General features: G+C 33.4%; 8 protein-coding genes, 2 long non-coding RNA genes and 1 pseudogene across 35 annotated transcripts in view; 3 read left to right on the top strand and 8 right to left on the bottom strand.

Moving 5' to 3' along the window:
- Window positions 1-2,079, top strand: part of LOC115969603 (urease accessory protein D) — a 6,417-nt gene extending 4,338 nt beyond the window's left edge. The window contains exons 9-10 of one of the 2 annotated variants that reach the window (XM_031089291.1): window positions 267-445; window positions 1,917-2,079. In XM_031089291.1, coding sequence (XP_030945151.1) covers window positions 267-380 — 114 coding nt within the window. In that variant the 3' untranslated portion in view covers window positions 381-445; window positions 1,917-2,079. Of the gene's footprint in view, window positions 1-266; window positions 446-1,831 lie in introns of both variants that reach the window. The other variant, XM_031089290.1, reaches the window with a different exon arrangement.
- Window positions 2,080-3,633: 1,554 nt separating this feature from the next.
- On the bottom strand, window positions 3,634-13,978 carry LOC115968283 (UDP-N-acetylglucosamine diphosphorylase 1-like). Its single transcript, XM_031087628.1, has 15 exons — window positions 13,593-13,978; window positions 12,985-13,039; window positions 12,743-12,894; window positions 10,679-10,718; window positions 9,492-9,584; window positions 9,241-9,353; window positions 9,047-9,121; window positions 7,944-7,983; window positions 7,735-7,817; window positions 7,559-7,636; window positions 6,192-6,335; window positions 5,526-5,593; window positions 4,577-4,691; window positions 4,308-4,464; window positions 3,634-3,950 (listed from the first exon to the last, which is right to left on the bottom strand). Exons 1-15 carry the CDS (start codon window positions 13,770-13,772, stop codon window positions 3,853-3,855), a joined length of 1,491 nt encoding a protein of 496 aa, XP_030943488.1. The 5' UTR covers window positions 13,773-13,978; the 3' UTR covers window positions 3,634-3,852.
- Window positions 13,979-30,136: 16,158 nt separating this feature from the next.
- On the top strand, window positions 30,137-91,340 carry LOC115968090 (putative disease resistance protein RGA4). Of its 15 annotated transcripts, XM_031087313.1 has the most exons (19): window positions 30,137-33,771; window positions 33,880-34,165; window positions 34,278-34,434; window positions 35,098-35,184; window positions 35,330-35,501; window positions 35,624-35,819; window positions 36,147-36,337; window positions 36,448-36,565; window positions 36,955-37,069; window positions 37,159-37,194; window positions 37,288-37,387; window positions 37,531-37,590; window positions 37,905-37,991; window positions 38,217-38,384; window positions 38,471-38,629; window positions 39,520-39,628; window positions 40,628-40,740; window positions 41,518-41,720; window positions 42,059-42,558. In XM_031087313.1, exon 1 carries the CDS (start codon window positions 30,227-30,229, stop codon window positions 33,647-33,649), a length of 3,423 nt encoding a protein of 1,140 aa, XP_030943173.1. In that variant the 5' UTR covers window positions 30,137-30,226; the 3' UTR covers window positions 33,650-33,771; window positions 33,880-34,165; window positions 34,278-34,434; window positions 35,098-35,184; window positions 35,330-35,501; window positions 35,624-35,819; window positions 36,147-36,337; window positions 36,448-36,565; window positions 36,955-37,069; window positions 37,159-37,194; window positions 37,288-37,387; window positions 37,531-37,590; window positions 37,905-37,991; window positions 38,217-38,384; window positions 38,471-38,629; window positions 39,520-39,628; window positions 40,628-40,740; window positions 41,518-41,720; window positions 42,059-42,558. The 15 variants fall into 15 exon arrangements, with proteins under 15 accessions (XP_030943173.1, XP_030943169.1, XP_030943170.1 ...); XM_031087309.1 differs by having other exon boundaries at window positions 35,330-35,524; window positions 37,159-37,387; window positions 42,059-42,587; XM_031087310.1 differs by having other exon boundaries at window positions 36,448-36,529; window positions 37,159-37,387.
- Window positions 79,190-79,865, bottom strand: LOC115966417. Its single transcript, XM_031085654.1, has 3 exons — window positions 79,728-79,865; window positions 79,295-79,630; window positions 79,190-79,243 (listed from the first exon to the last, which is right to left on the bottom strand). Exons 1-3 carry the CDS (start codon window positions 79,863-79,865, stop codon window positions 79,190-79,192), a joined length of 528 nt encoding a protein of 175 aa, XP_030941514.1.
- On the top strand, window positions 87,758-99,634 carry LOC115968089 (putative disease resistance protein RGA4). Of its 11 annotated transcripts, none has more exons than XM_031087302.1 (18): window positions 87,763-91,667; window positions 91,775-92,060; window positions 92,172-92,271; window positions 92,426-92,598; window positions 92,721-92,916; window positions 93,244-93,434; window positions 93,545-93,662; window positions 94,044-94,158; window positions 94,248-94,283; window positions 94,377-94,459; window positions 94,620-94,679; window positions 94,994-95,080; window positions 95,306-95,476; window positions 95,563-95,723; window positions 96,604-96,712; window positions 97,713-97,825; window positions 98,598-98,801; window positions 99,140-99,634. In XM_031087302.1, exon 1 carries the CDS (start codon window positions 88,080-88,082, stop codon window positions 91,515-91,517), a length of 3,438 nt encoding a protein of 1,145 aa, XP_030943162.1. In that variant the 5' UTR covers window positions 87,763-88,079; the 3' UTR covers window positions 91,518-91,667; window positions 91,775-92,060; window positions 92,172-92,271; window positions 92,426-92,598; window positions 92,721-92,916; window positions 93,244-93,434; window positions 93,545-93,662; window positions 94,044-94,158; window positions 94,248-94,283; window positions 94,377-94,459; window positions 94,620-94,679; window positions 94,994-95,080; window positions 95,306-95,476; window positions 95,563-95,723; window positions 96,604-96,712; window positions 97,713-97,825; window positions 98,598-98,801; window positions 99,140-99,634. The 11 variants fall into 11 exon arrangements, with proteins under 11 accessions (XP_030943166.1, XP_030943162.1, XP_030943164.1 ...); XM_031087304.1 differs by having other exon boundaries at window positions 94,377-94,476; window positions 97,719-97,825; XM_031087296.1 differs by having other exon boundaries at window positions 94,377-94,476.
- Window positions 99,635-119,698: 20,064 nt separating this feature from the next.
- On the bottom strand, window positions 119,699-120,923 carry LOC115967948 (annotated as a pseudogene).
- Window positions 120,924-121,122: 199 nt separating this feature from the next.
- LOC115967950 lies at window positions 121,123-127,901 on the bottom strand. The gene is made up of 3 exons (XR_004086602.1): window positions 127,812-127,901; window positions 123,241-123,325; window positions 121,123-122,223 (listed from the first exon to the last, which is right to left on the bottom strand). It is a non-coding gene; the product is annotated as an uncharacterized LOC115967950 (long non-coding RNA).
- LOC115967947 (ketol-acid reductoisomerase, chloroplastic-like) lies at window positions 124,907-127,778 on the bottom strand. The gene has a single exon (XM_031087104.1). The coding sequence runs from the start codon at window positions 126,910-126,912 to the stop codon at window positions 125,146-125,148; it is 1,767 nt and encodes a 588-aa protein (XP_030942964.1). The 5' UTR covers window positions 126,913-127,778; the 3' UTR covers window positions 124,907-125,145.
- Window positions 127,902-127,903: 2 nt separating the features above from the next.
- LOC115967949 lies at window positions 127,904-129,285 on the bottom strand. The gene is made up of 3 exons (XR_004086601.1): window positions 129,201-129,285; window positions 128,087-128,360; window positions 127,904-127,951 (listed from the first exon to the last, which is right to left on the bottom strand). It is a non-coding gene; the product is annotated as an uncharacterized LOC115967949 (long non-coding RNA).
- A 7,272-nt stretch (window positions 129,286-136,557) lies between these two features.
- LOC115966416 (cysteine-rich repeat secretory protein 38-like) lies at window positions 136,558-137,047 on the bottom strand. Its single transcript, XM_031085653.1, has one exon. The coding sequence runs from the start codon at window positions 136,981-136,983 to the stop codon at window positions 136,558-136,560; it is 426 nt and encodes a 141-aa protein (XP_030941513.1). The 5' UTR covers window positions 136,984-137,047.
- A 1,366-nt stretch (window positions 137,048-138,413) lies between these two features.
- Window positions 138,414-139,142, bottom strand: LOC115969557 (cysteine-rich repeat secretory protein 38-like). Its single transcript, XM_031089234.1, has one exon. It carries the CDS (start codon window positions 139,140-139,142, stop codon window positions 138,414-138,416), a length of 729 nt encoding a protein of 242 aa, XP_030945094.1.
- Window positions 139,143-144,179: the final 5,037 nt, after the last annotated feature.

Here is a 144,179-nt window from a genome sequence, read left to right as displayed (position 1 = left end):
ACACACCCAAGGGTACTGATGATTTTACCCTTAACTCTATTATTAAGAAGAGGTGCCATATGGGCTAGAGTTCATTGGTTATTTTGTTCTTAGATGTCAATGTACTTCTACTCCCTCTATGCCTTCAAACTTTGGTTATGTATTTGAAGATCCAACTGAAAGGCTGCTCACATTTTTCTGAACATTTAACATAAGTATTATACAACAGCCATATTGCTGAGCTATCTGAATAAAATGCTAGCCCGTGTATTTCTTTGTGTGTGCAGGGAATAGGTGTTGTTGTTCGTATAGCTGCCATGACAACTGAGTCCGTTTATAAATTTCTGCACCACCAATTGGCTTGCCTGGAGCCCCTGCTTGGGATGTCACCTTATCGTTAAACATGCAGGGAGAATGTGTTTCTTACAGACAAAGTTGTTAGTGGCACCAAAGCCTTGTTTCTAATGTAAGTATATCACTATATTGTATTTCCGTCATTATTTATGAATTTTTACTTTCTCCTTAATTTTCTGGTGACCGCAGTATGTTTGCTCCCAAAATCTATCTAATGATTTCTTTTGCGCAGAGTCATTATCATAGCAATTGTTTCCTTATTCCTTTACAAAATGTAATTAATATTTAAAATGTTTAAGGTTCCAGTATGTGGGAATTCAATGCAGGGAATTGTAATATAGAGGCTGTGTGAGAAAGGGGGAAAATATTTAGATTAGGACTCCCTTATCAATTTTTTAACAACGATGTTTCTTCAACAATCTTGTAAAATGTTAACTCTATGAGGGCTCTGACTATGAGGTCTGGAGTAAACATAGACTTTTATTTATTTATTTATTTTTATTGGTGAGTTACACACACACACAGTGGATCTTAAACTCACGACTTCACCCTCTATCCTGGTAATAATTGTTATAACTGCAGATGTGCTACCAAAAAAAGATGTTGCTTTCTAGTGTCACCCTGTTCTTCTTCTTCTTAAAATACTAACAGCATGAACACAAGCCATATCAAACTTAGGAGTAAATTTTAAAAAGAGCCTTCATGGTGTTACCTAAATTATCCTCACATCTGAAGAGAAGGAATAACAGGTAAGTAAATATAGATAGATGATTTTCACACAAGTGAAAAAATTGAGTGGCTTTCTTCTATTTTCTGACACCTGGTTGTTTTTTGGGCATTCAAAGCGGTCCAATTGCCATGAATAATAGGTTTACATGGGCATTAGACATCTAAATTATTAATTTCCCATGCTATCTGTCTTGTGATCTAATTATGGGATTTGTCACATCGAAAAATTACTTGTGGAGAGTTTGATATAATGCATTACTTCTAGTCATTCTGTGAAATCCGACACCCATCGTTCACAACCTCCTCCAAATCATGATTTTCTTGTCCTTGAAGAATAAATGCAATATTTCAATCTTCTTGATTTGAAGCCACTCTGAACTCTCAGATGTACTAAATCTTGACTTTAATGAACTTAATTTCTTTTGGCAATTCATGGAAGATTAATCAGAGGAAAAACCTGTCTTTTTGGCTAACTGCAATAGGAATTCTGAGGATATTTACTATAATGTACTTATTTTTGGGAATGTTTAGGCTACCATTGATATGCTTGATCATTGTCATGAATTTGATATGTCACAAGCCATCAACAGCAGCTGTCAAAGTTCTAGAGTAATTGTATTCATAAGTTATAGTTAATTTGATTATGGCTGGCGTTAAATTTAAAAATTGATTGCCATAAAAATAATATATTATCTTTGATGTTATATCATGAATGTACTGAGCTGACATTAGCATGGGCTTGTTTTAATACATACTTCATCATTGTCAGGTTCCCAGATTACTACATTCCAGTTCGACTGTACTGAGCTGACATTAGCATGGGCTTGTTTTAATATATACTTCATCATTGTCAGGTTCCCAAACTACTACATTCCAGTTCGACAACATTTTTTTGCATGCTGCTTTTGCAACAGAGCAAGAGTTAACAGTCCATGGATTGGTGTCTTGCAATAATTTAAAGATTTATAAATTGGATTCTGGGTTCAATAATGTTGTTTAATCTGGTCTTTTCTCTAATCTGCATGATGTGATCTAAGAATTAATAATCCTTCTATGTTGGCACCCCACCCCTTACCCACCAAAAAGGAAAGAGAAATTCTGTAATCTGTGACCTGCGGTATAAAACTGACTTTTAACTGTTTTTTCCCCACACAAGTCATTGTGCAAACTTTTGGTGGAGATTGGAGAGCATGTTTATCTAGTTAGCCGCCTTGGGAGATTTTCGAAATACAAGTTCAAAGAAAGAAGATTACTTTAGTTAAACCCTGTAGCCCTTGGCTGAGGGGTGTTTGTGCAGCTCTAGAGAATAATGCAGTGGAATATGACACAGTCTAGCCTCGAATAGTGGGGTTTGTGGATAGGATTTCCCCCACTTTATAGGTACCAAACTAGAACGAAGAGTTTGAGTGAAGGGGCTTGAGAGAAGGTGGACATTATAATTCACAAAACACGATTTAGAACATGTGCAGCATAAGGAATTGCTCTGCCTTCTTTTTTAGCTAACCTCACGAGAGCTTTGGTTTATTCACCTCTTCCAGAATTGCGTACAAAAGTTGCTTTTTGATAAGTTTGGTGTCAACTCTCTGTTTTACGGTGATTTATCTCAGTAGGGAGAAATTTAACTCAATCTGAATCTGCTGAAGCCTTGTGCATCAGAATTACAAAATGGTAACTTGTTTATCACATAATTTCCATTTATACAACCAATCTCAATTTTGTTTGCTTCATACATATTGTTTTGTTTGGAATGAAAACCGTGAAATCAACCAAGAGTCCTTGCAGTATGGCTAAAAAGACTACAAAATTACAAGGGCTGCGCTCATTGAACAGTCTTTGTACAACCTAGCATACTTATCTTAGGAGAGTGTGGATGAAGTACATATATTTAGCCAATTCAGCAGATTGTTATTAGGCTCCTATATATCAGTAGACTAATAATCACCTTCTGTTGGTTCTCCACATCGGCCACATCGCTATTGAACATTTAAACAATTTTCTTTTATATTGGTAAGTTACACATTTAAGGGATAGCTGAACAATGTCTCCTTACCATGGCACAAATAAGTCCCTGAAACAAGTAGGATCTGAAAATTTTGAACGGTAATTCTCTCTTCTTACAAATGCACGTGTTTCTGTGATTTTTCATACATGTTTCATGGAATGTTTTTATTTTTATTTTTATATTTATTTTTTTAAGCAATGTAAATCTATTGAACCAAAATAAAATCACCCGTCTACAGTGGCATTGTATGCAGGAAGCAGTACAATCAAATTTTCAAATTACAATACTCAAGCATACCTAGTAAAGAATAACACGGAGGAGATTTGAAAGAAACATTCCAATTAGTGTGAAAAAATAGAGATTTAATTTCAAGAATGGACCGTTCACATCCCTCAAAGCATCTTGCATACTACCATTCTCGCATTCCATTTATGGAGAGTTTAGTGAAAAAATTAATTCTTAAATAACTATAATTAATTGAAAACATCAAAATTGAAGCTTGATATCCCATTCTGGTACTCAAAATGGTTTGAACTTGCAAAGCAACGACCACAAATGGGGCACATGACTAGAAATGAAGGGGCATCACAGCTCAAAAATAAAATGCACAAAATATATTCATATACTCAAATCAATCTTGACAAGCACAAAGTATCCTAAAAATTTTAATCCATATACCAGCATTCACCCACTCTATTTGATACATGCATGAGATAGATGAACCTCACTCATTCGAACATCAGTTGAAGTAGAGCCGCATAATTTGAGAATATATAGATTGAACTCAACTAAAATGTAATCTCACAAGGCGCATGGAATGTTCTTCCACGGCATATAGCTTCTAGGTTTTCTCCAGCGAAAGAGCATAGTGGTGATACCTCCACACCTGGCAATAAGATCAATTATGCCTGAGGGCTAAGAATGACATTAAGAACATAGAAAAATTATTTCCTACAGCTGTAAAAAAATAAAATGCTTGGACTCCCCCCTCAGGCTCTCACTCTTCTCTCTTGTTCTCTTTCATGTCATACTCATACGCCATTGTTCCATTCAGCAATAATTCCCGAAAGCTAGTGTGACATTGATAAACCTTAATAGAATCTAAATGGTTACTTCTTTTAAGCGCCCCCTCCCTTTTTTTCCATTTCCCTTCACTTTTACTTCCTTCTTTTTAGCTCATGAATGCACTTTATATGCTTCCATTGAAATGCAAGAATGCCTACAAAATAAATTGTGAAGTTACCAGTTGCATATAAGGGCACTGAATGTGTTAAGAAGCCACCAGCAGCAACTACCCAACGAGAGTGGAGTCGGAGAACAAGAAGCCTAGCACTGTCCGGGGTGTCATAATTTGAGCCGTTGGCATTTTTTACAGGGGCAAACTCTTCTTCACGTAATACCTGAATATTGACAAAAAGTTTTCCCAGTTCAAAGCAAGAATCCTTCATAAGAATCAGAATATAAGGAGTGTAATTGCCGGAATTACAGTGAGAAATGGGAAAACAAATTCACCTCAAAAAGTGCAGTAGAAGGAGCATATGGAAATGCATCAAAAATAAACTGCTCTAGTTTTAATCCCATTGTATGCCCATGGATAGAAGGAATTTTCTTCTCAGCAAGATGGTAACTGCCATAAAAAAACATGCGCACATTAACATCCTCGTAATAGTCATAAATGATAGGTTAAGAACTACTGATATAAGATGATGGTGATGTGTTACATTGCAAAACAAATTTCAGATTTGAGAACTGGCATTCTTCTATTTAGTGGCCACCATATGATATACTAATGTGGCATGCAATCACATTCTATCAGTGCTTTTGCCTATATGTAGACATATATAACACCTAGAGTTTACTGATAGATACCAAAATGGATGTTCCAATACCCAGAAGCAAGAATCAGGTTCTTCCTTGCACTACTTAACAGGCGTTCAAGGACCCTTAGCCTTATAGGACCTAAATGTGTAATGTTTATGGATCTTCCTCATCCTCAGGAGGCTAAACAAGTATTGGACTAAATTACATGGATGAGAAAGCAAATATGTTCACCTATTTCCTATTAAGCTAGACATAATCCAAATGACTCATTCAATCAGCATTACTTGCTATAGTCAAGCAGAGACTACGCAAAGAGAGACTCGACCAGAAAAAAAAATGATACTATTTATATTTAAAGCTAGATAAATGCATCAGTTAGCAGCATGCATAAACAAACTGCAGACCCTGACTGCCAGCACGTCACTGATTGATGATTTAATGGGTAAACAGAGAGAAACTAAAATTTTGCATCTTTTTTTTTTTTTTTCCTTAATTTATATTTATAAATAAAATATTAGCAACAAAAATTTTGTATCTATTTTATATAAAAGAACCATAATTTTCAGATTATAGAAATGATAATGAATTTAACCATGCTAGAATAAAATCAATGAAATAAGAGAGAGAGAGAGAGAGTAACATGCTGTCTTTCTCTAGGCCATTTGCCACTTGGTTAAGAAAATCCAAGCTAAACATGTGTAGGCACACCTGAAAAGCAGAAAGCGATGAGCAAACGTGTAAGAAAACTCTGGAAGAAGGTAAAACCATTATCAATGCAACAGTAACTAATAAGCACATGAGAAGCCAAAATGCACAGCATAATCTGATGCTCTATGGTTCCAATATCAAATTTCACTAAAAACATCGAGAAGGAAGCCAAACATGCTGGTATTGAGCATTCAATATACTTAAATGAATGTAAACATACTGCTTATTATATATGGCATGTCAACATACAATGTTGTAAAAATTAACGGCTTATAAAGCATCATGCAAAATTCACAGCTTTTCTTTTTTCTTTTTGGGAGGAGAAGAGAGAGAGGAGGGGGGGGGGGGGGGACAGTAGGATCATATTGCCTTACTTTCATGAATCAAAATTTTCATAAGAACTTGTAAGAGTTGAGGATTTCAAAGGAGTCATTTGCACACATTTGAGACAACATAAACAATAACAAAGTATTAGTCCCCAAGCTTTGGCACCAGCACAATTGGGACCAAAGATAATTAGAAAATAATGTCAACGCGCAAGCAATATTGTATTGTAAACAAGGAAAACTAGATGAAACAATGAGGCAGCAGACATTACATTACTCCAACAAAAACGAAGACGGCCAGTCTGTTGATTGATTGCAGAAGCCAGTGATGAGTCCAACTCACTGTATTCAACTACAGTAAGAGGTCCACCTTTACCTCGCCTTACAAACACACCAACCTTTTCTTGGGGATATGCCTGAAACCAACAAGTCCATGAAATTAAGTCGTTAGACAACACTATACTAGAGTATACAAGAAACAACAGATTCTACAGAGAATAATGACATTTTTTCCTGGTAAGAATAATGACATTGTCCAAGTAAAACAAATCAAACCGCAGTCTAATTTATGCATTATCTATTTATTTAAAGCTTCTACCCATTAGTAAGAGAGTAAGTTGATTAATATGTTATGTCAGATTCATTTAAATCAAAAAGTAGATGCTAAGCCAGATCCATTCCAACCGATCTGTTAAAATATTACGAAACTGTATATGTTAACACTTCTTATAAGTTATAATTAATTATCATTTAACATATAAAAAAATGGCCTCAATGCCTATAATAGTTTATCAAAGTGATGCAATTATGGAAGATTAATTTGTTACTACTTCGTAGATTCATCCATTCAAGATTTATTATGAATTAAGGGTAATTTGAGTCTAAAGTTTTTAGGAGATCCTAAGAATCTTTATTTTCAATGAGTCCAAGTTAGGCTTTTATTGGTTATTAACTAATTAGATTTTTAGTTTACTAGTCAAACTAGGAGTCCTAATACTACCAATATAAGAAAGAGTCTCCATAAATATTTATGCTCAATGCAATTGAAGAATATATGTAGTTGATTAATGAAAATATTGATTTTTTTCAGTATTGAGGCATGTTGGCCTTATTATTCTCTTTCTTTCCTTCCCTTCTCTCTTCAATTCCTCTTACCTATCAAAACCATAAAACCCCACATATTTTCCCCATCGTATAGCTATTTAAAAAGGAAAAAAAAAAAAAAAAAACATTATACTCTAGCCAATTTTGAACCCTAAACCTTTCTTCTACAACTCTAATCCTAGATCCATGAATCCTTCTAAACCTGAACCCACCACAAGCACACGTAGTCAAATGTTCCAATTTGTCCTGCCACATTTTTTTTTTTTTTTGTCTACTGTGATGAAAATTATATTCACAAATCAAATTAATCATGCATTTTCTTTTTTGTAGTAGATATGTAATACTCAAATACAAAATCCAGTACATAATCAGAGAAAAGGGAGAGTTCAAATTTGGGAAATGATGTCTTCAAGTAGCGTAACAAAAGCATCACAAGCAATTCAGAAGCCTCCCCAAATCTATCTTTTAAATAAAAATAATAATAAATTAAACAATTGAAGCTTTCATGCATGTCCATTTATTTTTAAGTAGTTACCTTACGGACAACTTTTGCAGCAGAAGCTACACCTTTATCAATGAAATATCCCAAGAAAGTTGGATCAGCTACACGGACCTGCTTTCAAGACCCTAATTACTATATTCTCACATCAAAAAACAAGGTCTAGAGAGCTTCAAACATGAAGAAGAGAAGTAAAAGAACATAAAACTGACCAGTGCATTGTCAACACCATAGCAATCCACATATTTAATCCCTCTCGTGGCCATATCTTCTAATAACCTTGAAGACTTTAGAGCTGATCAACAAATAGTGGTCCAGTTAAACCAATGAGTACTGTCCAAGCAAAAATGTGAGTAAAAAGGAAATAAAGTTTAGCAGTTGTACTCATCATGTTAACTGGAATTTTTTTAGAAAAGTATACCTGAATATACTCCTCCATTCCCATCTGGAGCCTTAGCTACCTGGCTTTAAAAAATAAACTCATGTAACCACCATATTGGTAAAATGGAAAAGTAACTTAGAAAACAAATAAAACAAAAGAATTGGAAATGATCCTAGTAACTGTCTGGATAAAAACCTTAAATGATGAAACTTTTTGAGAAACAATACAGTAAGGACCACCTCTTTCATGCACCCCCAAAAAAAAAAAAAAACACTAAAAAACTTTTTTTTTAAATAACTTAAGGCATTCTTTCTTCAAGATTTACAGGTGATCTTCTCTTCAGCATTTCAGAAAAGCCTAAATGAATATGTTTTGACTGCAAATGGGAATAGTTCAATTCTCTCTCAAATCTAAAAGTTCATGCATATGTACCCAAATAAACCAGTATGGAAAAATGTATACATCATTGCAATATTGAGCCACAATATTCTTGCAAGCATATTGTGCATTTTCATTATAGCAGTGCTTTCTCCTAATAAATGAATCATACAATATGTCCTCCTTGGTGTTGGCAACAATGTTAGAGCCCCAACAGGCCCCTGCAGGCACTTCAGTTCATATTACTTACTAACCTTTGATGGAGAGGTTAATTGATCTCCACCATTAGATTATACTTCTGAGAAGATCAAACCAATCAAATTAATTAAATGCCATTTATTAAAATTTTAGTCAGCTCAAAGTTGCAATGTTACGAGATTGAGTAGTAATTCAAAACAAAGGTTAACCCATCAGACAGATGTCACGTTCAGGAATTTTTAAACCTTGACGACTGATTGCTGACAGCACCATCTTTTCTTTTGTAACTACTTAAAATTGGACTTGTTGAATTCTTCAGCTCTCTAAGCACTTCATACTTCTACTTTATTAAATAAAATATCATACTATAGTTTATCTTTGCTTAGTTTCTCCTCATACATTAATAATTCGTGCAACCAAATGATTCGATTATTTTGAGTAGAAACCAAAGACAGGGTTCCAACAGAATCTGAGCTCAAAATCAGCTAATTTGCAGAAAAGAAAGGAAACTTTACAAAATCCAGCTCAGCTCATTTAGAGAAAAAAAAAAAAAAAAAAAATCATACTCTGTATGAAGTCTCCATAATCAATCTACCATCTTTTGAAACACAAGGTATGGTGCCTTGCTGAAAGAAGGTGACCTGCAAGAAGCATATCCTTCAATGTGAGCAGAAAGACCTATGCCCTCCCCCTCCTTTTTTTTTACTCCTCTCTGATGAACAAAAAAAAACTAATAGAGAAAAAAAAAAAATTTTCTTACTTGATCAGGTTCCAGACCAAAGAATCTATGACTTTCAAAAAATCTGCGGGTGGCATCATCAGTAAATGGACTAGTCATTATATACCAATGTATTTGCACTGATCCAGCAGAGCCTGCAGGTATTATGAAAACAAAATGTCAAATGATGTATAATTAACAGAAGATATATAGGATATAGCTGAACACTGAACATGGGGGTTTTCTGTTGTTTACTCAGACTTCTTTTTGGAGAGAGAGAGAGAGAAGTTTACCCTCATTTGTAGATTGAGCAGCTAATCTTTGAACACATAAAATTCGCTCAGCTTGAAGTTGGAAAAGTGACTTGCCAGATGGAAGCCCAATATCTAAAATGGAAGTAAAAATAATTTTAAAAAAGATTAAAAGAAAAAGAACCATCTGTTGTAAATCTACCACATGGAAGCTTGAGAATCACATAAATCTGAAAAAATACGAACTGCCATAAAATCCTTTATAGAAAACCATCAGGCTTCTGTTAAACAATGTTAGCAAAAGTAATTAAAAATAAAATAATAAATACATAATATTAAAAATAGAGGAGATTCTTTTTTCCTAAGTAAAAAAGAAGAATAAGAAGGAAAAACAGATGAATATCAAAGATTGTATATCTCTAGTCCTGCAATGCAAACAAAAATTTTCAAATTTTTGACACTGAAATTTTAGAAATTTTTTACAAGTACGAGAATAGCAGTTATTAATCAATTTTTATCCAAAATATAAATTTTATTTTCATGAGAATTTTAAACTCGTAAAAATATTATTAGCATAACACAAAATGCTAGACAGTGAACAGAAATGTCCACCATAAACAAGTATGGCTGAACTAAAAATGTCAAATGGATAGCTGGCAAGATGAAAGGTCAGATTTTTTTTTTTTTTTTTTGATAAATAAGATGAAAGGTCAGAATTAAATGTAATTGTTGAGAACTTAAATGAATAGTTTCTCCATCAAGGTCATGTAAATCAACAAGAAAGCACAAGGACAAACAGAAGATGACAGAAAACTTTGCCCAACGCCAGAAGGAACAACATGATGCTATGATTGACAAGACCCATGCTAGACCAAAGACAATTTTGTAGCTGACAAAGCATAGAGCTATGATTTTGTAAACAATCAGGTATTCAATTTTTAGTGATATGTCTTATTAAACCATCCTAATTGTTGACCAACGGCAAGAATAAAAAAACATTTAAAATTTTTACAACTATCTCAATATCCACACCTAGCATTCTGTATGTATTTCCTATTCAACAACTCTTTGAGATTGGTAGGAGAGAAATTGGAGACGCAGGGTATTGATCCCCTGTATCTCTGCCATTTCCAAGTTCAACACCAATACTTTAGATTAGACATATCAGCAAATGAAACTCGCACCACAGAAAATTGCTTAAACATGAAGTTAACTTGGTATACACTCACTGAAACACCCTTTTGGATCTGAACTTCCGAGCCGAGTTCCCTGCAATTAAATTTCAATCACAAAAAAACACATGTAATAATTAGATGACACATGCCAGAGGGAGCGAAGAAAAGAAGAGAGAGGACAGAAACAAATCTCTAACAAGTAGAATTGTACATGAAATTAAAGTATCTGCAGAGCAACCCATGCCCATGGAGGCAGTATGATATGCATCCCAATGGGGCCTTAAAAATTAATCAACAAAATTTTATTCTCAATCAGTTTAGAGGAATCTCCTGCAACCCTTGCATGGCGTCTCAGATGACCATCTATATTTTTTGCTGCTCTACACTTAAAAGCCACCATTAGTTCCAGAAACTATATTCTATGCCCATGATCCATCTTGTATAGGTAAAAAAAAATTTCTTTATTTTTTATTTTTAGATGTGATAGAATTTGAACATATACAATTATACATCCACTCCATGATGATTTTTCAATACTATCAGGCCAATACACCAATGGGTTTCTTTTTGGTATAAGCATGATTTGATCCTAATTCCTTTATTTGACAACAAGATACTTTATTAGTTGACGCAACTGAAACCTACAATCCATCTTTTATAGAAGGTTTGTTCGTAATCAATTAAAACTAACATTTACTTCAAGGTCCATGTATGGAAGGCTATTCCTCACTACTTGATGTGGTGCATTTGGCATGAAATAAATGTTAGAATTTTTTAGGATTGTGAGAGGTCTATCTTAGAAGTGAATATGCAATGATTCTGAACTTTGCTTGAGTGGATGATGGCGGCAGGAGCATATCCTTGCCATAAGTTACTAGATTTTATGGATCACTGTAATCTTAGAACCCAAATGTTTTATTCATATAGAATATCCCCTGTATACTTGATGTAAAGTTTTCTCATCAATAAAATTTATTACTTATCAAAAAGGATCTCAAGATCCATGCAATATATTTCCAAACCATCTTGTATGGAAGGTTTATCCATTTGAGTTAGTTCATTGGAATCTAAAGGTCCATGCAAAATAGTTCCACTCAAATGCTTGTCTTTTTGGGTACATTAATCTCAATAGTTGTAGCTTGGAAAAGGCCAATGCACTCTAAATCAAATGGCATTTCCTCCTTCCCAAAAAAATGGTTGGAGTTGGGAGGTTATGAGTTCAAAACTTACTAGGTGCATGGGTAACTCACCCAGAGAGAGAGAGAGAGAGAGAGAGAAGGGGGGGGGGGGGGAAGCAGCTTGAAAAGTATCTTATCTTGTAATTTTATTTATTGAAAATAGATTAAAAAAAAAAACATAAATACATAAAAGCTCCCTACAGCTAAGTCCTTAAACAAAAAGATATAAAAAAAATTTAAAAATATAATTAAAATATTCCCAAAAGTGTTCTCTTTTAACAGATTGGGGCCTGGGTTTCACATCTAATGATCTTCAAGAGGATACCCCTAAAGAATTTTTCTTTTTCCGTAGTTGCTTCCGAATAAGAAGGCTATGGAATCCTATAAAGCAACTTTGCTGCAAATAATGATTTATCACAGAAAAAGCTAAAATCATTGCTTCACTATAATTAAGTGGACTTCTTAATCACCATCAGTGGGCATCCAGAAAGTGAGACTCTCCATAGAACATTTAAAAGCGATCACTTTTACACTATGATTGATTAAACATAACTATCATCAATTGTCATCCCAAAAAAGCTACATTATACCAAAATTATGTCTCACTTAAATATAATCATTATTTTTGGCACAAAGTTGAACATAAAGTATTAGCAATTTACACAAAAACATAGCAGATTATGTATGTATTAAAGTTAAAAACACAGAACATTTAAAGGTGACCACTTTTACATTATGATTAAGTAAGCATAACATAATCTCAAAAAGCTACATTATACCAAAACTATGTCTCACTCAAATACAATTATTAAATTAATCAACTTTTTTTTTTTTTGGTATAAAGTTGAATATAAAGTAAAAGCAATTTACACAAAAAAATATAGCAAATCAAAGTATGTATTAAAGCTAAAAACACATTAACAAAGAAAAATAGCAATACCTGGCCACCAGACAAAAGCAACACAGCCAATTTTCCATCTGAGATAGCCTTCAAACCCATTTTCCACCACCGCTCTCTCTCTTCAAGTGTTCGCTCCTCCACCGTCGACACACTGCTCTCCGGCACCGGCTCAATTGCCGCCGCCGGCAAACCTGAAATCTCAAACCGAATCATGTGATTCACAGTTAAAAGACTATTGGAATTGCAGTGTGAATATAAAATTCATAGAGAGAGATTCTCACTGTGAGATTGAAGCGAACATCGAATGATCCGATCGATCCGTGGAAGATCCAAACTCTGAAGAAATCATCATCAAATTATTAAAAAAAAAAAATGTTATATATAAAAAAAATTAAAAAAAAAAAAAAACAGTTCGTAACTTCATAATGAGAATGAATTCGTTTCAATTCGAAAAACACTGATTCAATCACAGATCAATGAAATTCAGAAAAAAAAAAATCGGAAATCTCTAAATCAATCTTTTTTTTTTTTTTTTTTGGTTTGCACTGTTTGGCGCGAGAGAAAAAAGCGAAAAAAAAAAAAAAATCAGGAAATGCACTAATTTGATCACAGAATCAACGAAATTCAGCCAAAAAAAAAAAAAATCTCAATTACAAATAACGAAATCGGAAATTTCAAAACCAGCAAATTTTGATTTTTTTTGTTTATGCAGTGTTTGGCGCGAGAGAAAAAGCGAAAGAAACCGCCAGTGAAAAAAAGCAACATTGATATTTCAAAAAACTCATTTTCTTCCGAGCTTCAAATCGAAGTGAATTGGAAAAGGACAAATCAGGATTCAGAGAGAGATCTAGATTGATGGTAGAGGAGGAGGAGAGTGAAGAGAAATGACCTCGATGTCCTTGACGAGAAAGCTTCGTTCGTCGGCAGAGAGTTCATCCCAGAGGGCAAAAGCGTCTTCTTGGCCATAATCTTTGAGCCTCTCTAGCAAAGCTTGCGGTGGCTGTTGCGTCCAGGAACCGTTGTTGCTGTTGTTATTGTTGCTCTCACCTTCACTCTGCGTTTCTCTCATTCTCTAAGAAAATTTTGTTTGTTTGTTTGGATTTTTTTTTTTTTTTTTTTTTTGCAAAAGCTATAGGTGTTGCTATTGTTGGTTGGTGGTTGAGCTAAGCTTATAGAGAGAAGAAGAACAGTGGCGAAGAAGACAAGATTCTATTCTTCAGTCTGTAAACAAGTTGGAGGAGTAACCACCACCTAGCCTACTCTACTGTATTTCATTCATACCATTTTTTTTTTTTTTTTTATAAAAATAAAATATTAATTTAAAATTTTTATTTTGACCTCCCACGAGACAATGGAGAATATCACCCACACCCCTATTTATTGCTTTGATTTTTTATTATAGTAAGAGAGATGTCGGCAATACTTTTTAATTTATAAATAATATTACATCATTTATGATTTATTGTAAAAATATTATAGACTATAGAGCATATATACTTTATTTTGGATATCGTACTAATGCCGCACTCGTATCATACAAATATTATATTAGCCGTGTCATGTTATAATTTTTCAAAAATTGCTCATATTGCCATTTTGTGTAATTGTATCCAGGCCATAACATTTTTGGGAAGGACTATAAAGGTATCAAGCATGAGTTTGTTCACCAGTACTTACCTATTTTTTTTTTCCTATATATATTATGAAATCCTAACTTAAATAAGTTACAAATAATAATTTAATACCATATGAATATATTGAGAAATTTATATAATCTAATTTAAAGTTTATATAAATATATTTTTGGATAAATATACATATAAAAATATAATATCATATATAGTTAAATTGATGTTTCATATTCACGAGTTTGTTCACAAACAAATAATCATGTTTGAGTTTGAATCGTTTAATAATCGAGTCTAAACTTTATGCTTGAACTTAACTTGTTTTCTAAACAAATGAACCTAAACATATATATATATATTTTTTAAGCCAAATTCAAACGGTTTATAAACAGTTTGGTTCAATATTTATAAAACTAATGTAACTTTTGGACCAAACTTATGCCATTGGATTATTAACAGAAATTGATCTTATATGGCTAACTTTTCTTAATGGACGGCACTTATTTAATATTTACTTGGCACTTCAGGGATAGATTGCTGAAGGAGATAGAATGAAAATAAAAACAACCTTTGATTAATTAAAGGTGTGAAGTGTAAACGTATTATTGGCGTTGCTTGTTGATCAGCTTCAGCTTCAGTTGTTATGTTTTATATGCTCCTTTGTTTGATATGCAAAGAATCTGCACGTGGCCATTCTGATCCGTTCGATAAAGATGGGCCCCAATCGTCCCAATAGATCTAAAACCACGTAAATAATGATTTTTTCAAACCCTTGAGGTGGAGTTTGCTTGAAGTTGAATTTTCTTCCTATTATTTTTAAAAAGCTCCCTTTTTTTGGGGAGAAGAAAGACAAAGAGATATCATTAATCTGAAAAGTTTGCCACAAATGACTAAAGATAACATAGTTGAGGAACCTCTTCTATCCCCTCCATTAAACCACTAATATATGTGACATATTTAGTTAAGTTATAAATTACATAATTATGAGTAATGTTAGAGATATAAATTTTTTTTATAAAAAATATTACAAACTGTTGATGTGATGAATTGTTATTGATAAATGAAAAAGTGATAATAATGGTATACCTAAATGAAAACTAGTAAGAAGTTAGCCACATCAACAATTTGTAAAAATATTGTAAAATAATTTGTGACTGTAGTATTAGTCATTTTCTTATTTACAAGTATGTGAAAAAGAAATCGTATCAAAGGAATCTATGAAATATAGCATTTTAGCAAATGAGGAAAGGACCAAAAATAGAAATGCAAGAATATTTGTTGGGATAAAAATAGAGCTTTAGTATGTTATTTTGGTACCTAAAATATGGTTCAAGTTCTATATTTATCTTGATCCTAAAAAAAAAAAAAAAATTCTATAGTTATCTCTAAAATATCCATTATGTTGACATGGAAAAAAAAATAATAATAACCAAGTCAGAGCAAAGAAGGGATATTTAAAATTTGAAGGGGAATATATATATATATATATATATGTGTGTGTGTGTATATTAATAAATTCTAGGAATGAAAATAGAACATTAAGAGTTTTTTTTTTTTTTTTGAGAAACAACATTAGGAGGTGTTTAAGTTATGTTTATAATTATAACTATATTGTTATCTCATATTTTGTACTGAGTATAATAAAAGACACCAAAATTAAGAAAAATAAATTGGATACAAGGTGTAGGATTAGATAACAATTATATAAATTAATGTGCATGCAATTTGGAGATGTGCTCTTAGTCTACTATTTGAATTATGGGCTACGATCATCTAGACTTTTTAGGTTAGGTTAACTCCACCGTATAATTCTAAAAAATTTATCATTCATTTTGAATTGAGAAAATTATCTTTTACCATATCATCAATAGTTTGAATAAATAACAAAAATTGTGATAGTCAATATATATATATATATATTTTTAATGTTGATGATGCAATAAAATATATTCTGCTCATTTCCAATGGAATGGATAAGATTTTAAGAATTTTTGGTGGAGTTATCTAAAGAACTTTAGAGACTCTTAAGTCATATAAGATAGGTCCCATGGTCACTATAATTAGATTTAGTCACATAAGCGAATCCATATCTATAATCTAAACCTTTTTAGCTTTTACCATAAATAGGTTTACATTAAAATTTCCAAATCGTTCTTCTTCTTTTTTTCTTTTTTCTTTTTTGTGGGGGGGGGGGGGGGGAGAGAGAGAGAGAGAGAGAGTGGGGTATGACTTTATGTATTGAAAAGGTATTCATTCTCCTCTCATAATCAGTGAGTCTCGTATGATCATGGATTTCACATAAGAGATTAGATTTTATAAGGAAGTAGTGTAAAACTCAAGTTTTTCCCCTTCAATCTCAATACACCACATCATCATATTACATATTAAAGAATAGACATAACCATATTCAATCAATTTTAGTATCCATTTTTCGTCAAAAATTGTAATACTCATTTGAAAATCTAACTCAACTGTGAGTTTATTGAGATGTTATTATGTGTGGTAGAATCTATTATATGACAATCTCTTATTAGATGGTGTAAAACATGAGTTTTACACCCCCAATCCTTATCAAGTTCGGACTCTTCACATAATCATGGGATTCTTAGGCAATGCATGAAAGAGTTATAACTAATTATAAGCAATTAAGTGTATCTAAATGTTAGTTTAATGTGACACCCAAAAAAAATAAAAATAAAAGGAGTTAAATTGTATGTTTAGGCCTAATATGATCATGCCAACATTTTTGTTATAATTGATTGTGTTGGTGGTGAGGTTACACACATCCTACAATTATTTGGTTGTTTAAAAAAAAAAAATCATGAATACCTAGTATAAAAAGAAAGAGAAATATTAATATGTGGAAAAAAAAAATTAAAACTCTGATAATTTTATCTAAATTAAAACTCGTAATTAATCGCTGTCAGAAGCATGTGCTCAGTTGACTGTTTGTCAATCTGATAGTTTACAATTGATATGGTTGATACTTGATAATGCAGTATTTAAATTGGTTTACATGTCCAATTCTTAATTCATGGGAGACTGGTTCCATTCGGTGGACAGATTTTGTGGGTAGCTTCAACTATTATAAAATGTATAACTAGTACTATTTAGCCAAAAAAAAAAAAAATGTATAACTAGTACTACCTGCATTTTTTTTAATAAGATTTTTTTTTTTTTTTGAACACAACATTTTTTTATTAAGTTAAAGGTGGCTTCTGCTCCTCAGAATAGAATACTTTTGAAAAAACAGCTTAAAGCCAAAGCTTACTTCTCCTGTTATTATTATCATTTTATTTATTATTTTTTATAAAGTCTTTTCCTTTCCTTTCCTTCTTTGCATTATGAAAATGCATTATGGAAATAAAATTTGGAGTTCATTACATAGAATACATATTTACAAAAAATTAATAATTGAACTTGGCTTGAGTCTAATGTTCTAATGCATCAGACTTATCACAACGGTGACACGCACATGTTCACTTTTGATAATATGTTATAATTGCAATAATGTATTGAAATCACTAGCCCTTAATAATTTAAATTGGCCCAACTTATGCCTTTTTTTTTTTTTGTTGGGAACCTCAAGAATTTCTTAAGGAATAAATACAACTTAATATTTATTTTTTTTAATGAGAAAAACTTAATACTACTTAAAAAGTGAAGTAGTAGACTTGTAGGGTATTCAATACAAAAGAAAAGACTTGTAGCCTTGTAGGATATAGACCAAGAAATAGAAGGAAAATAAAACGTTTCTAGTAGGATGAGGTCTTCACTGCGTGCCTCCCACCAAACAACTGTGAATTAAGATATGAAGACCAAAATATATACCAAAGAATGGGCCATCAGTTCTGCCCACACATCATCATCTACTAATCAGAGAGGTTGTTCATGATTAAGATTCATCACCTAATCATACTTATCGGTTGTCACTTCATCATTATTAATTATTATGATTTTTTGCCTTCTGTTTAGTGTTTACATGTTCAATAATTATGGGGCCACCTTCAACAGCATTGGATCTACAAGGAATTTCTTGACCCTGTTGTTTTGGGTTTTCTTTTTTATCATTTGGGTGTGCTGTCTCTTTAGTAATTTTTTTTTTAATTTTTTTATTTAGTAAGCAACTGCATTAAATTGCAACTAATAAACATAACTACTATATTCTCAATATGATGAGCAAAGTCTCCTAGGGTCCCATGATTTTTCAGATGTTAAAAACATTGTTTGGAATTTTGTAAATAATAACGAACATGGCAAGTTATTTGGGGGTTGGCTTCTCTTGATCATTCATAAGTTATTTGTAGTGTATTTATTAATAGCCACATTTTAATGAAGTCAAGCTTCCCATTCCAAATTTGATCTTGAGTACTATTTCATCTAGACTAAAGTTTATAATTATTTTTAATAAGATTAAATTTTACAAAGTTTAAAGTGTATGTGATGGCCTCATCTATAATTTTAAATGACTTATTAGAATCATATATATATATATATATATATAACTCTAAATACAAATAATAAAATATATACCATAAAATGGATTATCTACATTTCACTTTTCTTAATTTTAAAATTACAAATCCAAACGAGATGAGTTCAATCATGTTTTATGAACTGAAAAGTAGATATAAAGGAAAAAAAGAATGAGGAGAAATCTAAGTCATCATTTGTCAAGATCTAGAAGTATGTTAAATGGGGCAAGTACAAACTACATAGGTACAAAATATGAGTACAAAGTGTAATATTTCCCATAACAATACTATAGTACAAGTGTAGCACGTATAACAAAATTGGATATTGACCAAAAGGGCTTGGAAAAGTAAGAGATAGAAATGGGGGTTCTCTTAGAGCACTAGCATTGAAAAATGCTAATGCCATATTTAGGTCCTTTTTAGCATTTTATGGTTCAAAATGTGCTGCATCAAAGGATGCTAAACACAGGAATTGTAAAAAATTATACAATTGTGCTACAGTACAATTCTATCTTTAGAATTGTACTGTAACACAATTGTAAAAAAAATATATATATATTTTAATCAACCCATAATTTCTCTCTCCTCCCATAAATTCTGTAATCTTCTCTCTCTTCATTCTCTCTTTCTCATCTGCTCTCTCCGTTCTCTTCATTCTCTCTTTCTCATCTGCTCTTCAAGCACCGGTCACCGCTCCGTTCTCTTCATTCTCTCAAGCACCGGTCACCGCTCCGTTCTCTTCATTCTCTCTTTCTCATCGACTCATTTGCTCTTCAAGCACCGGTCACCGCTCATCTGTTCTTTCCTCTTTCAAACCCAAACATCATCCATCTCTTTCTCATCTGCTTTTTTTTTTTTTTTTTTTTTTGGCTATGACCGAGGCTTAAAAGAAGTGGTGGGTATGGTTGAGGTGAGTTGTGGGTCACGGAGATCGGAGTGGGTCATGGCGTGGGTCACGGAGATCGGAGATCGGAGTGGGTTTTTGGTTGTGACCGGTGTTTTTGGTTGTGGTTTTTGGTTGTTTTTGGCGTGGGTCAGGTGTTTTTGGTTGTGGTTTTTGGTTGTTGTTGTGGTTTTTGTGCTTAAAGGGGTTGTGGGTCGTGGTTGGGTCCGGGGTTTGGGTCGTGGGTGGGTTGTGGGTCCGATGTTTGGGTCGTGGGTGACGGCGTGGGTGTGGTGGTTGTGGTTTTTGGCTGTGACCGGTGTTTTTGGGGCTGGTTTTTGGTTGTTTTTGGCTTGGGTCCGGTGTTTTTGGTTGTGGTTTTTTGAATAGGTTTGCTCCGGTGGGTTTCAAATCGGCGGTGTGGTTTCTGATCGGTGGCTTGGGTGGTGGGTGTGGTGGCCGTTGTTGGCTCTGGTTTGATGGATTGTGTGTGTGGCTGTGTGTGGCTTTGTTGATGGGTCTGTGTGTGTGGGGTTCTGTGAGATGAACCCATGCTAGAGGTTGAGGGAGGGTGAGGAAAAAAGAAAAAAAAACCGGTTGGAAAGCCTAGGAAAGTGGAACTGAAAAAAAATATTGGTTAAAAAGAAATAATAAAAAAAGATTAAAGAATAATATTTTAATAAAAATAGAGTTTTAGGATGTGGGAGGTATTGTAAAATGGGATGGTATAAGTAATAAAGTGGTTTTTTGGGATATTAGAGAGCTTATTCATGGACCCATTACCCAAGAAGCTAGCCTCCTTGAAATTAAGGATTTTATGCTAGACACGGGTTGGGATTGGGGGAAAATCCCTTTTGAGATTCCTCTTGAAATTAAAAGGATGATTCAAGCTACTCCGGTGACAATCCTAAATAGGGGAACTGATAAGTTGGTTTGGGCTGGGACTCCTAAAGGCACCTTTGATTTAAGAAGTGCCTATAGGTTTGCAATGGGTTTTGATACAACTACTACTTTCCCGGCAAGTTGGATTTGGAAAGCGGAAACTCTCCCAAAAATTAAAACCTTCCTTTGGAGATGTGCCCATAATAGTATTGGAGTCAAAGTTTGCTTGGAGAGAAGGGGTATAACTCAAGATATTGTTTGTCCAATTTGTTAGGGAGGATCTGAAACCATTCTGCATGCTTTAAGGGACTGCAACCAGCTGAAGTGTGTGTGGAATCAGCTTGGAATATCCTCTTTGAATCGCGAATTTTGGAGGAGTGATCTTCAGAGTTGGCTGTCTTGGAATGGTAGGATGATGAGCAATCTTTGTGCTTCTCAACCCCCTTGGAAAATTGTTTTTCCGATAGCCTTGTGGAATATTTGGAAGAGCAGGAACAATTTGGTTTTCAACAATAAGAACAAAAACCCGAGTCTTGCTTTGGATATTATGAAGCAAGCTTTAGAGTATTATCACTGTGTTGCTTCCCCAAGGCTGCAAACTCGCAAAGTGCTGAAGGAAATTCGTTGGGAGAGGCCGCCACAAGGATGGGTGAAGCTAAACACTGATGGGTCGGTCAATGGGACTTCCGGGTTGGCAGGGTGTGGGGGTGTGATAAGAAATGATGAAGGGCAATGGATTGTTGGTTTTAGCAAGTGTATCGGCATCACTAGTAGTTTTGCTGCTGAATTATGGGGGTTTAGGGAGGGTCTTATCTTGTGTTGCAACCTGAATATTTCTTCTCTTGAGATTGAGATTGATGCCAAAGCTATTGTGGATATTTTGAACAAGCCAGATCTTGAAAACAGCATTATTTCTCCTATTTTGGATGATTGTAGGTTGTTGATTGGCCGGTTTTCTTAGATTCGTGTGAAGCATTGTTTCCGTCAGGCGAATAGATGTGCGGATAGCCTTGCTAGAATGAGTTTTAGTCTAGATAGTGTTTTTTCTTCTTTTCATAGTCCGCCTGTGGACTTGTTGGATGTTTTTGAGGATGATCTCAATGGGGTGTATGTTAGCAGGCTTTGTCCTGAACCTGTTGTTCCCTTTTAGTTTGTTTTAATGGATCGTTTTTCACCAAAAAAAAAAGAAAAAAAAAAGTAAGAGATAGAAAAAAAAACTATCGTGGAGGAAGGAGAAGAGCCAATACTTAAATTCTTATATAAAGTTTTAAACCATTCTTTCTTCCAATTTTCTCCCTAGTTTGGGGAGAAAACAAAACACCCCAAAATGGTGAATCTAAAAAAAAAAAAAAAAATACTTGATTCTACCAAAATCACCCCTTCAATCGAACAAAGGCACTATTTAAAATTCTCCCTATTTTCTCTTCCCCATTTCTATCCTCCAAAATCACCCCATCAAATGGAGCCAAAATCACCCCATCAAATGGAGCCTTAGAGATGAAACCTAACTATGAAACTAGAGCCAAACAGGAAAAGAACTCAGGTGAATTGTGTAAAATCATTGCTGCAGTAGAAACTAATTGGCGAGGACCAGTCAACTAAAGATTTGGGCAGTTGTTTGCTGTATAATATAACTTAATGAACAGGGTTTTAAGGTAAAGAAGAAAATTTCATTAAAGAAAAGGGTAAAGCAGAAAGTGGTCACGTTGAAAAAGGAAAAAGAAAAGGTATGTTTTGATATCTAGCTTATTTTTTAACTTAGATGAGCTTGACTCATCAATTGACCAAACTATCTATTAACAAATTAAGAAAAAAAAATGATATAGTTGGGGTTGGATCTTGGAAGTACTCAAAAACATGGTAGATAATTAGGTTATCAAATTTTCCAAAAACTTTAACAGGTAGATAAATGCTTATTAAGCTTAACATGCACAAAGAAATGAAGGATGCAAAATCATCATTTGAATCTTTTCAAATTATTTAATACTTATTTGGATTAATACTTTAATGTAAAAAAGAAATAATTTTTTCCCTTTTTATTTTTGAAATCCTTTCTTGAAAAGATTGGAAATATACTAACCCTTCCTAGCTGCCGACATTAATTAAAGTTTAAGTGGAACTTTCTGATCAGTTTCTCTACTAGTTGACAGTTCTCAACAACTTTCTATGGTAAATTTCTGTGGAAACTGTGTTAGCTTATAATGACTAATTATCCTAAAAGCTAATATTAAATGACAATGAAACAAACTATGGTTTATTTAGTTGACCATTCACACCATAACAAACAATTAGTACTAACAATAATTATTAATTTACATAAACAGTATAATGTAAAGTGTACATTATAGGCAAAAAGATTATACACTTTCTCCCCAAATGACAACTAATGGCTACATTGAAAGAATTCTTTTACCTGTAATATAGACTTTACATTGTATTGTTCATGTAAACTAAGAATTTTCCACTTTATTTTATTGCCAATATGTTAGGTTAATCTCATTTTGAAAAACAATAACATAATGAATACAAATTTGTTCACAACAAATTTAATAATTGTTAAAGTAGTTAATTGTGACCGGTAAATTCGTAAATGTCAGTTATGTCCATTACTCATCATCAATATTGTCAAAAAAAGAAAAAAAAAGTGTTTGTAACTTTGTAGTAATAATGCTAGGAAAAAACACATCTACGCATGTTTTGGATGTCACATTTCTTTGACTTATTCTATTAGCTAGTGGATAGTGCCCATCCCTGCACATTCTTTTATGCCAACATAAAGATATAGGTGATGATGATCCTATTTTCTTCTTCTTCTTCTTGATTAATCCACAACAACAATCAACTCAAGAACAGGCTCCACGTACGTATTGCATGACTTACACTTTACTAGCTTTTGCAATTTCATTGTACTGATTGCCAGCTCGAATGCACTAGTATATATATAGTCCTAGGAATATGTCCAAGACTCGGGCCAAAATGCCAAAATACCCTTTTCGCCGAAACTTTCCAGCAAAATAGCCCCTGTCTGAAACTATTTAGAGATATGTCATTGTTTTGAAACTCAATTTTTAGAAAATCCAGTTTCAATGAAAAACTCGATTTGCCAAAAATCGAGTTGTTTGAAAAATCATGCATGGTACTCAAGTTCCATGTAGGGATTTTTTTTTTTTTTTTTTTTTAGTTTGATTGCCTATAACTCGATTTTCGCCAAATCGAGTTTTTCATTGAAACTCAATTTTTAGAAAATCGAGTTTAAAACAGGGGCATATCTCTAAATAGTTTCAGACAGGGGGCATTGTGTTGGAAAGTTTCAACGAAAGTGGTATAACCCCATTTTGACCCCAAAACTCAAATAAATGTAGGAAGTAGAACTTTAAAATTAAAGTTTTAGTAATAAATCATTTGTGATATAGAACTTTAACTAAAAAACTATTTTGTGTTCTGAGTGTTTAGCAAATTATAGAGAAATAGTGCCTTAAGGTTATGGATATATATATATATATATATATATTATATGAAATTATGAATATTAGATTGTGAAGTTTTTTATTATTCCTCAAAAAAACTTAATTTTTATTTTTCAAAAAGACATTTAGAGTACTTAATTATAACTCGTTTCTTTATGCCCAAAACGCTACAAGAACATTGTTCTTTCCCTAATAATGGAACCCAGAGGGTATTAATGGACCCCATAAATTTAATCTCGATGGAAGTAATTATCAAGTGCTCTTCTAAAGTAAGCAAGTTGGAAAAAGATATCTTCTCAAAAAAAAAAAAAAAAAAAAAGGAAAAAGATATTAATAATACCAAGGATGACATAATAAATTTCACATGTTTCTTCACAAGTTGTTAAGATGACAGATTATATATGATTAATGTAACATCATTTTCACATAGTATTATCATTGACAATACTTTTATTCTATATCAATCAGAATCTGTCACTTTAACAGTTATTAAAAAAAGAAAAGAAAATTTGTGTTATTCGACTACTTATTGAAAAGAAAAATATGCTTATTTACTAGTTTATATTGATTCTTGAAGTGATTTTCTCTAGTGAAATGGTTCTCACGTATATATCCGTGGCCTTCTGCATATGTAGCACTCTTGTTTGTACCAATTTATTATGATGATCGCATAATTTGCACACACACACACACATATATATATATATATATAGAGGGATATGCCAACCTTTATTTTATATATCTATAATTTCATTGTTTCGTTATTTTTGTGTTTGTTGGGAACAAAGAAAAGGAATATGCCTCCACTTTATACACTGCGTGAGCATCTTTTCCATGCGTGCCCATGAAGCAGCGTACTTGTCAATACAATTGAATTAATCAACGTAGAAAATGAGATTGAAAGTCACTAGTTAGGCTCTCACCCTCTTGTGATGTGACTATATGAACCACATGTTGGTCCATTCCCATTAGAGATGATAGTGAGATGTATTTGATTTGATTTTGATAGAATGACAGATGTGGTAGACTTTAAACCTATGATGCCTAATTTCATGATAAGATATTCAGTTAGATTTTGGTGTGAGTATGGAGTTTGAATTATATATTTTTTATTCAATGATAAAAAACTTTACTAATTGAGTTAAGTGGAAATGTATTTAATTTGGTAACCCATGTTAATCTTAATCAAATGGAATAAATTTGGAAATAAATAATTAGGGTTGGAGTGAATTTGGGGTTTAGAAAAATCTAAGAGAGTTTCTAAAGTTAGATTCTTTCATTATTTTATTTTTTACATCAACAACAAATGATGAGGGAATTTGAACCTTAAATATCTGGTTAGATACATTAGAAGTGCTTACCAGTTGATTTGCAAAACTATTAATGTATTATGTGGGAGTTTGAACCTTAAATATAGCATCGTGTCACATAAGAGAAGTCATAGCATCTAGAAGTTTGGATATTAATTATTGATTTCTCCCCTATGCACTAATACCTTGGCTACTTTGGGCAGAACATAGGCTAAAGATTTTGTTTTTTTCCTTATTCTCCCTCTACTTTCAGAAGTATTATTACTTTTTTATAATTTAGTGGATGTATGTTAGTCTCCAACTTCTTTCTCAAAAAAAAAAAAAACTTCTATCTTTTTAGATTATCTACTTCTTTATTTACCAAAAAAAAAAAAAAATCAAAGGAATCTTAATATTTGATTTGTATTAAGTTGATTTTTTATTTGCCTTAATTATTTTAAAAGTTACTCAGAAAAAAGAGAGAGGTTATTTTAAATGTATTTTTAGGAGTGTACTTAGGAGGTTCTCTACGAAATGAAGTATGAATCAGAGTCACTACGAAAAAGTTCTTGAAAGAAGTGTACTCACAGGTTTATGGGTAAATAATTAAACTCAAATAAAGTTAAGAAAAGTTTAATTTGGGAAGTATTACTTGTGATATAAAAAAGTTCTCATCATTATATTCAAATAGAGAATTTCATTTTGAGAATGTGAAATTGGTAAGATCTTTTTATTCTTGTGAATACAGAACTCTCGTGATAATTGTTTGAAATCTTGAGAATTTATATCTTACCGTAGTTATTTTTTCTTTTTTGCCTCACCATTGTCACCTTCCCTCTTTTTGCCACCACCGTAGCCCATCTTTTGCTTGCATTGCACAGCTGGGTTGGAGAAGAGGAATGAATTTGATTAGTGAATTTGGGAATGACATGGAAGATCTCCTCTTGGATATAGAGCTTGGCTTATAGAAGCATCTCTCTTTTGCGTTTTGTGTTTTGCTTTTAATTACAAAGCAACTAGCAGTAATGGGTATATGATTTATATCCCTCTCCCTGAGTGGAAAAATGATTGCACTCCATTAGTTAACTTTATCTACAAATTTCAATAGACGTGTTTTTACTGTTACAGGCCTTGTTTTTCTTCTTTGGTCATTTGATAGGGTCTCCTTCATCAGGTGATGCCAACTGAAAAGACCCACAACCCAATCAATTGTTTGTACAGGTTGGGCTTTGTTGCTCAAGGTTTTCTCATACAAGTGGGCCATTAATCAAGCCCAATTACTCCACTACACATGGTGGGCATTGCAAACCAAAAATTTTCTACTTTAGAGGGGCTTTATGACCCATGAATTTCACTTCATGGATTGGACCTTGTAATTATATTTTCTTCATCCAATAAATGGACTTTACGATTCATAGACTTTTACTACATAGGTTGGGCTCATGACCGATAACCTTCCTCGTTGCCCATATTTGCACAAAATGGGTCACTTTGTGGAAAACACCTATGTCCATGTCATTTGAAAAAAAAAAAAAAAAAACAAAAGCCCAAGGTTCTTTTTGTATCAAGTAGGCAAGTGGGTCATTAAGTACTTAGAGTCCACGTATTTTATGAAGAAAGTAAACTAGCTAAATGGGCTCATTAGGCTAAAAAGGGGATTCCGAACGCTAATAAAAGAACAATTTTTTTTTTTTTTTTTTTGCAAAATTGTGCTTCGAATTCTAAAAACCTTGTTTTTAAGAAAACTAATGGCTACTCATAGAAACTTTTCACGAAGAATGTTTAAATGAGCAGAAGATGTTTTTGCTCCTAAGAAGTTAATTTGAAGTTCAAATGGGTAGAATGAATTTTTTTTTTTCTTTTTTTTCAGTTTTAATAAAATTCTAAAGAATTTCAAAACTTGTTTTATGAAATTTGTGGGGAAAAAAAACTAAGAATGAAACTATCAATGTGTTATGTGTGGTTTTTCCTATCAAAAAAAAAGTGTGGTTTTTGATATCTAGATTACTTACAATAGCTTTGAGTGTAATGGTTTCATATCAAATCAATGAACTAACTCAAATCTTGTTCATAGATGATAGAGCAACTGACACACATCCAAAGTCACTATCCAACGATTAAACTAAACAAATATAATCTTAAAGTTTTGTTATGGAAAGGGTATTGATTCTCAAGAAAGAAAAATCACCCTATGCTGACTTTTCTCAATAACAACTTCATCAAACTCCTTGTCCATCAAATGTAGAAATATGTCTGTATTTGGAGGTGCATTTCATCATGTAATTACTAACAAAAGGTTTTTGTAATCATGGAGTTAAATATATAAGGTAAAATACTTCAATAGAGATCACATTTTCAAAATGTGTTACATGGAAACTTATTTATGGTACTGTCATGTTGAATACATCCGATATATGATTCAAACTATGAACAGTCTATATTTATCTCTTTATATAATTGTAATATTAATTTGTAATTGATTCCTTTTATATAACTTCAGATATACCCTGTTAGGCATATGTAACTGAGAGAGAATGAATAAATTTAGTTGAGGTTGCACAATCAATAAAAAATTGAAATAACTGCTTTTTATTCGTGATGTCAAATAAAAAAAATTGTCTAGTGATTAAGTGTGCATTTTGATTAAAAAAAATTTGTTCATCTGTTGAAATTGGCAAAAGTATCATTATACTTTGTATATTATTAACAAAATATAAATAAAAGAAAAGTCCAAAATAATTATTTCTTAATACATTTTCATTTAATCATCTAATAAAATAGAACTTGATGTTTTAAAAAAAAAATCATTTATTATTGATTTTGCATAATTTCGCAACAATTTCCTTGTACAACACTTAAACTTTGTTAAAAAAATCATTTTCCATGTTATTGTGAAATCTAATTTTTCCAAGATTCATAAGTAAAAAAAAAAAAAAAAAGTTAAATATTAAAGTTAACTTTCCTATAATCTATAATTCAAATAAATTTTTATATTTTAAATGTCCAATATTATTCTACTAAATATAACTTATTAGTGTTGCCAAGTAAAAGGAAAAATTAAAATTGAAAGATTCCAAACATACAGAGTTTGAAAATAGAAAGCCTCAATTGCTTAGCATTATGTTATATAATATGTCCAATATTTTTCTAACGTATTCCCAAGTTAAAAAAAAAAAAAAAAAAAAAAAAAAAAAAAAAAAAATCGGTTATGTAAACCAAAGAGCAGCAAAATAGCACCTAAATCTCGAAGTCCCAAACTATTAATTTTGGATAACAAACAACTAAACAGTCAACACATAATCACTCTAATAAAAAAAATAAAAAAAAAATCAAAAAAATCAAAAACACAATCATTTGACTTGGAAAAAAAAAAAAAACAAAATGATACTAGTAACACTTTAATTAGTGTTTTCTTTTTAATATATAATTTTTAGTTTATTTTTTTTATTATAAAAAGGGATTTACGTTTTGGTAGGGATCATTGGCCACAGGAATGGGTTGGATGATCAATTTATTTTTTGGGAAATAAATTCAATTTATAAATTTTCAATTGTCATATTTGAGATTTGGACTAAAGTGAAACTGTTAGCTAATTTGATTCTTTTCCGCTCCAACATCTTTCTTATATTTCCAAAAGATTTTATTTATTTATTCCAAGAGACAAATCAATTGCTGCAGTTATGAATTTTAAGGAGAGTCTTGTCCATCGGTGCCTTATCAAAGCTTAACAATATCTCCACAAAATGCTCATCCTTCAGCCAAACCGATTCAAAGCGAAAGGGTCTATTTTTTTTCGATAGAACCTTAATTTCTTGTCATTTAAAACTAGTCAAAGGGGTTTATGTCATGATCGGAAGTTGACAATATAGGACAACATTAAAAATAGGATAATATACTATCTATATAAGATTTACATTATAAATTAAATAAATGCATGCTACACTTTTATCCAGATGTATATAATAATAATTTTTCTAAAAAATATATTATTATCAATATGACTTGATTGTAGATAAGATAATATAAAATAATCCTCATATAATAATATAATCACCGACGTCTTAATAGAAAAACTAAAATCTACAATCAGAATCTTTATGGCCTGTGTATATATTAATCTTAAAACTAAAATATAATATATGGCTAGTTCTTTGTCTATGTACATCAATTAGTTGGTATTTTTTAGTGTTCACTCTTGGTGCATTGGTTACCTCACAAGTATATACTTATGGGAAGTAAGGGTTAGAGTTTAAGTCTTTACTTTTCATGAAAGAGTTTTACACACATATATGCTTAAATTAGGTAAGAGTAAAATTTTTACCTTAAAAAAAAAAAAAAAAAACTCCTCTCCATTGTAACTATCCAAACATTAAAATAAAAAAAATTGCAATTTGTCACCAATGCCCCACTAACAGTCATTCAAAACTTGGTGCTTCTCTATCATTTAGCTCAAAAAAAGAAGAAAAAGAATTGTGAATCCAATAATCATATGTTTACATGCATTTAATCAAATTGAAAAACTCAATTATACTTCTTTAATCATCACGCGGAATCATTACCGACCGACAGTCAAATGTTCACATGCATATAGCAATGGAGCGTTAGTATTAAATTTGCAAATTGTCACTAAAGGTCCCGACTCCGAGAACAGTTATTAAAAACTTTATTTACTTACTTTTGACAGTAAACGGTAATATGTTAAAACGCTTGAAAAACTCAAATATACTTCTTTATTCTTCACGCGGAATCATCATCAATCAGTGCGATTAAAGAAGCGAAAATTGAGCAGTGTTGCCTTTACAAAACTTTAATCTTCTTTCTTTCTTCCTACCACATTTCATCCTTGTTTTTTCAGCTTTCTTGTCTATCTCAGTGTTTTCTTTCACCCAACAAGAAGAAATGGCCGATGCAATCCTCTATGGCGTTGCGCGGACGATCATTGTAAGCTTGGGCTCCTCCACTCTCCAACAGGTTGGATCAATCTGGGGTTTCGAAGATGACCTCGAAAAAATGTCAAACACTGTTTCCACCATTCAAGCTGTTCTTGGGGATGCAGAAGAGCAGCAGGGCAGTAACCATCAAGTCAAGAACTGGCTTATGAAGCTCAGAGAAGCAGTTTTTGATGCGGATGACTTGTTGAGCGAGTTCTCCACTCATGTGTTGCGGCAAAATGTGATGGGCGGTGGTAAAATGACCAAGAAGGTACGCGTTTTCTTTTCTAGCTCAAATCAACTTGCTTTTGGTTTTAAGATGGCTCGCAAAATAAAGGCTATGAGGGAGAGGCTTAATGATATAGCAAAGGATAGGAACAATTTCCAGTTGGTAGAGCGTCCTTTAGGGACAGCAGTTGTGACTAGGAAGAGGGACCAGACTCACTCATTTGTACGTGAAGAAGACGTTATCGGGAGGGAGGAGGATCGGAAGGCCATCATAGGTCAATTGTTGGACTTTGATGTGGAGGAGAACGTTTCGTTCATATCCATAGTAGGAATTGGGGGGTTAGGGAAGACCACACTTGTTCAATATATATACAATGATGAGAAGGTCAAGGCTTATTTTGAGTTGCAGATGTGGGTGTGTGTCTCTAATGACTTCGATGTGAAAACCATTGTTGAAAGGATAATTACATCTGCAACTGGAAAAAAACCTGAGAACCTTGATATGGATCAATTGCAAATTGAACTTCGTGATAAGCTCAGCCAAAAGAAGTACTTACTTGTATTGGATGATGTTTGGAATGAGGACAAAGAAATATGGTGTAATTTGAAAACACTTTTGTTGGATGGCTCAAAGGGAAGTAAGGTGGTGATAACTACACGGAGCAATTTGGTTGCAGATATTACCGGCACAATGCAGTATTTTCTAAAAGGTTTGTCAAAGGATCAATCTTGGTCTTTATTGAAACAAATGGCTTTTGAAAAAAAGCAAGATACTATCAATCCTAACTTTGAAGCAATTGGAAGAGACATTGTAGAAAAATGCTGTGGTGTGCCTCTTGCTATAAAGGCAATAGGAAGAGTATTATACAACAAAAGGACAGAATCTGAATGGTCATATATAAAGGATAAAGAACTCAAAAATGTAATTAAGCTAAAGGATGATATTTTTCCTGTTTTAAAATTGAGTTATGATCATCTCCCACCACATTTAAAGTGTTGTTTTGCATATTGTTCGTTGTTTCCCAAAGATTATTTGATTGAGAAGTTGACATTGATACGATTATGGATAGCACAAGGATTTATCCAATCACAAGAAGAGAACTTACAATTAGAGGATATTGCCAATGAGTACTTCGAGGATCTATTGTGGAGGTCCTTCTTCCAAGTAGTAGAAGAAGACAATGGCATGTTCATGAACTTTAAAATGCATGACTTAATCCACGATCTTGCACAGTCGATTTCAAGTATTGAGTGTACACTGGTTAATTCTAATGCAAAACATGTCAACGAAAAAGTTCGTCATATGTCATTCCCTTTTTACAATGATTCATTCTTTGGAGAGAATTTAAACTCATTGGTTAAAGCAAACAAGATACGAACATTCATTTTGACATCCCATAAATGGAACGATCCAGTGGAAGTGGATGAATCAACTCTCAGAAAACTTATTTCTGCTTTTGGATATATCCGTGCATTAGATCTACATGGCTTAAAAATTAAGACGTTGCCAAATATCATAGGTAAGTTGATGCATCTAAAGTACCTTGACCTTTCCAAGAATGATATTGAGGTTCTCCCTGGTTCTATTACGAGATTGGTGAATCTGCACACATTGAAACTCCAATATTGTGAGAAACTTAAGGAGTTACCAATAGACATTCAAAAATTGGTCAGCCTCAAGCATCTTGATATAAAGTCATGTTACAATTTGACTCATATGCCATATGGAGTTGGGCAGTTGACTTCTCTTCAAACATTATCCTTATTTGTTGTTAGTAAGGACCCCATAGGTTCCTCCAAGCGCTGTGGTGGACTAGCAGAATTGAACAAGCTAAATGATTTGAGAGGAGAAATAGAGATTACAGATTTGGAATTGGTGAAAGATGCTATCTCGGAAACAAAGGCTGCAAACTTGAAGGAGAAGCAGCATCTCAGTGACTTGTCATTAAGATGGAATTCTAGGCTTGATGATGTTATCAACGCTGGTGATGATGAAAATTTGTTAGATGGCCTACAACCACCCCAAAATTTAAAATATTTGTTTGTACTATTGTACGGGGGTGTGAGATTTTCAATTTGGCTTTCTTCGCTAACAAAACTTACTGAATTATATATACACTGTTGCAATAAATGCCAACATTTGCCACCATTGTATCAACTCCCATCTCTTCGAAAGATATCTCTTTGGGAAATGCAGAGTCTAGAGTACATATCAGACTTGGATATCACCAATGAAGTCTCTGCTTCATCATTGACAACATTTTTCCCATCCCTGGAGTCACTTACGCTAGTAGCATGTCCTAATCTAAAGGGATGGTGGAAGAGGGATATTGTTGATAACGGCGATGCAACAATAATGACATCCACATCATCATCATGGAGTCATCAGTATCACCAACACATGTCACTGCCTTCCTTTCCCTGTCTTTCTGACTTGAATATAACTTATTGTAGTAAGTTGACTTCCATGCCGCCGTTTCCATATCTCGAAAAACTGCTTGATTTGATAGGGGTTAGCGGGAAGGCATTGCAACAAACAATGGCGATGAAGATGAATACGGCAGGAGCTTCTTCACTTTCCTCCTCCATCCCTCCTCTCTCCAAATTAAGGAAATTGCGTTTGTCGGAGATGCTAGACAAAGAGCCTCTGCCAGAGGAGTGGCTTCAAAACCTAACTTCTCTCGAGGAATTAAATATTTTGAGGTGCTCTACATCTCTGTCTCAAATTCTGAGACATCTCACCTCTCTTAAGGAGCTGAGCATTGTGGACTGCGAGGAAGTTGATCTATTTAGTGATGCGGACGATGATGGTACAAAATTTCAACATGTTAAGTGCCTTCAGTCTCTGTCTTTCTCAAATATTTCTAAACTCGAATCTCTTCCTGCATATCTTCAATCCGTTACTACTCTCCAAAAACTCTCGATTTACAATTGTCCCAGCTTGATGACTTTACCGGAATGGATCGGCAACCTCACATCACTTCAATACCTTGAAATTGAAGTTTGCCCTAATTTGACATCCCTTCCCGAAGGGATGCATCGCCTCACCTCGTTACAGTTCCTGAGGATCAATAATTGTCCCCACTTAAAGCAAAGATGCCAGAAGGAAATTGGAGAGGATTGGACAAAGATTGCCCACGTCCCAAAATATTCCATTTGGTAAACGAGCTGTTGCTGCGGGACTCGCTGATATTGGAGTAACATTGTATTGGCAAGCCTAAAATTTCTCATGTCCCAAAATATTCCAACAAATTTCGGGTTTAACTACAGATATGCTTCCACTAGGTATGTCCTTTCTACATTTCATTTTTCAGCAATAATTGAACTTCTTTTTTACTGTTTATCTTCTTCAATGCCGATGATTTTGCAATTTATATGCAATTCCATATGCAGAATTTCAGAAGCAAACTACAAAGATGAGTCAAGGGGTTGCCCAAAATTGATCACGTTTGGAGCGGGTGCATCTGATCAAACATCAATTCTTTTCGGTATAAGTTTAATAATTGATCTCAAATCTTTATACAAACAGCAATTCCACTGTTTGTCCTCCGGCTCTTTCTTCTCCTCCAATGAGAAGAAATGTTTGAGTAGACCTGAAGAAGCAATTAAAGTCTAGAAAAAGCTCGGGCCTTATAATTAGTTCTTGTTGTACGCTTTTGGCCTCTCTAATTTTCAAAATGTAAGTGTCGATTACCTCCTAATTATTTTTTTCCCCCTTAATTTATAAAGATGGTCTTTCTAGATATTATGACTTGACAAGGTGATTTACTTGGTTGGGTTGTTGATTTAAGTGCATAAAGCCACAAAGAGATTGAAATGTGCGATGCTAGCCGCATGGTTCCTACATTCCAAGTGCTGTGCTGAAGATGAAACCTGATCTTGATCCAAGCAAAGGTGGAACTTGGAAGGCCTGAGTTCTATTTCGAATATGGAGAATATCCTGAACAGGTCATTACTACATTTGCACTTATTTTTGGATGTTGTCATGTATTGTTTATGTAATTTTTTTGTTTCAAGGTATTTATCCTCACCTAAGTTATTTTACTTATTTTTTTGCGCTTATTTCATTAAGTTATTCTTTGTTTGTGACCCCTTTATTTTTTAATATCAATGACTTCTTTTCTTATTTGTTTTTTCTTTCCTTTCTTTGGTTATCAGTTCTTTGCTAATATTATAATTAATAAAAACAAAATGCTAGGCCAAATGCTTTATCTTGTTTACCATATTACAGGCATGAAATAGAAAGGCTGAGCAATATCTGGCTGACTTTGGTATTCCATACACAATTATAAGCTACGGTGTTTCTATCCATTTTTATTTCATCCGTGTCTTATGAAATACTATCAACAATATAGTTGACCTAAGATTTAAGGGGAGGAAATCAATTTGCTTGACTTTTTCACCTATATGATGCTTGGATGATGGCTGACAATGTACATTTCAACTCAATGGGGATAAATGGGACAAGTTATTTAATTTTGCATGCAACATTACAAGTTCCATAATCTACATGATCTTCTTCTTTTTATTGAAATTCTCAAACTTATGTTTGCTAGAATGATGTTAGAGGACCATAGCTTGGTGCTAACACTCTTACCTTTTTGAAAATAGCTTTATTTTTAGGAGGGTGATACTTGGGATGTTCAAACACTACTTTCTGGAGCATCAGTCTTTTGTTCATATCAGAATATTGCTAAGGTAAAGTTATTTAATTTTTTCTCACTATAGTTGTTTTGCTAGTTAAATAGGTTAGGGGAAAACAAAAAACGGGACTAAAGAAATGTGTTACCTAGTTGTAAACAAGTCCCTTCTTTTCTACTAATTTCTTGTTTTTTTGTCCCAGCTTGATAACTTTACCGGAATGGATCGGCAGCCTCACATAATTTAAAACCTTGTAATTGACGATTGCCCCAATCTGACATCACTTCCCGAAGAAATGAGTCGCCTCACCTCTTTACAGATAATAAGCATCATTGGTTGCCCCCATTTGGAGAAAATATGCCAAAAGGATACTGGTGAGGACTGGAATAAGATTGCTGTATGTATCATTATAACCATTGATCAGAGAGTTTTTTTTCCTTTTTAAACTTTTTTTTCTTCACTTCTTATGTTTGGGAAATCTATTTGCTTTTTTCAGGTAATCTTCTCCCTTACTCCAATATGATAAATCAATCTGAATTGTTCTTGTCTATTGAAAAGGAAAAGAACAAACTCTATTGACCCATATATAGAAGCAATTGAAACCTTGGAAAAAAGCCTGGGTCTCATTATCTAGGTTTTTGAAGGAGAAGAAGAAGATTTTGAAGGGAAAGAAGTGAGAAAAGAAGAAAAGCGTAAGTATCATTATTTGTTTTTCCATTTACTTTCAAATTGGATCTGATTAATTTATTTTGATTTTAACTGTTTTTATGTAAAAAAATTGAAAATTTTGTATAAATCACTTATGGCTTTCTTTTAAAATATTATACATTTTAAACAAATATAGTTGGTGCTTGTTTTGAAACATTGGGGCTTTGTAGTTTTCAACAACTAAGTGGCGATTCCCTTCTTTTTCTTCTGTTTAAAAAAAAAAAAAAATCATTTTAGATATGATTTCTTCACATGTTAAGTATTGATAAGATGATTTACATGGTGGGTTTATTGATTTCATTCATAAACAGATTGGAAGGCTAATAAAAGAGTCCAACAACGTTTCTAGAATAAATGATAGTTGCCATTGATGATAAAGTGGGAATTCAGACTTGGCAAACGAGTTGTTTTTGTGGGACTTGCTAATGTTAGAGTAACATTGTGTTTGAAAATCATTGCAAATAACTAAATTCTTGTTCAACAACTGATATGCTTCCAATGGGTATGTACTTCTACATATTTTTTTTCAGCACTCATTGCACTTCTTTTTTTTATTCTTTATCTTCTTCAATGCTGATGTTTTTGCAATTTATATGCAATTCCACATGCAAGCACACTACAAAGAATTGAATAGGAGTCAAGGAAAACAATAGAGGGCAGCCCAAAATTGCTCACATCCTCAAACTAATATTGGGTGCGGATGAATTTGGTCAATCATCAATCTTTTTTGGTATAAGTTTAATAATTAATCTCAAATCTGTTTACAAACACCAATTCCATTGTTTTTCCTCTATTTCTTCTTTCTTCTTCTATTTCCTCTTTCTATTCCCTTTATTTATTTATTTATTTATTTTTTGTCCGAATGAAAAATGTTTGAGTTGATCTAAATATGAAGAAGCAATTGAAGCCTAGAAAAAGCCTTGGCTTCATAACTGGTTCTTGTTGAACACTATTGGGCGCTGCAATTTTCAATATTTAAGTACTGATTACCTTCTTTTTTTTTTTTTTTTTAAATTATTTAAGATGGTCTTTCTAGATATTATGACTTGATAAGATGATTTACTTGGCTGGTTTATTGATTTAAGTGCATAAAGAGATTGACATGAGGGATGCCTGCAGCATAGTTCCTATAATTCAAGTGCTGTGCCGAAGATGAAACCTGATCTTGATCCAAGCAAAGGTGGAACTTGGAAGGACTGAGTTCTATTTCGAAGATGGAGTGTATCCTAAACAGGTCATTAGTACATATGCTGATTTTTGGATGGTGTCATGTTTTAATTTCAATATTCTTCCTATTGTTGATGTAATTTTTTTCCTTCTTAGGTTGATTGGATTGGGCAGAAAACCAAATAGATGCTGGTGGAGTTTTTGCTCTTCTCATCTCCACTTAGTTGAATTCTGTTTCAACAGTTTTTTATTTTATTTTTTTGAGTTATATGATTTATATGATAGCTAAGGCTACGGGAGCGAAGCAAAATTTGTTGGTTGGCTCTATGGGTGGAACAAACCCAAATTGACACTTGAAAATAGCTTAGGTGACCACAATATACTGGTTCGTGACCCCTTAATTTTTTAAATGACTTCTTTTCTTATTTTTTTTCTTCCCTTTCTTTGGTTATTGATTCTTTGCTAATATTATAATTAATAAAAACAAAATGCTAGGCCAAATGCTTTATCTTGTTCACCATATTACAGGTGTGGAATAGAAAGGTTGAGCAATTTTTGGTTGACTTTGGTATTCCACACAATCATAAGGTACCGTGTTTCCATCTATTTCTTATTTCCTCAGTGTAATGTGATATATACTATAAACAATATAGTCGACTTAAAAAGGTGGGGAAAACCAATTTGGTTGACCTTTTCACCTATATGATGCTTGGATGATGGCTGACAATGGACATTTATACTCAATGAGTATAAATGGGATAAGTATTCAATTTTGCAACATTACAAGTTCCATAATCTACATGATCTTCTTCTTTTTATTGAAACTCTCAAACTTATGTTTGCTAGAATGATGTTATTGAGGACCATAGCTTGATGCTAACACTCCTACATTTTGAAAATAGCTTTATTTTTAGGCGGGTGATACTTGGGATGTTCAAGCACTACCCTCTAGAGCATCCGTCTTTTGTTCATATCAGACTATTGCTAAGGTAATCAGTTATTTAGTTCTTTCTCACTATAGTTGTTTTGCTAGTTAAACAGGTTGGCTGTTTAAAAGTCTTAAAATTGAATGCCTCATAAAAGCAAAATAACATAACAATAGCTTGCGGTTGGGGGAAAACAACAAAGGGACTAAAGAAATGTGTTACCTAGTTCAATTTTATTGTAAACAAGTCCCTTGTTTGATACTAATTTATTGTTTTTATGTCTAACAGTGTCAGGAAATCTAGAGAGCCCCTGCTGAAATATTGTTGCAATGGGAAAAAATTTTGCAAGGAAAAAATGAACACCAAAGCTTTCTTTCTCCAATGATCTCTAGAAGAAGTTATTTAGAACTCAAAAAAAAAAAAAAAAAAAAGCTTGCAGTTGGGGGAAAACAAAAGGTACTAGAGAAATATGTTACCTAGTTCAACTCTATTGTAAACAAGTCCCTTGTTTTCTACTAATTTCTTGTTTTTCTGTCCATCAGTGTCAGGAAATCTGGAGAGCCCCAGTTGAAAATATTGTTGCATTGGGAAAAAGATTGCACAAGGAAAAAATGAATACCAAGCTATCTTTCTCCATTGTTCTCTAGAAGAAGTTATTCTGGACTCCGAAAAAAAAAATCCGACTTTAGTTCAAATCAAAGGTGCTGATCCTGATATTTCCCTTTTCCTCTAGAATTTTGAAATTGGCCTCCACTGATTAACTAGAGAATTCGAAAAAGCTTCAGCTTTTTCCTCTCCAAAGGGGAATGTGCCATTGATTAGACTACTTACATTACTGAGTTTGTGAGTTTTTATATTAAAGGAGTAGAAAGGATAAACCAGTCTTTTGGGAAGGAAAAGAAAGGAAAGAATTAATAGTGTCCATTTTGTTGTGTTGTTCTGTCATCAAATTATTTTTACTATTTTTATTTTTCTATACAAGTTGGAAATATTTTCTTGCCATATTAGCCATTATCAACAATTATGAATACAAAATACCCCAAAGTTATGAAGGTCAACCCAATTAGTGAGATAAATCAAGTGGTCTGAATATAAGAAGGGGGAAATTGAAGGTCGAAGAGGAACAACCGATTAACTCATTATATTTGATGAAGACTTGTGAAGTTTTTGATTATTGTAATAACCTTGTAGAAGGGTGAAGAATTTGCTAACATAAAAACCTCCTCCTGCCTGTGTTATTCTTTCTTATTTTCCACTTGAAATGGCATATTTTGGCACTAGATGGCACGGAAGTAATAATATATATATAGTCATGATTAGCTTTAGTATCCTTATGATTACACTATGGATTTTGACACCTTCAGTGCGCTAGAACCATTGTTGAGTTTCAACTTTCTCTTGGTTAACTGGTTCATATGGGTATACTATCCAAAACAAATTCAAGTTTATAGTGTCTTTTAGGTATCATACAAAGGGTTTAGGGTTATTAATGAATTGAGGAGGGCATACTATCTAGAACATTTAGTTTTCTTTGCTTTTCCCCTGCTTATGTTTTGGATGATTTATTTACAATTTCATATTCGATATGCAGAAATATTTTGAAGCACAAAGCAAACTTTGAAAGGGTGCCAGCAGTAAACTGGGGACGATTAGTAAAATTTGCTCACTTGAAGTTTGGAGGGAAGGAACCTGTCCATCAGGTATATGTTTAATTATTTATCCTATTCTTCTTAGAACTCTTATGCTATTTTCTTTTGATGGGAAACATTTCAATTGATCTCATACGCAAGATAAATTGAGACATAGGAAAAACCTGTCCATCAGAGTTGGTGCTTATTCAATCTGTTAGAGCTGTGTAATTGTGCAACAAATCAGCTATTGAAGCATAGTGAAATCAAGTTTTCATAGCTTACAATCGTAGCTTGGTTCATAAGGCGTACAAGAACAAGAGTTGAAATTATAGATGTAATGAACAATGGAATACATACATAGGTGTCTCCAAGGTTATAGTTACTTTTAGGCTGCATCCATAGGTGTCTCCTTTTCTGTCATCCTCAAAGTTCTAAAATTTAAGATTCTTTCTTGGTTTTTTGTTGCGTTAAAGATTCATTGGCCTTCTCCAATGAATTTGGGATTCATAGTGGTGATTATAGCTGTTGAAGAAAAGTATGTGAGTTGGTCTTCAACATCTGCCATTGTACTGCTGTAACAATCAAAAGTGTTAAGGATTTTAAATTTGAGATTTGGCTTGAGGAATAGCTGGTTGTGGTTAAATTTCAGAAGAGCACAGATATATATATATATATATATATATATATTAGTGAGTCTATTTGGCACCTTAAGGTTGCCTTTTGCCTTTGAAGTCACCTTGGGTTAGGTGTTGCGCCTTAAATCAACAGACCTTTTCTAGTAATTTTAAGGTATCAGGCATCATGCATCTTAGTGCATTGATAATTAGGTATATGGTTAAAAACTCTGCAGAATGATGGAAACAAGATAGTAAGGAATAAAGGGAAAAAAATGGTGAAGAGAAGAGATAAGATTTCCTTAGAATCAAAAGAAGACCTTTTTGATGTTTCAACAAGATAAAAATTACAAGAATCTTATTGTCAATTAAGGACAACCACATAAATTTCTTAATTATCCTTATCTTGCTTCCGTAAATGGCCATACCTTCTGATATAGATTTGAATATGTAGAAACAGTTTGAAGCACAAAGCAAACATTTGAAAGGGTGCCAGCAGGAAACAAGGAACAGCTGCTAAAAATTGCTCACACCCTGGGGGTTGGTGGGGATGAACCTGTCCATCAGGTATGTGCTTAATTATTTATCCTCTTCTTCTAAGAAACTCTTGGGCTATTTTCTTCTAATGAGTGACATTTTTGTTGATCTCATATGCAAAACCAATTGAGGCACAGGAAAAACCTAGTGTTCTATTATTTTAATGTCTCATTTCTAGTAGTTGTAGTGCATCTTCCATTGTTATCACTAATCACAAGCCAAAATAAATTGTAAATTAATGTTATTGAAAGAGAGGTTGTATTTGATATGGAAGAAGAGTACATATATTAAACTTGTATGTTAGGTTTAGGGTCCTTCATTGTTATGACCCTAGTGTCCTGTATGGATTAAGCGTAAGCTTAACCATGGTATATAAGCTCTTGGGCATCCTTCCTTTGGAAGCCGGTTTTTATGGGTGAGTTCTACCTATGGATTTGTATCAATCACTTTTGAAAAATGCTAAGTTATCCAAAAAAAAAAAACTTTTGGACATGTACTTATGCATTGGCATGTTGTGGCTCTGTAGACTCCTATCTGATAGTGAGCATTGTGTGGTATGTTTGGTTCATCTGTTCTGTATTCTTTTATGTTTATTTATGACCTATTGATCACTCTCTCTCTTTGTCTCTGTTCATGCAAGTGGCTAGTGACGATCAAGTTTATATTAAGTAAATATTATTGTTTGTTCTTAATTTTGAGACAAGTTTTTATTCTCATACTCTTATGTCCTCCAATCTGTGATCAAATTGAAATTTAGTCTTTGTTTAATAATCTTAACTCTAATGTAGTCATCTCCTATTACTGTAGGAAACTTTAGCTTTACAAGATAACTTGCACTGAAATATGCTGGAGCCGTTGTCATGGATTTTGTGTTCAAAAAAAAATCCAAAGAAATATAACATCACTTGTGAACATTATGAAGCTGCATAAACATGGGTGGATGCTATAAATGGCTGGGACTTCCTTGCTATGAGTTCAAGTGCAAGATGTGCACATTATGTTACAAACATGTAAGCATGAACTTCATTTTTGATTTAATTGATGATCATGCAATGCATTCATTTCTTTCTTCTTGGTTGTCTTGATAATTAAGATGAGTGATATATATTAGAGAACTCTCCATCTTGTTCCCGAGTGGGGAGAAAGTACCACTCCAATTGAGCTACAAAATGCAGTCATTGTATGATATAAATAAAGACACATGCATAAGTAGGAAAGTTTTCATGTTTCTATTTGAATTCATAGTTAGGTATGAGTACTTTTTCTATTCGTTGTGATTTATCATTTTCTTTGTTTATAAATTCCTGAATAGCATTTATTAATATTATATATATTACAAATTTTGTAGAGAGAGATTGTGTGGAGGTTTGAGATGAGAGTGAATTCCATGTGCTGTGGTTCCAAGAGCCTTCTCAAATGGGTTTTGCAATATCATTCAGTTTTGCTTGAAGATAATTTGACGATTTTATTGGTTTAAAAAATGCTATGGAAGAAGAGGGTCATGATGCTGATGAGGCAAGCTTGCGGTACGGTTATCTTGAATTTTATACTTGAAAGTTGAAACCAGTCGCGTTGATGTTAACAAGGCTTTTGGTTTGGATGGACCATGACACTTCATTGTGTTGCAGCTGGGGGATTTGCTATTTCAGCTGAGGTTATTAAGCTCTTGTTTGGTGCTTTTGCATTTTATTTTGTTTTGTTGCATACTGTTGACTATGTATTCCATGGTCATGTTATTCTTGTTGTTTCTCGCATTATAGTAATCATATTAAAGAAATATGAAAGGAATAGAACATGTATATATCTGGAGTGGATGTTGTTTTCATTAATAAGCATTTTGGGTATGAATCGAAACATGAGTGAAAATTGGGAACCTCTATTTCATTTCAGTTATAATGTTGTGCTGAAAAAGGGTACTATTTCAATATTATACCAAATGCAACTTCAATAAGAAAGAAACTTTTTAGCTTGAGAGATTTTTTTCTAAGCATCATACCAAATGATAGGATTTAAAAAGTAATTTATATAGAAGTTAAAAACAAAACAAATAGAAAATCCAAATGAGAGCTAAATGGGTTAAAATAGGATGTTCTCCCAAATCCTTGTTGTCTAGTATCTTCCAAAATGTGGTGTATAAAAAATGCTATCTATTCTTTTTTCAATCCAATGGCATTAATGCTAGCATGCCATTTTCCTTTCTTTTGTTTATAGGATAAATTAATATTTTAGTTCTAATGTTTACACTATGTGTCAAATTGGTCTCCAACATTTCAAATGTGTTAGTTTAATTCTTAATCTTTTGGTATCATGTCAAATTAATCCTTATCATTAAATAATTGAGGAAAATTGCTAAAATGGCTAATGGCCAAAAAAAAAGAAAAAAAAAAACTTTATGCCACCTTAGACACTGCGTAGACTGCCATGTGGCCCAAAAAAAAAAAAATTAGAGGTCTGTGTTTTTGTTTCTTCTCAATCATCATATCTAGGTTTCCCTATTTCACCCTTGTATCTTCTAAAGGAATGTTGATTCTGCTTAAGTTAGGGTTGTAATTACTAATTATATATATACTTTTTACTTCAACTGGGTATCAATGTTGTTTGATGGGTTTGGATTATTTTGGGTTGTACTTTCTCTGTAATATGGTAACTGTGTTTCAGTTACTAAACTATGAAACCACACTTAGACCGTCCAAATTTTTGTTAATCTTTGTTAGGGAAAAAAAAAGAAAAAAAAGAAAACGAAAAAAAAAGGAAAGAAAAGAAGTGACAATGTGGATATCTTTCATTGAGCTGAAATATCGGGTTTTTACGGTTCTATGCTTTTAGCCAAGTGTGTGACTAATCATTAGTCTACCCCTTTTTTTTTTTTTTGAGGAACTATCATTAGTCTACCTAACCAAACACAGACACTTCCCCCCCCCCCCCCCCCTTTTTTTCACCATGCGGCAGTCTATGCAGAGGCCAAAGTGGCATAGAAATAATAATAATAATAATATTTTTAATTTTAATTTTGACCAATAGCCATTTATTTATTTATTTTTATCTATCATTTAGCAACAATGACTATTTTGACATAATAATACCAAAAAGCAAGACATTTCCCATAAGTAAGACACTAAATTGACTTGAAAGGATTAAGAACCAAATTGACAAATAATGTAGATGTTAAGAAATAAAATCGTAATTCGCTCTTTTTTATAGAATGAAATCCTTTTGTTTTATTAAGTAAGTACTTTTTACATATTCCTCAAACTCAGAATAGGTCACGATGAACAAGTAAAAATTCCAATCTTTCCAATGAGATTTGGCATGAATCTAAAGGCAGCATATTGTCACAAGGCTAGGCAGCAGCTGTTATGGGTACGAAAGGCTGAAAACTCCTTGTTTGCCTCAAATATGTCAAGTATGCTCGACCTATTGATTTTTGAAGTTTTGTTTTTTATTTCCCATATATATACAGAGGCATCAACACCCTCTTATTTCCATAAAATACGGTTTTAGTCCATTTGAATTTCTTCTCTGTCCCAATTTTGTTACTTATTTCCTCCACTGTCTAGACCCAAAAAATGTGTGAGCATATCAAACTGTCATTTGGTCCATTTAGCGTACTTCGGTCCATTCGGTCTATTTTTGTTCAATTCGGTCTATTTTAGTCCACTTTGATCCGTTCAGTCAATTTTGGTCAAATTCAATCCATTGGTCAATTTTGGTCAATTTGGTCCACTTCGATCTATTTTGGTCCATTTTATTTTATTTTAGTTCAATAAATTCAGTCCATTCAGTCTATTTTAGTTCACTTCGGTCCATTCAATTTATTTTGGTCTACTTGGTACACTTTTGGTCCATTTCGGTCCACCGTCATTGGGTAATGCTGAGTTTCAAGTCTTTCAGATACTAAGTACGACTGGCATGATCTGATGAGCTAGGGCATTACCAACTTGAGAGGGAGAAATCTGAGATCATCTATTTGTAAGATTCCATGGGCCACTGTATTATGTTTGGTCTCATAGAAATGCCATTGTACATATATAATGGGTCACTGGTTTAATTTGAAGATCAGATTTTGAGAATAATTATGAAGGATGTTGGAGGAAGATTAGAGTCTTGAACCAAATATCTGAACAATGTTCTCTGCTATTATTTGGGGATAAATTCTTCTTCTGTGCCAAATATTTGTGTGTATTCTTGATGTTTAGGAGGTGTTCTGTTTTGGTGTAAAATTTTCTATAATATGTTCTAATTTTTCTGCTGGGTTAATTTTTAAGTACACATTTTTTATGGGGTTTTATGGACACATTTGGTATACTATAATAGCTCTTATAATGAACTGATTAATCATTTGTAATAAATATTCCGATATTTGGTTTCATCTTTATTATAGAGAATAATTATTTAGTAGTAGCTACTAATCCTTAACTTGAGGAGTACTTATGCCTTAAATTGAGGAATATATATTCCTCTCTAAAATGACTATAAACTATTCCTTAATACACGTAAGAACTCTTAAAATTAATATATTTTAAGAAAAATACAAACTTTCGATATAAATCATATTTTATAAATTTTTCATAGGTAGTAGCCAAAGTTATGGATAGGAATATATAGTTATTATATTACAAGTTACAACATCTTTTTTTTCCTCAAAATTATTATTCCTAACGTAATTTCTATTAAGTGTACTAAATGTTAGGGATGGCAATTTGTGTTCATGTATTGTGTCAACTCATGATTATTTGACTATATGGGTCAACACTAACCTGACACATTTATTAAACGGTTCAAGATTCTTCAACCCTAGCACAACCTGTTTATTAAACGAGTCAGTCATGTTGACTAATTTTTTAGATTTTATCAAAACAAAAAAAAAAAAAAAAAACAAATTTTAGTATTAATCAAATTGATCTAAACTATGAAAAACTAAACAGATAAAATTTTTTTAATATAAAACGTAGAACTAACAAGTAACTGCATCACAAATAATCATTCAAAACTAAAGCATATCTCAATATCACAAATAATCAATCACAATATGTTAAAGAAAATAAACCACAACAAATAATAAGTTTTTATGTCTAAGGTCTAAATGGTATATTGGTAAAATATCATTTAATCAAACAGGTTAGACAGGTCAAATAGGTTCCATAGGTTGGACACAAACTTGACATGTTTATTAAATAGATTAGTCGTGTCTACCCAAATATGACACGAATCCATTAAACCTTAACCCCAAAATTTGCTAATTTCATGTCGTGTCATGTTGAGTTCGTAGGTGGTGTCGAATTTTGCCACCCCTACTAAACATTTTATAAGAATGTAATCTTTTGAGACAAGTTTTGGACTTAAATGGCCTTTGTGGCATTCTTTAGGCAAGTGTTCAATGTCCCCTATTTCCATAGTTGCATAAGACTCAAAGTGGATTGAATTTCAATTTTTTATTCATTAAAAAAATAGAAAGACAAAAAAAACTCAGATTAATAGACTGCATCTATCATAGGGGTGTCAATGTTTAACATGACCCACGAATACAACCCGAACATGACACAGATTTTTGTAGGTTAGGGTTGGGTCTTAGCGGGTTTGCGTTATAAATGGGTCGACTCGAGAGTGACACGATAAGAAATGTGTCATAAGCAAGTCAACTCATGTGACTCACAATTGACATGTTTGATATGCCAATTTATTCATGTCAACCCGTAATGACCCGTTTAACACAACCTGTTTAACTCGTATGACAAATAAATAGTTAGTTTATTTTAGATTTTTCAATACCTTTTATATCCAACCTATATTTTAAACTTAAAAATAAAATGACAAATTACAAAAACTTATAAGTAATATAATTGCAAGTTGAAACTTTACAAATCCAAAAGAATTTATGGATGATATTCATAGTCATAGTCATGATCAGTCTACTGGTTGTTCTAACTCTTTCAATATTGATACTTAGCATTTGATGAGTTTTATTGAACAATGCAATTTTGAATTTGGCTTGAAGTGTATGTACTTCTTTTGGGATGTAAAAAACTTATCTCTAGATGAATGTTATATTTTTGTTGATCTTTGTTATTTTGATTTGGGTTGAAGTGCATGCACTTCTTTTGGGATGTAAAGAACCTATTTCTAGATAGATGGTACAACATTATGAAGTTAATATCTATTAAGTAATTTGATGTTATTTTGAACTTTTGGATGATGTGTTTTAAGTATTTGATTTTATTACTAACTTTCAAATTGTATGCTTAATAGGTATTTTGATGTTATGAGTTTGTATTAAATTTGTTGTTTATTAAATTTGCAACAATATTAATTAGGTTTTTTTTTTTTTTTTTTTTGAAGCAGGTTAAATGGTTTGAATTTGTGTCAACCAAGCTGTCTTGTTTAATATTAGGCGGGATGAAGTGGGTCATGTTACATTTGTGTCAACTTAACACGATCCGTTTATTAAGCATGTTAAGTGAGTTGTGCTGTGTCAGCCCACTTTATTAATATGTTGTGTTAGGGTTGAAGGGTCATGACCCAATTATTAAATGGGTTGAGTTCGAGTTGAGTCATTTAACCGAATACCCTTACCTCGATACTACACACTAACCCGAATTGACACTTCTAATCTATCATGCAAAAGTTGTAAAATTTGAATTTGGTGTTTACCAATGTTTTTGAACTATTAATCCAACCCCCTTGTCCAAAAATTGATGAGGAAATTTTCATTTATCCACAACAATCATAGTAAGAAACACATAAATTTTATTCAAAAATAGGTTGAAAAATGCAACAAAGATACATGGCAACTGGTAATACTACATACTTGCAGAAAGGATGTGTTCATACAAACACCCCTTATTATTTTATGCATATATTACCTAAAAACTGAAGAAAGGGTACATCTTATCTTATGTTGCAACTCCCAGCACCAACTCTTCCTCCAACTTTACCACTACAACAAGAAGGAAGTTTAGCAATTATGCTATCAAGACACTTAAAGCAGTTATTGCAAGAAAGATCCCTAGTGCATTGGACCATACCATAGAGCTTCTTTGAATCTCCACCTGCTAAGTCTAGCAATTCACCTGCATAGAGTTCAGGGGTGAGAGTTGCTTCTTTTGATAGTTTGCTCAACATCACGACGACAAAGAGCAAGCCCATAAGTTTGGTATGGGTTCAAACCAACTGAACCGAGGCCAAAACCTTGGGGAGGGGTTTGGTTGTAAAGATTACCCAAAAGCACATTTAGGTTTGATCCATATGGGTCATCGGAGGTGAAGTTTCCAGCTTAGCTTAAACAATAATGAAAGACAGGGATGGCTCCAAAAATGGTTTGGAGAAAGAGAGCAAAGGTTAGAAGGTAGATGGTGAAGGTGAACTGTGAAGAAGACATTTTGAGAAGGAAATGAGAAGAAGAGTTATTTTTATAGAAAATCTTAGCTTCAACCTTATTGGAACGTTAAAGAAGCTGACTCTTTCTTGTAAATAATTGTTCAAGTTGGCATTGTACTGTGGTAGTCGTCAAAACTGGGTTGTCCATCTTTGCCAAAGGTCAAGAAGAAGAAGAAGAAGAAGAAGAAGAAAGGGGAATATAAAACTTCACTTTGATCAAGTTAATATCCATTTAAAAAAAAATAACATTATGCATAAAAAATAAATTTATAGATCATGTATGGCACCGAGGTTACCGAACCCAATTGGGCCTTGGATTCAGGCCCAGTAGCACGGCCCACACTTCCAATCTCTTTCTACTCTACCCTCACAAACTACAAGTCCAAGTCTCATCACTTAACCATTGCTTGGCGTAAAGTTCCCAAATAATAAAGAAAGACTGAAATCCGAACACACCATAGCATGCTCGGCAATTTCCAGGAAACATCACTACCGAGCATTATTACTTGAGTTGGAACCAAGTTCCAAGGCCACATTCGCTATATTCCACCCCCACCTAACCACCCACTTACAACTGATGATATTGGACCCCCAATTGCACTAATTAAGGTTGTAATTATAGTCTCCCCACTAATCCAGAGCTATAAATATACGAAGATGAAAAGGAAAAAGGGTTGTGGAGAGGTTCACAAAAAATAGAGAGTAGAGAGAAACAGTGATTCACCAAAAGGATGAATAAACTACGTTGAGTCTCTGTGCCGAGAACAACTCAAAGTAGGAAGTCCTAAGCCCACATTATAAGTAAGTTGTGAGCCCAAGTGAGGTCAAGCCCAACAACCTCATTTTCGGCGCGTACAAAAATTATGGACAAACATCATATACAAATAATAATAAGGACAAAAGTTTGCTACAAACTAGGTCGTAGCCTAAGATTACAACTCCATTCAATATATTTTTATTGGATGTGAATTTTGACAAATCCACTATTAAATTACATTTTTTTTTCTTATATCCTCACTGTTTGTAAAATTTCCAGAAAATTAAAGATCAATAGCTATGCATCAATCTGTTGTTTAAATAGCAAGTTTTTTGTAGTATAACATTATGTATAAAAAATAAATTTATAGATCATATAGTAAATAACATCAGATTAACATAAAATTTGATTTAAAAGTGTAAAGAACATGCAATCCAGCAATTATATTTTTAAAATGACAAAATTTAGTTACAAAATTAATTGTAGCCTGAGATCACAACCTTACTTAATAAAATAAACATTACTACATAACCTTTAACACGTAAAAAAAAATTGCCAAAATAGTAAAAGTGAAAGTTTCAAAACATTTTGAATAAAAATTTTCTGTCCTAATAAAAAAAAGAAACATATTGCCGACTTGAAGAGCATAAAATAGAACATTAGAAATAAGACAATACATTTTTTTTCATTTAAATATTATGATATATTATTATATTTGAACTAGAAAGTTTTTTCTTTTTAGAAGAAACTAGAAAGTTCATGTGTGATTAGATTTGGAAAGAATTTTAGTCAATAGTCACCACATTAGGTATTAAATTTACTTTTTGTCTTTGAAATATTATCCAAAGTTTGATAATTGTAAAAGGTTTCAGTTTTATCATAAAAAATTTAAGAAAGCATCAATTTTATTGTGCTTAAAAGAACTGTATTCAGGCCAACAAAGTATCAACTTGATTACACAATTTTTGTGCCACAATTCTGAGGTAGAAAATTGTGGGTGAAGGAGAAAAAATAATGAATCTATGTGGAAGTGATCCTCCACCGCTAATAGTCAACCTTTTCAAGGTATTGTAGTAAATGGTGTGAGTGTATAAGAACTCTAACTTAATAGGTTAAAAGTTGACTTGGTTTAAAATAAATTTAAGGGCTCCCTAAAAACAATTATGGGCAAACATCATATATGTTGTGAAATTTTAAAGTACTCACAAGTTCATGAATCATACCGAAGTATAGTTTGACAAGAATGAGGTCGAACCCATAAAGACTTGTATGAATGTAGGAAAATTAATGAAATTTTAACCAAATTAATCCTAATCTAGTTTAATAAAAATTGGTTGTTTGAAATTAAATAAAGCTAAGCAAATAATTAAACAAAGCAAAGATGTGATATAAAGCAGTAGAAAGATGTAACCAATCAAGAGAAAGGAATTAAGGTTTTAGAATCTGCCTTATTAATTCATATCAGTATATATTTATGATCATTAATTTTTTCCAACCACTGCATGATAATCTAGAAATCAATCTTGTTATCATAGAAAATATTATCATTAAAACTTATGTTTAAAAATATAAAGCAATACTCTTTTTTGCTTCTTAGGTATAAAATCAAATCACTAATTGTATTCGTTGACAAACAAATCATGAGAGATATCCAATTTTAAAATCAAAGAATCATAATCTAAGTATTCAATTAATTAAGATAAATCCTAAGCCATGAGGAAAAACATAATTGAACTCATATCTAGAATCTCATCTTAGTCAGTTGATACGAAGCAAAAACAATTCAAATCATTAAAATATTGTGAGAAAAATCAAATCACATAAATCCTGTTAATAATCTTTAACAAGATTTCATTATCAACCCTAATTAAAATTTAGCTACTCATAATAATTAAAATAAAACACAAAAATAAAATACTAAACATTAAACTAGACTAATAAAATAAAACTAACTATCATATAGGAAAACCAAAGAGAACCAAAGTGGTAGCAGCGGCTCTATACGTTCAGCCTCCTGTATTTTCTGTTTTGCTCTCTATTTATGTTCTCACCAAGTCACACCGACCTAAAACTTTTCCTTTTACAAAACCAAGACTGAAGTGGACCAATGGAAACTCCTTTGTGTTTCGGTGGAGTAAGAGGAAAGCTCATACGTGCAATTATGACCACAAGCTCATCTGTACATCCCTTGTCCACTTCACGCCTAATGTATTATTAATTTTTTATTCATTTTTTCCTTTGCATTCTAAACTTCACGCCTGGACTTCTTTTTCTTTCTTTATTATTTCTTCTCTGAATTCTTTTCTTTCACATATGTCTGGTCGGGATCTCTCAAACTGGCAGGACTCAATTGGCCTAGACTCACCTTGGAGCATTCAACTTCCTTGTGGATGTCATGTGCTCATGAAGGATGATGATGATCACATTTTTTTTCTTCTTTTTTTCACCAATTCTCGTTAGCATGTAAATCCTTAATAACCTATAAAACAAAAGATAGATTATAATTAGTCACAACTTAACATAATAATGAGGTTAAAGATGCATATATGAGGATACTTCATTGTATATATTTCTTGCACATCAATATACAAATAATAATAAGGACAAAGTTTGGCTACAAACTTGATTGTACCCTAAAATTACAACTTCATTCAATATCTTTTTTATTGGATGTAAATTTTGACAAATCCACTATTAGATTACATTTTTTTTTTTAATATTCTCAATTATTGTAAAATTTCCAAAATATTAAAGATCAATAGCTATGCATCAATTTATTGTTCAAATTGCAAATTTTTGTAGAATAACATTATGCATTAAAAATAATAGATCATATAGTAGATAACATCTGATTGATACAAAATTTGACATCTGTATTAAGAGCATAAAAAATATGCAATTCAATGATTAGATTTTTAAAATATGTAGTAATGTTTATTTTATTAAGTAAGGTTGTAACCTCAAGTTACAACTAATTTTGTAACTAAATTTTGTCATTTTGAAAATATACCTGTTGGATTGCATGTTCTTTACACTTTTAACACAGATGATCTATAAGCTTATATTTTATACTTATTTTTAAACTACAAAGATTTGAAATTTAAACAATTTATTGATAACACAGCTATTGATCTTTAATTTTCTAGAAATTATTTTTGGTAATCTTGTTGTTATAATTGCACTAATTGACTATCTTTTCTCAATAACAACTAGCTATTTTTTTATTAAAATGGACAAAATTTAGTTACAAAATTGGTTGTAGTTTTAGGTTACAATCTTATTCAATATTTTTTTAGTAGAGGTGAATTTTGACAAATCCATCATTGGATATCTTCTTCTTATATTTTCTATACTTGCAAAATTTCAAGAAAATTAAAGATCACTAACTATGTTATCAATAAATTTTTTAAATTGTAAGTTTTTATAATTTAAAATTATATATAAAATATAAACTTATAGATCATACAATAAATATTATTTAATTGATACAAAATTTGACATATTTGTTAATAGCATAAAGAAAAAGCGAAAGAAACCTCCAGTGAAAAAAGCAACATTGATATTTCAAAAAACTCATTTTCTTCCGAGCTTCAAATCGAAGTGAATTGGAAAAGGACAAATCAGGATTCAGAGAGAGATCTAGATTGATGGTAGAGGAGGAGGAGAGTGAAGAGAAATGACCTCGATGTCCTTGACGAGAAAGCTTCGTTCGTCGGCAGAGAGTTCATCCCAGAGGGCAAAAGCGTCTTCTTGGCCATAATCTTTTAGCCTCTCTAGCAAAGCTTGCGGTGGCTGTTGCGTCCAGGAACCGTTGTTGTTGTTATTGTTGTTGCTCTCTCCTTCACTCTGCGTTTCTCTCATTCTCTCTCTTTCTCTAAGAAAATTTTGTTTGTTTGTTTAGGAATTTTTTTTTTTTAGAGGCTATAGGTGTTGTTATTGTTGGTTGGTGGTTGAGCTAAGCTTATAGAGAGAAGAAGACAGTGGCGAAGAAGACAAGATTCTATTCTTCAGTCTGTAAACAAGTTGGAGGAGTAACCACCACCTAGCCTACTCTACTGTATTTCATTCATACCATTTTTTTTTTTTAAATAAATTATTTTGACCTCCCACGAGACAATGGAGAATATCACCCACGCTCCTATTAATTACTTTGATTTTTTATTATAGTAAGAGAAATGTCAGAAGTTTACTTTTAACGTGGCAATACTTTTTAATTTATAAATTATAACATGTGAATTAAGATTTATTGTAAAAATGTTATAGATTATAGAATATGTACATTTTATTTTGGATATCGTACTAACGTCACACTCGTATCATATAAATATTGTATTAGTCATGTCATGTTATAATTTTTCAAAAATTACTCATATTACCATTTTGTGTACTTGTATCCATGTATGTGTTTCTTAGGTTACGGACGTAACATTTTTGGGTAGGACTATAAAGGTAGCAAGCATGAGTTTGTTCACAAATTATCTAACTAGCCTATTTTTTTTTCCTATATATATTATGAAATCCTGGCTTAAATAAGTTACAAATAATAATTTAATACCATATGAACATATTGAGAAATTTATATAATCTAATTTAAAGTTCATATAAATATATTTTTGGATAAATATACATATAAAAATATAATATTATATATAGTTAAATTGATTTTTCATATTCACGAGTTTGTTCACAAACAAATAATCATGTTTGAGCTTGAATCGTTTAATAATCGAGTCTAAACTTTAAGTTTGAACTTAACTTGTTTTCTAAATAAACGAACATAAACACATTTTTTTTTCAAGCCAAATTCTAACTGTTTATAAACAGTTTGGTTCAATATTTATAAAACTAATGTAACTTTAGGACCAAACTTATGCCATTTGATTATTAACAGAAATTGATCATATATAGCTAACTTCTCTTAATGGACGGCATTTATTTAATATTTACTTGGCACTTCAGGGATAGATTGCTAAAGGGGATAGAATTAAAATAAAAACAACCATTAATTAATTAAAGGTGTGAAGTGTAAACGTATTATTGCCGTAGCTTGTTCAGCTTCAGCTTCAGTTGTTAATTATACTTCTGTTTTATATGCTTCTTTGATATGCAAAGAATCTGCACGTGGCCATTCTGATCCGTTCAATAAAGATGGGCCCCAATCGTCCCAACAGATCTAAAACCACGTAAATAATGATTTTTTTCAAACCCTTGAGGTAGAGTTTGCTTGAAGTTGAATTTTTCTTCCCAATATATTTTAAAAGCCCCCCTTTTTTGGGGGAGAAGAAAGACAAAAGAATATCATTAATCTGAAAAGTTTGCCTGGATTGACTATAAGATAACATTAGGATGGTGAAAGGAACATCTTCTACCCAAAGTTAGAGCAAATGAGGGATATTTAAAATTTGAAGGGGAAAATATAGTTTAAAAAAAAAAAAAAACAATTCTAGGAATTAAAATAGAACATTAGGAATTTAGGAGGTGTTTTAAGTTATGTTTATAATTAATTATAACTAAACTGTTATCTCATATTTTGTACTGAGTATAATAAATGACACCAAAATTAAGAAAAATAAATTGGATACATGGGTAAGATTAGATAACAATTATATAAATTAATGTGCATGCAATTTGGAGATGTGCTCTTAGTCTACCATTTGAATTATGGGCTATGGTCATCTAGACTTGTTAGGTTAACTCCGCTGTAGAATTCTTAAAATTTTATCATTCATTTTGAATTGAGTAGATTATCTTTTACCATGTTATCAATAGTTTAAATAAATAACAAAAATTGTGATAGTCAATATTTTTTTTAAAATTTTTTAATGTCAATGATGCAATAAAATATATTCTACTCATCTCAAACAGAATGGATAAGATTTTAAGAATTTTTGGTGGAGTTATCTAAAGAACTTTAGAAAATCTTATGTCGTATAAGATGGGTCCCATGATCATTATAATTAGATCTAGTCATATAAGCAAATCCATATCTATAATTTAAACCTTTTTAGCTTTTACCATAAATAGGTTCACATTAAAATTTCCAAAAATTGTTCTTTTTTTTGGGGGGGGGGTGGGGGTGGGAAGGGGGTATGACTTTCCCTATCATAATTTGTGAGTCTCGTTTGATCATGGATTTCACGCAAGAGATTAAATTCTATAAAAAAGTAGCGTAAAACTCAAGTTTTATCCCTTCAATCTCAATATGCCATATCATCATACTCAATTGATTTTAATACTTATTTGAAAATCTAACTTAACTGTGAGTTTATTGAGATGTTATTACGGGTGGTAGGATCTATTGAATTTTAAGTAAAAAACTAATGTGACAATCTCTTATTAGATGGTGTAAGTTTTTACATCTCATCCTTGTCAAATTCAAACTGTTCACATAACATAATCGTGGGATTCACAGGCAATGCATGAAAGAGTTGTTACTAATTATGAGCAATTAAGTGTATCTAAATTTTAGTTTAACGTGACACCCAATTTTTTTTTTAAGAGGAAAAATAAAAGGAGTTAAATTGTATGTTTAGGCCTAATATGATCACGCCGACATTTTTGTTATAATTGATTGTGTTGGTGGTGAGGTTACACATATCCTAACAATTATTTGGTTGTTTAAAAAAAATCATGAATACCTAGTATAAAAAGAAAGAGAAATATTTCTCAAAAAAAAAAAAAGAAAAAAAAGAAAGAGAAATATTGATATGTGAAAAACAAAATTAAAACTCTGATAATTTTATCAAAATTAAAACTCGTAATTAATCACTGTCAGAAGCATGTGCTCAGTTGACTGTTTGTCAATCTAATAGTTTACAATTGATATGGTTGATACTTGATAATGCGGTATTTAAATTGGTTTACATGTCCAATTCTTAATTCACGGGAGACTATGGTTCCATTCGGTGGACAGATTTTGTGGGTAGCTTCAACTATTATAAAATGTATAACTAGTACTACCTACATTTTTTCAATAAGTTAAAGGTGGCTTCTGCTGCTTAGAATTAGAATAGTTTTGAAAAACAGCTTAAAGCCAATGCTTACTTCTCCTGTTATTATTATTATTTGATTTATTATTATTATTATTATCATTATTTTTATCAAGTCTTTTCTTCTCCTTTCTTTCCATGCATTATGGAAATAGAGTTTGGAGGTCATTACATGGGATACATATTGACAAAAAATTAATAATTGGACTTGGCTTGAGTCTAATAATGTTATAGTGCACCGGACTTGTTACAACGATAACAATGTTCACTTTTGATAACGCGTTATAATTGAAATAATATATTGAAATTACTTGCCCTTAATAATTTAAATTGGCCCAACTTATACCCTTTTTTTTTTTGGTTGGGAACTTCAAGAATTTCTTTGAGGATTAAATACAACATGATATTACTCTTTTTTTTTTTTTAATGAGAAAAACTTAATACTACTTAAAGAGTGAAGTATTAGACTTGTAGGGTATTCAATACAAAAGAAAAGACTTGTAGCCTTGTAGGATATGGACCAAGAAATAGAAGAAAAAAAAGGGGTTCCTAGTAGGATCAGCTTTTCACTGCGTGCCTCCCACCAAAACAATTGTGAATTAAGATATGAAGATCAAAATATATACCAAAGAATGGGCCACCAGTTCTGGCCACATGTACCATCATCATCTACTAATCAGAGAGGTTGTACATGATTAAGATTCATCACCTAATCATACTTATCGGTTGTCACTTCATCATTATTTATTATTATGATTTTTTGCCTTCTGTTTAGTGTTTACATGTTCAATAATGATGGGGCCACCTTCAACAGCATTGGATCTACAAGGAATTTCTTGACACTGTTGTTTTGGGTTTTCTTTTTTATCTTTTGGGTGTGCTGTCTCTTTATTTATTTATTTGTTTTTTTAAGTTTTTTTTTTGAGAAAATATATATATATATATATATATATAAATTTTAAGTAAGCAACTGCATTAAATTGCAACTAATAAACATAATTACTATATTCTCATTATGATGAGCAAAGTCGCCTAGGGTCCCATGATGTTTCAGTTGTTACAAACATTGTTTGGAATTTTGTAAATAATAACGAACATGGCAAGTTATTTGAGGGTTGGCTTCTCTTAATCATTCATAAGTTATTTGTAGTATATTTATTATTAACCATATTTTAATGAAGTCAAGCTTCCCATTCCAAATTTGGTCTTGAATACTATTTTTTTTTAATAAAAGTCTTGCATACTATTTCATCTAGACTAAAGTTTATAATTTTTTTTTAATAAGATTAAATTTTGCAAAATTTAAAGTGTATGTGATGATGGCCTGATCTATAATTTTAAATGACTTAGCGGTGTATATATATACCACTAAATGTAAATAATAAAATGAATACCGTAAAATGGATTATCTTCATTTCATTTTTCTTAATTTTAAAATTACAAATCCAAACTAGAGATGAAAAAAAAAAACAGAGAGTTCAATCATGTTTTATGAACTGAAAAGTAGATATAAAGGGGAAAAAAAAAAAAAGAATGAGGAGAAATCTAAGTCATCATTTGTTAAAATCTAGAAGTATGTTAAATGGGGCAAGTACAAACTACAAAGGTCCAAAATAAGAGTGCAAAGTGTAATATTTCCTATAATAATACTATAGTACAAGTGTAGCACGTATAACAAAATTGGGTATTGACCAAAAAGGCTTGGAAAAGTGAGAGATAGAAAAGGAAAGTAACGTGGAGGAAAGAGAGGAGACGATACGTAAATTCTCATCTAAAGCTCTAAACCACTTTTTCTTTCCAATTTTCTCCTTAACTTGGGGAGAAAACAAAATACCCCAAAATAGTGAGTCTAGAAAGAAAACACTCGATTCTACCAAAATCACTCCCTCAATCTAGCAAAGGCACTATCTAAAATTCTCCCTATTTTTTCTTCCCCATTTTTATCCTCCAAAATCACCCCATCAAATGGGGCCTTAGAGGTGAAACCTAACTATGAAAATAGGGCCAAACAGGAAAAGAACTCAGGTGAATTGTGTAAAATCATTGCTGCAGTAGAAACTAATTGGCGAGGACCAGTCAACAAAAGATTTGGGCAGTTGTTTGCTACATAATATAACTTAATGAACAGGGTTTTAAGGTAAAGAAGAAAATTTCATTAAAGAAAAGGGTAAAGCAGAAAGTGGTCACATTAAAAAAAAAAAAAAAAGGAAAAAGAAAAGGTATGTTTTGATATCTAGCTTATTTTTTAACTATCAATTGACCAAACTATCTATTAACAAATTAAGAAAAAAATATATAGTTAGGGTTGGGTCTTGGAAGTACTCAAAAACATGGTAGATAATTAGGTTATCAAATTTTCCAAAAACTTTAACAGGTAGATAAATGCTTATTAAGCTTAACATGCACAAAGAAATGAAGGATGCAAAATCATCATTTGAATCTTTTCAAATTATTTAATACTTATTTGGATTAATACTTTAATGTAAAAAAGAAATAATTTTTTCCTTTTTATTTTTGAAATCCTTTCTTGAAAAGATTGGGAATATACTAAACCTTCCCAGCTACCGACATTAATTAAAGTTTAAGTGGAACTTTCTGATCAGTTTCTCTACCAGTCGATAGTTCTCAACAACTTTCTATGGTAAATTTATGTGGAAACCGTGTTAGCTTATCATGACTAATTATCCCAAAAGCTAATATTAAATGACAATGAAACAAATTACGGTTTATTTAGTTGACCATTCACACCATAACAAACAATTAGTACTAACAATAATTATTAGTTTACATATACAGTATAATGTAAAGTGTACATTATAGGCAAAAAGATTATACACTTTCTCTCAAAATGACAACTAATAGCTACATTGGAAGAATTTTTTACCTGTAATATAGACTTTACATTGTATTGTTCATGTAAACTCAGAATTTTCCAAATCTCATTTTGGAAAACAATAACGTAATGAATACAAATTTGTTCACAACAAATTTAATAATTGTTAAAGTAGTTAACTGTGAACGGTAAATTTGTAAATGCCAATTATGTCCACAGTCATCATCAATATTGTCAAAAAAGAAAAAAAAAAAAAAAAGTGTTTGTAACTTTGTAGCAATAATGCGAGGAAAAAACACATCTGCGCATGTTTTGGATGTCACATTTCTTTAACTTATTGATCTATTAGCTAGTGGATAGTGCCCATTCCCTGCACATTCTTTTATGCCAACATAAAGATATAGGTGATGATGATCCTATCTTCTTCTTCTCTTCTTGAATAATCCACAGCAACAATCAACTCAAGAACAGGCTCCATGTACATATTGCACGACTTACACTTTACTAGCTTTTGCAATTTCATTGTATTGATTGCCAGCTCGAATGCACTATATATATAGTCCTAGGAATATGTCCAAGACTCGGGCCAAAATGGCAAAATATCCTTTTTCCCGAAACTTTCCAACAAAATGCCACATATCTGAAACTATTTAGGGATATGCCCCAATTTTGAAACTCGTTTTTTAGAAAATCGAGTTTCAATGAAAAACTCGATTTGCTGAGAATCGAGTTGTTTGAAAAATCCTGCATGGAACTCGAGTTCCATGCAAGATTTTATTTATTTATTTATTTATTTTAATTTTTTAAAGTTTGATTGCCTATAACTCGATTTTTGCTAAATCGAGTTTTTCATTGAAACTTAATTTTTAAAAAATCGAGTTTAAAACAGGGGCATATCCCTAAATAGTTTCAGACAGGAGGCATTTTGCTGGAAAGTTTAGCGAAAGGGGTATATCCCCATTTTGGTCTCACGACTCGAATAAATGTAGGAAGTACAACTTTAACATTAAAGTTTTAGTAATAAATCATTTGTGATATAGAACTTTAACTAAAAAACTATTTTGTGTTCTAAGTGTTTAGCAAATTATAGTGAAATAGTGCTTAAAGGTTATGGATATATAAAAATATATATTCATATTATATGAAATTATGAATATTAGATTGTGAAGTTTTATTATTATTATTTTTTAATTTTTCCTCAAAAAAACATAATTTTTATTTTTCAAAAAGACCTTTAGCGTTCTTAACTAAAACTCGTTTCTTTATGCCCAAAGCCCTACAAGAACATTGTTCATTCCCTAATAATGGAACCCAGCAGGTATTAATGGACCCCATATATTTAATCTCAATGGACGTAATTATCTAGTGCTCTTCTAAAGTAAGCAAGTTGGAAAAAGATATCTTCTCCCAAAAAAAAAAAAAAAAAAAAGTTAGAAAAAGATATTAATAATACCAAGGATGGCATAATAAATTTCACATCTTTCTTCACAAGTTGTTAAGCTAACAGTGTAACTCATTTTTAAGATGACATATATGATTAGTGTAACATCATTTTCATATAGTATTATCATTGACAATATTTTTATTCTATATCAATAAGAATCTGTCACTTTAACAGTTATTAAAAAAAAAATGAAAATTTTTGTGTTATTCGACTACTTATTGAAAAGAAAAATATGCCTATTTACTAGTTTATACTCATTCTAGAAGTGATTTTCTCTAGTGAAATGGTTCTCACGTATATATCTGTGGCCTTCTGCATATGTAGCACTCTTGTTTGTACCAATTAATTATGATGATCGCATAATTTGCATATATATATATATATATATATATATAGAGGGATATGCCAACCTTTTATTTTATCTATAATTTCGTTGTTTCGTTATTTTTGTGTTTGTTGGGAACAAAGAAAAGGAATATGCCTCCACTTTATACACTGCGTGAGTATCTTTTCCATGCGTGCCCATGAAGCAGCGTACTTGTCAAGAGACTCAAGACAATTGAAATCAACGTAGAAAATGAGATCGAAGTCACTAGTTAGGCTCTCGCCCTCATGTGATGTGACTATATGAACCACATGTTGGTCCATTCCCACTAGAGATGATAGTGAGATGTATTTGATTTGATTTTGATAGAATGACAGATGTGGTAGACTTTAAACCTATGATGTAATAATTATTTTTATCATCATCATGTTAAGATATTAGTTGGCTTTTGGTGTGGGTATAGAGTTTCAGAATTTGAATTATATATCTCTTATTCGAGGATAAAAGACTTTATTAGTTGAATTAAGTGAAAATGTATTTAATTTGGTCACTCATTTTAATCCTAATCAAATGGAATAAATTTGGAAATAAATAATTGGGGTTGGAGTGAATTTGGGGTTTAGAAAAATGTTGGAGAGTTCCTAAAGTCATATTCTTCCCGTGTCATCTCTTCATTATTTATTTATTGTTTTATATCAATAATAAATAATTAGGAAATTTGAACCTTAAATATTTGGTTAGAAATATCAAAAGTGTTAACCATTTGATCTGCAAGACTCTTATGATCCGTTAGGATTGAAGGGAAGGGAGGGAGAGTAGAGTAGAGTAAATTTGGCTCAAAATTAGTCTATTTTTAGCCAACTCTACTCTGCTCTTCTCTATTCTCCCTCCTTCCTCTCTCTACCCAAACGGACCCTTAGTGTATCATGTGAAAGTTTGAACCTTAAATATAGCATCGTGCCACGTAAGAGAAGTTATAACATCTAGAAGTTTGGATATTATTGATTTCTACCCTATGCATATGGTGTGGTGGTGGTGGTTGTTTTTTTTTTTGTTTGTGTTTTTTAGCCCATTGTTGTGAGAAAGAGAGCCATGAGATCTATTCGTTTTGGAATCCGTTGAGGATCCCTGGTTAATGCATTTTGTTAGGTTGAATTTTATCAATCATCTTATTGGCTTTATTCTGTATCAAATTTGCATGTATTTTAGCAATTAGTAACTTTATATTTAGGTGGGAATCATGTAAGAGTAGTGAGTGAGAGAATGTGAAGAAATGCACAAGATTGTGCAAGGATGCAAAGACTCATAGTTGGAACTCGCGGGTGACTCGTGACTGGAAAGCCACCAAAGTTGGCACACGTGTGAAGTATGCAGGGGAGCTGAAGAGTCATGCTAGCTATTACACTACAGGACAAAAGTCCCAGGCTGGCCAGGCCGTTAGCTTGTGGCTTGAACTCGCGATTTAGTCCAGTCGCGAGGCCAATTCGCTAGACCACCCTATTTGGAAAAAACTGACTCTTCACATTCCTTTCTCATCCTACTATATATAGACCCTTATACCCACGAAAGGTAGAGAGCTCCCAGAGAGAATTTTGAGAGAGAAACCCTAGAGAAAAATAAGATTGATTCATCCATAATCTTCATATAGAGACTCTTCAAATTTCTCTACTCTTTTCCTCTTTATTGTCAAATTCTTGAGAGGTACATTACCAAAACCTTTTCTCACCATACCCATATCTGTGAGAAGGTCATTTGGTGTCTGGGAAGCAGTTAAGAAGGGACCAATTTCATATTGGTTGATGCTATGGTCAAGTAGCGGAATCCGGGAAGTTAAAAAAGAATTAGGTTCGGCGTAACCTCGTTGGAGTAGGAGCTTGGAGGGCTTAGGTACACTGGGTAGATTAGGCTTGAAGGGTCTTTTGCTGTTCATGTATTCAACTACATTCTTTAGTGGATTATTTACTGCTTGGAGGGCGGCAGAGAGTTTTTACGCCGAGGGCTTCGGTTTCCTCTTCGATAACACATCGTGTGTTGTCCTTGTGTTTGCATCTCTTTTCCTTAATCTTTGCCATTTAATTTTTGTTGTGAATGTGATTTTATTTGGTCTAAGATTGTTTATCAATTCTGTTATATGCTTATGTTCATATTTCGCACATTAATTGTTTGATAATAAGTTTGAATTGATAATTTGTAAATTAGGGGTCTAAACGTTCAAGGTGTTTTATACACTAATTGAACTTTCACATTTCCTTTTCCGGTTTACTTCTCCTTAGCTAGTTATAAGCCAATTGTAACTCTACAGTAGTATTTCACAAGCATGGTCTGCCCTAGAGAATCTTATTTTCATTTGGACTATGGTCATTATGGTTGGAAAGAAATAGGTTGGTTTTCTATGAGTTTATACTTCAGGGAATTAGGAACGAGTTATTTGCTTTGTGGAAGTGCTTTTTTTGGGGCTTGAGTTGTTCTTGGTTTTGGGCTTCGACCATAAGCCCCACACTTTGAAACCTACCAATACCATTGTTAAATGGCAAGAGGAGCTCATTCTCATGTCATTTATGGGTTTTAACGGTTTGATTGTTGAATTGGATTTGGATCCTCTTGTTGTGGTTTTCTTTCTCACTAATGCATTTATGCTTTAATGTTAATGCTAGTTTGAGGTGATTGCAAGTGGCTCTTGTGTAGCATCCCAAAGAAATTGGGGTTGTTTTTAATATTTGATTTGTATTAAGTTGATTTATTATCTGTTTAAATTATTTTAAGTCACTTAGAAAAGAAGAAGTTATTTTAAATGTATTTTTTAGAGTGTATTATTTAGGAAGTTCTCTATGAAATGAGAGTTGTTATGAAGAAGTTCCTGAAAGAAGTGTACTTAGGGGTTAATGAATGGTAAATAATTAAATCCAAATAAAAGTTAAGAAAAGTCTGGGAATTACTTGTGATATAAAAAGATTCCCATCATTAGATTCAAATGGAGAATTTCATTTCGAGAATGTGCTACTGGTAAGATTATTTTATTTTATTTATTCTTGAGAATATAAAACTCTCATGATCCCTGTTGTTTGAAATCTTGAGAATTTATATCTTAATGTATTTATTTCTTCTTTTTTGCCTCACCAGTCACCACTACCACCGTACCCTATCTTTTGTTTGCATAGCACAGCTGCGTCTTACTTTTAATTACAAAGCAACTAGCAATGAGCTAGCTCATTACACCCTTTAGTAAATTTATTCAATCATGTAGCATATGATTTATATCCCACTCTCCCTAATTGGAAATTTAAACAAAGAAAAATATGATTGCACTCCATTAGTTAACTTTTATCTACAAATTTCAATAGATGTGTGTTCACTGTTTTGGCCTTGTTTTTCTTCTTTGGTCATTTGATAGTCTCATTTATCAATTAATGCCAACTCAAAAGGCATAAAAATTGGGCAAACAATGGGCGAGACCCACAGCCCAATTAATTGTTTATCATGTTGGGCTTTGTCGCCCAAGGTTTTCTCATACAAGTGGGCCATCGTCAAACCCAATTACTCCACTACACCTGTTGGGCATTGCAACCAAATTTTCTATTTCAGAGATTGGCTTTTTGACCCATGAATTTCACTTCATGGATTGGACTAATAACCGTCCTCATAGCCCTTATTTGCACAAAACAGGTCACCTTGTGGAAAACATCTAACCCGTGCCATTTGCAACCAACCAAAAAAAAAAAAAAGAAATCTAGTGGACTATTTCATTAAAACAACACCAAAGCCCATGGTTCGTTTATCTCAAGTAGGCAAGGGGTCATTAAGTACTTAGAGCCCACTTCTTTTATGAAGTAAGTAAGCTAGCTAAATGGGCTCATTAGACAAAATAAGTCTTCAAGGCTCATCCTTCTAACAAGCAAGATAGCACCTAAAATTTAGCCCGTCATCATCTTCAGAAGTCTAGCCCATCACTAGAGAAAGTACACACGTCAAGGTTTTCTTATCCAAGGAAACATGAAGAACTTAAAAATCTAACATGAATAATTAGAATTCTCACATAATAAAGACTTTAAACCTAATGAGAACACTAAAAATAGATAAAATACTCACAAAGGATTTCTAACCTATAAAAGCTCTTATAGCTAGTAAGAGCATCAGTATTTGGGCTACTGAACGGTAAAATGTGGTATATTTTAGCATTAAATCACAAATAACATGTATTACCTGGACTTCTAATTGCAAAAATTTTTACAATAGTGCTACAGTATTGTCTTACTTTTATGACGGTACTGTAGCATGTTGTATAATATTATATTATTTTTTTCTCTCTTTGTCAGCCATTCAGTTCTACTTCTTCCTTTCTTTTATTTTTTTCTCTAATTCTCTCTCTCTTTCTCTCTCTCTCATTCAAAGCTTGTCAGCGGAGTTGAGTTGGATTCGGAGTGGTCATGGCATGGCGATCAGCGTGGTCACAGCATGGTCACGGCGTAGTGGAGATCGGTGTGTTCACGGCGTGATGAGTGGGTTCTAATGGGGTTTAGGTTGGATTCAGATTCCGATGAAGTTGTTTGATTTTTCTCAATACCAACTTCATCAAACTCCTTATCTATCAAATGTAGTAATATGCCTGTATTTGGAGGTCAGGAGGTGCATTTCATCATGCAATTACTAACAAAAGTTTTTGAATCAAGAAGTTATATATAGAAGGTCAAATATTTCATAATGAGATCACATTTTCAAAGCATGTTACATGTCTACGGATGATTAGTGAGTTACTGGAAATTTAATTATGGTAGTGTCATTTTGAATACATCCTATATAATTCAAACTATGACCCGTCTATATTTAAATCTTTATTTAATTGCAATATTAATTTATATTTGATTGCATTTAATATTATTAGAACTTCAGAAATATCCTATTAGGCATATGCAATTGAGAGATAATGAGTGGGTTCCAGATAGCTCAACTGGTAAAGTCTTTAATAGTTGAATAAGAGATATAGGATTCAATCCTCGCCCACACTAAAAACTAATTAGTGTCTTGGTCTAATAATAAAGAACTATTATCAAGAACGAAAAAAAATGAATATATTTAGTCGAGGTTGCACAATCAATAAAAAATTGAAATAGAGAGAAGAGAATGAATATATTTAGTTGAGGTTGCACAATCAATAAAAATTGAAATAACTACTTTTAATTGTCTAGTGATTAAGTGTGCATTTGGATTAATATTTTTATTAAAAAAAATTTGTTCATCTGTTGAAATTGGCAAAAGTGTAATTATACTTTGTATATTCAATATGAACAAAATAAAAATAAAAGAAAAGTCCATAATAATTATTTCTTAATACATTTTCATTTAATCATCTAGTAAAATAGAACTTGAAGTTTTTTTATTTTTTATTTTTTTATATATTGTAAAATCATTTATGATTGATTTTGCATAATTTCGCAACGATTTCCCTATACAGTACTTAACTTCGTTAACAAATCATTTTCCATCTTATTGTGAAATCTACTTTTGCCAAGATTCATAAGTAAAAAAAGTCAAATATTAAAGTTAACTTTCCTATAATCTATAATTCAAATAAATTTTTATATTTTATATGTCCAATATTATTCTACTAAATATAACTTATTAGTGTTGAATGCCAAAGTAAAAGGAAAAAATAAAATTAAAAGATTCCAAACATACAAAAGGAGTTTGAAAATACACAGCCTCAATTGCTTAGCATTATGTTCTATAATATGTCCAATAGTTTTCTACGTATGGCGAAGTGAAAAAAAAAAAAAAAAAAACCAAATCTGTTAGGTAAACCAAAGAGCAGCAAAATAGGTGACTATTTGGTTTAGTTGTTTCCGTAACTCAATTCTTGGTTTTCATAACTCATAACTCAAAAATAGTGGGACCCATAGCTAAAAGTCTGTTTGGTATCACCATCACTCTGTTTCCATCACTCAATTCTCTGATTTTTGAGTTATGAGTTATGGAAACTGAAAACAGCTAAGGGCTGTTTGGTTTGCCAATTTCCATAACTCATAACTCAATTTTGAAAACTAGCATGGTGGGACCCATAACTAAAAGTCTGTTTGGTATCACCATCACTTATAAAATTTTTTTTACAGAAAAACGCCGCTATAGGGATTTCCATCACTCAATTCTCTGATTTTTGAGTGATGAGTTTCTAAAACTCGAGATGTTAGTTTCCTTATTTCTTTGAAAACGTTCCTAACTTACACATTTTAGTTGTTTTCAGTTGCCAAAACTCATAAATCATGGTATTTTTGTAAATAACGTTACATTCCTGGTCCCACAGTCAGAACCCATACACGTGAAAGTGCTCTTTTTGATGCAGTCTTCAACGGCTCTCTTCAGCTTGTCATCTCAGACTTCTCTCTTTAGTAAAACAGAACTCCCTCGTCAAAAAACTTCTCTCATCTCCATTCCTCATCTCAAACTTCTCTCATCTCACTGCCTTCACCTCCTCACACAGCGGTTCACTGATCTGAGCTCAGCCAGACCGCGACGCTGTGTCATGGTCAGACCTCTTTCTCAGCTTTTTCCGAAGGTATTCTTTACATTTGAGCTATTTTATATACTGATTTGTTGTAGTTAGCAAGGTATTTCGCATCTTTGGACATCGAATTAGCTACAATGGTGATGAGAAGCTTGCTTTTCTGTTTTTTTCCCCCCTTTTTTTCTTTGTTTGTAAGAAGCAGAGTTTTCGCATCTGATTTGAACCATTACCCTATAGATGCGGACCAAATCACCCATGTTAGTTTTCTGTTTTTTTTCGCTGGATTTGTATGGCTTTTGGGTGTTAGGTTTTGTGTTATAGGGCTTTGATTTTTTCAACAGGAACTGGGTTTATTATTTGATTGTTAGAACTTATTGGCTCTGTTGTTTAAAGTAAATTTTTGCCGAAATGGAGAAATGGGTTATCATACCAAACATGTGGATTAGCTTGCCATTGTGGTCTTCTCCAAGTTATAAGAGCAGCTACATGACTATTAACTGAGTTATGATATTAAAGCAGATGCACATGTTGATTTTTTTATTTTGTGGGTTTTATGGAATTTGAACACTAGTTTTTTTAATTATCAGTTGATTTTGCTTATTCACACTTTATATTAGCAATGATATTCCATTTCTCATTAGTATTTAATTTAGACAAATTTACAAAAAATCTACCATGGTTAATGACCAAATTGTTGATGAAACATCTGTCATCTTAGTGCAAGACGTGCATGCCTATCTGTCTCTTATTAAGGTAATCAAGTAGATGGTCTCAATTCCAGTAATGTTAAGGGTCTGTTCTAGGCATTTTGAGGAATTGTATTTCTTGGAAGCTGATTGAGTATTAGCAACAATGTGATTCCTAATGACATGGATTGGTCCATTAATAAGCATAAATTCTTATGAGAGTAAGGGAAGACACAGCAATGCTGTGGATACATGAAAATTTATTTGGTGGGGTCATAATTTTCTGATCATTGAGATGGATGGAATGTGTGGTTGGTAATGAAAAAAATTAATATTAATTTTGAAATGGCTAGGCTCACTCTTTAGAGTTATGCAACACAAATTAAGCAAATGGCTAAGCTGCTAGCTTTTGCACTATACAGTAGAAGGATTGTGACATTTTGTGCATGCAGCATTATTGATGCAGTTGGGGCGTGATGATTTGTATGGTTTTGAACTGTAATTAGATTGTTACAGTTCAAAGGATTGATCCGTTGTGGATTTTCAGGGTATTCTACATAATTTTCAAAAGAAAGGGGCTTTGATTCACAAATATAGTCATGTGCATTGTTTCCAGAAAAATGGTCATAGCGATATAAATTATTAACATCAGTCTTTCTTCTATATTTACCATTTCCTAATTGCAAATGTGTAACACCATTATCAACGAAAACCTCAAAATAGTATTAACAATTCCGACTAGTTGCATTGTGGGTGCAAATGGGTGCATTGAATTGTAAAGAATTGTGGTGTACAGTATGATTGTTGTTGCATTGTAATGGCTAGTTGTATATGCTTGCTCATTGAAAAATAGCAATAATTAGTGCTTGATTGACAAATAGCATTAGTGCAGATTGTACTTAATCCCGTTAGACATTTAAGTTATTTCCTTTCCTCTTAGAAATTTGAATCTTCTATAATTCATTTGTCATATTTAAAATAGTTTTTTGGTAGCTATCTTTAGCTTCTGCATTCAAGATGTCAATATAAATCAAGCTCATGTTAATAGAGGATGATATGATTGTGATATGATTGTGTGAGATGTGTGTGTTGTTCTTTAAGATGGTTGCGGAGTTGATAACATGGGATGCCAATTGCGAGGATGTGTTGTGTGACTCTATACTTGGACACTATATTTGTGGGAATTTGCGTCGTTTTCGTGCCAATGCGCTAGTGTGGGAGGAGATAACAGACAATCTTAATGCTCCCATGGGGAAGGCCTTCATTGTGAGGCGGGTACTTAGGAGGTGGAAGCGTATTTGTACCAATTATCATAGAGCAATGGAGGTCCGTACCATGTCTCTTCGCTATGAGGATTCCCCCGTGTCCTCTCCAAACCGATTGGCTAATGACTCGCCTCAGTAAGAGGCAGATGCGTACTCGAAACAATTTAGTGCATGTCCCTTTTGATATACTACTGTCATATTTTGTTCCCATTATGTTCAGTAGCGTACTTTCTTATGGATTACCATGTACTTAATCATGCACTAATGTAGTTGTATTTGTGACCACTTATTCAGTTTACTAACTCATTGCTTCGATATTCCATCTTTTGTATATCTGGTCACATTGTATATGTCGTAAACTTCGATGAAAGATTTATATATTACTACTGTTTCTGTGCATGCTTTTTCTTAGTGTTGATTTAACTATGGAATATTTTTCAATTTTTTACCCCTTAAACCTACCTACATGGCACATGAATCCTATAGTCCTATTAATCAATTAATTTATTTATTATCTGTGATGAGCTTATCACGTGAGATATTTGAAATAGATGGAAAATGAATCACAAGAGACGGATGAGAAAAAGTGGCCTTCCCATGTAGAACATACTTTTATTGAGATCATGTTGGAAGATCAACTTAAGGGTAACATGCCAAACGGTGTGTTCAAGGGTTCTACGTGGGCATCAATTACACATGATCTTAATGAAAGGACTAGGAAAGACTTTATCACTAAGCAAGTTCAACAGAAGCACAATAGGCTCTGACTCAAACAACGCAAGTGGAGCCAATTGCTAAGACACACAGGGTTGGGGTAGGATCGGCAGACCCAAACAGTGACTTGTTCTGACGAGGTGTGGCAGAATGTGCTTGCGGTATGTTTACTGTTGCTTATTAATATCAAATAACTTATTGCAATTTTTTATTTATGCAATTTGCCTCCAAGTTTGTAATATATGAACTACTGTGTTTAGTGTACTAATGTTTCCAAGGACATTGTAGGGCAATCGTGGTGCAGCTAACTTAAGGAAACATGGATGCCCAGACTACCCATCATTGCAGTAGTTGTTTGCCTCTAGTACTGCGACTGGGAACCTATAGATCTCCTCAAACACTCCTCCCCTAAATAGTGACAAGGAGCGTGCCTTAGAGGAAGAGATTGCCAATGCCAATGCTGATGCAAGTGCACCTACTCATCTGGACGATGACTGTTACACCCCTAACTTTGAGAGTTTCCCGCAAAATGTGGAGGATGATAAGGTTGAGGAGGTAACCCAACGGGTGGGAAAATGTCCTGTGCAAGATGCAAGTGGCAAGGGTAAAAAGGTCTTGAAGAAAGGGGATAGGATAAGTGAAATGACTGTGGCTCTAAAGGAGTGCACCGCTATGACGAAGGATAGGTTCAGTGGTAAACTCGGCAAGTCTTGCGGTTCATCCGACCAATTCGCTCAATCCGCCATAGGGGGTGATCCTTGTTCATTTGGCAAGGCAATGGATGTGCTGAATTCGTATGCAGATTTGACAAACAAGGCCTATATCATGATGTCAAAGGTTTTGCAGCAAAAGAATAATAGGGTAGTGTTTATGTGTATGCTGGAACATAGGAGAAAGTCTTGGATTGAGGACATTCTAAATCCAGAGGAGGATTGAGGGATAGTAGTATTGCATTAAGACTAAAACATTATGTTTTTATGTACTATGGATTCGGGTTGTTCTATTTATTTGCCACTATTTTTTTTCGTATGGATAATATTTGGGTTTGTGTTATTTATGAACTTCGGATGATTGTATGGTTTGTGTTATATTATGTAACGGATTTGGGATGATTGTATGGTTTATGTTATATTATGTGATGGATGATTGGGATGATTGTTGATTTTTATACATTTATTATGATGACTGTTGAATTAGGTGTTTATATATATTATACAAGACAGGTTATGCGATGTAGTTGTTATGATTATATTTTTTATAACAATTATAATCTATGGTTGATGTTATCAGTAAGATTATTTGATAGGTTTCTATTTACATAACCTATTTGAAGTGTGTGTTTGTGCTAACGTGTAGGTCACCTTTGGCGTCCGAAAATGCTTGGTGGCAAGCAATCCCAAGATTATGAATTCGATGATGCATATTTCAACGACGTTGGTTCCAGCAATGACTGTGAAGATAATGATGATGACTGGACCGATTCAGAGTCCGAACGCGAAGAAGAAGCAAAGTTTAATTTAGTGAATCCTATAGTCAGGGAGATGTATGTATACATGCAGCGCCATTATGATGAAGAACCAATGCGAACAAGTACGTTGACCAGCAAGGCGTATATGGACAAGGTCACTGAAGGTAATTCAGTTAAGTATTACGAGATGTTCCGTATGACGCCTGAATTACTATTACATTTAGTGGACGAGTTGGTTTAACATGGTTACTTGCCTCCGAATGGACGAGGTAAGGTGAATGCCACTCAGACCGTGGCTATGTTATTGTATATACTTGGACACAACACCCGCTTTAGACCTGTTGCAAACAGGTTTCAACACTTAACATAAACCGTGTGTCGGCATTTTCGTAAGGCATTGCGGGCTGTCCACCACTATACGAAGCATTTAATTAAACCTGATCAGAATGTCATAGGCCTTCCTGAACATCTTTAAGTGAACAAGTACTGGCTATGGTTTGAGGTACAAAACATTCCCTTAACTAACTTTGTATAAATCTGAAAATAATATGATAAATCGATATGTGCTTGCTAAGATTAACGAATACTTTCATGTGTAGAGATGTATAAAAGCAATTGATGGAATGCACGTGAGTGCCCGACCTCCTTCAAATGCGACTTAAGCACATAGGGACTGCAAGAGCCTTATAACAACTAATGTGCTGTGTGTGTGTAACATGGACATGCAGTTCACATTTATCCATGGTGGGTGGGAAGACAATGCGAATGACTAAAGGGTTTTTGAGGAAGCGATCAGTGACCAGAAGCATGGATTCCTATGGCCACCAACAGGTATCATACATTACTGTGACTTTAACTAAAGTTATTTTATCATCCACTTCTAAGAAGTATGTTTATGAACAACTTAATTACGTGCTATCTGGTTTTGTGTGTGTGTAGGGTCGTACTACTTGGTGGATTTGGGTCTACCAATTGGCACTAGTTTTCTCCCCCTGCACAAGTCAACTAGGTACCATGCGCAGGAATTTCACTCAAGCAGTAGACGGATAACATCAAAGAAAGAGTTGTACAACTACAGGCACTCGTCCTTGCGGATGGTCATTGAGCGGTCTTTCGGAGTGCTGAAGGCCCGTTTCCCGATTCTGAATTCAATGCCAAACTTCAAGCTACATAGGCAGCATTACGTGGTTATTGTATGCTGTGCTCTACACAATTTCATACGTATGAACAATCGGAGTGATGAATTGTTCAGAACAATAGGGGAGAGTGTTGGCGAAGAACGTGTGACCAATAGCGAAAGCAGTGGCGATGCCGGAGCATCAACAAGCCCAGCGACCCAAAGGCATGTACTAGAAATGTCAAGTGCATCAAAGAGAGCGATGGGCGAATTTAAGGACAATATCACTAACACAATGTGGAATGATTATGTTGCCCGTGGCAATGTGAGATGATTATATATTTAAAAATCTATTGACATGTAAGACTACATTTCTAGTACATGTGTGAACACTCTCTGTATGATTTCGATCAAAACTCATTTATATGGTTCGAAATCATTTTGTAATTTTGAAAAGTCTTGGGATGATTGGAAATAGGTTGATTTTATTCTCCTAATTGTGATAACATGTTCACTTCACCCCTTCTATCTATTGTCAATAGATCTATTATTTAAATTTCTTAAAATGATTTTTTTCACATATTCTTATATTTAATAAATAGTAAGCTATATATTACATGGTTATAAACAAATTATATTATTTATTTTTATTTTTTGTAATCTCCTTTTTGCTAAGTTTTAAAAAATATTTTTCGTACTTGAGCTATAGATCATGATATTCACATTCTTATTTGCGGATGATATAACATATCAGGAGTTTCTCTAAGTTTTTCTTTAAAGTCTTTATTAAAAAAGTTTTTCTTTTAACGGACTAATTTTTTTTATACTAGTATTTTGTTTGTAATAAGTAATTTATTCTTTTGAAACATATTACAAACCTAACATATATATATATATATATAGAGTGCACTTTTTTTTTTTTTTGAGATAATAATAGATTCTTAATTTTTATTTTGTTAAAAAGTGCATATTTTTTTTTTGATAAACATGTAGATTTTTATTAATAGTACACTTATTATCCTGGTACAGCCAAATACAACACAACTGAACCAAGCACAATTTATTCTGCTTGCCCTGTTTTTATTCATATCAATGCTTAAATATACTAACAACGCAACTGAATCATAAACAATAGGAATGGCACTTAACAATTTCAAGTGCTAAACTAGTCCTCATAGGAGTTTCTCTGTAAACGTAGAAGTTGGTTCTTCTCTCTAACTTCTCTTTCACAGTAGAATTTGGGTGTCCCTTCGAAGAAGGTGTTGAGTATCCTAGGAGTTACATTGTTGCTTCTAGGCTTGTTGGGTTCTTTTTTGGGGTGTGGGAAACAGTTTGTGTGAGTGTGAGGATGGATGATTTGGCTCAGTCGTGGAACAGGCTTACGCTGTCAGATAGGGAAGGTCCAGGTTGCTGTTTGCTTGACGATGAGAGCAATGAAAAGTTTTCTATTGCTGCAAAATTTCTGACTAAGCGAGCCATTAACATGGAGGTCTTAGTGAAGACGTTTAACCCGCTATGGAGAACAAAGAACGGTTTCAAAATCCAAAGTTTTGGAGATCATAAATTTCTTTTCTCCTTCGATAGTAGGGAGGAAGTGGATAGAATTTTAGAGGGAGAGCCATGGACTTTCGATAAACACTTGGTAGTAATGAGTCGGTATGAGAGCGAGTCTTCATTGCAAGATGTAAGGTTTGAGAAGACTAAATTATGGGTCCAATTGCATGGAATTCCTGTGAAGTTTATGACGGTAAGGGCTGCAAAAAAAATTGGCAGTGTCTTGGGGGAGGTTTTTGCACCGACAGATCCGAAAATATTTGATGGTGGGCATTTTATTTGAATTCAGGCCTCCATTGATCTGTCACTACCATTGTGTCGTGGAAGATTGATTTCAGTAGGTGGGGGAGGTAAGCAAGTGTGGATTTCGTTCAAGTACGAGAGGTTGCTGAATATGTGCTACTGGTGTGGACGTCTCACTCACGATGACAGAGATTGTGAGTTATGGATCAACAGTGAAGGTACGCTCACTCTAGAGCAACGTGAATTTGGTCCTTACATGAGAGCTCCGCCGTTTGTTGCTACAGGAAGAAGCGTAATTCTAGTACCCGGATTTTACGCAGAGAAGAAGAAGAGATTTTCAGGTACACCGGGGGACATTGATTCAGGTCGGAGTTCTGATTCAGGTAGAGGAAGAGCATCGGAGCAACCTCAAGGAGTAACCGATAGCAATAATGTCAGCATTGACGTTGAGGAAATAAATGCCTCATTAAGGCGTAATGAAGGGGATGGGATTATTAGGGAAGATTCGGTCAATCAAAAGAGGATTAATGAGATAATTACTGAGACTCCTAAGGAAACTGAAATTATTGAGGAGGTGAGTAACGTGGAATTAAGTTTGGCGCAAGAATTTGGGGCGGCTAAGCTATTGGGAACGAGTAGTAATGTTTCAAAAAACCCTAAGGCACGTGACAACTTAAGTGAGCCTCCTAAACTAAATAAGTTACGTGCAGCCAAGGAAATTAAGGCTCCGGATTCATCAACTCCACGTGCTTCAGCTACTTGGAAACGTAGAGAAAGAAAGAAACTTAAAGGCAACATGGCAGCAAGCTTACAATCACAAGGGAAGAAGAGAGTGGCTGAAAAAGAGGAAGGTCAGTGTGAAGTTTCAGCAAAGCGTTTTCAAACAGCACTTAATGGAGAAAATAAAACCTTGGAAGAGGCGGGAGCCGATGTGCAGCCCCGCCTAGAGCAATGAGTTGTTTAGCATGGAACTGTCGTGGGCTTGGGAACCTGCGTACAGTGAGGGATCTCGTGGAAATCATACGGGCAAAAGATCCCACTGTAGTGTTTTTAGCCGAGACACTTATAGATGATGCAAGGCTAGAATTTGTTCAAAGGAGTATTGGGTTTGATCATAAATGGGTTGTTCCAAGAGTGGGTAGAGGTGGAGGATTAGTTCTTTATTGGAAAGCAACGATTAATTTAAAAGTGGAAGGTGCAGACAGATATTATATTGATGCGGTGATTGACAAAGATACAGAGAATGAGTGGAGATTAACGGGTTTTTATGGTGAACCGGAAACAACAAGATGTCAGGAAGCATGGAATAAGCTTAGGGCTTTGAACTCAAGACCTGAAAAGCCATGGCTTTGTTATGGGGACTTCAATGAAATTATCAGACAAGAGGAGAAAATTGGGGGTGCTAGAAGGCCTTATAATCAAATGCAGCAATTTAGGGAGGTGATTGATGAATGTGGGTTCATAGACTTGGGATTTGAGGGTCCCAAATTTACTTGGAGCAAACACTTTGAAAATGGAGTTTCAATTTGGGAGAGGCTTGATAGGTGTTTAGTCAATAATAATTGGTTTTTGAAGTTTGGAGGTTCCAGGGTGTTCCATTTGTCATGTAATTCATCGGATCATGTTCCGATTCTTGTATCACTTTCGGGAGTGAAAACTCCTACCCGGAAAAAACTTTTTCATTTCAAACAGATGTGGCTCTCAAATTCTAGTTGTGAGGAAGTGGTTGTTTCGGCTTGGGGTAGTGGAAGTGAAATTGGTGTAGAGGGTGACATTCTAAGAAAAGTGGAGAAGTGTGGGAAGGAATTGGGGCAATGGGAAAAGAATGTTTTTGGGAATGTGAGATTGGAACTGATTCGATTGAAAAAGGTGTTAACTAAAGAAGAGAGAATAGCCATGGTTAGTGGAAACAATTATAGGGTGAGACAAATTAAAAAGGAGATTGAGGTATTGCAAGATAGGGAAGCTATGATGTGGGCTCAACGATCACGAATTCTATAGGCAAATGATGGGGATAAAAATACCAAATATTTTCATAGTTGTGCCACAAAGAGATTCAGGAAAAATTATATGGAAGGCATTAGGGATTTGGGGGGTGTGTGGAGAACTAGCCAGGAGGAGATTGGGGAAGTTATGGTGAATTATTACAAATCTCTTTTCACTTCAACGGATGGGAGGGTCTCCACAAGCATCTTAGAGTGTGTGCCCACAGTAATTGATGAGGAGATGAATGAAAGTTTATGTAGAGAGTTTGAAGCTAGTGAAGTAGCTACTGCCCTCAAAGAAATGGCGCCCCTCAAGGCACCTGGTCCGGATTGAATGTCCCCACTCTTCTACCAACATTTTTGGAGCACGGTAAACCATGATGTCACTTCTTCCATCTTGTCATGGCTGAATTCAGGTACTATACCTAATCCCCTAAACCATACTTTTATCACTCTTGTTCCGAAAGTAAACTCTCCTGAATATGCTCAACAATACCGCCCAATTAGCCTCTGTAATGTCCTTTACAAAATTTACTCCAAAGTTCTTGCTAATCGCCTCAAAAAATTACTCCCTTCCATTATCACTGAACACCAATCAGCCTTCACAAAGGGTAGATTAATTTCTGATAATATTTTAATGGCCTTTGAGACTTTGCATAGTTCACAAAACTATAAGGGGGGGAACTATGGTTATATGACAATAAAACTGGATATGAGTAAGGCGTATGACCGGATGGAGTGGTATTATTTAGAGAGGGTAATGAGGAAGATGGGATTTAGGGAGAGGTGGATAAATCTTGTTATGGGTTGTGTGAAAACTGTATCGTATTCTGTTTTGGTAAATGGAGAACCACATGGGATGATTTTTCCTACAAGGGGGATTAGGCAGGGAGACCCACTCTCCCCCTTCCTATTCCTTCTTTGTACGGAAGGGCTGAATGGTCTAATTAAAAAGGCGGAGTTACAAGGTGATATCCATGGCTATTCTCTTTGTAGGAGGGGTCCAAAACTAACGCATCTACTTTTTGCAGATGATAGTCTTATTTTTTGCAGGGCCACAATGGAGGAGTGTGATAATGTTTTGGAGATACTGAAACAATATGAAGAAGCCTCAGGTCAAAAAATGAATAGGAGCAAAACTTCCTTGTTCTTTAGTAAGACTACTCCGGAGGAGGTGAAGCATGGAATCAAGGTAGCCTTAGGTGTTCCAGAAATCTTGCACTATGAAAAATACCTTGGGCTGCCCTCCTTAGTTGGGAAGGGGAAAAAGGAAAGTTTTAAATATATCAAGGAGAAGGTTTGGTGGAAACTTCAAGGGTGGGAAGCAAAATTACTCTCACAAGCCGGGAGGGAAGTGCTCTTAAAGGCGGTCATACAAGCCATCTCCACTTATACTATGGGATGCTTCAAATTGCCGGTGAGTTTGTGCAATGAAATTGAGGCTCTAATCAAAAGATTTTGGTGGGGACAAAGGGGTGATCGTAGGAAAATCCATTGGGTTAAATGGGAAGAGATGACTAAATCGAAGACTATTGGAGGTATGGGCTTTCGAGACCTTGCTATGTTCAATGATTCCCTTCTAGCGAAGCAAGCATGGCAACTCTTGAATAATAAAACCTCACTATTTTATAAAGTGTTTAAAGCTCGTTTCTTCCCCAATTCATCACTTTTGGAGGCTGCCGACTCAAGGATGGGGTCTTATGCGTGGAAGAGTATACTTAGAGGAAGAGATAGCATTCAAAGGGGTGCTTTGTGAAGTGTAGGAAATGGAGAAAAAATAAATATTTGGCAGCATCGTTGGCTGCCAAGAAAACATCCAATGGTCCAGCCTATTTGCCCATTGGAGAGCTTTGAAAATCATAATGTTGACTCACTTATTGACCCAAGCACAAGAAGTTGGAATGAGCATATGGTGGATGGATTATTTGTGGAAGAGGATGCCAAGTTGATAAAGAAAATTCCCCTTAGCCAACACGTGACAGAGGACTCCTTGTATTGGCCGTATACCACTTCAGGAAACTACACTTGTAAATCTGGTTATAGGTTCCTTAAAGAAGAGGAGGAGCTGCAATTGAATGCTCAAACCCCTCCAATCTGTCATAAGCGTGTTTGGAAGGAAGTATGGCAGATGCAAGCCCCTCCAAAGATTAAAAACTTCCTTTGGAGAGCTTGCCGAAATGTACTTCCAACCAAATATGCTCTGATGCGAAGGAAAATTTTGGAGGAGCCAATATGTGAAAGGTGTAAAAGGGTATTAGAGGATTCAGTGCATGCTATATGGTCTTGTCCAGAGCTTGATGTTGTGTGGGCTGATCAGGAAAAGTGGGGATTCAGAGATAAAATTGATTTTACGTGTGTCAAAGAGCTGGTGTTATGGATGGTAGAGAAAGGAAAATCATTGGAGCTGTTTGCATATACAGCCTATACTATTTGGAATCAGAGAAATAGGTTAGGCTCAATCTTCAAGCTAGTCCACTGCACCAAGTTGCTGCACAGTCAGCTGCTATGTTGGCGCACTTCAGGTCAAGCACAGAAGCTTCAGGTATGCAGATCAGAAGCAGCAGTCCAGGAGGCAACAGATGGCAAGTTCCACAAGCGGGTTTTGTGAAAGTGAACTTTGATGGTGCGGTCTTTGGTGAGTCAAATAAGTCAGGGGTTGGAGTTGTGATAAGGGACAACAATGGGGCTGTTCTAGCTTCATGTTCAGAGAAGTTATCACAGGCATATAAGGCAGAGGAGGCAGAAACATTGGCTGCCCGGAAAGCCTTGATGTTCGCTCATGAGTTGGGGTTCCAAAGGATAATACTAGAAGGGGATGCTCTTGGTTTAATTCAAGCTTTGAAGTCACAAGAGCAGAATCTAAGTCCATTGGGTTTGCTGGTGGGAGATGTGAAACTTTATTCGAATCATTTTCAAAAAGTGTTGTATTCTCATGTAAAGAGAAATGGCAATAGTGTAGCTCATAATCTGGCGAAACATGCTATATGCATACCAGATCTCCAAGTTTGGATGGAAGACGTTCCACCTCATATTGCTTCGTTTCTGTATTCAGATGTAACTCATTTACATTAATAAAAGTACTTGATTTCTTTCTCAGAAAAAAAAAAAAAAAAAAAAAAAAAAAAAAAAAAAACACAATAGGAATGGCAAAAAATCAGAATGCTACCAGAATGTCTACCATTACAAAACAGCAATTATATGTATACGAATCATACAATAAGTTTGTCATTCAACACATACAATTGCCAGGTCGAACACCTACACTAAAAGGCACTCCCAACACCTACAATACATTTCCAAACCACTAATAAAAATTAAAAAGGTTATGGCAGACACATTTGTCGTAATCAACCTCCCTATTGCCAAGTGAAAATATAATAAACACCACAATTGCCAACCATGACATAAGTAGAGCAACTTGATATTTAAGTGCTCGCACATTGGCCATACGAAGGGAAACCCTTGCTTTTTCAGCACTACGCTTTGCTACTCTTTCCCTGTGGAGTAGGTCTGCTATCACTGCACGGGCTTCCATCTCATTGTTTTTTGCCATAGCTGCCTCGGCCTCAAGCCTAGTAAATTTCGTAATGACAATCGGTGCTGTTTTAGCTCCACGCCTACATGGGATGCCATCCAGCCATTTAAAGGACTTACAATGTTCGTCACTCCCCTGCATATTAAACAAAGCTGGTAAGTACATGAGCTGAGGAGCATAGCAACTTTAACCATGAAACAACAATGATAGTAAGCACGTAGCTGATACTTACAGGCTTCCAATGTCTACAGCCATAAAACCGTCCACCAAAATTATTGAGCTGCAAAGATGTCCGCAACACGCACTGATCCATGTCACACACATGCCCCCTATAGTTGGAGTTATAGCTACTGGCACTTGCCTCTGACATTGTGGTGAATCGTCCAGCCCTACAAGGCATATTCACTGTCATTCAACATATAGCCAAACATGTGCTAAAAGTTTTCATCAACATGTATGCAGTAAGAGATGACAGTAATGCAGATTTTATATCCTATTTTGGTTAATGACACTAGTGCAGATTGTAGTCTTGCTATAGTTTTATTTTTGTTTTTAAGTTTAGCTTATTATCACACCCTTGAATTTAGAAAGAGTGCTTGCAAATTCTGACCAGACCAGCCCAGCCAGCCTGCCCTTCTTTGCCTGTTATGAACTTATGTTGTTTGGGTGTTTATGTTTTAGGATGAGTGCTACACTTAATAAGATATGAAAATTTAAAGGCATTTCTTCAAATAAAGAGGTATAGTGGTGCCTATAAAGTTACAATATTAATCAAATCCTTTATTGCACATCCAATGCTTCAAATCAACTCCAATTAGATACATGAATTCAGGTAAGTAAAGAGTTACCAATTCGATTGACATGCAAGATGTAACAATAGAATTAACCAATGACATGAGATTCTGGCTTTCTTGATTTCAAAGCAGTATCTAATTCTTGCAAACTAAACATATGATTCACTTCCATACAAACATACAATCTTGCTTTGGTTGGACTTTAGAAATTCTCTTAAGTCAGGTTGGACTTAATTTCTACGATATTTTTAGACATGTTGAAAGGAGGGTGGAGCAAAAACATGTCACCAATGCTAGAAAAACTTTGACAAGACATCCTAAATGATATTTTTAGCTAAATAATGGATTATGCAGTATTTGAGGGAATGAAAGCAGAACGAGTAAGCTTCAATATGCAATAGGGCATACCTTCAAAATATTGACAAGATGTGTCTTAGTGTTATCTTGATACTTGCAGGTGAAGTTCACAGCTGATGAGCTCCGAAGAATTATGGACTACAAACATAACATTTGTAACATGTCTGTCATTGCCCATGTTGATCATGGTATGAGGTTTCATGCATATTTTGCTTCTTATTTTATAACCTGGATGCATGGTGCCCCATTCAGGGCATGTAGCATGTTGATCAATGGTATGAGGTTTCACACATATTTTACTCATGTTGATTCATGGGACTCTATCAAGGAAGTAAATTGTGTTTATGTTTTTCTGTCATTAATAGCAGTAAAAGTTGTGTAGTGGTGACACATTAGGGATGTATTGCATATTGTGCATATGTTAATGGCATTTTCATGTTCTGCGTATATGTATGGCATATGAATCTAATTACAGTATCCTTAAAGTTTTTTTTCCCTTTGGTCTTTTCACGCATCTTATACCAGTTCCTGGTCCTAAATTCCCTTAGATGTTTGTGAATTTGCTCTTATTATGTCTTCGATGATGGTTCATGGTTGGCATAAATTGCTATACTTATAAGTGTAGGCTTAGCAATATCAAAAAGTACCAACTCTACAACTAACCATGAAATGACAACTAAAACTAGAGACAGCTTAACCATGAAATGACAACTAAAATTAGGAGCAACTTAGCTATGAACTGTACTCTCTAAGCATACTTTCCCCTAAAACTGAAATCATCAATTTCATTTTAAAAACTGAAAAATGAACAGGGGGACGAGGGTGGTCTCCAAGGGTTTCACTTTCATGTTGAATAAGTATCCTATATTCAGCATTACTTTTCAACACTTCTTTCACATAGCAGTAAAATTGAATGTTGCAGTTCAAAGAGATAATTGTTTCTCAAAATTTTTTAAAAACAAATGTTCAAAGAGATAAAGAACGCATGTCAGATATATGTCTAAAATATTATATACTAACAATTATCATCTTTTACCCAAACAAAACTCTCTGACCTCAGCAGACCCATGGATTATAGTTGAAAGCAGAGGGAAATCACCCATCGTAATAAGCAAAAGACAGAGGTCTCAAAAGACAGAGGTCTTACAATCTTCTTATTAAAAAAAAAACCTAACATATGAATGTTCAAATCCAAGCAGAGTATTCACAGCATTTGATTGTTCAAATCCAATTTACAAGATCTGCAGTAAAATATTTATGAAATATAAAGGCAAAATCATGAGAACGGAGAGAAATTTAGTGCATGTGCCAACAGAGGGCTCACGAGTTTCTCTTCAGCAGACCCACAATGCCGCGATGGGTTTACAAGTTGAAGGTGAGGAAGATGAGCAACGTCGGATACCTGGGTTGTGTTTAGAGTTGGGAGTCTAGGATTCCTTCGTGTGGGTTTTCTGGAGTTCGAGATGAGGGAGGGATCTAACATAGTGGAGGCGGGGAAGTGAGGGGCAACGAGATCCTTAAGCCAGGTCCAAATGCTAAGAGGAATTGGGGTATTGCGCAGACAGGTTCGAGATGAGGAAGATGAGCATCACTCTGATTTATGATGTTGGGCTTTTGCACAGTTTGATTTTGATAATTTTGCCAATTTTGGGTTTCTGGATGTTGGGGACCGTTTTGGGGTGGAAAGGGCATGAAGAGAGAGAGAGAGAGAGAACGTGGGTAAGATTGATGACCGTTCTGTACAGCAGATTTGTAATTGATATTTGTGGGACCCAGTGAGTTGACATAAAGGTGAGTGATGGAATTGAAAAATTCACTAAGATATTTCATCCAAACAAGCCACAAACAAAGTTATCAGAAATTGGGGTATTTTTGAGTGATGAGTGATGAGTGATGAAAATTGAGTGATGAATTTTGAGTGATGGGAAAAAACAAACCAAACAAGGCCCAAACTGTTTTCAGTTTCCATAACTCATAACTCAATGTCAATATTGTAATTAAACACACATAGGGGACCCACAGCCGCAACTTTTGACCATCTTTTGACTTTTTTTTTCCTGGGTTGGTTGTTCGGTTCTTTTTTTTTTCACTAGTTCGATCCTTTTTTTTTTTTTTTTTTTTTTTTTTTCACTGGGTTCAGTGAGTTTGGGTATTGGAAAAAAAAATGAAAAAGCTGCACCAGTGATAGTTATGGGGCCCACAAATAGTATGAAAAATATTGAGTGATGGGAAGTGAGCGATGGTGCCAAACAAACATGATATTTTAGAGTGATGAGTGATGAGTTATGAGTGGTGAGTGATGGAAATTGAGTGACCAAAAAAATGAATCCAAACAGCCCCTAAATCTCAAAGTCCCAAACTATTAATTTTGGACAACAAACAACTAAACTGTCAAACACATAATCACTTGAATTTCAAAAAAAAAAAAAAAAATCAAACACACAATCATTTGACTTGGAAAAAAACAAAAAACAAAATGATACTAGTAAGAAATAGTGTTTTTTTTTTTAATAAATAAATAATTTTTAGTTTATTTATTTATTTATTTTTGTAAAAAGTGGTTTATGTTTTGGTAGGATCATTAGGCCACAGTCCCACAGGAATGGTTGGATGATCAATTTTTTTTTTTTTTGAGAAATAAATTCAATCTATAAATTTTCAATTGTCAGATTTGAGATTTGGACTAAAATGAAACCGTTAGCCAATTCTTTTTATTTTTTATGAACAAGCTGTTAGCTAATTCTATTCTTTTCCGTTCCAACATCTTCCTTATATTTCCAAAAGATTTTTTTTATTCCAAGAGACCAATCTATTGCTGCAATTATGATTTTTAAGGAGAGTCTTCAGTCTTGTCCATGCTTATCAGCCGCTCTGTTTCATGCTTCCTTAACAAATTAACAATATCTCCACAATGCTCATCCTTCAGCCAAACGGAATCAAAACGAAAGGATGTATTTTTTCGATAGGACCTCAAATTCTCGTTATATGAAACTAGCCAAAGGGGTTTATGATTGGAAGTTGACACATACAGATGATGCAGCCGTCTATATTAAAAAATAGGACAATTATTGGCTTATATTGTACATACTATTAATATAAGATTTGCATTATAAATTAAACAAATGTGTGCAATATAGTGTATACTTTTATGCAAATGTGTACAATAATAATTTTTCTTAAAAAAAATTATTAATGTCTTGAATCTTGATATGATAATAAAATAATCCTCATAAAACAATCATCGCAGACGTTTTAATATAAAAACTAAAATCTACAACTGGAACCATTATGGCCTGCGTATATTTAATCTGAAAACTAAAATACAGTATACTGCAGGTTCATTGTTTATATTTGTAGCTTAACTGATTGCGGTAGGTACATTTTAGCGCTTTCAAAATATTTAGACCCTGTTTGGTAGAGTTGTTAAACAACTCATTTTTAGTTTTTAAACAATGTTACATACATTTTCATATACTTTTTTATCCACACGTATTTCAAAAAATTACAAACAACATTACTCAAACTCCTCTACCAAACAGGCCTTTATGTTCTTGCGTTATAACTATCTAATCATTAAAACTAAAAGGCGTAAATGCACTTTTGGTCCCTACATTTTGGGTAATTTCTCGATTTGGTCCCTAAACTGATTTTGCTCCTAGATCAATCTTTGAAATTAGAAAATCGATTTTATTTTGGTCCCTGCCATCAACTCACTAACAGAAAATATATACGTGGCAAACGGCGTGTCCTACTTGCTGACATGATGCTGACGTAGATATTAAAATATTATTAAAAAAACTTATTTAGCATTTTTGAAATGACACGTCAGATTTAAATTAATAAAAAATTAAAACAAAAAATCCAAGTCAGAAATTTTAAAATAAATAAACATTAATTTAATTAAATTAAGGAAAAAAAAAAGCTTTTTCAGTTTAAAAAATTGAGTTAAAAAAATTTAAATCTAATTTTTTTTTAATCTGAAATCTAATTTTTTTTTTTCCCTTTCAGAAGAACATATTCATGTCTTTTGTGTTCTTCCTCATACTATGATTCATATTCTTAGCAAATTAATATTTATTTTCTTATCATTTTCGGTTTCTTTCTTGTGCTTTCTTTATAACTAAATACATCAAAACAAAATAAATTAATTGAATGTCTTTCTTGTCTTTTTTTTTTTTTTTTTTTTTTTTTTTTAATTCCTTCCATTGTTTTTTTAAAACATGTTCTTGTTCTTTGTGTTCTTCCCCAAATCAATCTCCAAAGCAAAGAACCAAACCCCAAACCCATATCTCCAACAATTAATTCCATAAACCCAAGCAACCAGTAAAGCACCACCACCGAATCAATCTTCCTAAATCTTCCAAAATTTCCCAGCTACCAGCAAAGCCTTAACATCAAATCCACAAAAATCCTACGCTAAAAACTTCCAAATCAACCTTATGGCCTGTTTGGAAGTTTAGAGAGGGAGGAGAGTAGAGGGGTGGGGAGGAGAGTAGAGGGGAATGGTTCCCCTCCATCTTGTTTGGATATTTTTAAAATTAGTAAGTGAGAAAGGAGTAATTAGTCATTCCCCTTACTTGGATATTTTAAAAATTAGGATGGAGAGGAGAGAAAATGATTAAAATAGACAAATTTACCGCTATTTGAAAATGGACTTGCAACATTGGTCTATTATTAATTTAGAAAGGGTAAATTAGGAAATTTATCTAGTTAATAATTTATCTACTTTACTCTCCCTCCAAATCTCTCCAATTTGGGGGAATTAAAAATGAGGGGTTAGAGGTGGTTGAAACCCCCCCAAACTCCTTCAAACTCCTTCCCCTCATTCCTTAAAAAACTTCCAAATAAGGTAATTGAATTACTCTCCCTCCCTCTACTCTACTCCTCCTCCTTTTTTAAACTTCCAAACAAGCCATTAGAGAGAGAGGAAAAGAGTGAGGGTGAGGTAGAGAGAGGTGTGAGAACCACTGATCTAGGCTTCACAACAACAAAAAACCACCACCGATCTGGGCCACGACAACATAGCACCACTGCCAATCTAGGCCACAACAAAACAACTCAACACAACATAGCACACCTATCATCTTGGTGAACACAGCACACTCGCCACCCAAATCGACTCGCCACCCTAACCAACTCCACTGCCTTCATTAAGAGAGCTATTTTTGGATTCTCTAAGAAACCCAAAAACTCAGTGGCTTCAAACCCAAAAGCTCGATTGTTTCAAGAAACCCAGAAACTCAAAAACTCCAAAAAACCCAAAAACTCGGTTTCTCTAGGATTCAGATTCTCTAGGAAAGCCAAAAACTCGCCGGCTCCAAATCGATCCACCACCCAAACCCTCTCCGGCATCTACTCATTGGTTCTCTCGATCGATTTGTATCTCCCTCTCCCTCATGTTCTCAATCTCCTCTGCCCTCTTTCTCTCTCGGTCAGGTTAGGGTAGGGATTTTGGGATGGTTGTTTTGATTTTGGGATTTTGGGATGGTTCTCTGGCCATGGGTGGTTTGGGTTTGGAGCAGATGAAAAAGAAATCGGAGAGATAGAAACTCAATTTTGATTTGGGTTGGGGTTCGTGGGATTTTTTGTGATAGGAACTCAATTTTTTAAATTGAAAAAGTTTTTTTTTTCTCAATTTAATTAAATTAATGTTTATTTATTTATTTATTTTAAAATTTCTTACCTGGATTTTTTGTTTTAATTTTTTATTAATTTAAATCTGACGTGGTATTTCAAAAATGCTAAATAAGTTTTTTTAATAATATTTTAATATCCATGTCAGCAAGTAGGACACGCCGTTTGCCACGTATGTATTTTCTATTAGTGGGTTGACGACAGATACTAAAATAAAATCAATTTTCTAATTTCAGGGACTGAATTAGGAACAAAATTAGTTTAGAGATCAAATCGAAAAATGACCCAAAATATAGGGACTAAAAGTGCATTTACGCCAAAATAAAAACAAATTGCAATTTGCCACCAATGTGCCACTATGGCACAGTTTGGATCCACGTTTGCTGCGTTTTAAGTTTCTGCATTTTCCCTTTTTTTTTTCACGCCTTTTCCCCCAACAAGCGGTACTGTTCATGTACGGTACATGAACAGTAGCCGCAACTTTTGATCGGTCTTCCGTGAACAGTACATCTATGCACTGTTCACGGACCCACAAATTTCATTTTTTATCAATTTTTTCATTAAAAATGGGTCTCATAGTACTATTCACACATTTAAAAATTATTTTGTTACCGTATTTTCAGTTTTCAATTTTCAATTTCAACAAAATAAGTTCTATTCAAATAGACCCCAACAGTCATTCAAAACTTCTCGTAATTTTGTGAATCTGATAGTCATATGTTCACATCCCTTTAGTCAAATTGTCAAACTCAATTATACTTCATGCTCGTAATTTTGAGAATCTAACAGTCATATGTTCACATTCCTTTAGTCAAATTGTCAAACTCAAACTCAATCTAACAGTCATACGTTCACACCCCTTTAGTCAAATTGTCAAACTCAATTATACTTCATGCTCGTAATTTTGAGAATCTAACAGTCATATGTTCACAAACTCAATTATACTACATGCTTGTAATTTTGAGAATTTAGTCAAATTGTCAAACTCAATCTAACAGTCATATGTTCACGTTCCTTTAGTCAAACTGTAAAACTCAATTATACTTCTTCAATCTTCACGCGGAATCATTGCCGACCGACAGGGGTCCTTTTCTTTCCAGTTTCCACGTAGAACCATTATTGGTTTTTTTGTTTTGTTTTTTTTTGATGGGAAGAACCATTATTGGTTAATAGGACTGTTTAAGTAAAGAAAAATTCTTAGTTTACCTTGTTACTATAAAATAAACCTATAAAAGTCCTCAATTGAATTATCACATTTATACCGACTCTCACTAACAGTCACATGTTCACATGCATATAGCAATGGAGTGTTATTAAAAACTTTAATTGTTTAGTCACATAATTCAGTCACATAACTCACTTTTTGACATTATAACTCATATTTTAGAAACTGAAAATACCAAAATTCTATTTTTAATTTCCATAATCATCACTTAAATTTGTTAGTTTTGAGTGATAGAAACATCTCAAAAACCAAGTCAGACAATTTTTTCGGTGCAACCACGCGTTTTGGAAACTCGGTAGTGAAAACTGTGATCTTCTTTGTAAAACTAAACAGTAAACAGTCATGTTCAAATGGTCATTTGTAAAACTCAAATATACTTCTTTATTCTTCATGCGGAATCATCATCATCAATCAGTGCTCTTCTTTCCACGTGAAAGCGAAATTGAGCAGTGTTGCCTTTACAAAACTTTTAATCTTCTTTCTTTCTTTCTTTCTTTCTACCACATTTCATCCTTTTTTTTTTCTCAGCTTTCTTGTCTATCTCTCAGTGCTTTCTGTCACCCAACAAGAAGAAATGGCCGATGCAATCCTGTATGGCGTTGTGCAGAAGATCATTGAAAGCTTGGGCTCCTCCACTTTCCAACAGGTTGGATCTATCTGTGGTTTCAAAGATGTACTCGAAAAAATGTCAAAAACTGTTTCCACCATTCAAGCTGTTCTTGGGGATGCAGAGGACCAGCAGGTCCAGAGCAGTCAAGTCAGGGACTGGCTTACGAAGCTCAGAGATGCAGTTTTTGATGCAGATGACTTGTTGAGCGAGTTCTCCACTCATGTGTTGCGGCAAAATGTGATGGGTGGTAGTAAAATGACAAAGAAGGTACGCGTTTTCTTTTCTAGCTCAAATCAACTTGCTTTTGGTTTTAAGATGGCTCGCAAAATAAAGGCTATGAGGGAGAGGCTTAATGATATAGCAGAGGATAGGAAAAATTTCCAGTTGGTAGAGCGTCCTTTAGGGACAGCAGTTGTGACTAGGAAGAGGGACCAGACTCACTCATTTGTACGTGAAGAAGACGTTATCGGGAGAGAGGAGGATAAGAAGGCCATCATAGGTCAATTGTTGGACTTCGATGTGGGGGAGAACGTTTCGTTCATATCCATAGTAGGAATTGGGGGGCTAGGGAAGACCACACTTGTTCAATATATATACAATGATGAGAAGGTCAAGGCTTATTTTAAGTTGCAGATGTGGGTGTGTGTCTCTGATGACTTTGAAGTGAAAACAATTGTTGAAAAGATACTTGCTTCCGCAACCGGTGAAAAACCTCAAAACCTTGAAATGGATCAATTACAAAATAAACTTCGCGAAAAGCTCAGCCAATATAAGTACTTACTTGTATTGGATGATGTTTGGAACGAGGACAAAAAAATTTGGTGTGATTTGAAAACACTTCTATTGGATGGCTTAAAGGGGAGTAAGGTGGTGATAACTACACGGACCAACTTGGTTGCAGATGTTACCAGTACAATCTCACCTTATCTTTTAAAAGGCCTATCAAAAGATCAATCTTGGTCTTTATTGAAACAAACGGCATTTGAAGAAAAGCAAGATACCATCAATCCTAACTTTGAAGCAATTGGAAGAGGCATTGTAGAAAAATGTTGTGGTGTGCCTCTTGCTATAAAGGCAATAGGAAGAGTATTATACTACAAAAAAACAGAATCTGAATGGTCATTTATTAAGGATAATGAACTCAAAAATGTAATTAAGCTAAAGGATGATATTTTCCCTGTTTTAAAATTGAGTTACGATCAACTCCCACCACATTTAAAGTGTTGTTTCGCATATTGTTCGTTGTTTCCCAAAGATTATTTGATTGAGAAGTTGACATTGATACGATTATGGATAGCACAAGGATTTATCCAATCACAAGAAGAGAACTTACGATTAGAGGATATTGCCAATGAGCACTTCGAGGATCTATTGTGGAGGTCCTTCTTCCAAGTAGTAGAAGAAGACAAAGGCATGTTCATGAACTTTAAAATGCATGACTTAATCCACGATCTTGCACAATCGATTTCAAGTATTGAGTGTACATTGGTTAATTCTAATGCAAAACATGTCAACGAAAAAGTTCGTCATATATCATTCCCATGTTACAATGATTCATTCTTTGGAGAGAATTTAAACTCGTTGGTTAAAGCAAACAAGATACGAACATTCATTTTGACATCCTATGAATTGAACCATCAAGTGGAAGAATCAACTCTCAGAAAACTTATTTCTGCTTTTGGATATATCCGTTCATTAGATCTACACGGCTTAAAAATTAAGACGTTGCCAAATATCATAGGTAAGTTGATGCATCTAAAGTACCTTGACCTTTCCAAGAATGATATTGAGGTTCTCCCTAGTTCTATTACGAGATTGGTGAATCTGCACACATTGATACTCCAATATTGTTTTAAACTTAAGGAGTTACCAACAGACATTCAAAAATTGGTCAGCCTCAAGCATCTTGATATAAATTCATGTTCCAATTTGACTCATATGCCATATGGAGTTGGGCAGTTGACTTCTCTTCAAACATTATCCTTATTTGTTGTTAGTAAGGACCCCATAGGTTCCTCCAAGCACTGTTGTGGACTAGCAGAATTGAACAAGCTAAATGATTTGAGAGGAAAAATAGAGATTAAAAATTTGAAATTGGTGAAAGATGCTATCTCAGAAACAGAGGCTACATACTTGAAGGAGAAGCAGCATCTCAGTGACTTGTCATTAAGTTGGAATTCTAGGGTTGATGATGTCATCAATGCTGGTGATGATGAAAATTTGTTAGATGGCCTACAACCCCCCAAAAATTTAAGATATTTGACAGTAGGACGGTACGGGGGTGTGAGATTTTCAATTTGGCTTTCTTCGCTAAAAAATCTTACTGAATTATATATACACTTCTGCAAGAAATGCCAACATTTGCCACCATTGTATCAACTCCCATCTCTTCGAAATATATCTCTTTGGGGAATGCATAGTCTAGAGTACATATCAGACTTGGATATCACCAATGAAGTCTCTGCTTCATCATTGACAACATTTTTCCCATCCCTAGAGTCACTTACGCTAAAATATTGTCCTAATCTAAAGGGATGGTGGAAGAGGGATATTGTTGATAACAGCGATGCAACAATAATGACATCCACATCATCATCATGGAGTCATCAGTATCACCAACACATGTCACTGCCTTCCTTTCCCTGTCTTTTTGACTTGTATATATCTGATTGTAGTAAGTTGACTTCCATGCCGTTGTTTCCATATCTCGAAGAACAGCTTTATTTGGATAGGGTTAGCTGGAAGGCATTGCAACAAACAATGGCGATGAAGGTGAATACGGCAGGAGCTTCTTCACTTCCCTCCTCCATCTCCATCCCTCCTCTCTCCAAATTAAGGAAATTGGTTTTGGACAGGATGCTAGACAAAGATCCTCTGCCAGAGGAGTGGCTTCAAAACCTAACTTCTCTCGAGACATTAATTATTTTGAGTTGCTCTACATCTTTGTCTCAAATTCTGAGACATCTCACCTCTCTTAAGGAGTTGAGCATTGAGGACTGCGAGGAAGTTGATCTATTTAGTGATGCGGACGATGATGGTACAAAATTTCAACATGTTAAGTGCCTTCAGTCTCTGTCTTTCATAAAAATTTCTAAACTCAAGTCTCTTCCGGCATATCTTCAATTCGTTACTATTCTCCGAAACCTCTCGATTGTCAAATGTCCAAGCTTGATGACTTTACCGGAATGGATCGGCAACCTCACATCACTTCAAAACCTTGAAATTAAAGATTGCCCTAATTTGACATCCCTTCCCGAAGGGATGCATCGCCTCACCTTGTTACAGTCCGTGAGGATCTATAAATGTCCCCACTTAGAGCAAAGATGTCAGAAGGAAATTGGGGAGGATTGGAAAAAGATTGCCCACGTCCCAAAATATTCCAATAATCCTTGGATGTATTAATGATAAAGTCAAAATTCAGACTTGGCAAACGAGCTGTTGCTGGGGGACTCGTTGATATTGGAGTAACATCGTGTTGGCGAGCCTAAAATTTCTCATGTCCCAAAATATTCCAACAAATTTCGGGTTTAACTACAGATATGCTTCCACTAGGTATGTCCTTTCTACATTTCCTTTTTCAGCAATCATTGAACTTCTTTTTTACTGTTTATCTTCTTCAATGCTAATGATTTGCAATTTATATGCAATTCCATATGCAGAATTTCAGAAGCAAACTACAAAGATGAGTCAAGGGGTTGCCCAAAATTGCTCACGTTTGGAGTGGATGCATCTGATCAAACATCAATTCTTTTTGGTATAAGTTTAATAATTGATCTCAAATCTTTATACAAACATCAATTCCATTGTTTGTCCTCCGCCTCTTTCTTCTCCTCCAATGAGAAGAAATGTTTGAGTAGACCTGAAGAAGCAATTAAAGCCTAGAAAAAGCTTGGGCCTTATAATTAGTTCTTGTTGAACGCTTTTGGCCTCTGCAATTTTCAAAATGTAAGTGTTGATTACCTCCTAGTTATTTTTTTCCCCTTAATTTATAAAGATGGTCTTTCTAGATATTATGACTTGACAAGATGATTTACTTGGTTGGGTTGTTGATTTAAGTGCATAAAGCCACAAAGAGATTGACATGTGCGATGCTAGCCGCGTGGTTCCTACATTCCAAGTGCTGTGCTGAAGATGAAACTTGATCTTGATCCAAGAAGTAGGTTATTTAATTTTTTCTCACTATAGTTGTTTTGCTAGTTAAATAGGTTGGGGGAAAACAAAAAAAGGGACTAAAGAAATGTGTTACCTAGTTCAATTCTATCATAAACAAGTCCCTTGTTTTCTATTAATTTCTTGTTTTTTTGTCCCAGCTTGATGACTTTACCGGAATGGATCTGCAGCCTCACATCACTTTAAAACCTTGTAATTGACGATTGCCCCAATCTGACATCACTTCCCAAAGAAATGAGTCGCCTCACCTCTTTACAGATAATAAGCATCATTGGTTGCCCCCATTTGGAGAAAATATGCCAAAAGGATACTGGTGAGGATTGGAATAAGATTGCTGTATGTATCAATATAACCATTGATCAGAGAGTTTTTTTTCCTTTTTAAACTTTTTTTTCTTCACTTCTTATGTTTGGGAAATCTATTTGCTTTTTTCAGGTAATCTTCTCCCTTACTCCAATATGATAAATCAATCTGAATTGTTCTTGTCTATTGAAAAAGAAAAGAACAAACTCTATTGACCCATATATAGAAGCAATTGAAACCTTGAAAAAAAGCCTGGGTCTCATTATCTGGGTTTTTGAAGAAGAAGAAGAAGATTTTGAAGGGAAAGAAGTGAGAGAAGAAGAAAAGCGTAAGTATCATTATTTGTTTTTCCATTTACTTTCAAATTGGATTTGATTAATTTATTTTGATTTTAACTATTTTTATGTAAAAAAATTGAAAATTTTGTATAAATCACTTATGGCTTTCTTTTAAAATATTATATATTTTAAACAAATATAGTTGGTGCTTGTTTTAAAACATTGGGGCTTTGCAGTTTTCAACAACTAAGTGGCGATTCCCTTCTTTTTCTTCTGTTTTAAAAAAAAAAAAAATCATTTTAGATATGATTTCTTCACATGTTAAGTATTGATAAGATGATTTACGTGGTGGGTTTATTGATTTAATTCATAAACAGATTGGAAGGCTAATAAAAGAGTCCAACAACATTTCTAGAATAAATGATAGTTGCCATTGATGATAAAGTGGGAATTCAGACTTGGCAAACGAGTTGTTTCTGTGGGACTTGCTAATGTTAGAGTAACATTGTGTTTGAAAATCATTGCAAATAACTAAATTCTTGTTCAACAACTGATATGCTTCCAATGGGTATGTACTTCTACATATTTTTTTTCGGCACTCATTGCACTTCTTTTTTTTATTCTTTATCTTCTTCAATGCTGATGTTTTTGCAATTTATATGCAATTCCATATGCAAGCACACTACAAAGAATTGAATAGGAGTCAAGGAAAACAATGGAGGGCAGCCCAAAATTGCTCACATCCTCAAACTAATGTTGGGTGCGGATGAATTTGGTCAATCATCAATCTTTTTTGGTATAAGTTTAATAATTAATCTCAAATCTTTTTACAAACACCAATTCCATTGTTTTTCCTCTATTTCTTCTTTCTTCTTCTATTTCCTCTTTCTATTCCCTTTATTTATTTATTTTTTGTCCGAATGAAAAATGTTTGAGTTGATCTGAATATGAAGAAGCAATTGAAGCCTAGAAAAAAGCCTTGGCTTCATAACTGGTTCTTGTTGAACACTTTTGGGCGCTGCAATTTTCAATATTTAAGTACTGATTACCTTCTTTTTATTTTTTTTAAAAATTATTTAAGATGGTCTTTCTAGATATTATGACTTGATAAGATGATTTACTTGGCTGGTTTATTGATTTAAGTGCATAAAGAGATTGACATGAGGGATGCCTGCAGCATAGTTCCTATAATCCAAGTGCTGTGCCGAAGATGAAACCTGATCTTGATCCAAGCAAAGGTGGAACTTGGAAGGACTGAGTTCTATTTCGAAGATGGAGCATATCCTGAACAGGTCATTAGTACATATGCTGATTTTTGGATGGTGTCGTGTTTTAATTTCTATATTCTTCCTATTGTTGATGTAATTTTTTTCCTTCTTAGGTTGATTGGATTGGGCAGAAAACCAAATAGATGCTGGTGGAGTTTTTGCTCTTCTCATCTCCACTTAGTTGAATTCTGTTTCAACAGTTTTTTATTTTATTTTTCTGAGTTATATGATTTATATGACAGCTAAGGCTACAGGAGCGAAGAAAAATTTGTTGGTTGGCTCTATGGGTGGAACAAACCCAAATTGACCCTTGAAAATAGCTTAGGTGACCACAATATACTGGTTTGTGACCCCTTAATTTTTTAAATGACTTCTTTTCTTATTTTTTTTCTTCCCTTTCTTTGGTTATTGATTCTTTGCTAATATTATAATTAATAAAAACAAAATGCTAGGCCAAATGCTTTATCTTGTTCACCATATTACAGGTGTGGAATAGAAAGGTTGAGCAATTTTTGGCTGACTTTGGTATACCACACAATTATAAGGTACCGTGTTTCCATCTATTTTTTATTTCCTCAGTGTAATGTGATATATACTATAAACAATATGGTTGACTTAAAAAGGTGGGGAAAACCAATTTGGTTGACCTTTTCACCTATATGATGCTTTGATGATGGCTGACAATGGACATTTATACTCAATGAGTATAAATGGGATAAGTATTCAATTTTGCAACATTACAAGTTCCATAATCTACATGATCTTCTTCTTTTTATTGAAACTCTTAAACTTATGTTTGCTAGAATGATGTTATTGAGGACCATAGCTTGATGCTAACACTCCTACCTTTTGAAAATAGCTTTATTTTTAGGCGGGTGATACTTGGGATGTTCAAGCACTACCCTCTGGAGCATCAGTCTTTTGTTCGTATTAGACTATTGCTAAGGTAATCAGTTATTTAGTTCTTTCTCACTATAGTTGTTTTGCTAGTTAAACAGGTTGGCTGTTAAAAAGTCTTAAAATTGAATGCCTCATAAAAGCAAAATAACATAACAATAGCTTGCGGTTGGGGGAAAACAAAAAAGGGACTAAAGAAATGTGTTACTTAGTTCAATTTTATTGTAAACAAGTCCCTTGTTTTATACTAATTTCTTGTTTTTATGTCTAACAGTGTCAGGAAATCTGGAGAGCCCCTGCTGAAAATATAGTTGCAATGGGAAAAAATTTTGCAAGGAAAAAATGAACACCAAAGCTTTCTTTCTCCAATGATCTCTAGGAGAAGTTATTTAGAACTCAAAAAAAAAAAAAAAAAAAGAAGCTTGCAGTTGGGGGAAAACAAAAGGTACTAAAGAAATATGTTACCTAGTTCAACTCTATTGTAAACAAGTCCCTTGTTTTCTACTAATTTCTTGTTTTTATGTCCATCAGTGTTAGGAAATCTGGAGAGCCCCAGCTGAAAATATTGTTGCATTGGGAAAAAGATTGCACAAGGAAAAAATGAATACCAAGCTATCTTTCTCCATTGTTCTCTAGAAGAAGTTATTCTGGACTCAAAAAAAAAAAAAATCCGACTTTAGTTCAAATCAAAGGTGCTGATCCTGATATTTCCCTTTTCCTCTAGAATTTTGAAATTGGCCTCCACTGATTAACTAGAGAATTCGAGAAAACTTCAGCTTTCCCCTCTCCAAAGGGGAATGTGCCATTTATTAGACTACTTACATTATTGAGTTTGTGAGTTTTTATATTAAAGGAGTAGAAAGGATAAAATCAATCTTTTGGGAAGGAAAAGAAAGGAAAGAATTAATAGTGTCCATTTTGTTGTGTTGTTCTGTCATCAATTTTTTTTTTTTTTTTTATACAAGTTGGAAATATTTTCTTGCCATATTAGCCATTCTCAACAATTATGAATACAGAATACCCCAAAGTTATGAAGGTCAACCCAATTAGTGAGATAAATCAAGTGGTCTGAATATAAGAAGGGGGAAATTGAAGGTCGAAGAGGAACAGCTGAATAACTCATTATATTTGATGAAGACTTGTGAAGTTTTTGATTATTGTAATAACCTTGTAGAAGGGTGAAGAATTTGCTAACATAAAAACCTCCTCCTGCCTGTGTTATTCTTTCTTATTTTCCACTTGAAATGGCATATTTTGGCACTAGATGGCACGGAAGTAATAATATATATAGTCATGATTAGCTTTAGTATCCTTATGATTACACTATGGATTTTGACACCTTCAGTGCGCTAGAACCACTATTGAGTTTCAACTTTCTCTTGGTTAACCGGTTCATATGGGTATACTATCCAGAACAAATTCAAGTTTATAGTGTCTTTTAGGTATCATACAAAGGGTTTAGGGTTATTAATGAATTGAGGAGGGCATACTATCTAGAACATTTAGTTTTCTTTGCTTTTCCCCTGCTTATGTTTTGGATGATTTATTTACGATTTCATATTCGATATGCAGAAATATTTTGAAGCACAAAGCAAACTTTGAAAGGGTGCCAGCAGTAAACTGGGGACGATTAGTAAAATTTGCTCACCTGAAGTTTGGAGGGAAGGAACCTGTCCATCAGGTATATGTTTAATTATTTATCCTATTCTTCTTAGAGCTCTTATGCTATTTTCTTTTGATGGGAAACATTTCAGTTGATCTCATACGCAAGATTAATCGAGACATAGGAAAAACCTGTCCATCAGAGTTGGTGCTTATTCAATCTGTTAGGGCTGTGTAATTGAGCAACAAATCAGCTATTGAAGCATAGTGAAATCAAGTTTTCATAGCTTACAATCGTAGCTTGGTTCATAAGGCGTACAAGAACAAGAGTTGAAATTATAGATGTAATGAACAATGGAATACATACATAGGTGTCTCCAAGGTTATAGTTACTTTTAGGCTGCATCCACAGGTGTCTCCTTTTCTGTCATCCTCAGAGTTCTAAAATTTAAGATTCTTTCCTGGTTTTTTGTTGCGTTAAAGATTTATTGGCCGTCTCCAATGAATTTGGGATTCATAGTGGTGATTATAGTTTTTGATGAAAAGTATGTGAGTTGGTCTTCAACATTTGCCATTGTACTGTTGTAACAATCAAAAGTGTTAAAGGATTTTAAATTTGAGATTTGGCTTGAGGAATAGCTGGTTGTGGTTAAATTTCAGAAGAGCACAGAAATATATATATATATATATATATTAGTGAGTCTATTTGGCACCTTAAGGTTGCCTTTTGCCTTTGAAGTCACCTTGGGTTAGGTGTTGCGCCTTAAATCAATAGACCTTAATTTTCTAGTAATTTTAAGGTATCAGGCATCATGCATCTTAGTGCATTGATAATTAGGTATATGGTTAAAAACTCTGCAGAATGATGGAAACAAGATAGTAAGGAATAAAGGGAAAAAAAAGGTGAAGAGAAGAGATCAGATTTCCTCAGGATCAAAAGAAGACCTTTTTGATGTTTCAACAAGATAATAATTACAAGAATCTTATTGTCAATTAAGGACAACCACATAAATTTCTTAATTATCCATATCTTGCTTCCATAAATGGCCGTACCTTCTGATATAGATTTGAATATGTAGAAACAGTTTGAAGCACAAAGCAAACATTTGAAAGGGTGCCAGTAGGAAACAAGGAACAGCTGCTAAAAATTGCTCACACCCTGGGGGTTGGTGGGGATGAACCTGTCCATCAGGTATGTGCTTAATTATTTATCCTCTTCTTCTAAGAAACTCTTGGGCTATTTTCATCTGATGAGTGACATTTTTGTTGATCTCATATGCAAAGCCAATTGAGGCACAGGAAAAACCTAGTGTTCTATTATTTTAATGTCTCATTTCTAGTAGTTGTAGTGCATCTTCCATTGTTATCACTAATCACAAGCCAAAATAAATTGTAAATTAATGTTATTGAGAGGTTGTATTTGATATGGAAGAAGAGTACATATATTAAACTTGTATGTTAGGTTTAGGGTCCTTCATTGTTATGACCCAAGTGTCCCGTATGGATTAAGCGTAACCATGGTATATAAGCTCTTGGGCATCCTTCCTTTGCAAGCCGGTTTTCATGGGTGAGTTCTACCTATGGATTTGTATCAATCACTTTTGAAAAATGCTAAGTTATCAAAAAAATAAAAAAATAACTTTTGGACATGTACTTATGCATTAGCATGTTGTGGCTCTGTAGACTACTATTTGATGGTGAGCATTGTGTGGTATGTTTGGTTCATCTGATCTGTATTCTTTTAGGTTTATTTATGACCTATTGATCACTCTCTCTCTCTGTCTCTGTGCATGCAAGTGGCAAGTGACCATCAAGTTTATATTAAGTAAATATTATTGTTTGTTCTTAATTTTGAGACCAGTTTTTTTTCTCATACTCTTATGTCCTCCAATCTGTGATCAAATTGAAATTTAGTCTTTGGTTAATAATCTTAACTCTAATGTAGTCATCTCCTATTACTGTAGGAACCTTTAGCTTTACAAGATAACTTGCACTGAAATATGCCGGAGCTGTTGTTATGGATTTTGTGTTCAAAAAAATATCCAAAGAAATATAACCATCACCTGTGAACATTATGAAGCTGCATAAACATGGGTGGATGCTATAAATGGCTGGGACTTCCTTGCTATGAGTTCAAGTGCAAGATGAGCACATTATGTTACGAACATGTAAGCATGAACTTCATTTTTGATTTAATTGATGATCATGTGATGCATTCATTTCTTTCTTCTTGGTTGTCTTGATAATTAAGATGAGTGATATATATTAGAGAACTCTCCATCTTGTTCCTGAGTGGGGAGAAAGTACCACTCCAATTGAGCTACAAAATGCAGTCATTGTATGATATAGATAAAGACACATGCATAAGTAGGAAAGTTTTCATGTCTCTATTTGAATTCATAGTTAGGTATGAGTACTTTTTCTATTTGTTGTAATTTATCATTTTCTTTGTTTATAAATTCCTGAATAGCATTTATTAATATTATATATATTACAAATTTTGTAGAGAGAGATTGCGTGGAGGTTTGAGATGAGAGTGAATTCCATGTGCTATGGTTCCAAGAGCCTTCTCAAATGGGTTTTGCAATATCATTCAGTTTTGCTTGAAGATAATTTGATGATTTTATTGGTTTAAAAAATGCTATGGAAGAAGAGGGTCATGATGCTGATGAGGCAAGCTTGCGGTACGGGTATCTTGAATTGTATACTTGAAAGTTGAAACCAGTCGCGTTAATGTTAACAAGGCTTGTGGTTTGGATGGTCCATGACACTTCATTGTGTTGCAGCTGGGGGATTTGCTATTTCAGCTGAGATTATTAAGCTCTTGTTTGGTGCTTCTGCATTTTATTTTGTTTTGTTGCATATTGTTGACTATGTATTCCATGGTCATGTTATTCTTGTTGTTTCTCGCATTAGAGTAATCATATGAAAGGAATAGAACATGTATATATCTGGAGTGGATGTTGTTTTCATTAATAAGCATTTTGGGTATGAATCGAAACGTAAGTGAAAATTGGGAACCTCTATTTCATTTCAGTTATAATGTTGTGCTGAAAAAAGGGTACTTTTTCAATATTATACCAAATGCAACCTCAATAAGAAAGAAACTTTTTAGCTTGAGAGATTTTTTTCTAAGCATCATACCAAATGATAGGATTTAAAAAGTAATTTATATAGAAGTTAAAAACAAAACAAATAGAAAATCCAAATGAGAGCTAAATGGGTTAAAATAGGATATTCTCCCAAATCCTTGTTATCTAGTATCTTCCAAAATGTGGTGTATAAAAAATGCTATCTATTCTTTTGTCAATCCAATGGCATTAATGCTAGCATGTCATTTTCCTTTCTTTTGTTTATAGGATAAATTAATATTTTAGTTCTAATGTTTACACTGTGTCAAATTGGTCTCCAACATTTCAAATGTGTTAGTTTAATTCTTAATCTTTTTGGTATCATGTCAAATTAATCATTGTCGTTAAATAATTGAGGAAAATTGCTAAAATGGCTAATGGCCAAAAAAAAAAAAAAAACTTTATGCCACCTTGGACACTGCGTAGACTGCCATGTGGCCAAAAAAAGAAAAAAGAAAAAAATTAGAGGTCTGTGTTTTTGTTTCTTCTCAATCATCATATCTGGGTTTCCCTATTTCACCCTTGTATCTTCTAAACGAATATTGATTCTGTTTAAGTTAGGGTTGTAATTACTAATTATATATATACTTTTTACTTCAATTGGGTATCAATGTTGTTTGATGGGTGGATTATTTTGGGTTGTACTTTCTCTGCAATATGGTAATTGTGTTTCAGTTACTAAACTATGAAACCACACTTAGACCGTCCAAATTTTTGTTAATCTTTGTTAGAGACAAGAAAAAAAAAAAAAGTGACAATGTGGATATCTTTCATTGAGCTGAAATATCGGGTTTTTACGATTCTGTGCTTTTAGCCAAGTGTGTGACTAATCATCAGTCTTCTTTTTTTCTTTTTCTTTTCTTCTTTTTTCTTTTTTTGGGTGAGGAACTAATCATTAGTCTACCTAACCAAACACAGACACCCCCCCCCCCCCCCCTCCCTATTTTTTTTTTCACCATGTGGCAGTCTATGCAGAGGCCAAAGTGGCATAGAAATAATAATAATAATAATATTTTTAATTTTAATTTTGACCAATAGCCATTTATTTTTTTATCTATCATTTAGCAACAATGACTATTTTGACATAATAATATCAAAAAGTAAGACATTTCCCATAAAAAAGAGAGAAGAAAATAAGTAAGACACTAAATTGACTTACTTGAAACGATTAAGAACCAAATTGACAAATAATGTAGATGTTAAGAAATAAAATCGTAATTTGCTCTTTTTTATAGAATGAAATCCTTTTGTTTTATTAAGTAAGTACTTTTTACATATTCCTCAAACTCAGAATAGGTCACGATGAACAAGTAAAAATTCCAATCTTTCCAATGAGATTTGGCATGAATCTAAAGGCAGCATCTTGTCACAAGGCTAGGCAGCAGCTGTTATGGGTACGAAAGGCTGAAAACTCCTTGTTTGCCTCAAATATGTCAAGTATGCTCGACTTATTGATTTTTGAAGTTTTGTTTTTTATTTCCCATATATATGCAGAGGCATCAACACCCTCTTATTTCCATAAAATACGGTTTTAGTCCATTTGAATTTCTTCTCTGTCCCAATTTTGTTACTTATTTCCTCCACTGTCTAGACCCAAAAAATGTGTGAGCATATCAAGCTGTCATTTGGTCCAGTTGGTCTATTTTTGTTCAATTCGGTCTATTTCAGTCCACTTTGGTCAAATTCAATCCATTGGTCAATTTGGTCCACTTCGATCCATTCGATCTATTTTGGTCCATTTTAGTTTATTTTAGTTCAATAAATTCAGTCCATTCAGTCTATTTTAGTTCACTTCAGTCCATTCAATTTATTTTGGTCTACTTGGTACACTTTTGGTCCATTTCGGTCCACCGTCATTGGGTAATGCTGAGTTTCAAGTCTTTCAGATACTAAGTACGGCTGGCATGATTTGATGAGCTAGGGCATTACCAACTTGAGAGGGAGAAATCTGAGATCATCTATTTGTAAGATTCCATGGGCCATTGTATTATGTTTGGTCTCATAGAAATGCCATTGTACATATATAATGGGTCACTGGTTTAATTTGAAGATCAGATTTTGAGAATAATTATGAAGGATGTTGGAGGAAGATTAGAGTCCTGAACCAAATATCTGAACAATGTTCTCTGCTATTATTTGGGGATAAATTCTTCTGTTGTGCCAAATATTTGTGTGTATTCTTGATGTTTAGGAGGTGTTCTGTTTTGGTGTAAAATTTTCTATAATATGTTCTAATTTTTCTGCTGGGTTAATTTTTAAGTACACATTTTTTTATGGGATTTTATGGACACATTTGGTATACTATAATAGCTCTTATAATGAAATGATTAATCATTTGTAATAAATATTCCGATATTTGGTTTCATCTTTATTATAGAGAATAATTATTTAGTAGTAGCTACTAATCCTTAACTTGAGGAGTACTTATGCCTTAAATTGAGGAATATATATTCCTCTCTAAAATGACTATAAACTATTCCTTAATACACGTAAGAACTCTTAAAATTAATATATTTTAAGAAAAATACAAACTTTCGATATTAATCATATTTTATAAATTTTTCATAGGTAGTAGCCAAAGTTATGGATAGGAATATATAGTTACTAGTCGGAAACCCGTGCAACGCACGGGAACTTACCTATTTATAATAGACCAAAATAATTTTAAAAAATTTTAAATTGATTATGAAATTATATTATTGCGTGAATTGCTCCTATCTTTTTGAGTTACAATTTGATGAATAAGCCAAATTTAGATATTGAAAAAAAAATAACTAAAAAGTTTTGATGTTAAAACTTTCGAAAGGGGAAAAAAAAATCAGAAAATTTGCTAAACTGTTTCAAATATTGCAAAAAATTAAACCCAAAAATTTAGATGGTCAAACTTTCAAAAGACAATAAAATTAAAAATCAAAACATTCAGAACCTACAAATTATTAAAAAAAAAAAAAGTCATTATTGCGAGACAATTTCAGTAAGGATGGAAAACTTTTCTAAGTTTTTTTTATCCAATTCTTCCTAATTGATGAAAAATTTGGTTCAAACATTGTTGAACACTTTGAAGGTGCAAATAGTATAGGCTTCCAACATAATCTTTAATTAATAAACAAAGAAGCATGACACCATAAGAGAAAACATAAGATAACATATAGTGCATATACCTTACTCCAAAGCTGTGAGAAAATATCCACACAAAAGGAATTGAAAACTTGTACATACGTCTCCATAAGGTAAAGCTTAAGGTTATATAATCTAAAATAATATAGAATATAGCATCTTTGAACCACACAAAAAGTTAGCAAACTTACTACAATACTTGTAGTTATACTATATATTGTAAAGTACTACTCCATACAAAACAAAAGCAAAAAAAAACTAATTCACAAAAAACAGAAAAAGCAATAGCAACCGTACCAAAGAAATTGAAGTTTAGGGTTTTCTCTCTTAGTGGAGACGGACAGAGGAGATTACTTTAGGGTTTTCAAAGATTTTGTCTCTTATATATATATATATATATATATATATAAGACTCTTGTTAGGACTCTCTCACTATTTAGTTTTAAAAATTAAATTTTTTTAAAATTAAAATGATGATGTGGAAAATTATGAGAGTTTCAAAGGCTTCGGTTTTATATATATATATAGATTATATTACAAGTTACAACATCTTTCTTATATAAAAAAAAAAATTTACATTTTTTTTTTCCTTAAAATTATTATTCCTAATGTAATTTCTATTCAGTGTACTAAATGTTAGGGATGGCAATTTGTGTTCATGTGTTATGTCAACTCATGATTATTTGATTATATGGGTCAACATTAACCTGACACGTTTATTAAACGGGTCAAGATTCTTCAACCCTAGTACAACCTATTTATTAAACGAGTTAGTCATGTCGACCAATTTTTTAGATTTTATCAAAATGAAAAAAAAAAATACAAATTTTAGTATTAATCAAATTGATCTGAACTATGAAAAACTAAACAGATAATTTTTTTTTTTTTTAATATAAAATGTAGAACTAACGAGTAACTGCATCATAAATAATCATTCAAAACTAAAGCATATCTCAATATTACAAATAATCAATCACAATATGTTAAAGAAAATAAATCACAACAAATAATAAGTTTTTATGTCTAAGGTCTGAATGGTATATTGGTAAAATGTCATTTAATCAAACGGGTCAAACAGGTTAAACAGGTTCCATAGGTTGGAGACAAACTTGACATGTTTATTAAATAGATCAGTCGTGTCAACGCAAATATGAAACGAATCCATTAAACCTCAACCCCAGAATTTTCTAATTTCATGTCATGTCATGTTGAGTTCATAGGTGGTGTCGAATTTTGCCACCCCTACTAAACATTTTATAAGAATGTAATCTTTTGAGACAAGTTTTGGACTTAAATGGCCATTGTGGCATTCTTTAGGCAAGTGTTCAATGTCCCCTATTTCCATAGTTGCATAAGACTCAAAGTGGATTGAATTTCAATTTTTTATTCATTAAAAAAATAGAAAGACAAAAAAACTCAGATTAATAGACTGCATCTATCATAGGGGTGTCAATGTTTAACATGACCCACAAATACAACCCGAACACGACACAGATTTTTGTAGGTTAGGGTTGGGTCTTAGTGGGTTTAGGTCATAAATGGGTCAACTCGAGAGTAACACGATAAGAAACGTGTAATAAGCAAGTCAACTCATGTGACTCACAATTGACATGTTTGATATGCCAATTTATTCGTGTCAACCTGTAATGACCCGTTTAACACAACCTGTTTAACTCGTATGACAAATAAATATTTAGTTTATTTTAGATTTGTCAATACCTTTTATATCCAACCTATATTTTAAACTTAAAAATAAAATGACAAATTACAAAAACTTATAAGTAATATAATTGTAAGTTGAAACTTTACAAATCCAAAAGAATTTATGGATGATACTCATAGTCATAGTAATGATCAGTCTACTGGTTGTTCTAACTCTTTCAATATTGATACTTAGCATTTGACGAGTTTTATTGAACAATGCAATTTTGAATTTGGGTTGAAGTGTATGTACTTCTTTTGGGATGTAAAAAACTTATCTCTAGATGAATGTTATATTTTTGTTGATCTTTGTTATTTTGATTTGGGTTGAAGTGTATGCACTTTTTTTGGGATGTAAAGAACCTATTTCTAGATAGATGGTACAACATTATGAAGTTAATATTTATTAAGTAATTTGATGTTATTTTGAACTTTTGGATGATGTGTTTTAAGTCTTTGATTTTATTATTAACTTTCAAATTGTATGCTTAATAGGTATTTTGATGTTATGAGTTTGTATTAAATTTACAACAATATTAATCAGGTTTTTTTTTGAAGCAGGTTAAATGGTTTGAATTTGTGTCAACCAAGCCGGCTTGTTTAATATTAGGCGGGATGAAGTGGGTCATGTTGCATTTGTGTCAACTCAACACGATCCGTTTATTAAGCATGTTAAGTGAGTTGTGCTGTGTTAGCCCACTTTATTAATATGTTGTGTTAGGGTTGAAGGGTCATGACCCAATTATTAAATGGGTTGAGTTCGAGTTAAGTCATTTAATCGAATACCCTTACCTTGATACTACACACTAACCCGAATTGACACTCCTAATCTATCATGCAAAAGTTGTAAAATTTGAATTTGGTGTTTACCTATGTTTTCGAACTATTAATCCAACCCCCTTGTCCAAAAATTGATGAGGAAATTTTCATTTATCCACAACAATCATAGTAAGAAACACATAAATTTTATTCAAAAATAGGTTGAAAAATGCAACAAAGATACATGGCAACTGGTAATACGACATACTTGCAGAAAGGACGTGTTCATACAAACACCCCTTATTATTTTATGCATATATTACCTAAAAATTGAAGAAAGGGTACATCTCATATCTTATGTTGCAACTCCCAGCGCCAACTCTTCCTCCAACTTTACCACTACAACAAGAAGGAAGTTTAGCAATTATGCTATCAAGACACTTAAAGCAGTTATTGCAAGAAAGATCCCTAGTGCATTGGACCATACCATAGAGCTTCTTTGAATCTCCACCTGCTAAGTCTAGCAATTCACCTGCATAGAGTTCAGGGGTAAGAGTTGCTTCTTTTGATAGTTTGCTCAACATCACGACGACAAAGAGCAAGCCCATAAGTTTGGTATGGGTTCAAACCAACTGAACCGAGGCCAAAACCTTGGGGAGGGGTTTGGTTGTAAAGATTACCCAAAAGCACATTTAGGTTTGATCCATACGGGTCATCGGAGGTGAAGTTTCCAGCTGAGCTTAAACAATAATGGAAGACAGGGATGGCTCCAAAAATGGTTTGGAGAAAGAGAGCAAAGGTTAGAAGGTAGATTGTGAAGGTGAACTGTGAAGAAGACATTTTGAGAAGGAAATAAGAAGATGAGTTATTTTTATAGAAAATCTCAGCGTCAACCTTATTGGAACGTTAAAGAAGCTGACTCTTTCTTGTAAATAATTGTTCAAGTTGGCATTGTACTGTGGTAGTCGTCAAAACTGGGTTGTCCATCTTTGACAAAGGTCAAAAAAAGAAGAAGAAGAAGAAGAAGAAGAAAGGGGAATATAAAACTTCACTTTGATCAAGTTAATATCCATTTAAAAAAAAATAACATTATGCATAAAAAATAAATTTATAGATCATGTGCGGCACCGAGGTTACCGAAGCCAATTGGGCCTTGGATTCAGGCCCAGCAGCACGGCCCACACTTTCAATCTCTTTCTACTCTACCCTCACAAACTACAAGTCCAAGTCTCATCACTTGGCGTAAAGTTTCCGCATAATAAAGAAAGACTGAAATTCGAACACACCATAGCATACTCGGCAGTTTCTAGGAAACCTCACTACCGAGCATTATTACTTGAGTTGGAACCAAGTTCTAAGGCCACATTCGCTATATTCCACCCCCACCTAACCACCCACTTACAACTAATGATATTGGACCCCCAATTGCACTAAGGTTGTAATCATAGTCTCCCCACTAATCCAGAGCCATAAATATACGAAGATGAAAAGGAAAAAGGGTTGTGGAGAGGTTCACAAAAAATAGAGAGTAGAGAGAAACAGTGATTCAGCAAGAGGATGAATAAACTATGTTGAGTCTCTGTGCCGAGAATGACCCAAAGTAGGAAATCCTAAGCCCACCTTATAAGTAAGTTGTGAGCCCAAGTGAGGTCAAGCCCAACAGCCTCATTTTCGGCGCGCACAAAAATTATGGACAAACATCATATACAAATAATAATAAGGACAAAGGTTTGCTACAAACTAGGTCATAGCCTAAGATTACAACTCCATTCAATATATTTTTATTGGATGTGAATTTTGACAAATCCATTATTAAATTACATTTTTTTTTTCTTATATCCTCAATGTTTGTAAAATTTCCAAAAAATTAAAGATCAATAGCTATGCATCAATCCGTTGTTTAAATAGCAAGTTTTTTGTAGTATAACATTATGCATAAAAAATAAATTTATAGATCATATAGTAAATAACATCCGATTAACATAAAATTTGATTTAAAAGTGTAAAGAACATGCAATCCAACAATTATATTTTCAAAATGACAAAGTTTAGTTACAAAATTAATTGTAGCCTGAGATTACAACCTTTCTTAATAAAATAAACATTACTACATAACCTTTAACACGTAAAAAAAATTGCCAAAATAGTAAAAGTGAAAGTTTCAAAACATTTTGAATAAAAATTTTCTGTCCTAATAAAAAAAAGAAACATATTGCCGACTTGAAGAGCATAAAATAGAACATTAGAAATAAGACAATACATTTTTTTATTTAAATATTATGATATATTATTATATTTGAACTAGAAAGTTTTTTCTTTTTAGAAGAAACTAGTAAGTTCATGTGTGATTAGATTTGGAAAGAATTTTAGTCAATAGTCACCACATTAGGTATTAAATTTACTTTTTGTCTTTGAAATATTATCCAAAGTTTGATAATTGTAAAAGGTTTCAGTTTTATCATAAAAAATTTAAGAAAGCATCAATTTTATTGTGCTTAAAAGAATTGTATTCAGGCCAACAAAGTATCAACTTGATTACACAATTTTTGTGCCACAATTTTGAGGTAGAAAATTGTGGGTGAAGGAGAAAAAATAATGAATCTATGTGGAAGTGATTCTCCACCGCTAATAGTCAACCTTTTCAAGGTATTGTAGTAAACCGTGTGAGTGTATAAGAACTCTAACTTAATAGGTTATAAAGTTGACTTGGTTTAAAATAAATTTAAGGACTCCCTAAAAAAAATTATGGGCAAACATCATATATGTTGTGAAATTTTAAAGTATTCACAAGTTCACGAACCATACCGAAGTATAATTTGATAAGAATGAGGTCGAACTCACAAGGACTTGTATGAACGTAGGAAAATTAAAGAAATTTTAACCAAATTAATCATAATCTAGTTTAATAAAAATTGGTTGTTTGAAATTAAATAAAGCTAAGCAAATAATTAAACAAAGCAAAGATGTGATATAAAGCAGTAGAAAGATGTAACCAATCAAGAGAAAGGAATTATGGTTTTAGAATCCGCCTTATTAATTCATATAAGCATATATTTATGATCATTAATTTTTTCCAACCACTGCATGATAATTTAGAAATCAATCTTGTTATTATAGAAAATATTATCATTAAAACTTATGTTTAAAAATATAAAGCAATACTCTTTTTCGCTTCTTAGGTATAAAATTAAATCATTAATTGTATCCGTTGACAAATAAATCATGAGAGATATCCAATTTTAAAATCAAACAATCATAATCTAAGCATTCAATTAATTAAAATAAATCCTAAATCATGAGGAAAAACATAATTGAACTCATACCTAGAATCTCATCTTAGTCAGTTGATATGAAACAAGAACAATTCAGATCATTAAAATATTGTGAGAAAAATTAAATCACATAAATACTATTAATAATCTTTAACAAGATTTCATTATCAATCCTAATTAAAATTTAGGTACTTATAATAATTAAAATAAAACACAAGAATAAAATACTAAACATTAAACTAAACTAATAAAATAAAACTATCATAGAGTAAAACCAAAGAGAAGCAAAGTGGTGGCAGCGGCTCTATACGTTCAGCCTCCTGTATTTTCTGTTTTGCTCTCTATTTATGTTCTCACCAAGTCACACCGACCTAAAACTTTTCTTTTTACAAAACCAAGACTGAAGTGGCCCAATGGAAACTCCTTATTTGTGTTTCGGTGGAGTAAGAGGAAAGCTCATACTTGCAATTATGACCACAAGCTCATCTGTACATCCCTTGTCCACTTTACGCCTAATGTATTATTATTTTTTTATTCATTTTTTCCTTTGCTTTCTAGACTTCACGCCTAGACTTTTTTTCTTTCTTTATTATTTCTTCTCTGAATTCTTTTCTTTCACATATGTCTGGTCGGGATCTCTCAAAATGGCAGGACTCAATTGGCCTAGACTCACCTTGGAGCATTCAACTTCATTGTGGATGTCACGTGTTCATGAAGGATGATGATGATCACATTTTTTTTCTTCTTTTTTTCACCAATTCTCGTTAGCATGTAAATCCTTAATAACCTATAAAACAAAAGATAGATTATAATTAATCACAACTTAACATAATAATGAGGTTAAAGATGCATATATATGAGGATACTTCATTGTATATATTTCATGCACATCAATATACAAATAATAATAAGGACAAAGTTTGGCTACAAACTTGATTGTAGCTTAAGATTACAACTTCATTCAATATCTTTTTTATTGGATGTAAATTTTGACAAATCCACTATTAGATTACATTCCATTCTTATATCCTCAATTCTTGTAAAATTTCCAAAATATTAAAGATCAATAACTATGCATTAATCCATTATTTAAATTGCAAATTTTTGTAGAATAACATTATGCATTAAAAATAATGGATCATATAGTAGATAACATCTGATTGACACAAAATTTGACATTTGTATTAGAGCATAAAGAACATGCAATTCAATGGTTAGATTTTTAAAATATGTAGTAATGCTTATTTTATTAAGTAAGGATGTAATCTCAGGCTACAACTAATTTTGTAGCTGAACTTTGTCATTTTGAAAATATACCTGTTGGATTGTATGTTCTTTACACTTTTAACATAGATGATTTATAAGCTTATATTTTATGCTTATTTTTAAACTATAAAGATTTGCAATTTAAACAATTTATTGATTACACAGCTATTGATCTTTAATTTTCTAGAAATTATTTTTGGTAACCTTGTTGTTATAATTGCACTAATTGACTATCTTTTCTCAATAACAACTAGCTATGTTTTATTAAAATGGACAAAATTTAGTTACAAAATTAGTTGTAGTCTTAGGTTACAATCTTATTCAATATCTTTTTATTAAAGGTGAATTTTGACAAATCCATCATTGGATTACATTTTCTTCTTATATCCTCTATACTTGCAAAATTTCAAGAAAATTAAAGATCACTAGCTATGTTATCAATAAAATTTTTAAATTGCAAGTTTTTGTAATTTAAAATTATGTATAAAATATAAACTTATAGATCATAGAGTAAATATTATCTGATTGATACAAAATTTGACATATGTGTTAAGAGCATAAAGAATGTGTAATTCAATGGTTAGATTTTCAAAATATGTAGTAATATTTATTAAATTAAGTGAGTTTGTAACTTTAAACTACAATCAATTGACACAAAATTTAACATGTGTATTGAGAGTGATGATGCCAAAATCGTCAATCGTGGTGATCATCTAGACAGGATGTCGCTCAAGGTTGTTAGGTGACCTGCACAAGAACAAAAAGAGAACTTCCACTCGAGAGGTCACCGGTGTGGTGTCGGCCACTGAGTCTCCAATGGCAAAGTCAAATAATTGAGGAATAGTAGTAATGGCAAGAGCTCTGATTTTGTTATATGTGGATAAAAATGAATTCGTACCTCCTTTTGGGGTTTGACATTGCCTATATATAGGGCTTTTCCTTCTAGTCGTTGGTGGTATTCAATGGTGATTTCAATGTCTTTTCGTAACGTCCAAGGGTGGCTTAAATGAGAGGATTTGATATCTCTTCCAACAGCCATGTTTCCTGCATTCATTGGTGAGTAACGGTTTCCCAATAAATATATGCTTAATGGCACTTTCCCTCGTTCAGAGTAGACTTATCTGGACGAGGGGATTTATTTGGTTTGTCAAAGAATATAAGGAACATGCAATTTAACAATTAGATTTTCAAAATATGTAGTAATACTTATTTTATTAAGTTTGTAACTTTAGACTACAATAAATTTTGTAGCTAAATTTTGTCCTATTAAAATCTTTTTTGCCCAAATTTTATCAACCAATAGGACTCAAATATCTTTTGCCTAAGCTTTATCAACTAACAACACCCAAATCATTTTAATACATAAACAACAAACCCCAAAGCTTAAGCTAGAGAGAGAGAACGACGGGTTATGCTCCTTGTCGTTGGTCATTTGGCTTTGATTAGACAATGGCTGGCTTCGTCATCTGTCACTGGCTTTGATCCCACCACTAATCAGCGGTGGATTCTTTGTTGGTTTAATTAGTGGGTTCTATGTTGCTGGTTCAATTAAAATTGGGTGATTTAATATTTTATTCTATTAAATTCATTTACAGAAGTTACTTTCATCCAAAATATATATTTTTTTTCTAGCTGCCACTTGAATTTGGGACTTCACTAGCTAAAATGGATAGGATTTTGTGTTTGCATATATTGTTAATGCTTTTAGGAGGTTTACTATGAAAGAAGGCATGAAACAGAGTCACTACAAAGATATTCCCGAAAGAAATGTACTTAGGGATTAATGTATGGTAAATTATTAAAATCAAATAAAGTCAAAAAAAAGTTTGAAAAGTATTATTTGTAATATAAAGGATTCTTATCACAAGATTCAAATGAAGAATTTCATTTGAAAAATATTTAGTGGGTAAAATATTTTATTTTTGGGAATTTAAAAGCCCGTTTGGGAAGAGATTTCTAGTAATGTTGTTTAAGTTTTGTGAAAATATGTGTGAGTGAAAATATTGTAAGGACTCAATTTGTAACGACCCCAAGATGGTATTGGGTTCGTACGTTAAAGGCCCAAACAATAAAATTTGTAGAGTGTGGGCTTGAAAGGCTAGGTTTTGGGCACCGGACGGTGGTTAATCATGGTACTCATTCAGAGGTGAACCATGTTTGTTCAAGAAGTCTTTCTCCTCGGCATGGCCTGGGAGGCTCTGGTTCTTGGCCTTTTTTCCCAACCTCTTTTTCTGGATTGCTTACTTCTCTTTTTATATTAGCCTTTACTCTTCCTCCAACGTCCACGTGTAGGTTCAGCTTTCCAGGGCTGATACTTGTCCCATCAGCCCATACCCAAAGTGGTTGGGGGTGGTTGTAAAAGCTGAAAAGTATTACTCTGTCTGACGCAGAGTATTTAATTGCAGTAATGGCAGCATTTCCTTTGTCCTTTGTTGCCATATTGTCCAGGGGTCCTTTCTCCATCAATACGGATGTGTTTGGCTTTTCCCTAAACTGTTCCTATACCGTTCTTACCCCTTCTTTTAGGAGTGCTTTGGGAATGCCAAGGACAGAATCATCCTCGGCTATGTCTCAAGGCTATTTGGACTTTCATTGTATGTCCTCGGCAATGCCTCTCCTCGGCTCGGGCCTTGGGCCCTAATGTAAAGTGGGCCGGGGTCACTAATTCTCTGGCCCCACAATAGCCCCTCAAAATCCTGCTGCCCGACCCCTTAGTCGGAAAGGAGGATTTTGGTGATGCCGGGCCTACATCATGGTTTGTCTAGCTTTGTCCTTCATTAATGTTGGCGTCTCTTCGTTTGCCTGGGAAATGTGCCGGGTTATAAGACATTCGTTTAGATTTACTCACGCCGCGCTCTTGCCGTTTCAGTGTACGAGGCACGTCTTTAATAAGTTCCCTTTACGAGGCCACTCAAATCCATCAGTTGTAGACGGCGTTGGGAGTCGAGTGGAAATTATCTTGTTTGTAGCTCTTCCTGGAAATCTGTGTAGATTAAATACCACTAAACTTGCCCTCCATATAAGAAGCAAGGTAGGTAGGAGGTTACTTTCTTTACGTACAGACCCTTAAGTCTTTTCAAATTCCTAAACCTTCAGCTGCGCTCAAAGTTTTCATTACCAGTGCAATTTAAGCCTTAGAGAGTGATATGTTTGAGGCAAAAGTGGGGGTGAAGGGACCACACCCTTTCCAGAAGCACTGGGTCTCTCCGAGGCTCAAAATGGCGCGGTCAGGGTAAGGGAGACGGAGACTCAAGACAGCTCTCCCCTTTCATAGGGCGGGGGAGAAGCCTCCTCCTCCTTCAACCAAAATCCGAAGCAGGTGTTGGTCGTGTCAGATTTTTGGTGCGACAGCAATGGTGTTTCTCATCGTCGGTACCATCCGCTCTCTCTCAAGCGCTGTTAATATGATACCCGCGTGTTAGGAGTAAGAGTTGATGCGGGGATTGGGCATCCTCGCTTCCTCCTCTCCTCCTTCTCTGGTGCCTCCTTTTGCCTCCGCTTCTTCTTCTCTTCCATCACTAGGAGCATCCTGGTGCTTCTGCTTCTTCTTCTTCCATCAATAGGGCCATCCTGACACGCTTAGTCGCCATAAGAGCAGAATTTTGAAGGATTCATCGCTCCTTCGTATCTTTTTCCTTTTTTGCTTTTTCTTTTTGTCTTTGTAGTTAGCTTCTGGTATAGGCTTGCTTAAGCACCTCATTGTACGCTGTACTATTTCTTTGTATTAATAAAAGACGACTTTATCTTATTCTAAGTATTCTTTCTTTTCTGCAATAGTTATACTGTGAATGGATGTGCTATATATATATATATATATTTTTTTTTTTTTTTTTCTCAACGATACTTAGGGCCGAACCCCCTGTTACCAAAAAGCTATTATTTTGAACTTATTGAGACTAACAGGCACAATAATGCCGACCTGAAAAAGGTTATACATATAAGACTAACCGAGATAATAGCTGAACGTTCTGTATTGCGTATGAGGCGGTCATTCGAGGATGGGTAACCCAAAATGAATTATTCGAGATGGTCGCTGTGTACTAGGGTGCTTTACCACGTTCCTAACAACACTTATGGCCTTAACCATTTTTGGCATCTGGTCCGAGGACCGAGGTATGACTGTACCGGGCCTAAATACTCGTTTACATTAGTTTCCTTAGAGCTGGGGATCTGAGGACAGGACGGGATTTCCATTTTGTCTAAGACTTAATCCATTTTCCAATGACTAATCTCCCCATAGGTTTGAGTTCGAGGACCATGCAATACCTTGGTTCTGTCCAAAACTTAGATTTTGCTTTAAGTAGTTAGTTTCCCCGTAGGTTTGAGTCCGAAGACCATACAATACCTTGGTTTTGTCCAAAACTTAGATTTTTCTTTAAGTAGTTGGTTTCCCCATAGGTTTGAGTCCGAGGATCATACAATACCTTGATTTTGTCAAAAACTTAGATTTTTCTTTAAGTAGTTGGTTTCCCCATAGGTTTGAGTCCGAGGACCATACAATACCTTGGTTCTATCCAAAACCTAGATTTTCTTTAAGTAGTTGGTTTCCTTATAGATTTGAGTTCGAGGGCCATGCAATACCTTGGTTCTGTCCAAAACTTAGATTTTTCTTTAAGTAGTTGGTTTCCCCATAGGTTTGAGTCCGAGGACCATGCAATACCTTGATTCTGTCCAAAACTTAGATTTTTCTTTAAGTAGTTGGTTTCCCCATAGGTTTGAGTCCGAGGACCATGCAATACCTTGGTTCTGTCCAAAACCTAGATTTTTCTTTAAGTAGTTGGTTTCTCCATAGGTTTGAGTCCGAGGATCATGCAATACCTTGGTTCTATCCAAAACTTAGATTTTTCTTTAAGTAGTTGGTTTCCCCATGGGTTTGAGTCCGAGGACCATATAATACCTTGGTTCTGTCCAAAACTTAGATTTTTCTTTAAGTAGTTGGTTTCCCTATAGGTTTGAGTCTGAGGACCATACAATACCTTGGTTCTGTCCAAAACTTAGATTTTCTTTAAGTTTGGGGGGATTAGCCCCTCGGCCAAGGTATGGGACGTTGATCTGATGTTGGAAGCCCTTAAAACCGCCCGCGCTACTGACGCTTCGAAGCGTAGCCCCTAGTGGAACTTTATGTTAGGGCACAACAACGGGCTGCTGGAAGTGATTGAGGGATTTTCTCGATCCACCGCCTGGGCCAATGCACAAGCCTTTCCCACAGACGGCACCAATTGTAAGGACTCAATTTGTAATGACCCCAAGATGGTATTGGGTACGTACGTTAAAGGCCTAAATAATAAAATTTGTAAAGCATGGGCTTGAAAGGCTAGGCTTTGGGCACCGGACGGTGGTTAATCATGGTATTCATTCAGAGGTGAATCATGTTTACTCAAGAAGTCTTTCTCCTCGACATGGCCTGGGAGGCTCTGGTTCTTGGCCTTTTTTCCCAGCCTCTTTTTCTGGATTGCTTACTTCTCTTTTTATATTAGCCTTTACTCTTCCTCCAACGTCCACGTGTAGGTTCAGCTTTCCAGGACTGATACTTGTCCCATCAACCCATACCCAAAGTTGTTGGGGGTGATTGTAAAAGCTGAAAAGCATTGCTCTGTCTGGCGCAGAGTATTTAATTGCAGTAATGGCAGCCTTTCCTTTGTCCTTTGTTGCCATATTGTCCAGGGGTCCTTTCTCCATCAATGCAGATGTATTCGGCTTTTCCCTAAACTGTTCTTATACCGTTCTTGCCCTTTCTTTTAGGAGTGCTTTGGGGATGCCGAGGATAGAATCATCCTCGACTATGTTTCAAGGCTATTTGGATTTTCATTGTATGTCCTCGGCAATGCCTCTCCTCGGCTCGGGCCTTGGGCCCTAATGTAAAGTGGGCCGGGGTCACTAATTCTCTGGCCCCACATATGTGTTATGGTGTTTAGACAATAGTTTTTGTTATTTAAATATTGTTGCCAAACATGGCCTAAAACTCTCGTGATACTGTTTGAATTCTTTAGAATTTATATTTTATTGTTCTCTAGGTTTATTTCCTCTCTTCCACCCACTACAGTTGCGTCTTCTTTTTTGCCTCACCACTGCCACCTTCCCTCCTTTCCACCACTGTAGCCTATCTTGTGTCAGCATTGCATGGAGAAAAGGAATAAGTTTTGATATGTGAATTTGGGAATGAGAGAGGAAATGAAATGTAAGATCTCCTTTTTGGATGTAGATCTTGGTTTTTGTGTTATGCTTTTACATCACATAGCAACTAGCTCATTTCACCCTTTAGTTGATTTATATGTGACTTACATCCTACTACTTATGCTACTTATGCTGACTGTTATCTATAAATTTCATTAGGCATGTGTTCAGGGCCTTCAGGCTCTATTTTTCTTCTTATGTCAAGTGATACGATTCTCATTCATCAATTAATGCCAACTAAAAGGACACCTCATAGTGGCTTTCAATTAACTCAATTGGTAAAATATTTAATGGTTGAATAAGAAATTTGGAATTTAATTCACGCCTACACCAAAAACCGATTGGTGTCTTAGGGAAAAATTTGCCAAATAGTAGATTTTTAGAAAATTTTTTGTTACATAGCATGTGGATGAAACATTTTAGTTAGTTGGGCTGTTTTTGAAAATCGAGTTTAACAAACTCGAGTTCCAACCTATTCCCACTTAAATAAACTCTGACATGGACCAAAAAAAAAAAAAATGCTGGAACTCAAGTCTAAGAAACTCAAGTTCCGTGTGAAAAAACTTGGAACTCGAGTTTCAGAAACTCGAGTTCCATTTTTTTTTTTTTTTAAACAATCTAACTAACTAAAATGTTTTCTTCACATGCTTTTTTACTAATATTTTTCCAAAAAGATGTTTTTCTGCAAATTTTTCCGTATCTTAGTCTAATAGTAAAGAGCACAATTATCAGAAAACGCTATAAGTTAAAACTCAATATCTGTATATATATATATATATATATATATAGAGAGAGAGAGAGAGAGAGAGAGAGAGAGAGAGAGAGAGAGAGAGAGAGAGAGAGAGAGAGAGAGCCACCTTGTAAGACATAAAATTGGGCCAAATATGGCCTAGAGCACCAAAGCCTAATTAAATGTTTATACATGTTGGGTTTTTAGCTCATGGTTTTCTCATACAAGTGGCCCACTTATCAAGCCCAATTACTCTACTATACTTGATGGGCCTCACAAACCAAAATTTCTACCTTAGAGATAGGCTTTAAGGCCCATGAGTTTCACTTCATTTATTGGGCTTTGCAAACCATATTTTCCTCATTCAAAAAATGGGCTTTACAACCCATAGACTTTGCCTACATAAATTAGGCTCATGGTCGATAACCTTTCTCATAGCCCTCTGTTGCAACTTGCATACAACGGGCCGCTGAGTGGGTTAAAAAACAATTGAAGCCGCTATCATTTGCAAGAAAAAACAAATGTAATGGGCCATTTCATTAAGACAAGACAACACCAAAGTTATAGCACTATTTTGCCGATTGTTTTGGTGTTTGACGGAAAATGTAAGTACCTGCACTGCACCACACATACTTCTAGATCCACCGACTGAGAGCTGGACTTCACCCCTTAAAATTAAAACATGAAAGTGCCCTTCTTTCATCTATGTTTGGATTCCCAGAATACTGAAAAAAAGAAAAAGAAAATCTATTTTCCTTTCCCATTATTTCTCAGTAAACAAACATAACATCATTTCTTAAAGAAACAAATTTGAAATAGACAAATCTTTTCATGACATGAAAGGGTTTTTATAAGGTGAGTGGATTTTCGGAAATTCTAGCTGGGTACTCGTTACTGGATTGAGTTTTTGTGCCTTTTCTTTTTTAGGTTAATTTTAGTTATTCTGGATTAATATTTTATAGCTGTTTGTGAATTGAAATTATTATTTATATGTATATATGAAAATATAAATCCTCGAACGAGTTCAGACTCAACCTGCTGTCATTTTGAGTACCAACGGCTAGCCTTAGCAGTTAGCAGGACCCTACCGTTGAGACTCTGGTCGCTCTTTTTCTATTCATTTTTTAGTTCTGTTTTCATGGGGTTGCTAACCACTGTGTTCATCTTTGTACAACTTCAAGATTATGGTACTTCTACTCTTTTTTCCTCTTTTAAATATATTTCTATAGTTTAAGTCAAAAAAAGAAAAAGAAAATATAAATCCAAAACATATATATATATATATATATATATATATATATATTTATTCTTTGAACCTTTATAGAATAGTGATATTAAAAATATTATAAATTTTACTATCTAAGTCTTACAAATTAATGTGTCACAAATTATATAAAACTAGCTTGTAACCTTATGCATATGTATAGATACACTTAAAGATATACAATAAAATGCTTAATATAATTCCTATATATATAATTTAAATATTCTTGATAGTCATTTTTATATTTTGTTACTCTTTAAATTTTTTTGTAAAAGGATATTATTAAGTATAAAATGTAAATTGTCTATTTTTTTTAAAATTATTGTGAAACACTTTTTTTTTTTTTTTAATTTTTTACAATTACATATTCTAGACTTTTTGGTTTTTGTACTTAATAACACACTTGGATTAATATTTATGACGTGGTCCTACATTTAATTCTAAAATTAAGAAATAAAACTCCTTAAAAATAAATAATTTAGAACATATGGCGCAAAATTGGAATTCTAATTTAAAATTATAATTTGAGTTTCTTTAACAGTTACTGATGTACAAGTTTTATAAGTTCTCAATAAATACCACTATTGTTTTGTTAAAAAAAAAAAAAAAAAAATTTGCAAAGGCCTTTTATATATATTTATATATATATATATATATATATTTATATAAATTATCAACTTTCAACATATATTCATTTCTCCTATAACAGAACCGTGACGAAATAGACTTGCAATTGAATATATTTTCTTGATAGTCTATATATAATCTAAATTACAAGCCTATCATCTTGCCATTACGTAATTATTGTGTTCATTTTTTGTATTAGGTTTCATCAAACTCCTGACATATTCAGTGCTATAACTGCTTCTTATAGTGATATTTTGGATTAGCTTAATATCCTCCTTAATGTATTGACTTGACTTTGAAGATTTAGTCCCAAATGTTTAGACAAGGAACGCATACCAATTCAGTTGGATATATTTGCCCTATTTTCTATATGATTTCCACTATAATAAATTGTTATTATTAGTATGTGATATTGGATGGTTTTGAAGATATTGCATATTTGCATGCCAAATTCAGGTATTCTAGAGTATTCCTCTCATTCGAACTCATTTGATTGCAATGAAAGTAATAACAGTAGTGGTTGCTCATATCATATGTTAGTCCAAGTGGTCTCTTGGAGAATGGAAGTACATACATGAAGTGATTTGAAGAGACTAATGTTTAAAAATTTTAGGAGATATTAGATACTATATGTTTAAATATACAAAATTATTTAGGTTTGAATGTATGTAGTGAAAGTATAAGAACTAAGGTTATGTTGGATGCAAAGATCATTAATATGTAAAATAATCCCGCACATTGCACAGGTTAAACACTAGTTATTATATATATAGATTTATTTAAACATTCATTTATTAAGTGTTGAAGTCCACCAATCGTGTTATTTATCAGACTAAATTGTAAATATTTTGTAGTAAAATCTGTAGTAATTATAACATTTTCTTTTATAAAAATTGAAATAAATAATTTTCTTAAATATATGTTTCCTTAAACTATATTGTGTCAGAATAAATTATACATGGAAACAAAAGGAGCCTAAGTTTAAATGGATGCGAAATTTGTCATTCTTCCACAACAATCATAGTAAAAAACAAAAGGAAGCTTTATTCAATATTTCAACAACAGTTTGAAACATGCAACCAATGCAAAGCAGCAGTTAATATTGCATTTTTTTTTGCAAAATGGAAAATCAAAAACGTGTTTATACAACCAACACCTATTATTTTACGCATATTATCTTTTGTTTTTAGAAGAATTTTACACATATTACCTAAAAACTAAAGAAAGGGTAAACCTCATTTCTTATGTTGCAACTCCCAGTGGCAACTCTTCCCCCAACTTTACCATTACAACAATCAGGAAGTTCACCAATCATACCGTCAAGACATTTGAAGCAGTCATTGCTAGAAAGATCCCTGGTGCATTGTACCAAACCATATAGCTTATATGAACCACCAACTGCATAGTCTAGCTCTCCAACTGCATAGAGTTTGGGGGTGAGTGTTGCTTCTGTGGCTAGTAGGCTCACAACTCCCTTGTTTGATTGGTAAATGTTGTGGTATTGCTAGCGTTTTGAGGGTTCCACAATAAGAACTGGTTTTGATTATCAATTTGGTGAAAGAAGTCAGTGTTCAAGTACTTCAAAAGACAATTATCGTACCATATAATTGCACCTTTATTATACGAGCAGGGGTGAGGAATTTCACTGCTAGCCTCATTAACACAAGTCTGGCAGTCTGTGGCACTAACATCACCACGACAAAGTGAAAGCCCATAAGCTTGGTTTGGAGAAATACCAACTGAAATGAGACCAAAACCCCTGGGGGGGGGGGGGGGGGGGGGGGGTGGGGTGGTGGGCCGCGGGTATGGTTGTAAAGATTTCCCAAGAGATTGTTGAGGTTTAATTCACATGATTTATTGGAGGTGAAGTTCCCAGCAGAACTTGAACAAAAAATGGAAGATAGGGCTAGCTCCAAAAGTGGTTTGGAGAAAGAGAGCAGAGGTTAGAAGGCAGATGGAGAGGGTGAAGTGTGAGGAAGACATTTTTAGAAGGAAATGGGAGGATGATTATGAGTTTAAGGTATGGAGTCTATATGGAATATGGATCTCGTAGCAGTTATTTATAGTAAATCTCAACTACTACCTAATAAGAAAATTAATATTATATTGATTCTAAAAAATTATTACATAACTAGTTAGTTTAATAAGTTGATTAATTGCATTGTAAAATTAACGAGGGGCCTAAATATAATTTTTACTTGGAAAAAATTTAGTTACAAAATTGGTTGTAGGCTAAGGTTACAATCTTACTTAATATCTTTTTATTAGATATAAATTTTGATAAATCTACCATTAGATTACCTTTTATTCTTATATCCTTCATGCTTATAAAATTTCTAGAAAATTAAAGATCAATAGCTATGTTATCAATAAATTGTTTAAATTGCAAGTTTTTGTAATTTAAAATTATGCATAAAATATAAGGCTTATAGATCATATAATAAATAATATTCGATTGACACTAAAGTTGGCATTTATATTAAGAGTATAAACAACTTGCAACTTAACAGTTAAATTTTCAAAATATATAGTAATGTTTATTTTATTGAGTAAGGTTGTAGCCTTATACTATAAACAATTTTGTAGCTAAACTTTGTCATTTTTATCCTTTTTGAAACAATCAGTTGCTCATTAGCCTGATATTTAATGAGGTTTTTGTCCTATAAAATTTGTTTGTCCTTAATTTGCTTTTGCAGATAATCTCCTCCCATTTGCATTGCAAGACCATTAAAATTTGCTATAAAATTAATCTTGTTTTCTTTCATAATTTAATATAGATCTGTGTTGTTTGATTTTCTTCACTTTCTCGTGATGACTCAAACTAACTTATTAGGAGTTCTAGCTTTGTATTTTTTTTTTCTTGTCTTTCTTTTGTATGGTTTAAGTCCGTTAACATTTTAATTAAGAATAAGAGCTATCTCATTTTTATGAATTTTTAATGGGTAGTGCTTGGTCTTCTTAACAAATTCAGCTTTATTTCTTGATCCTAAAAGCTTAACAACAGCCGGGCAGAGAATCTGTTGTTCAAACTTCAAACCAAAGTTGTAGTGAATTGGAGCTCAAAAGAAAAAGAGTAAACAGCAAAATCATGAAATACCCTTTCAAAAAAAAAAAAAAAAAACAGCCACGTGACACTTAGTAGTAGAGAGAGACATAAGGGTGGCAAAATTGTAAAAACATGGCTATAGACCCGCCTTGGGCTACGTTTGAAACGCGGTTGTAGGCTCACACCTATAGCTGCGTTTTCTAAAAGACGGCTATAGGTAAAAACGTGGCTATAGTAAAGCCTCCTACATTTGTTTTGTCTATAGGTTTTTTTTTCTTTTGCTAAATCACAACTTTGTGCACAAAATCACAATTTCTTGCTAAATCAGAACTCAAAACAGATTAAGAGTTATGGGGGAAAAACATGGAAATAAGAGTTATGAGAGTGTAGATACATATTGAAATAAACATATTCAGTCAGGCAATTCTAGTTAAAGAAGAGTGTACCAAATAATGACTGAATAGAAGGTCTCTTGGGCTTGTTGGTTTTTTTCTTCAATTGAGCTGCATTGAGGTTAGCCTCTAACGGTTAGCGAAAGCTAAGAAACAAAGTTTCAAAACAATTAGATACATCAGGCTATAATGGCCATTAAATAAAGTCAGTTTTTTTTTTTTTTTTTTTCTTTATCTGGTATTAGTATCAACTCAAGCTAGGAACTACTACTGCATACCCGCCTTCATTTAGCAGCCCAGATTTTGATGTGTGTTTCCAAGTAATGCTTTCTCCTTTTATTTAGTGATTGTTTAGATTCGGCTGAAAAAGCTAGCGCGTCTGCGTCTGGCCTTTTTTTTTTTTTTTTTTTGCACGTGTTTCTAGGTAGGAGACAATTACTGTTCACGCACACAAAGTTACTATTCATGCACTGTTCATAGGACCCACAACCACTTTATTCAGAAAAAATATTAAAAATGAGTCCCACGATACTATTCACATATTTAAAAATTATTTTGCTACAGTGTTTTTAATTTTCAGTTTTCAACAAAATAAACTGTATCCAAACGGATCCTTACAATGGTCATTTGAAGTGGGATTAATTGGCAAGAGAGAGTATTTTGTTTTCCTTCAACTTGATTCTTCTTATGGAGGCTAGAAGCATACTTTTAAGTCCACTAATAGAACGGAGCCTAAGGTGGGTTATCTAACCATAAAGCTCAGCATATGTTGAGTTATGAAGTTTATAATTATATAGATGTTTGCTTGCTTCTGGATTAATTGAATTCTAACGGGTGATGGGTCTCTGCCCAAATGCTTAACATAAGAACTGCAAAATCCACAATTCATTAATTTCATATTTACAGTTTACCAAGTATAAAATTAAGGCATGGCCCAAAAAGTAAGGGGCGTGAATTTGCAACTTTCTATAAGAATGAATTTAGAAAAGTCATTTGAGTGAAAAATAAAAAGTGAGTCCTAATAAAAAGTATGACATATCTATCAATGAGAACTATTATGACCTTGATATAAGTTTGTAATTCACATCAAGTTTCATAGGGGTAAATGAATACTTGTAAAAAGTTTACCTCTTTTGGACTTTTGAATGTGGGGAAGAATCTCAGTGTAACAAGTATCCTTAAAGGAAGTAATCAAAAATATCTTGACACCAAACTACAATCACAAGGTAAACATGCATCATTTATCAGAAGAAGAAATTAACAAAGAAAAAAAAATGGTAAATCACACATAAGTGGCATGAACCCATATAGAAAAAGAAAAGAAAAGAAAAGGAAATTTCCATAAAAATCACAAGTGATGATGAAAAAACATTAAGGCACTTAGTGTTTTCCTAATCAATAATTGACCAATTTATTTACAATTAGATGAAGGTAAATTTTGAGTTAGAAATAAATTGCTCTCACAAAATTTTTTCCACCAACATTTTCACATTAATTTTAACACACACATATCCTTCACTCTTTCAAGCCTTTGTAGATTTGCTATTCTTTGCTCTTATAATTATTGCCTCAAAAAAGAAGAAAAGAAAAAGGATAATATGCAATTTATGCAATTCAATATCAAGTTCATATCCACAATTATATGACATAATTAGTGATTATAGAGTAATATTATTCCCTATGTCCGCCCCCCTATCTGATTCAAAAAACTATTGAACAAATTAGAGCATTTAAACTCAAAATTAAATAATAATAAAAATAAATAAATAAATAAATAAAAACTATCAGCAGAACTTTTTAAGATTCTCAAACATGAGTCATCCGTAATGATAGTGCACTAATCAAAAAATAAAGTGCAGGATAATGCATAGTTCAGGATAACAAATAAACTATGCACACATGAATCCAAGGTATTACTACACCAGGACATGAAATTACTCTAAAAGGAGAAGAAGAGGGGGGAGGGGGGAGAGAGAGATCATGAGGCTATATCTCCCCAGATGCATAGATGCAATAGGTCCTCCATATCCAACCATGCCAAAAAATGGCTGCTGCATAAATACAGAAACAGTTCATAATAAACTGAACTAGCATTGCTACTAAAGGAAACAATAATGACCATGATAGTTATGGTTAAAGAGGTTCTCTTTATAATATTAGTATATGATAAATTATGGAATGTCACAAAAAGCTTAAACTGTTCCCCCCCCATCCATGGGTGGCCATAAACTACCACTTAAGTGAGGCCAAACACATTTGATTTTTAACATTTTAAATGGAAGGTAGAGTGGAGACAAGGATCAAGCTTAGGACCTCCTGCTTTGATATCATGATAAATTAGCAATTGTTCCAAAAAGCTTAAGTTGTTAGGAAATTTTGAATTTAATTACTTAACCATAATTCAAATAGTATATAATAATATGAAAGATGGATTTACTCATTTACATTAACCGAAGTTATTATTTCAACTTTCAATGACACAAGAGATTACCTATTCGCACATGCATTTATAAATCTTAAAGATTCCATTATCATCACCAAGCAGTAGTTAATTATAAATAATGGCTTCAGAAACACAGGAAAATAGCAATATGGTATAATACTTAATGAAGGCCAAAGCCCTAAAAATTACCACTATGCCCCACAGTAGGTGCCCATGGTAGGATATTCCTTTTAGATGGGGCCAGCTGAATTAATCTGATTATCAGCTCCCACATATGCAGAAAGTAAATCTTTATAAGCTTAATTTAGCAAAGATATTTTTTCTCCTAGTTTGGTAATAGAGCAAACAGTGTTTTCCAGTGAATATTGTTTACTACTATTGTTTGAAGTTTAATTTGTGTCTATTAAAGAAATAATACTGGAGGAATATTTACATAATGAGCTAGAAAAATATTGGATGCTGGCCCTCTTACTGTGTATTTCTTTTTTTTTGATTATTAAACCACAACTACCCCTAAATTTTAAGTCTTCACGCTCAAACCATCTCGAAAGGCATTGCTGGACATCTCAGGGTACAGATTTTTAAAGCCTTTAATTGCCAGATGCACATAACTCAGGTCGCACAAAGTCTGCATCTGCAGGCACTGAAATGTCAACGGTAGGTCTCAGTTGGGCACATACTCCAATGGCTCCATGCACTGGATCCGACAGGAAGTTGCTAATTAGATCCTGGTTTATGGGTACACCACTGTCCACTGCAACCAAGGCCTGCTGAGTAAGGATGTAATCAAAACGTGGAGCCCATTTCCTAGATCCCAACCGTGCTGTTGTTGAACAATTATCAACCATGAAGGAAACTCCACGAGCATGCATAAAGGGATTCAAGGAATCAACTGACTCAATCACACTTTCATTAATGATCTCAGAGTACGAGTGACCTTTCTCCCTCAATATCTCAATCTGGGCCATCATTAATGCCACATAAACACCAGCAGTGAAAGGATATAATGGACCTAGGTCTCCTGCAGGCCGTGCTGATCGGACACGTTCACCAACTTTCCACATCCGGGTCTGATCAATTTTACCCATTGGGAAAGCTGGTAGACCATCCTTTTCATAAAAGCGACGCCCAGCCAAGACAACACTCCGGATCTCACTACCGCTGGCCACATCTTCATAGCATTCATACAAGATGTCCATACAAGGGTAATATGAAGCACTATATGCAGTCTCAAATACCCTTTTGTCCTCTTCAGACAAGGAATTGTATACAGCCAACATGCCCTTGGTCGAGATGGTCTTTGATATTATCCCTGTGATGCACTCAACAGTGTTCTTGTAAGCCAGATCTTCACTCATTCCATTTTCTGTGTACCTTCTAAACAAGGACTCCACGATTCCATGGACAGCACCAAGTAAAATGCCACGCTCCCCAAAGATGTCACTTTTATATTCCTGCTCTAGAGTAGTGGCAAATGTGAAAGGAGAACCAAGAGCAATTGACCATCCAAGGGCAACATCTGTGGCTCTACCATCAACATCCTGGTGGACTGCAAAACTGGAATTAATCCCTGCACCATTTATTTCTTTGCCTTGGACATAAAGTCTCCTTACGGAAGGACCCATTCCCTTTGGACAGACAGCAATCACACTGATGTTTTTGGGGAAGTCAAGTCCTTCTGATTGCAAATGGCCAAGAAGAAACCCATGGGAAAGCCCAAGTATGCTGTTTGGTTTCATGTGGGAGAATATTTTCGGATAATTGTCAGCCTGTGCAGAATCAGAAATTAGTAGCAACACAAGATCACTGCTGGAGACAGTTTCATAAATATCGCCTAGAGTGCCACTTTCTTCAGTAAAACCAGCTGCGCGAGCTTCAGCAAAAGAACGGGAGCCCTTTCTGAGTCCAATCTTGACAACAATATCAGATTTTGCTTCAACAAGAGAATCCCTTAAATTCTGAGCTTGAGCAGGTCCCTGTGAACCCCAGCCAATAACACCAATCTGCTTAATTCCCTTGAACGCTTCAGGCAACAAAGGGAACAAATCTCTTCCTCCTCTCACAATATACTCGTCATGGCCAGCAAGGTTAACTTTCTCCTTGTTCAACACCTTAGTGTCGAAATCAAGCAAAGTGGGGGCCTTGATGGCTGGAACAGACACCATTTTAGCGCCGAGAGAGGACCCAGTGGAGCCGGTAACACCAGAGGTGGCTCTGAGAGCTTTGAGGCCCTTAGAAAAGGAGGTGGCGAAGCCTAGACAGAAAGGCTTGGAAACGGGGATTAGGGCCTTGGAGATCGACGATGAAGGGGCTGATATAGCTGCTGCTGGGGCGAACGATGAGGTAGCCGCCGACATCGAAGAAAACCCAACAAAGAGAGGCGCAGAGAGAAAGAGAGAAATGACAGCTGTGGTTAACTAAAATAAAAAATACTGTGTATTTCTTACATAGGAAAGGTGGTAACAATTTGATACGGAATATTCTTGATGGTGACAGTTAGTGGGGACACCTCACTGCTTGAATATTCCAGACTCTTCTAGAAGAGTACCACCCATAAAACACAAGAATATAACCCTTATAAAATCATCTTTCTACTTTCTAAAAGAGTCAAATTTGGGCAATCCTTAGTTCTGACAAAAGATAACAATTTCATTATAGCTGGGTTTCTATTTTGTTTTAATCAAGAATTTATGTACCTAATAACAAAAGATTTTGGAGCCTTAAAAGCAGTTAATGTGTCTTATAATGTTTCTTGATTCCCTAGTTTAATGTGTCTGAATGAAAAATCTTTTTTAGCAAGTCTACTGATTTGAAAATCAGGTCTCAATAACCATATTCTATTATTGAATAAAAAAAAAAAACTCAATTTGGAAGAAGATATCCCCAATTTGATTTCATCTTCAATTTGGAACACCCTCACTAACTTATTAATTATTGCTAGGTGGGAAAAAAATATTTAAGAAGAAAACCTCCAAAATGGAGAAGAACTGATCTGCTCCAACCCCAAAATACCAGAACGCCAAAAAATTTGAACTTTTATGAATGAAGTGCAATTTCTTGAGTAATAATGAACAATAATACAGTTGAAGCACAAATAACAAGTCTGTCCACTAGAATGCAGGGCATTCTGCCAATTTCAAAGGCAAAATGTACAATGGCCATGCTTATAGGGTACTGATATGTCAAACAGTTTCTAGGACTCAAAAACACAAATTTCAATGAGCATATTAGAAACTAACAAAAACAAAGGACTTACTTTCAATCGCAGGATTTGAAAATAGCAAAAAATCTTCTTCCAGTCCAATCACAAATATCTTGTGTGTTCTACAGTAGTCAAGAATAAGATCCTTCCAACGTTGTACCTGCTTCTCAGGGGTGTCCCTCACAGGCTGCAAGCTGACAAACATACACCAAGGTATGTTATAGAATGAATCACAATTTCCAAATGAAAAATAAGATTCAATAACACAATGTTGAAAAGATATGTCACAAAATAATTAGTAAATATAGAAAGAGAGAGAAGAAGATTACATGAAGTATGGAGGGTAATTGAAGAAGTGAGGTAGCTTAAAATCAACTATTTCTGCATATCTCAATTATAATAATAATGATAATAATTGCAAAATGAAGAACAAAACTGAAATTTCAGAAGCAGTCATCAAGTCAAGTGGCTAATCAGCAAGCAACTGTACTAACAACAGTAGATTCTGTGTTTCTATATTCGAATAAGGCCTTATCAGGAACAAAATTTGAGTACATTTGCGTGATCTAGAGAGTGGAGAGCCCTAACCTGCATGCAAATGCACTGCAAAAGAACAAGGCAATTAAAAAAAAAAAAAAAACTCATATCATATAAACACAAACACAACACTCTGCATATATAAAAAATGAGAAACTGGTTGTGTTTAAATGAGCTTTTTTTCAGCAGTATCTTTTGTTTATTGTGTAAAAATTTAAGTAAAGTCGTACATTCTCTTATGATGTGAAAATAAACTCATTGAAACCAAACTTAGACCATTATTGAACTAGTTATACCACAAAAGTACTTCCTCAAAAAAAAACCAGTAGCTCATTCAACATACTTGTTTGGCATCAAAGTAAAACTAATACTATATGTGATTCAAAGAAATTCACAATTAGTAACAGACACTATTTGTGATTCAACTAGTTTGAAATTTAAAACAGTGCTTGCATTTTCAGATTTGCCTTAGATCAACAATTTTTACACAAATTTGAATCAAAGTAACCGAAACAGAGTCCACACCAGACTGCGATTCACCAAGTGGGTTTGATTTTGAAACATTCGGCACCACAAACCTCCTATTTTTTCTACACAACACTGGCAAAGCCACCACGTTGACCACATTTCTGACTCTCACACTCTCTACAACCACACTCTGATTCCACATCTTCCCCAAAACAACCTTGTTTCACAAAAAACCAAGACTCGATGACCCACCAGCCATTACAAACACTCAGAGAATTCGACAAATTATTAAGCAATTCCCACACACCCCCCCCCCCCAAAAAAAAAAAAAAAACTACAAACCACACTGTAATTACACACAAAAACACAGTAGCGAGCTGATCAAAATCAGTAAAGTCACAAAGGATTCATTAAGAGGAGACGAAAAAGAGTGTGTACCTTGTTTGGAATGAAGGAAAGTTAAGGTCTTTAAATGGACTTTTAGCGCACAAGTGAGGGATGTGGAGACTCGGTAGAGTGAAACTGAAAGTGGAGGAGGATCGGTGGTAGAGAGGGGTGGGTTGAAGGTGAGGGTTTGTGAGTCAAAGGGAGAGAGTGAGAGAGAAGGTGAGAGATCGGGATAGAGATCAGAGAGTAGTTTAGGGTTTTTTTTTTTTTCATATTTTTTTTTACCAACTTGTAGCCGCGATTTTAAAACACGGCCTAAGCCCAACCCACAAAAACGCAGCTCAAACATACCAAAACGCGGCAATAGAGCTGATCTTTGGGCTGTATTTTATAAACGCGGCTGGTGTAGCTGCGTTTTTACCGAATGTTGCTCAAAGCCCGTCTATAGTTGTGTTTTTGTAATCGCTGCTTAATGAGTTAGTATTATATTCAGGTTGACATAATTGACTTGTTTAATAAAATTGTTATGTTAGTATCCAATCTATAGAACTCGTTTGACCTGTTTAACCCGTTTAATTAAATGACAATTTACTAATATACCTTTCAAATCCTAGGTATATAAACTTATTAGTTGTTGTGGTCTATTTTCTTTAACCATATTATGATTGATTATTTGTGATATTGAGATATGCATTAGTTTTGAATGATTATTTGTGATGCAGTTACTTATTAGTTTTGAATTTTATATTAAAAATATTTATTTTTTTGGTTTTTCATAATTCAATTTGGTTAATAATACTTTTTTTTTTTTTCATTTTGATAAAATCTAATAAATAGGTTGACACGATTGATCCGTTTAATAAATAGGTCGTATTAGAGTTGAAAAATCTTGGCCCGTTTAATAAATATGTCAGGTTAGTGTTGACCCATATAGTCGGATACTCATGAGTCAATACGACACGAATTCGACACGTAAATGTGAAATTCCACCCCTCAGAGACATTATTCAAATATAGCGTTAATGTTTTGAAGAAAAGTTAGTCAATAAAAGAGATGTCAGCAATATTAATAATAGACATGTGTCACAAGTTGAGTGGTGATACATGACGTGGGATAGAGGATGTGTTCTCCTAAGGATACTAAGAGAAAATATAATTAGAATTCTTAATTAGTCTCCAATTTTATGCTATGTGTGCCTATTTTCTTCCTAATTTTGGTGCAGAATGCATTGTTCAACACAAAATACGAGGAGTTAAATTTTTTTAATTTTAATGTGTAAATTTACACCATTGTGAGAACCGAAAGGTTCAACACGTTAAAAGTTAAAGAAAAAAAAATAATTTAAATTCAAAGCTCATAAAAAATCTAATTAGAATTCTCAATTACTATCCAATTTTGTGCCACATTTCTCTAATTTCATCTTAATTTTGGTGCCAATGAGTTGTTCAACACGAAATATGAGGAGTTAATTTGTTTAGTTTTAATGTATAAGTATACACCATTGTAAGAATTGAGGGGTTCAAAAGGTTAAAACCTAAAGAGAAAGATATAAATTAAAGTCAATGCTAAGAGAAAATTGAATTAAAATTCTCAATTAGTGTCCAATTTTGTATCATGTGTTCCTAATTTTTTCTTAATTTCTATGCCAAATGAGTTGTACAATACAAAATATGAGTTAAATTTTTTAATTTTAATGTATAGTGAAAACCGAGGGGTTCAACATGTTAAAACTTAAAGACAAAGATATAAGTTAAAGTAAAAACTTAGAGAAAATCTAATAAGAATTTTTAATTAGTGTCTAATTTTGTATCATGTGTGTCTATTTTCTTCTTAATTTTGGTGCTGAATGAGTTGTTCAACACAAAATATGGGGAGTTAACTTTTTTTAATTTTGTAGACAAGAACCTGAAATTGTTACACACTTGCTCCGGGTATGTCCATTTGTAATAAACGATTGGGGGTCTTTTGAGGGGGAGAATCCAAAAACGCAGCAATGAAGAAGATGATTTTTTCCTGCTGTTCAAGCATTTGCAGAGTATTCTGAGCTTACCTGATCTGGAGAGGTGGGCAGCCACAGCATGGGCTATTTGGAATGCAAGAAACAGATATTACTTTGAGCAGGTTCAGTTACACCCACGAATTATCATGGAGGGAGCAACAGGCTTGGTTGACGAGTATCAAGGATTGATGACAGCACAGGTGTAAAACAGGGTCTTCGTCTTCATAGGACTGCCTTTGGTTGTTCATGTTATGTTTCCAATTTTACTATTTGGGGATACTACTGCTAGTTAGTATCTCCCCCAAGCCAATCTGTTTCGGTGTGGCTATACTTGTATCACAGTGTTTTGAAAAAATAATAATTATATCGTCTTTGTTAAAAAAAAAAAAAAAAAAACACTTGCAAGAGGCCAATTTTGGGATTCTAGTCGAAGTTTAGGCAATCAATTTAGAAAGATACTCTCCAAGCTTCAACAATTTTTTCGACTTGTCAAAACAAGATAAATTTCAAGATTTTGTAAAAAATGATGAACTTGCAATGCGCATTAATCTGTAGCTAAAATCCTTGCCAATCCTCCTGTGGCATATGACCCGCACCCTTTTTTAACTTAAGCATGATGGCAATTGGATTTCCTTTTTGAAACTCTTCTTCAGTAGATTGAGTCAGATACTTATCTAATATTTCTCAAACCAGCAGTACTTGTTTATCCCATCTTAATTCCAAAATCCATTAATTCACAATTCATTACTCATTAGCAGAAAGTAGAAACTCTTCTGCAATAAGTGTTTACAAAACTCGGTTTAGATGACACTAGCTAGTTACAAAACCAAAGGATACATAAAAAAGGCCATCATCCAGTGTGAGTCTAGCCAAAGTAGGATTTTGGAAGGCGAGATTTGGATATGGTCCTAACCTTCAGGATGTTGCCCAAACAATCTAAATTTTGCACATGGCTTGACAGCTTGAGACTCTTACATAGGAAAGCTAAAAATGTAGAGAATCATTTACTCTTAGATCATGGAGATTTAATTCCATCATTTCAACCACTTAAAAGCCATAATCACACAATCCTTTTTTTTTTTTGGTTAAAAAAAGACAATCACAATGGAGAGCATTGTAGAGATATTGTGGGGAAATGCAATTCAAAGACAATAATTTTGCAAGAAGTATGTAAAAGGTTACAAAAAGTAAAGCATAAATTCTGTTTTCCTGAATTTTGTGGCATGCTTAGGCACTGATACAACTGCTTTGTAGCCTAGCAAAGTGAATTTTTTTGGCTTGCCAAGGCATGCACTTTAAGTCCGCTATCCACATGTCTTCTAGAATATGTTTCATAATAATCAAATTGTGAAAATGTGATATAGAAAGGGGCTAGCCCCTGAACATCCAGACTAAACCAACAAATCTACTACTACACTAGACAATCAATAAACTAGAATGGAGCATCTGACAAAAACCTCAATAGAGAACTTAACGCTTCCAGATAATGAGAAAACGAAAAATAATGTTTGGGTAACCATAGGAAACCATGTTTATGTCATGCTACACTAAATGATAAGCAAGCAACCATAATAAAAATGGTAATGATTTGTATCTTCAAATGAACAATGCTTCACACACAAAAGATTTTTGTAATTGAATAATTATAAGGTTTTTTTGAATGAACCAAGACACATCTAACTGAATAATTATTCCGAGGCACAAGAAAGTTGCAAAAAGAAAAAGTTGATAAGCTTTTTGTATCCAACCTTTACAGGGAAAATTCTCGATTTCATATTTAGATTCCCCATTTATGTTTGGATACGGAAGTTGTAATGTTAGGGATAATAGATATCCATTTCCAAGAACTAAAACCAAAATCAAAATCTCTCTAAGTTTCACATTATACATTTGCTAAATAATGTTTTAGGGGGCAAATTTCACATGGGTTACAATTGGGGGGAAATTGAAGCAAATGGCTTCATTTTCAATTTGAACCTGCCGAATAGGGAATTTCAGGTCAAATTTCACAACTTTCCCAATGTGCTCCAAAATTCCTAGAGGAAAGAAAATCTCTCAAATTGGGCCCAACATAAATAATAGAGAAAAAATAAAGGTTAAAACCACCATTCATAAACACAAACCCATAGGATAAAATTCAGGAAAAAGGGATGAAAAATGGTTACCTGAGATTTAGGGGCAGATGTGGTGAAGATCAGTGAAGAGGAGCAGAGTTGAAAGAATGAGAGAGGAAGCGAGTTTGTTTTTTTTTTACTTTATACACTAACCTATTCTACCAGTAAATGGTAACCCCCTAAAATGATTTAAATGGTCATGAGGAAATAGTGGGTACTATAAAATGACCTTATCTTTTCATAAAAGATCGAAGGGGAAATTATAATACGATTTTTTATTTTTTATTTTTTTTTATTGCAAGATGGAGATTTGGCAAAAATTTAAAATTGATTCTTTAATTTTCAGTCTTTTTTTATTTCAGTTCTTTAATTTTTAAATTTGTCATTTCAATTTTCTAACTTTCAATTGTTGTCAATTCGGAACTAAAACGACGTTTTTTTTTTTTTTTTTTATTTATTGGAATTAAAAGAAAAGAAAAGAAAAGAAAAAACTGTTATTAAAAAAAAAACAAAAAAAAAAAAGAAAAAATTCAGGGGAACGATGACCCCCTTACCTGAAATAAAAAACAAAGAAATATTGAGAGAGACCCAAATCCCTAACTCAAAGCAAGCCAGTCATGACTCTACCCCTATAGACCAATTCTAGGTGGATTGTAGATGAAGTAGGAGGGCAGCGAGTGAAGCTGGCATGCATGAATTAGGTGTCACACATAGTCATATTATACACTAGTTGATAACCTGTGCAATGCATGAGAAAGGTATTAAGTATAATATATGATTTAATCTTGGTTTATTTATTAACAATTATATATTATAAAAGGAAGAAGAAAAAAATTCTTGTATAATTATTATTATTATTTACAATGTAGAAAAAAAACTTATGGAACATAATTTTTTTTAAAAAACAAGTCATTATAAATTAAAAGAATTTGTTAACACACTTGGAATTGAATTTGTTCCCCAAAATATGTAGCTCTTTATCTAACTTAAAAATATAATCTACAAAATATGAATTTATACTTTGAAAAAAGTTTTATATCCCTAAACTTATATTTAGGGGTTTCTATTGTAGCAACCACACTATCATTTGTTTAGAGAAATTTAGTTAAAACCCAATATTCTTATCCCATAACCAAAGATTCTCAATTAATATAAAAAAAATAAAATAAAACGGAATATCATACATATCAAATTCTATACCCATTTAACAAAATTTGCTTCACATTGAATATTCTCTAATTTTGTAACAAATAGACAATCCTCTTCTACAACATCCAACAACTAAACCTTAAAATAACCCAACTTAAAATTTGGAATGGTGAATAATATTAGTGGATAGCAATAACCACAAAAATTATCTTTTTCTGATTGCCAACATTAATAGGCTAAATGGCTATAGTAAATCTTTGTATATAGAGAACAACCATATTGTTTAAAACTAAATTAAATGAATGGGTTTACAATAGAATTAGGTCTCTTGGGCTACACACATAAACCTAACACCTCTAACAATTTAAACATTCTTGTAGGGACGTCAAACAATAAATTACCCACAATAAGAAATCCACAGCCAAAGAAATAATTGGTGCCATGTTGAAGTACATGGGTTATGCAAAATACACGCGGGAAGTGAAGAGTCGGACGAAGCAACACACCAAAAGCAAAAAAGGGGGAAACTATTGAAATATAAGAAATATAGCATGGAAATATAGCTCATATTGATGTATACTACATAGACACCTTGGAGATTCAAGACGAAGCAACATACCAAAAGTTGTCCAGTTGGGACTCTGATTCGTGGTGAAGGGATCGGCATGTATGACATTTTTGTTTTTGTTTTTTTAATTTTCTTTGTACCTTAGAACTAAAAGCTCTTAAATAAATAAATAAAAAGCCGGTATTTTTGTTTTTGTTTTTGTTTTTTAATACACTACTTCTTCTTTGTATCCTTAGAACTAAGAGCCCTGAGCCCTTAAAAATATGAGAATGCTTGGGTCTGGAAAAAGAGCCATAGGTATTTTTTTTCCATAAGTATATGTATATCCAAACGATCTTTTGGATATGCTTAAGGAAAAAAAATAGAAGGATAAGGACAAAAAAGCAATTTATGATGATATGATTTTATAGAAATTAATATTAATAATAAAAGGATTAGAAGAAGAATTTGGATTGTAATATTAATATTAGAAATTATAGATGAATTAATAATAAAAGGATTAGATGAAGAATTTGGATTATAATCAAAAGACTGGAACCCATGGTGACTGAGGGCCTTAGCAAGCAGCCCATGGATGCCATCTCCAAGAAGATCGCTTCCATGGGATTCAACTGTGTTAGACAAATTTGGCCACTTTTCTTGGTCACAAATGACTCACTGGCTTCTCTCACTGTGAGACAGTCCTGTCAGAGTCTTGGGCTGTCTGAATCCATTGCCGAAATCCAAGCTAACAACCCTTCCATCATAGATCTTCCCCTCATAAAAGCTTACCAGGTAAAATACCTATTCCATTTTTTTTTTTCTAGATTTTATAAACTGAGCAGCCATTCTTATGTTTTGGGCTGTGTCGTTTTTTATATAAATAGATCCTAAGCAGAACATGGGAATTAATTACGTTAGGCTTCTTCATGGGTATGGTTTGATCTAAGTTGGGGAAATACCATGGAAAGACTAGTTCATTCTTTTCCCCAAATTCTCAAGTTAGGGATTTGGGTCTCTCTCAATATTTCTTTGTTTTTGATTTCAAGTAAGGGAACGACAAATGTTTTTTAATAACAGTTTTTTTCTTTTCTTTTAATTCTGAAATTTATGAAAAAAAAAAAAAAAAAGCCAAATCGATGTCGTTTTAGCTCACTTAACGGCAATAAATAACTGAGATCTAATGAAGTACCAAATTGACAATAATTAAAAGTTAGAAGACTCAAATGACAAATTTGAAAGCTAGAGAATTGAAATGAAAAATGTTGAAATTAGGGGGTCAATTTTAGATTTTTGCCTAGAAATTTTATTCTAATTTAATTTAAGTGTATATATGTATGAAGCTCTCTCTCGAAAACTTGAACCTCGATTTTTTCCCCCCTACACTTAGATTTGTTGCTACATGTAAGGGTAAGAAGATAAAATCAACTCTACTTTCTCTTTCTATATTTTCACATTCTTTGTTTTGTATATACATCTTTTTATCTTTCTATATTTTCTCATTCTTTGTTTTGTATATACATCTTTTTGCCGTTTATGGTGGTCTGTATATATAGAGGCTTATGGAGTTATGGCTGACAAAAGGGTAAATCTCATATCTTATGTTACAACTCCTACCAACGTCAACTCTTCCTCCTTTCCCATCACAACAACGAGGAAGTTCACCAATTGCACCATCAAGACACTTGAAGCAGTCACTGTTAGAAAGATCCCTCTTGTGCATTGGGTCAAACCATAGAGCTTCTTTGATTCTCCAAGCTCTAGCTCTCCAACTGCATACAGTTTTGGAGTAACAGATGCTTCTTTGGCTAGGAGGCTCAACAGCTCCCTTGTCTTTGCATTTAATGTTGTTGACTCACTAACATTTCTCAAGTTATACATGTAGAACTTGTTTTGATTATCAATTTCGCCAAAGAAATCCTTGTTCAAGTACTTCACAAGACAATTGTCGTACCATATAATGGCACCTTTATTATACGGGCAAAGTCTGTGAATTTCATTGCTAGCCTCGTTGACACAAGTCATGCAGTCTGTGGTTGCAACATCACCACGACAAAAGGGAAAAGCAACTATTACGGCGAACCATCCAACTCGCCGTGATTACATCTGTTCAATGTAAAAAAGTTGAATGTTTGGTGTTGCGGCACAGTAATTTCTTAGGCGATTTTGCATTTATAATTTTATATATAATCATCACTTTGTCTGGTTTGGTCACATGATCTAGAAAAAGATAATAAATTTGTTTTTTCTAATCCAGTTTCTTGGTTTTCGTCTACCAGTTATGGTTTGACCATAATTTAAAAAAGAAAAAGAAATGGAAAAGGTAAAGGTTTGTGTGTTTGACCATTAAAAAAAAAGGATTTGTTTTTTCTGAATCTCTCTCCCTCTCTCTCTCAAATTCTTTCTTTCTACCACACTAAAAATCCAATGACACACCTGTTGTTTCTCAAAAAATTTATTTATTTTTTATATAAAAAGAGGAGGAATCATATGTATTGTCTCATCCATCGCTACCTGGGATTCGGGTAGCTTGATCAAAAAAAGAAAAGAAACATAAACAGATATGACACTACTAGCAAAAAGAGATACGTAATTGTGTGAGAGTTAGTTTAAATAAAAAAATTTATTGTTAATTATTACACAAGAGATGTATTAGAAGAGAAGTAGGATAATATTAATATATATATATATATATGTATGTATGTATATATACACAATTAATATAGAGTAGTTAGCAACCTTCTCTCTTTTTTTTTTTTTTTTTTTTTATTATAATTGTTATTGTAATTTGTTATTTTATTTTATTATTTGTCACATAAGAAATTGGCAACCATAAAATGTAGTACTACATTATTGTTTTAAAATGGGTAAGAATTCTTTTTAGTGCTCTTGTGTATTGGATAGGATACGAGGTTGACACGTGATCATTTTATGACATATGTTATGTCCCGTATTATTTCCAATAAATAAAAGTATTAGAGATAAGTTAAATTATTTAAAATTTCTATATAGTTATGGTTTAAGTTTTTAACAATGTTACAAATACAATAAATTTCACAATTATTAAAGTAATAAATTGTGATTAATGTATACATCATTTTTACATAAGACCACTATTAACATCACTTTTCTTTTATTCCAATGCCACCTCAATAATTGTAAAATTTGTTAAAAATTTATTGTGATATTAGACTTTCTGTTAAGTTTTTTGAAGTCATCCATCCTACTTGTCCATTCAAGGATGCAAAATTTGTCATTTATCCATAACAATCATAAAAAGAAAATTTATTTAACAACATATGAGGATGGTTGAAAGTTGAAACATCCAACAAATACAAAGCATGTTTTATTTCTGCATTCTTCCATAATGGAGAATCATCATAAGGGTGTTCCTACAAACACTTTATTTTATGTTACGACATATGGGTAGTTCTAAACCCTAGAACATACATAATCTAAGAATTGACAAATGGGTAAATCTCATATCTTATGTTACAACTCCCACCAACAACTCTTCCTCCTTCTTTCCCATCACAACATCGGGGAAGTTCACCAATTACACCATCAAGACACTTGAAGCAGTCACTATTAGAAAGATCCCTAGTGCACTGGGCCAAACCATAAAGCTTCTTTGATTCTCCAAGCTCTAGCTCTCCAACTGCATACAGTTTTGGTGTAACAGATGCTTCTTTGGCTAGGAGGCTCAACAACTTTCTTGTCTTTTCGTTAAATGTTGTCGGCTCACTAACATTTCTCAAGTTGTACATGTAGAACTTGTTTTGATTATCAATTTGGCCAAAGAAATCCTTGTTCAAGTACTTCACAAGACAATTGTCGTACCATATAATGGCACCTTTATTGTATGAGCAAAGTTTGTGAATTTCATTGCTAGCCTCATTGACACAGGTCTTGCAGTCTGTGGTTGCAACATCACCACGACAAAGAGCAAGTCCATTAGTTTGGTATGGATACGAACCCACTGAACCAAGACCAAAGCCCTGGAGAGGGGTTTGATAGTAAAGGTTACCCAAGAGCTTTTTTAGGTTTGATCCATATGGGTCATTGGTGGTGAAGTTCTCAGAGCTTGAACAGAAATGGAAGAGAGGGCTAGCTCCAAAAATGGTTTGGAGAAAGAGAGCAAAGGTTAAAAAGTAGATGGAGAAGGTGAAGTGTGAGGAAGACATTGTCAAAAGGATATGAGAGGATGATTGATGGGTTTAAACTTTGGTCCATGCAGCTGTTATTTATAGTAAATCTCGTGCTTACCATTTCTTCTTACTACTGTTCAAGTTGACAAGAAATTGTCAAAATTTGCTGCGTTAATTGTAAAAGTCAAAAATGGGGAAGCTCAAAATGCACTAAAAATAAACTAATTATCCAGAACGTTGAAGGTTCACTTCGTCAACCCCAATAATATATTGGATTGCTACGAAACTTAGGAGGTGAAATAATCACCTAAATATTAAAAAGGATAGTTCTAAAACATTATCACAAAAGCTGTTGTAATTATTAGATTGAAAAAGGCGTAATTAAGAAAATCACAACTGAGGATATCATGTATGGTAATAATAGTCACAAATAAAAACAAACTACTTGTCCAAAAGTTAACTTCATTTTAAACAAGCTTTAAACTTTGTTGAGGGGAAAATTTTGATGTTCTCAAATAGAATATGATAATAAAATTGGATAAAATTTAAGTTTTGTGGCTTTTTGTGATAGTTTATATCATAATCCAATTTAGATAATGAGATATGAAACATTTGTGATTAACATAATAATAGAGTAAAAAATATTTGGGAAAACCCAATAACTTATTAGTGGTGTTTGAAAATAAATAGGTAGTATCCAAATAAAATTAGGTGTAAAAAAAAGGTACCCTAACAAACTTCAATCAAAATCTAGTGTAAAATTATATATTTATTTATTTTGCAACGGGTATACACTTTTCATGCATAAAAATTGGTCATTTTCACCGGATAAATCATAGATGGAATTATAAAATGGGTTCTTTTAATGTATGTTCTTAGAATATACATTAATCATCAATTTTAGAAAATTTATTAGGAAAAATTAAAAAAGTTGTCAAAAAATTAGTTAATTTTTAATTTTCACATAAAAAGTATCTTAAAATGGTTTATTAATATATGTCGTAAAGGCATATGTGAGTAAAAACCCTTATAAAATTTATATTTTCTTAAATTTTCAAGTATAAAAATAAAGATTTTAGATTAAATATGAGACAAAAATCAACGTCTAAGACAAAGTATATTTACCTTTTAATTACGTTATTTAATGCTTAACACACAATTAGGCTTGACAACTTCTTTTGTATAAATTGTATCTATTATTACCATACATGATATCTTCACACTACAATAAAATGTATTTTTAGCGACAAAAATTTTTGTAAGTAAAAGTCCTATATTTCGTCGCCTAGTACCTTTAGTGATGAATTCTTCTTTTTAGTGACGAAATTCATTTCGTCACTATAGCCCCATCGCTAAGAGTATTAGCGACGAAAACTTTCAACAAATTTCGTCGCTAAAGATCCGAGTTGTTTTAAAATAAAAATACTTTTAGCGACGAAATTATTTAGTCGCTAAATGTTTTCCCGGTAAAAAATACTATTCAGCGACGAACTATTTCGTCACTACATGTACCTTATTTTATTAGATAATATTTAGTGACGAAATATTTTCGTCGCTAAAACTATAGTTTGAAAAATTCAGCTATATTTAACGACAAAAATTTTCGTCATTGAAAGTGTTTTTTTATAAATTTAGTTATATTTAGTGACGAAAAATTTCGTCACTAAATGTAGCTAAATGTGATGGAAAAATTCGTCACTAAAGCTACTTATCTGTTTTCATTATTTTCCTGTATGTAACCTGTCATTACATTATTAACTCCTTACACTTGAATAACACATTAATGTCAACTACACATTTATAAGAAAATGATCCATACATTCCAAATGTAAAAATAAAACAAGTATTCTATTCAATCCATCCATACAAATTGTTTCCAACACATACAATAATACAAGATGTTTTATAACATACAATAACATAAAATACTAAGGGCTAAAAGAAGATGTCCTCAAACATCTTCAAGTAATGCCAAAAGAAAATGTCCTAAAAGACACCAATAAGAAATTTGTACAAATGTAAAAACAATACTACATTAAAATTGTAAAGTAAAAACATTAACTATGTTATAAGAAACATCTCTATTGAATATTTGTGTGTGTATATATATATATATATGTTCATCTAAGACACAAACTTCAAACCCAATTTGGTTGTCAACCTCACATTGCATAATTCAATTACCACATATTTGCTAGAACTAAATCATTTACTACATAATTCAGTCAAAGACACATGCTCATATTACTTGCACAAATTTATATTTAACACCACAATCACAACCACATATGCCAAAAACATTTCAAAAATGTAAGGAAACCCTTTTTCTAAAATTAACCCAATCTCCCATATAAATCAAAACCCAAATGATTTCTCAAGAAACCCAACTCACATGGTTGCCAAACAACAAAATCTATTTCGTAACTCATATAGGCAATTGTCAAACACTTGGTAAGCAAAAGACACATGCTCATATTACTTGCACAAATTTTTATTTAACACCATAATCACAACCACATATGCCAAAGACATTTCAAAATGTAAGGAATCCCTTTTTCTAAAACTAACCCAATCTCCCATATAAATTAAAAACCCAAATGATTTCTTAAGAAACCCAACTCACATAGTTGCCAAACAACAAAATCCATTTCACTCCATTAAATTAAAAACCTCCAATAAGATTTTAAATTTACCAACAAATATAACAAACTACTTCTAAAACAAAACCCACAACATAAAGAGCAATCCTAACAATATTGGACAAAAACCTAAAGATATTAGAAGGTGGGTCATGGAGATGTTACCTTAGATTCATGTTAGGAGAACTCAAACCATGGGTAAGAGTTTGATGATTGAAAATCTAGTAGAAGCTAACCAAGAGACCAAGAGGGAGGAGAGATTTGGTAGAGAGAGAGAGAGATAGAGGGATGTGTGTGTTTATGTTTGTATTTGAGTTCGTGTTTGTGTTAGGGAGTGAGTGATAATGAGAGAGGGAGGGCTGAAAAATTTTTAAGTGAGTGGGTGGGAGAAATAAAATTTTATGTGGGAAATGAAAATTTTTTTTGGCTGAAATTTAACCCATTTAAGTTGTACTCTTTAGTCATGAAATTTATTTCATTGATTTTTCTAACTTTTTTGTTACGAATTATGATTTCGACACTAAAGCTGTCGGTTTATAAGCATTGGACTTTTGGTGACGATTTAGTTTCGTCACTATTGGTTACCTTCGGCGACGAAATGAGTTTTGTCACTAATATTGTTCAAAGCAACATCTATAGCAATGAAATATTTCGTCACTAAAAATCTCAACTTTTAGCGATAAAATATTTTGTCCCTATAGTTTAATTAAGTTTGTACCTAGTTTTTCCCTGTTGGCGCCCTTGTTTCAAATCAACAATAGCAACGAAAATTACTTTTTGTTGCTCAATGTTATAATTTTTTTCATTATTAGCGACGAAATCCATATTTCGTCACTAAATCTGTAATTTTAGTGACAAAAAAAATATTTCCTTACTAATTTTCGTCGCTAAAAATACATTTTGTTGTAGTGTTTTTTGAAAATTTAAGTGAAACTCGATATTGCTAATGTTGAGTTCTATTTAAGAGTACACATTGAACTTAACTTTGAGGATATTAAGTTTTACGCAGAACTCGATTTTGTTAAAATTGAATTTCAAAACATGGGTATCTTACTACATAGTTTGAAAAGATCTACATTTTGTTACGTACTTTAAAAATAAAGGGTATTTATCAATTTCCCCCCTACTAGCCTATGATAAAAATAGGCTAAACCCTTCTTGAAAATTTTATTTATTTTATAACAAATAAATTTATATAAATATTTAAAGTTTGGCCCCCAAGAATGGTCGACTAGCCTATGATGTGTGGCTCTCCTATAAAAAGTAAAATCATTTGTAGCATAAAATCATTTGTAGCCTATGAAATTTATTTTTTTATTTTTACATTTTTAGTGTTTTTTTAATTATTATAATTAAAAGTTCATTTAGACCGCTTAAAACAGATTGTTTAACCTATTATATTAACCAAGTGATTACTTAGATTAATTTTCAAATCTAAGTTAAACACAAATAAATCATATCATGCAAAGATGCGGAAAAGTAAACAATACACGATATAATGACCTAGGAAAACCAATGAAACGAACCGTTTCAAGGTAAAAACCTAGAGAGGATTTGATCTAACTATTCTCAAGGTAAAGTAAATCCACTATAAGATAATCGAAGTTTTTACAAACAGATTTAACCCTAAATCTATTGTTACCTCATGTAGTAACTTACTGACATGTCCACGTGCAAGCTCCAAATTCATGAACTCCTTCTCTACTTGGATTCACACCAACACAATCCGCATTGTTTGTTACTTTGAGATCCTGTAATGATCTTGTAGTAGCAACTTCTACAATACCAGATCTTGAGATTCTTTAAGGAATATTGATGGTAGAATACTTTGATAGGCCAAAAACGAATTGACCTCTTGTGATGAATTAATTAATTAATTAGCCAAGTTTATTAATTAATCAAATTAACATGCAAACGCGTGGTAGCACAAACAAATCACCAATAAACTAAAGTATGCAGTGGAAATTAAATTGACACGGTGATTTGTTTACGAATGGGAAAAACCAACACAGTAAAAACCCCACCGGGTGATTTTAAGGTCACCACTCCCGAGAATCTACTATTATTACAACAAACGATTACAAGTAAAAGAATCCCAGTACCTTATACCGACCTACAGTTGAACTCTTTTACCCCAATACTCAATTGGACTTATTTTGTAGTGACAATCTAACCTTGTAATACACGGCTCCCAGTACGTGACTAACCAATTGTGCGGATCCCAGTATGCGACTTCAATCACCAACTAGAGAAGGTTGTTGGTTGCAAAGTTCTTCAGTTCATCACACGATGAAAATCGAGAAGATCCTTGGTTACAAAACCCTACGGTGCGCAAACACGCAGCTTCTTCACAAGAAAGATGAACTAGGGCAAATTTTATCTCTAGTCACAATTTGCTTGAACAAACTTTGCTTAACACTTATGCAACTTGTGT

Source organism: Quercus lobata, chromosome 11, assembly GCF_001633185.2.
Source record: "Quercus lobata isolate SW786 chromosome 11, ValleyOak3.0 Primary Assembly, whole genome shotgun sequence".
NCBI lineage: Eukaryota > Viridiplantae > Streptophyta > Magnoliopsida > Fagales > Fagaceae > Quercus > Quercus lobata.
The sequence above is the reverse complement of the archived record's forward strand: the minus strand, read 5'-3'. Positions and strand labels throughout refer to the sequence as shown.

Excerpts from the sequence above, each read along its gene's own strand:
- LOC115968283 (XM_031087628.1), bottom strand. The coding sequence starts at position 13,772 with ATGAGAGAAACGCAGAGTGAAGGTGAGAGCAACAATAACAACAGCAAC. Across the intron at positions 5,594-6,191 it reads TTCGTTTTTGTTGGAGTAAT|GTGTGCCTACACATGTTTAG; the intron begins GTAATGTCTGCT and ends TCTGCTTTTCAG. Across the intron at positions 4,465-4,576 it reads CTTCTACTGCACTTTTTGAG|GTATTACGTGAAGAAGAGTT; the intron begins GTGAATTTGTTT and ends GTCAATATTCAG.
- LOC115968090 (XM_031087321.1), top strand. The coding sequence starts at position 30,227 with ATGGCCGATGCAATCCTCTATGGCGTTGCGCGGACGATCATTGTAAGC.
- LOC115966417 (XM_031085654.1), bottom strand. The coding sequence starts at position 79,865 with ATGTCAGAGGCAAGTGCCAGTAGCTATAACTCCAACTATAGGGGGCAT. Across the intron at positions 79,631-79,727 it reads GCTGTAGACATTGGAAGCCT|GGGAGTGACGAACATTGTAA; the intron begins GTAAGTATCAGC and ends TTTAATATGCAG. Across the intron at positions 79,244-79,294 it reads AGGTTGATTACGACAAATGT|GTGTTGGGAGTGCCTTTTAG; the intron begins GTCTGCCATAAC and ends AATGTATTGTAG.
- LOC115968089 (XM_031087303.1), top strand. The coding sequence starts at position 88,080 with ATGGCCGATGCAATCCTGTATGGCGTTGTGCAGAAGATCATTGAAAGC.
- LOC115967947 (XM_031087104.1), bottom strand. The coding sequence starts at position 126,912 with ATGTCGGCGGCTACCTCATCGTTCGCCCCAGCAGCAGCTATATCAGCC.
- LOC115966416 (XM_031085653.1), bottom strand. The coding sequence starts at position 136,983 with ATGACTTGTGTCAACGAGGCTAGCAATGAAATTCACAGACTTTGCCCG.
- LOC115969557 (XM_031089234.1), bottom strand. The coding sequence starts at position 139,142 with ATGTCTTCCTCACACTTCACCTTCTCCATCTACTTTTTAACCTTTGCT.